This window comes from Adiantum capillus-veneris, chromosome 6 (assembly GCF_014529385.1).
Source record: "Adiantum capillus-veneris isolate H3 chromosome 6, ASM1452938v2, whole genome shotgun sequence".
NCBI classification, from domain to species: domain Eukaryota; kingdom Viridiplantae; phylum Streptophyta; class Polypodiopsida; order Polypodiales; family Pteridaceae; genus Adiantum; species Adiantum capillus-veneris.
In genome coordinates, this window is record NC_140936.1 from 128,539,494 (window position 1) to 128,683,672 (window position 144,179).

At 40.9% G+C, this 144,179-nt stretch overlaps 3 non-coding genes and 2 pseudogenes across 3 annotated transcripts; 3 read left to right on the forward strand and 2 right to left on the reverse strand.

Annotated features, from left to right (window-relative positions):
* Nucleotides 1-33,640: 33,640 nt before the first annotated feature.
* Nucleotides 33,641-34,615, forward strand: LOC147456261 (uncharacterized; annotated as a pseudogene).
* A 25,775-nt stretch (nt 34,616-60,390) lies between these two features.
* On the reverse strand, nt 60,391-60,532 carry LOC147456262 (small nucleolar RNA SNORA64/SNORA10 family). Its single transcript, XR_015188532.1, has one exon. It is a non-coding gene; the product is annotated as a small nucleolar RNA SNORA64/SNORA10 family (small nucleolar RNA).
* A 2-nt stretch (nt 60,533-60,534) lies between these two features.
* Nucleotides 60,535-60,668, reverse strand: LOC147456263 (small nucleolar RNA SNORA64/SNORA10 family). The gene has a single exon (XR_015188533.1). It is a non-coding gene; the product is annotated as a small nucleolar RNA SNORA64/SNORA10 family (small nucleolar RNA).
* LOC147456264 (small nucleolar RNA SNORA64/SNORA10 family) lies at nt 60,538-60,673 on the forward strand. The gene has a single exon (XR_015188531.1). It is a non-coding gene; the product is annotated as a small nucleolar RNA SNORA64/SNORA10 family (small nucleolar RNA).
* A 32,597-nt stretch (nt 60,674-93,270) lies between these two features.
* On the forward strand, nt 93,271-96,908 carry LOC147456265 (uncharacterized; annotated as a pseudogene).
* The last annotated feature ends 47,271 nt before the right edge of the window (nt 96,909-144,179 follow it).

Here is a 144,179-nt window from a genome sequence, read left to right on the forward strand (position 1 = left end):
AATGTCTTCTTGAATGGTGAGTTGAAAGAGGAAGTGTATATGGATCAGCCACCTGGTTATGTCGATCCAGGTTACCCAGATTATGTATGCAGGCTTCTCAAAGCTTTGTATGGTTTGAAGCAGGGCTCTAGAGCATGGTATGACAGGATTGCCAAGTATCTTGTCAGTATTGGTTTTAGGAGAGCTCTTGCTGATCATTCACTCTATGTACGTGAGAGTGATGTGGGGATTGTGGTCATTACCATATATGTAGATGACCTTATTATTGTGGGTGACAATGCTATGGAGATTGACCATGTGAAGGGTCTTCTCAAACAGGAGTTTGAAATGAAAGATTTGGGCGAGTTGCGCTACTTTCTTGGCATTGAGGTGATGAGGACTCCAGAGGGTGTATGGCTGTCACAGAGACAATATGCTTTGGACATGTTGTCAAAGTATGGTATGGCTGATTGTAAGCCAATTTATATTCCCTTGGATGTGAATGCAGAGTTGAGTGCAAAGAAGGGTGATGTTGTTGAGGATGTCAAGATGTACAGGAAGATTGTGGGTAGTCTAATCTACTTGACTATCAAGAGGCCAGACTTGAGCTACACAGTAGGCTTGGAGAGTCAGTTCATGCATCTTCCGAGGAAGCCACATTTGGATGGAGTACGACGCACACTCTGGTATGTGAAAGGGACTATTCACTACGCATTGTTCTATGCAGCAGATGTGCCATTAGCATTGTATGGGTATACAGATGCAGATTGGGCAGGTAGCATTGTTGAAAGGAGATCTACGAGTGGCTTCATGTTCTCTTTTGGGAGTGCTGCTGTTACTTGGAGCAGTAAAAAGCAGCCTATGGTTGCTTTATCGAGCACAGAGGCCGAGTACAGAGGTGCAGCAGTTGCTACGTGTGAGGTAGCTTGGCTACGCACATTACTTGAGGACTTGGGAGTGCATGTGGACCAACAGATTGTCATCCATTGTGACAACCTCAGCAGCATGCAGTTGGCTAGGAACCCAGTGTTCCATGCTAGGACCAAGCACATAGAGGTCCATTACCACTACAATCGAGAGCGAGTGTTGGCGGGCGACATCGACTTGGTCTACGTCAGCACAGAGGAGCAGATAGCGGATATTTTTACCAAGGCCCTCGGAGCTGAGAAGCTTCAATGTTTTCGGACTATGCTTGGACTCAGCAACATGCAGAGCTAGAGGGGGAGTGTTGAGATGTCGAGCTCTACATCTTGAGCTGGCATCCACTACGGGTATTGACCGCTTACAACATTTACTCCACTGGCGCGTTAGGTGACCGACACAGAGGATCTCTGCCAGTGATTCTACAGCTGGACTACACTTATAGTGCCAGCCTAGTACGCTTCTAGCAAGTTCACACTTAGTGACCGCATGTACATATGTGCTACTTTTCAGTTTTAGCACTTAGTCTTTTTGTACTCTCTTTTCTGTGAGAAGAAGAAGAAGCTTTCCATCTCTGTGTGCTTTGCGCTTATCTTGTGTAGCTCTCTGGCATCCTCTTTCTTTGCAGAAATCATAAAAGAGAAATGGGTCAATTTATGGTCAAATAGAAGTATATATGGGGATGATAATTGCATGGTATGTTCCATTCTATAGTATTCAATGCTATATCCATGGTAATTCGTGTTTCCAATCCTCTCTCTTGATGTGGCTTAGGTGGACATTGAGGTTGATGCCTTTCTTGGTAGAGGAGGAGGGAAACACAAGAGGCTAGGACTTAGCAAGGATGAGACACTCAAGCCCTACCTCAAAAAAATTTCCCAAAGTGGGGTTTTGATTTTTTGCAATAAATTTTCTAACAATGTATATATCCCCAAAACCATATTTAAAACTCTCTATATTCCTAGGTGGGTATGTCGTACCTTCTAGCATGAATATGATCATTTTGATTGAGCAGAGGATTGCACTAGATGTGTTTGGGAGTGCTTGTGGATTTACAAGGGCTTGTGTAGGTTACTTTTTGTCATACATAGGTTTCACCCTTGAACTTAGTATAACCAATCCAAAAGAGTTGATAGTTTACACTAAAATTACATGCTTAGATATAGAGAAAAAAGAAGTCAAAATGCTTCCTAAACTAGAATCACAACATGATTCTTAGACACTGAGAGATCAAAGTCACTCTTTTTTGTTAACTATGAAAATTAATCGTGGTCATTTTTTGCAAAATTCAAAACTGATAAGTTTTACAATGTGTATTGCAATCCCAGAACCCAAATGCCGCTATTTCAAATTCTTGTAGCTTAGAATTTGGAAAGATTCTCCTATGCTTGTGAGCTCATCCATGCATGTTTGTGCTTGTTGTTTGATTCTGATGCAACATCTTTTTTCTTGTTTAACTCAAGTGATAATTTTTGTTTTCTTGTAATGCTTAACATATGTTTGTGAAACTAATTATGAAGTTCTTTAAGATTGTTGCCTCCAAATCCTCCTCTATGTTGCGTGTCAAAAGTTTACACCATGAGCTTGATAATGAGATTTCTCCATATCCTATATTTATTAAATTTTTGGGTTGCCATATTTTTTGGCAAAAACCAAGGCATATGATTATCTAATATATGTTGCAGTATAAGTATTGCATACCATATAATGTATGATGCTTTGGTTGGCCCATGCATCTCGTATATTTGTACCAAAATTTTTTGACTACTTGCTTTAAAATAGTGCAATCTTTTTTGTTCTGCATCTTCTTATCGCATTGATAGAATGCTTCATCAAGGGCCTTCCATATTTTAGCTTTATGAGTCCTTGTATGCCTCTAATCACTATGATACACTTCTCAAGATGCCAAAGCTAATGGACAATCATCTTACATTTTCATTTATTTTTCCATGCTACCCATCAAAAGAAAGAAAGCACATAGATTTCACTCCCTCAAAAGATGGTTTGACAAGGACTTCATGAGAGGAAGTGGAGTGCTTTTTATCTATTTGATCTTCACCTTATATCCATGAGTCCATGTAATGGAAATGGCCTATGAACTTAGAGAATAGCGGAATTAAGAGAATTAGAGTGAGCAAGTTTGAGAGCATAGATGGTGAACTTAATTGGTAGTAGCAAATTAATCATAACACTTAATTAACTAGGCATGAGAAATACTTTTGAGAGAGAGAGAGAGAGAGAGAGAGAGAGAGAGAGAGAGAGAGAGAGAGAGAGAGAAAGTTTAGAGAATATGACAACACTTGAAGACCGGATCTATGTGGAGTCGGTCCCCCCTCCAAAAGGCATTTGTATTATAGATTCTCTCTCATTAAGAGAGACTTGATACAATACAATCTTTGTGTTCCTTGAGACCTCTTTGGCAATATGGAGATGGAAGCTTCATACACCAAGCTTTTGCATAATATCAACAATCAATATTAGCTTGAAAAAAATCAAGAACTCATGAACATCATTAGTCTTTGTGTTCCCTAAATCATTTGAGGGCATGAGGATGTATACTTTTATGCATCAACTTGTGCCTAAAGCAACAATTAATCTACCTTGCAATACAATTAATCTACTCGCATTAAGTAACTAATCTACTTGCAATAAACCATTAGCCTTCTTGCAATAAGCATAACATGCACTTTGTGGAAAGCATTAACTATCCCAAGCCTCAGTCCCAAGACCTCAAACACCTTCGAAGGTGGAGAGAGCTAGCAGGGAATGAGGGTAGGGAAGAGGAAGAAGAAGTATTCCATAGGAGAAAGAAATAATTCCTCACTTATCATCACTCTTATTGCTTAGCATACATAATAGCATAGTAATGAAGATGGAGAAGATGAAAAGCTTAAGCATTGAAGCATAGCTCTTGGTTGGATTTGCATTCCATAGCCAAGAGTGTTGGTGTAGGCTCTCAACTTCTCAAGGAGCTTGGAGAAGGAGATGGAGCGTTGCCTAACACACAATCAGAGTTTTTGTGAGTGTGTGTGGGTGAGTATACCCCCTAAGAAACCCCCTAGCTTGCTTGGGTCGACCCCCCCTTGTAGCTCATGCTTGAAGCTCATTGGACCCCTCCAAGCCTAGCCAATCATAAGCAGGAGGCATTACAAGCAGCAAGGGTAGCCTTGAGACAAGTGTCCCCCTTTCCCGTTTGAGAGAGAGAGAGAGGACTTGATAAATGCAAAATCAATTAATTAAATCCCCCAAATTATCATTGGACCCCTTGGGTGGCCAACCAATAGGCTTTAGGCACACCATGAGGGCAACATGAGGAGGAACTGGACAAGTGTCCCTTTTTCTTTCTTTGTACCATGCATGCCTTGTTTGAGTGTGTGGGTGTTCTCTCTCATCCCCTCTCATGTAGGGCTTGCCCCCTCCTTGTAGGGATTGAATCTTTGACTTTTTGACACCTCAAACCCTCATGCATAGGCCCAGTTCCCACCACAAGCTTGGCCCTTAAGCACTTTAAGCTTGGGCTGGGTTCTCACCTCAAGTGCAACCCTAACATCTCAAGCATGTCAAGCACCTCAAGCATCTCAATCATTAAGAACCTCAAGCACCTCAAGCACCTTAAGCTTGGGCTGGGTTCTCACCTCAAGTGCATCCCTAACATCTCAAGCATGTCAAGCACCTCAAGCATCTCAATCATTAAGAACCTCAAGAACCTCAATAATCAAGCACCTTAGTCATCAAGCATGACAAGCAGAACAAGCACCTCGAGCTGGGTCGGGTTCCCGCGCCTCAAGCTCAGCCCTAGCTTACCTAAGGTCAAAGGACTTTTACACACATTATTGGAGGTTTTCAATGAAGCTAACCCTAAGGTCTTATGCTCCATTGGTTAGCCTTGCTCTTTGATAGACCATCTCTCATTTGGGCTCCTTTACCATTGGCCCCGTGTTGAGATAGATCTATAAGCACATGTCTATATCTTAACCCTTGTTCCGGTTTATTCTCCCACATTAGGTGATCAGTTTAATATGAGAAAATCATTTGGGTTGGTTACATATTAGTTTTTATGATAGTCCATGAAGAGCAATACCAAATAAAACCATTAGGAAAATTTTGGACTCACAAGGGGCCTCATATTAAGGGATTAAAAAAAGAATAGTCTAGCCAATGAGATTGTCGGGATGCTAGATTCATGTAACATGAGTCATTTGTGCATAAAACTGATAGTAACTTTTCAAAATAATAAAATAATAGAGGATGTGAGGTAATGAGCCAAATGGTCTCCATCATCTAAGTCAATAAAATTCAATTTTTAAATTTGATCCCAAAATCCCCCTCCCCCCAACAAATTGAGTTTCCCTCTCAATCATTCTCCCAAATTCAGTCAAAATTTGGGTTCAGTAGGATCCGTCAAGGATATGAGGACAAGTTTTGAGCTATGGAAGAAGTTATGCGATATGTACGAGAAAAAGAGTGCACCTTCTCAAGTGTATTGGCTAAAACAGCTAGTTGATCTTAAGATGAAAGAAGGGACGTCCATGTCTTAATGAATTCAACACCATTTTCAGACAATTGAGTGTGCAGGAAATCAAGTTTGATGATTTTGTGAAAGCAATATTTTTGTTGGTTACACTGCCAGAGAGCTGGGATACCTTTTGTACAGATGTGAGCAATTCTGCACCAGCTAGTGGTCTTACCTTTGCCAATGTGGAAGGCAGTTTGCTTACCAAAGAGGTTAATAGAAAGAACCTTGATAATACACCCAGTGGTGGTAATGCTCTCACTGTGAGAGGTAGATCTAGTGACAAGGGGAAATCAACATAAAGGGGAAAGTCACGCAGTAAGTCACGTGGTCACAATAACAAGGATATTGAGTGCTCTTATTTCCATAAGAAGGGGCATATGAACAAGAACTATCACCAATGGAAGAAGGATAAAGGCAAAGAAAAGAAGCAGGAAGGATGCAAGGAAAAAGAAAGTTCAAGTGTAAAGATTGAACAGATCAATGTAGTCAGTGAGGATGGTGAAGATGGCGATATTCTTCTCACCTCAAGCCTGGATGGTACACATCTTGTTGCTACAGATGATCTTGTTATGCATGACTCGATTTTGGATTCAAGGGCATCATTTCATGTTACTCCTCATAAGGAGTGGTTTAGTACTTATGATGCATCTCGTAAGGTCGAGTTTGTATTGGCAATGACTATGCATGTGAGATCATTGGAGTTGGTGATGTGCAGTTAAAGTTTCAGCATGAATCTACCTTTACACTAAAGAATGTGAGACATGTGCCGAAGCTCAGAATAGTTGGATGATGCTGGATTCAGCTGTGTATTTTGTGATGACACTTGGAAAATCACCAAAGGATCTCTTGTTGTAGCACATGGTTCAAAGTATGGTACTTTGTACATGCTGCATGTTTCCAACATCAAGAATAATGTAATTTGTGTAACTGAGTAGCCAAGTGTTTCTTTGTGGCATCACTGGTTAGGTCATATGTCTCAAAGTGGAATGAAAATCCTGTCTCGTTTTGGTTATGTTCCTAGCGTCAATTTCTTTGTTTTTTTTTGTTTGTAAACATTGTTTGTATGGTAAACAAACACACTCACCACACAAAAGGGGTAGCACTCATAAAAGCGAGCCTTTAATACTAGTGCATAGTGATGTGTGTGGTCCTATGCCAACAATTTCAATGGGTGGAGCATGTTATTTTTTCACATTCATAGATGAATTTTCACGTAAAGTATGGGCCTATCCTCTTAGAAGAAAGGATGAAGTTCTTTTAGTTTTTAATGTTTTGTAACACTAGTGGAGACACGGACAGGCAAGAAGGTCAAGTGATTGCATTCTGACAATGGTGGAATAAAGAGAGACGTGACTGCTCCATATAACCATCCATAGAGATGAATCGTGGTATGATTCAAGAAAAGGTCCATAGTATGTTGTCCAATGTTGATTTGCCTAATGGGTTTTGGGCTGAAGCATTAGCTACTGCTATCCATCTCATTAATAAGTCTCCAAACAAGGTTTTGTACATGAAGGTTCGTGAAGAGATTTGGTCAAGAAAGCCACCTTCTTACAAGCATCTTAGAGTATTTGGCTGCAAATCTTATTGTCATATTTTGAAGAATTTCGTGATAAGTTGGCTCCCAAGTCAAATAAGTGTATATTTATTGGCTATGGTGCATGTGGTGAGATGGGATATGGTTTGTGGGATCTAGAGGCCAGAAATATTGTTCACATCAATGATGTTTACTTCAATGAAGAAAAGATGTATAAAAGACCTATTCCTATAGTGAAAATACGGAGAATAGTATTTCAAGAGGATGGAGTGATGCATAATAGAGATATTTCACCTAATATTGGACAACAAGGACATAATTCTTCCATTTTTCAAGAAGATAGAGTGGAACCACCGGCTCATGAGTCTCAGCTTGTTTTAAGGATGTCCAGGAGAGCACAAAGAGCTCCTGACAGATATGTTCCATGTCTAGATTATGTCATGCTAACAGATTGCAAGGAGCCCTCTTGCTATGAAGAAGCTATGTTGAAAGATGACAAGCTGAAGTGGGATAGAGATATGCAATAAAAAATGGACTCATTGCATAAGAATTCCACTTGGGAATTAGTGCATTTTCCTGATGGTAAAAGAGCTTTGCCATGCAAATGGGTTCATAAGATGAATGTCATAGCCAATGATGGAAAACCAAAGTACAAGGCAAGACTTGTTGCAAAGGGGTTCAAGCAACAACAAGGTGTAGATTTTGAAGACATATTCTCCCCTATTGTTAAGATGACCACTTTGCATTGTGTTCTTGCATTGGTTTCCAGGGAGGACATGGAGTTTGTCTCGATGGATGTTAAGACTACGTTCTTACATGATGATCTTCATGAGGACATATATATGAAGCAACTAGAAGGGTTTGTTGAGAAGGGAAGAGAGCACTTGGTTTGTAAGCTCAAGAAGAGTCTTTATGGCCTTAAATAGGCACCAAGGGAATGGTATCATAAATTCCATTCGTTTATGGTCTCTCAAGGTCATAGAAGAAGTGAAATTGGTCATTTCCTCTATACTAAGCGAGCTAAGAATGGTAGCTTGCTGATTTTAATCCTTTATGTGGATGACATGTTACTTGCTGGAAAGAACATCGATGAGTTAGCTGCCTTGAAATCTAAGTTGAACAATAGCTTTGATATGAAAGATTTGGGTGATGCTAGTCATATTTTGGGCATGCGCATTGTGCAAGATAGAGAAAACAAGTTGCTTTACTTATCTCAAACTGAGTACATTGAAAAAGTGCTCAAACATATTGAGAGGGGGAAGGCATTGAGTAGTTCATTGCCTCCATATGTGAAATTGTGCCTAAATGATTGTCCCAAATCTAATGTAGAAAAGGATGAAATGGCAAAGGTGCCATACTCCTCTGCAGTTGGTAGCCTGATTTATGCAATGATATGTACACGAACAAATATTGCTTTTGCAGTGGGAGTGGTCAGTAGATACATGTCAAATCTTGGCAAGAAACATTGGGAGGCAGTGAAAGGGGTCATGAGATATTTGAATGGTACAAAGGACTTGTGCATTTTCTTTGGAAGCAAAGAGGCATGTGTACTTGGGTCCACAGATGCTGATTATGCAGGGGATATAGATAAAATGAGGTCTACGTCACACTATGTCTTCATTTTACTGGAGGTGTTGTTTCTTGACAATCTTGTTTCGCTGAGTTTCACATCCATCTCAAGCACTGAAGTTGAGTATATTGCAGTATCTGAGGCTTGCAAGGAATCAATATGGATTGCTCCACTAGTGGGAGACTTGGGAATTTCTGTTGAGGTGCCTTCATTACACTGTGATAGTCAGAGTGCTATCATGTTGGCAAAGAATCCTTTGTTCCATGCGAAGACAAAGCATATAGATGTGAAGTACCACTTCATTCGGGATGTGCTTGAAGACAAGCTTATGGATCTTGTGAAGGTGCACACAAATGATAACCCTGCAGATCTTCTCACCAAAGGTCTAGCTTCTGAGCGGTTTGCACACTGTCGACAGGCACGTATAGGTGTGTGTTAGATAGGTTTTTCTAACATGATTGTACATACTTGTATATTTTACACCACATACTTAAAGGAACATTGACCTTTAAGTGGGAGGTTGAACCCTAGCTCACTATTGTGAGTGAGTCCACTACATTTGTGTCTCATCTTCTTCTCTACCTCACCTCCATCACACTCTACGCTTGCACGCACCCGTATTGCACCTTCACTATAGACCCACTTACATGGAAAATCATTCTTACCCTTTGGCAAAAAAATCCATCTCCGAATCCATAGCTCACTCCCACTTAAGCTTGTCATCTCTACTCATGGCCTCTTTATAACAAGATGGCTCCCCAGAGTTAGTTAGCATGACATAATCTAAGCCAGGTATAAATCTCTCAGCGGGATGAGAGACACAAGTAAACCTTGTCAGTACCACTGGTTGTTCTTGAGTTGGAATTTCAACCTCCTCTCTATCACTTGCACCATTTGGCTCTGTATTGGTGAACCGATAGTCCTACCCTCTTGTGGACTAGAATCATCAATGCTAGAGCCTTCTCTTTGCACACTTGGTGAATTGACATTTTCCCTTTGTGGAAAAACAATAAGTGGTGTGATATTCTAAAATGACACCTTCCTGGTCTCCATCTCTTTGAGGGGCTTTTTATGCATCTTCTTTTCATTCAAAATAGCATCGCTACTCCAAAAAATTTCCTGGCTTATGGATCCCATGGACGATATCCCCATTTCAGCACTTTCTCCATAGTCCATAAAAATGCATTTTCTAGACTTTGGCTCTAGCTTATTGCATTTCTCTTTTGGCACATGCACATAAGATTTACAACCAAATACACGTAGGTGATCATAAGATGGCTGCTTGCGAGTCCAAGCCTGCTTAGAAATACAACCATACAAAGTAGAATTCGGTGACCTATTAATAAAGTGTACATTCTTCACCATGGCTTCAGCCCAAAAACCTTGAGTAAGACCCGCATTCAAAAGCATACTTAGCACCCTCTCATTTATCATTCTATTCATTCTCTCTGGAAACACCGTTTTTTGTAGGATTACCGGGTGCTGTGAGTTCTCTCTTGATGCCACATATTTCACAAAGTTTTTAAATTCATGAGAGACATACTCTCCACCATTGTCAATTCTGAGACATTTAAGCTTCTTACCTAACAAGTTCTCGGCAAGAGCTATTTTAAAACAAAAAATATTGAAAAGAATCATCTTTCCTAGCCATAGGATATACCCACACTTTCCTAGTCACATAATCAATGAATGTAATGAAATAGGATACCCCCCCATCAATCGTACAAGCATAGGTCCACACACATCACTATGCACCAGATTTAAGACCGCAAATAACCCAAACGAGATAACATTTCCATTCCTTTCAAATAAACATGAGCTAATTGGATGTGACACAAGAAAACATTTGATAGCTTGGTTACAACAATTACATGGTTAAGAATAGAAGAGACATGAAGGGGATAAAGTGTGCCACACTTGGCTCCTCGTGTTATGATGAGAGAGCCCTTGTGAATTCTCCAAGGCTGGCTACCAAAGGTAGTGGAATAACCAAGATCATCTAGCTGACCACAATAGAAATTAAGCTCTTAGTAAGCTTCAACACATGGTGAACATTCTTCGAGGAGAAAGTAGAACCGTTTGGAAAAGTGAACTACACATCTCCTGCACCAACTATGGCGCAAACATAATTGTTCCTAAGGTGAACATATCCATGCCTGCTGATGTCATAGGTAGAAAACCAACTCCCATGAGGAGTGACATGAAAAGAGGCGCCCGAATCAAGAATCCATTCTTGGCCAAATTCCTTATCTGCTGTGACCAATAAACTTGCAGAAGACTTGAAGTAAATAGCACTTCACCATCTGAATCCTTGTACGTGACTACATTCACCTCCTCAACTTTCTCTTTCCCTTTATCATTCTTCTTATTTTCCCCTTTTCCTTCTTTCTGCATACGCTTCCACATGAAGCAGTCTTTCTTTATGTGTTCCAGTTTTCCACAGCAATAACACTCTATGTCCTTCTTTGACCTGGACTTGCTGCGTGACTTGCCACTGTCCTAGTTGTTGTTGTGAGACTGCTTCCTACCTCTATCTTCATGAGTTGCCAATGCCTGACCATTCTTGCCCTAATCCGTAGATTTCCTACAAATCTCCTTGCCAAGCAGACTTCCAATAACATCATTAAATGTCAGTGTCCCATCTAGCACATAGTTTCTTATGGATGTTTGAAAGGTATCTGTGAGCATTTTCAGTGATGAGGCTATGTTAATTTTGTCTTGTTCCTCTAACTTGAAAGTTCTCATGGTGGAAGCATTTGGTTTGGTGAAGTTGGGATTTCAAGCCATAGTTAGGTTTAGAATGAGATGGGACATCTTTCCATGTGGCCAGGTCTGTGAATATCTTCTCATCGATGGGACATGCGTGTCCCATCATTTTGGTGAAAATGATTGTTTTGCTTCACTCTAATGTCATAGCCTGCTTCCCCTTGGTTAAGGACAACTCCTTCCTGCCCTTGGTGCTTTCTTGATGCAATGCTTCTACCTTCTGTGGTGGTTACACTTGCCCAGTTTTGAGTTGACTTTGAAATAAAGGCCCATTCCTAACAACCCTTTGAGAGACCCAACCCCTGATTATTGATATATACATGCTAGAAGATGATCCTATGCACTTGATTACTTCAATGGAGGCCCAACATGCTTAAATCATGGGTCACACTTGTCCTATGAAAAGTGATTTTTCTCACTTTCTAGCTTCATGGTTGTGTTGCACATGTTAGTAGGGTGCCAAATATGTGTTTGGGTCATGTATGGTGATTTTGAGTGATGGGGCTATGTCAGTTTTAAGTTTCAGAGTCTTGATTCTACATCCTGACTTCCTACACCCAATTCTAATCTTTTCTTCACGGGATTGATGCATGGCCATGTTGTACACATGTTTCCAAAAAATTCTTGACTTTGCACCTGCCGATGGCCTAGATTTGCCAGTTTTGCTTGTTTTATGTCTTTTTTCATTTCTATCTATTTGAGGGCTCATCCCTTGGTGGTTTCATGATGTGAACACATGTATAGCATTAGTAGATGATGAAGAAGCTTGCCATGAGGTTGGATTCTCCATTGCTTGCATTTTCATGGGACACGCGTGCACCATGAATATTGATGTTTTTCAACAAGCAACATGACATTCTTGTAGCCCTTGGTTCCGTGATGCTAATCATGTGCTTAGATCTCAATTTGGATGTGTGGTTTAGTGTTGTGCCACTCCCAAGCGTATTTGATGGTTTTTGCCTTAATTCCTTTGTGCACTGATGTGTGATTTTCTCGCGTATGGGGCATGTATGGATGCGGCTATGAGGTCACACATGTTGTACGTGATGCCCAGGAATTCCATGTGTGTGTGTGTGTGTATAGGCAAGAAACTTCCAGGATCTCATTTTTCCATGACACAAAGACCCTAAGACCTAAATGGAAACACACACACACACACACACACACACACACACACACACACAAGGAGAGGCCAACTGCCCCTCTCTCTTTCTCCCTCCCACTTACACACACACACACAACACATGCACACACACATACAATGAGAGAGAGAGAGAGAGAGAGAGAGAGAGAGAGAGAGATAGATAGATAGATAGAGAGAGAGAGAGAGAGAGAGAGAGAGAGAGAGAGAGAGAGAGAGAGAGAGAGAGAGAGAGAGAGAGAGAGAGAGAGAATAGGAGGGAATGAGAAGGAGATAATGAGAGGGAGAATGGGAGAGAAAATGAGACATAATGAGAAAACAAGAGGGAGATAATGAGAGAGATGGTATGTGGGTGTGAGACAATAGCAGTGTGTGTGTGTATACTACATGTGCAATTGAAAGAGAGTGAGCGATAGCTTATGAGAGAGAGAGAGAGAGAGAGAGAGAGAGAGAGAGAGAGAGAGAGAGAGAGAGAGAGAGAGAGCTTTCTTTGGGCTATGCATAGGCATGTATGCAAGCATGTTTCTCTTGTAGGCGGTAGTAGTAAGCGAGAGGGAGACTATGTGGGTGAATGATTATGGCTCAAAGCATGCAATGGTGGTACAAAAAGGAATGCTCTTGACACAACATGGGCTTGGTGGTTCATTTGTGTGTAAATTTGACCTTTTAATTGGAAATGGAGAGGGGCCATACATTTCTTTGTTTTTAGACTTTTCGCTATTTGGAGGGTCCACTCCAAGAGAGGAGGTGGGGGGAGAGGGCTGGACCCACATTATGGTTATTGGCTTTCACGACACCACCTCTCTCTCTCTCTCTCTCTCTCTCTCTCTCTCTCTCTCTCTCTCTCTCTCTCCACACGGTTGTGTTGCTCCTGTGCACCTTCCGTGCTCCATAGCTAGCGAACTTGGGCTACTCTCTCTCTCTCTCTCTCTCTCTCTCTCTCTCTCTCTCTCTCTCTCTCTCTCTCCACCAATAAGCTGAGCCTTGGTTTTGCAAAGGATAAATGGGTGAAAGCATGTTAACGTGTCGCGCTTTTTGTGCTAGTTAGTAGTTTCAAGTTAGCACGTTTTAAAAAAGTTCGGCGTCCGGTAAAATTTTTACAATTCGTATCAAAATTTGTCGGAGGTTGCACATTTGGATTCCTTGTTTCAAGAGCTTTCTACTGATATATCATATGTCATAGATCTTGGAGATGTAGCTCATGTTATTGTACTAGTTAGCATATGCCAAAATTGTGCTAGTTAGCATTGTCCGGGACACCAAAAAGCATGACAAGTTAACATGCTTATAGCCAAATGGATAAGATAATTGAATTGACGAGCCGCTGCATCGCTTTCTCTCTCTCTCTCTCTCTGCACCAGAAAGATGCACACGAAACCCTGGTTTTAATTGATGTTTATTGACCACTGCTGCATCTGGGTGTGTGTGTGTGTGTGTGTGTGTGTGTGTGCACGTGTGTGTGTCTCTCTTGCTCCTTGCCAATGGACAATACTACAAGAGTTTACCGCTCGGGTGACTCACAGCTACTCTCTTTCGACGAGCTGGATGAGGAGGAATCACACATGGATGAACAGATACAAAACCATCCCATTGTCAGTTCCATTGAGACATGTGTCACTAATCAAGCTTTTATTCGTGATTATTGGGCTGCAAAGAAATGCGAACAAAGAAGGAAAGAACGACATTCTTCTTTTGCACTTGGATTACGAAAAGCCAGGTCAAGGAAGAACATATGTGCAGCGGTGGCACGATGTTGGTGCAAGCAAACACTCGGGCTGTTAAGGAATGAGCAAAAGGAAATATTTCAACAACTATTGGACCAATAGACATTTTTCGAGTTGCAAAAATTGAATTTCAACAATGTCAAAGACACAATTGTCTTGGGTGTGTGCAACACTTTGGCTCAAATTAAGGTCCCACACTTAGCAAGTGAGCTTTTATTAAGAGAACCTCTCTGACGATGATCTTGAACAATAGTATAGGTGTAGCCTCAGTAAACCAATCCAAAATTTCTAGTGTCCTGGGTGTCCACATCGAAGGAATATAGCTACTGCAACTTCAAGGCTGGAGAATAAAGATGAGGATGAAGTGTTGCCATTGAGTGCTTGTGAGAGACAATTTCCACAAGGAACCATTATCACTAATGAACAAGTGATTTGGCGTATGCCTTTTGGACATCAAAAACCAGAGTTCCACCTAACAAGAAGGACATGCGTAAAAAGAAAATTGGAAGAAAAAGTGTTGTCAAACATCTTGTGCATCTACTTGATGACTCTCAGGCCCACCAACAAATTTTATTAATTGTAATTTATTTGGTGATTCTTAAGGTTGATTTGGTCAAGACAATACCAAATTTGGTGGTTTGCTATATGGCAGTGGTGTTATACAGTACCTTACAAATGTTGTATACAGAACCAATGCATTCCTGGGTGGTTCAAGAGTCTTTGTATAGTACCTTTTCCGTCCCTAACGGCACCAAAGCCTCAATCTTTAGTACCAAAGCCTCACTCTATTTTACCAAAGCCTACTTGTGTAGTACCAAAGTCTTTTTGCAGTACCAAAACTATTCCCTGTATAGTACCAAAACATTCTTGTTTATCACCAAGGCATCTGCAAAGTTTCCATATGGGTACTCTTCTGCAAACAATTCTAAAATGAGTCAAAAAGAGATAGATAGTACAATTTCTGGTACTTCTTACAACCAATTTGGGTTCTACAGTACTATCTTTGGTACTGTTTATAACCAATTTTGGTTCTACAATACAATATTTGGTATTGTTTACATCCAATTTTGGTTCTACATTACTAAAATTGGTACTATTTACATCCAATTTTGGTTCTACAATACTATCTTTGGTACTGTTTATATTCAATTTTGGTTCTATATTACAGTCTTTGGTACTTTTTACATCCAATTTTGGTTCTACAATACAATCTTTGATAGTGTGTACATCCAATTTTGGTACATTACTATCTTTGGTATTGTTTACACCAATTTTGGTTCTGCAATACAATCTTTGGTAGTGTGTACATCGAGTTTTGGTACATTACTATCTTTGGTACTGTTTACAACCAATTTTGGTTCTACAGTACAATCTTTGGTAGTGTGTACATCCAATTTTGGTACATTACAATCTTTGGTACTGTTTACAACCAATTTTGGTTCTACAATACAATATTTGGTACTCTTTACATCCAATTTTGGTTCTTCAGTACTATCTTTGGTACTGTTTACAACCTATTTTGGAACTACAGTACAAGCTTTGGTAGTGTGTAGATCCAATTTTTGTACATTACTATCTTTGGTAATGTCTATAACCAATTTTGGTTCTACATTACAATCTTTGGTACTGATTACATCCAATTTTTGTTCTTCTTTGGTACTATATACAACCAATTTTGGTACTACTGCACATTAGTGGCATTTTACCATTTTCATGAAGTTAAAATTTTCTAACTCTTATTGTATTGGTTCCACAGGTAGAGCTATACCAAAGATTCAAGAGGACTCACCCTACAATGGTCGTGTCTCTTAGATGATTTGAGGCATTAAAGCCGTACTTTTTTCGGAAGTTGAAAGAGCGTTATACCTGCTGTTGTGCATCCCATGTGCAGATACTCTATTTCGAAGAGGCTTTTAATAAGATGGGGAAAAACAAGTTTTGGCATCATGGGAAAGCTCACCTTTTCACTTGCTCCGTGAGTTGTAGAAGTGATGATATAGGAGAGTGTTTTGCAAACCAGGTAGTATGTCAGCACATCACTAGTATGTGGGAATCCATCATGTGCCCAAAGCCAAGAGATAGTGAATACCATGCCAAGAAATGCTTGATGGGGGACTGCTCCCAATTTCGTGTACGGAAGTTGACATTTTGTCCCGATGAGATAGCAGAGGATAGTAGGGAGGTGTCTATGAAGGTCCTCCTGGATGTTGGAACAAGACAACTTAATGTAGGTGGGAGTGAGAAGAAGATAAAGGACTTGATTGTGCGACGGATGAAAAGTGCTGCTATTCTTAGCCTGTTTTCAGCCCACCTCACAGGCTTCATCAAGCACAACTTTGTCTTTCGTTGGCAAGCCCAACAATCCAAGGATTGTTTGCTCAATTTTCATAGCAATGTCATTGTATCAGTTATTGACTTTGCAGAGAATTATTCTTTTAAAATTCAAAATGAAATTCATTCAATGCATTGGTGGTCTACCCAAGTCACAATACTTGTGCACATCACTTATGTAAGAAATGCTACAATTGGTGTTCAAAAGATGCTGCACTTTTACATATCCAATGACAAGCACCATGATACATTGTTTGTACAACATTGTCTCTTGCTTCATGACAAATGGATGAAACAGCAAGGACATTGCTTGCAGCACCATTGGGTGTGGTTAGATGGTGCGGCTTCACAATTCAAAGCACGTAGACCTTACTATTTTGTCACCAAGTACTATCAGATGACAGGCTTGCACATGATGCATAACTTCTCAGCATCCAGGCATGGAAAGGAGAGCATGATGGGGAAGGGGCAGTCATTAAGAAAACCTTGGCACATGAGGTATTGAAACCAGATGACTGGATTATGAAGTGTGCGGCTGATGTGGTGAACTTTTTGAATGCAACATTTCAGCCAAGAGATCAGTCTCATAGGTGTACTTACACAAAGAGTCTTTTGGCTTATTGGCATGGATGATGTGCAGCACGATCCCCAATGGGACTGTGAGCGCATTGTGGGATCTCGCTCATTTCATTGTGCTTATGGGTTTTGGAAGGACAACCCGTGCGCTGTGCACTTTCGAACCCTTTCATGCTTCTTTGATCCATGTATAAGTGGGCTATGGAGAAGATGCAAAAATAGACTACACATAGAAGAATGGAAATATGTTTCCATCAAACCACTACCAGAGTCTCAAAATACAGGAAGGTACAATGAAGAGGATGATGAGAAGGATGACAGATATTCAGATTTTGTGCTGATGAGCCAAGTTTCTAACCTGCCATTGTATGAAGGAAGCCCTGAAATGCTATGTGAAATGATGTCCATTGGGGATAACTTTGTAGTCAAAGCAGTCAAGACTAACGAGGACTTCTACCTTATCAAATGCACGAAGAATTTGTACTAGACGGTGAGATCACAAAAGGATATGTGGCATAACAAGATTGTTAGAGGTGGGAAGGTTGTTGAAGGTTTCTACTATGGCCAAGTCAAAGGAAAAGTTGATACATATAGCTTACTAGGTCACGAATGCGGTTGTGCTTCTTTCTTTGTAGAATAAAAAGCTCCAACAGGGTCACCAAATCAGTGGAATCACCTGACATCTTTTGCACAGCATCTCGAGATTCATGATCCGCACTCTCGTCAATATTGTCCGCTATTTCATCCTCCACTACCACTTCCTTCTTGGCATCCTCGGGCCCTCGTCCCCCTTTATCGCATTGCCTTCCTTTTTCTTTTCTGCATCTTCCCCCTTCCTGGCCTCCCCGTCATCCCCTTTCTTGGCATCCTCTGCACATTTGTCATCCCTGGCTTCCACCCCCCCTCTTGGCCTCCCCCTCAACCCCCTTCTTGTCCTCCTCCCCCATACTAGCCTCATCCTCTGCACCTTCCGTTTACCTGTTCGCGTCCTCACTAGTGACTCAATCCTCAAGACCCTTGGAAGCAACATCTGATCCATCCAGCTCCACTATGTGAGGCACTTTACCTCCAACATTGTCTTTATTCCTTTTAGCATCTTTGTCCTCACAATCATTGTTTTCTTCGTTGTCCCGCATGGTATCACAGTGATGTCCCTTCTCAGTCCCTTTCCCTTCCACACCACCATGCTTTAAATCTCGGAGAACATCCCTTATATGTGCAGTATCCCGATCCTCCTCCCATGCATGACTTGAAGAATATTTTGTGGCATCTAGTCCATCCTTGACTGCCTATCCATTTTTCCCACTTGGCCCAGCCACTGCAGCATCCTCTTCCTCTGAAAAAACAGAGAAAGATAGCACATACTTACAAACAACCGCACATTCAGTGTAGGTAAGCATATGATTTTCAGAACACACATACTTACTCTTCACACCATGATGTCCACCTACCCAAGACTTTGCCACCTCGGGGATCACCATGTTACAACCAGGTTTGGCACAATGACCCCTGCTTAGTAGCAAAGGGCGTGATACTGATGTCGTCACTCAAGTATAGAGGTTCCTACAACTCCTACGGACTCCAAGAGCTCACCACATGCAACCCACATTCCAAACACATGGATCATCTCCCCCTAATCAAGAACTTGGGTGGGTCCTAGGATATAACATAAATCTCTTCCCGCAATGAACATCAGCAATCATCTGCTTCACAAATAGGACATGGCCTTGTGCTTCCTTCCTTGTTTCCTCCAGCACATCATACTTAGCCTGTTGTCAACCAGCATCAATACAAACAATCCCAAATTAGAACCCAAAGCTAGTAGACAATACCAAAGGCATCATGCTACCAATTAGTACCAAAATGTACCAGACAGTACCAAGGCCATCATACTACCAATTAGTACTAAATAGTAGCACATAATACCAAGGCCATTATACTACCAATTACTACCAAAAACTAGCAGACAGTACTAGGGTAGACAATACCAAAGCCATCATACTACCAATTAGTACCAAGAACTAGCACACAGTACCAGAGACATCATACTATTAATCAGTACTAGAACCTAGCAGATAGTACCAAATCCATCATACTACCAATTCATACCAAAAACTAGCAGGTCATCAATGCAAGAAGACAATCGTAAACTACCAAAATTAGTACCAAATCTTAACCAGGAGCTACCAATTAGTACCAAATCATAATCAGGAGCTACCAATTAGTACCAAATCATAACCATGAGCTACCAATTAGTACCAAAAATCCCAACAGCCACCAAAAAATCATTGTAAGAAGCTACCCTAAAACCCTAAAAGTACCAATACATTCAAAGTAGTGTCGTTACAAAAGAACCATAAACTACCAAAGGGAGTGCCAAAATAGTACCAAATGCTTCCACTCAGTACCAAAATCATTACGAATACACCCAAGTCCACCAATAAACTACCCAAAAGCAACCAAAACTACCGAAAGAACATTGTTAGATCCCACTCGAGAAACTACCAAAGCATTGCCAAAAGCTACCCATAAGGGTTTAGTGGTACTAGCAACACAACCAGAACTACCAAAACTACCAAAACAACAGATTTATTAGACTACCAAAATACTAAAAACAACATGATAGAAGATACCAAAACAAGAAAGTATATCCAAAAAAACTCAAAAGATACCAATATGGACAAAAAGTACCAAAATAACATAGAGAAAATTCAAAAAATTCACCTCGACCTAGCAATCTACCTAGAATATGCAACTGCCATAAAGAAGCAAAACCACCAAACTCTGTCAAACTAGCAAAGAAGCATTTATAGATACTAAAAAGTTGCATGTACTACCAAAACCACTTTCTTAAGACATGATAGGATTTACTTTTTGTAGATGAACCTCCTTCTCTAGCTTTAGCATGTCCTCACTATTTCCAAGTCGTCAAAGCATGCATCGACTGGCTCCCAAATCAGTCTCAACCTCTTTGATGTCCTCATCATTGAAAGGGTTTTCCTGCTTTAGTTTTGCAAGCTACACTTCATAGTGCTCTATGTCATCCTTTATCCTCTTCACAACAGCATTGGAACCCTCAACTCTCAACAATGTTTCCTTGTTTTGCTATAGAGATACTTTCAGCTCTTTCAACCTGTCCGATGCAGCTACACTTTTCTGAGGCACTCTCTCAACAATACTTTCCAATTCTGTAACATAATCAGGCGACTTTACGTGAAGCTATGGGGGTTCTACCTCTGTACAAAGGTTACTACCACTTTGCGTAAGGCGGGGCTTCTTAATAGATGACCCTAAACCACCATGGGAGGCACTGTTTGCCCTTCGGCAAGTTTCGACCTTTCGCTCCAACCCTCCCGAGCGACTGACACACATGTTTAGTACTGCCTCTCCAAACCTCGCCCATGCGAATTTATGGTGTGCAGGTTCGTTTGTTGCTGCATGGCATCTCTCAAAATCATAGCAGCACGCAAACTTCACAGTGATTTCCCCACAAGATGGAAGGGCTCGATATACCTTGTGGAAGAGGAACCTGCAATCTTCAAGGAGTCTTGGGTTCACGTGGTTCAAGTAGATCTTTGCATTCCTGGTAGCTTTGCTTGAACATCGTCATCCACTTGTCGTGAGGGAGGTCGTCATCCCTAAGATCCTTTGCAAGCACCCCCTCCATGTTGAGACCATACTCTTCGTGAAGCTCCTCGGCTGTATAACAGAACTTGGTCAAAATAGGGTATTCTTCCGTTTTGTTTTTTCCTGCAATGTGGAAACAGAAAGCTCAAATGTTAGACATGCCCTCCGTCTACCAATCCAAAATACCTAAGCATGCTTCCTAAATGGCCTTCTATTGGCCAAATTTCAGCAATGTGAAACTAAACCCTACACTCTAAACAGACCTTTGGTCACACAGATGACCTTGCTAATGCACAATTTGGTACTGACCAAATTTGAGGCTATACAGAGTTATCATTGTACAATACCAAATTTGGTACTATAAAGTACCAAATTTGGTAGTGTACAATACCATATTTTGAACTCTAAACTTCCTCATTTTCTTAGTGAACCCTCTTGTCCTACAGGGTATGATTATAGGGATACAAGAAGACCCTTTTGCATAGATGCATAGATGAAACAATACATTCACAATTGTTGAAAAATCTCCTGAGATTGTGTTCGGTTAAAGGCACATATGCTTGAATCATGAATGCATGCAATGCAAAAAGGATAGAATGCAAAGATCCCAAGAAAGAAACAAAACATTGACTTACATGCAATGCATAGATGAAACAATACACTCGTGCAATTGTTGAAATTTCTCCTGAAATTGTGTTCAGTTCAAGGCACATATCCTTTCATGAATGCATAATGCAAGGCTCTTGAGCAAGAAACAATACATAAACTTGCATGCAATGACCTTACAACCTTTGACATAGCTACCTCTCACGAAACAAAATTAAATCTTGTAACAGAACATGACAGCATAGAAACACCAACATCTTGTTTTAGTTGAAGACTGATTCTCGTCCTCGGCAAAAGGTGTTGCACACTTTGCTGATTTCTCCACATAAATGCTCCCCTTGCTAGCCCTTGTGTTCAGTGTGTTGATGCTTCGGGGAGACTTTGTGCCTTTGAGGGGGGTGGTTGCATCCATTGTCCTGGGTTTTTTTCCTTTGTTGGGTGAACCCTTGGCAACAACAAACTTCCTCGCGGGTGTCCTAATTGTGGCACGGGTACACAGTAGGAGACCATGCTAGCTGCACTGGGGAATCTTGAAGGTGATGTCTAAGAGCTTTGTGATAGCGTTGTGTAGTTGAGAACCACTACGAAAAGCCATTGGTACTACGCAGGACACACATGCCACATCACACGAGTGTAACTCCAATCCATCATTGGCCCCACCCATGATGTCTCTTCAAACGGAGTGGTCATAGATTTTTGATTTTTACTAGCTTCCTCCTACACCATTTAATTTTAGAGGCCGAAAAGTGTTCCCTCCAAAACAACCTCTTGCTTTTGTAGAAGTACCAACTAGGTAAAACAAAAAAGGTCCTTTTTTGTACCACCACTGCATGCTTTCAGCCTTATAGTAGGTTTTAGAGAGGGGTCAGGGAACTGTAAAGGCATTGCTACTAAGTGCTATACCAAGAGTGAGAGGGATGAAGCTATGTGTGGATAAGCATAATAATGCAACAAAGGGGAGTGATTGGGTCTACACATACAAAGAGGAAAGGGTTGGCCCTTGCAGATGCCAGGTCAAGGGTTGGGTCACATTAGGAGTTACCGCCACAAGGGGATTGGATTGCTTGCCTGCACTCTTCCCTTAGATGAGTAGAGATAAGAGAGAGAGGGGTGGGGAGGCCCCAAGGTGGGGCTCTCACCACCCAATCTACTATAATGGTAACCTAACAGGACATAAAAGTGTCCTTTCAGGGTTTTGGGAAAAAATTCCAAAACCATAGTAGATCCACTCATTTTGAAAAATCCTTTCATGAGCTTATAGTTCAATAACTACTGCATATGGAAAAAATGAGAAACTTGTAATTTTTCTCATCCCTTGGTCACTACAAGCCTCCAAAGTTGATGGACCAGTGCATTTTGCCCAAAACAGCAATTTCTTACGGTTGATTGCATATAAATAAGAGTGGGGATTTTTGTAGGACATGAGATAAAATGCCCCGTTAACTTCAGTGGGTTGGTGACCAAAACATATGGTTTCTTTTACCTCACTAAATTTTTTTTGGGCAAAAAAAAAGGTACAAAAAAGATGCATTTTTGTCATTCTGCGGACCTATCATCAAAGTTTCTATAGTCACACTCAATATAGATACTATATACATGTTTTCTTAGTTCCCTTTGGGCCTTTGTATTCAAAAGGAGCCATGGAGCATGTCAAAAGGATAATGGATCTCTTACAATTGGAACTTTTGGGGCAATGATAAAGTGCTAAATATAGCAAACATGAAAAAACTGGGTTTAGCATTATGACCTCTAGCAACCCATAGAAACTACTCAATATCTAGCCAAGTTTGTATTCTATGATTAGATATGGTTACTACCTAGAACATACACACAATTGGCCTAAGAAACTAGCAATATTGAGAAAGTTATACTTGCTACTCTAAAATGTATCGTATTCTTCAGCAATCAAAAAACTCAACCATCATCATATACTATGCTATATAGCATATTAGGTCCCCCAAAACTCAAGGAAGATTAGCTTTATGTTATACATTACACTTACACAATCAAAATTGAATTTGGATATCAAGAAAGCCACCAAAAAAATCATAAAAGTGCTAATTTTGGCCAAAAAACAGGATTATGCAATTCTTGTAAATTGGTCATAACTTTCAATTTTAACACTTAGCTCTCCCTACAAGCATCAAAACATGTTGAGAACTATGAATGCCTAACCTCTAGCCATCTAAACCTCACAAACATGAAGTTTAGAGTGGTATAGTTGCAAAAAATTGAAAATAAGCCAAAAATAGGACCCGTAATGTTGTGCAAGAGTAAGGTTAATGGTGAGATTGATACTCCAAAAAAAAAAGCTAAGTTTTTTTCAGCTCATACGGCAACTTTGTGGATATATAGAACCTAGAAATTCATTTTCATACTCTTCAAATAATTCAAGCAAAATGGTCACTTAACAGGACACAAAAGTGTCCAAGGACATAAAAGTGTTATGTTACCATTCTAGTGTTAAGAAGAGCATTATGCTGATGATCCCTCAAGCTCTCATAGTCTAGCACTACATCACACTAAAATCACCAACAAAAACTATATCACACTAAAGTCACTAACAAAAATCTCACTTAACATTGACTTTCACTAGAGCCAGCAAGATTTTATATCCCCTAGTCCCTCAATATTAATCCTCTTTAATGCCTACTAATGTGGCAATGTGCTTTCAATGTCCTCCCATTTTCACCCAAAAGTTTCACTTTATATGTTATGTGATAATAATGTGTTTATGTTTAAAACACATTAAGGTGTTTAATTACTTTCACACACATCCACATGTCACCACTACAATATTTTAATCATTTCGTAAGACATATTTTATAACACACATTTATCATAATAGAGCTTTAATCTTTCACTTAATTTAAAATAGCACTAGAAACACACTATCCTCTCACAAAGAACTAAAAACCCTTTTAACTCACAACATTCAACTTACATTACCCGACAGTCACTCTCACTACTCACCAGCATTTAGATTCTAAAACCATGTTTAATATCTAAATCATCACTTATTCAAAATATATAATTTCATATTTATTTGCAACATCACACACTTATATGAAAACTCTATTATCACTTTCCAACCATGATTAATTAGTTCGAGGGAAGGGGCTCGAAAACAAAAAGCTCAAGGGTGAGGAAAAAAAAGGGGCACATGTCCCCCTTCCTCCCTTTTTTTTTTTTTGGTACTTGTGTGTGTGTGTGTGTGTGTGTGTAACCCCTACCTTGCAATCTCTAATGGATTTGTTTCCCCTTATGCCTCTCTCCGTGTGTGTGTGTGTGTGTGTGTGTGCGTGTAGAGTTGCTTAACTTAAATAAATAACATACCAATGAACAAGATGTTCAAAAAGACGACTGACTAAAGACGTCAAGGCAAAGATAAGCACAGAAACAATTCAGTCTTTGAATCATAACTGTACAACATAATAAAAATGAAGTATCATTCCAAAGGAATTCGTACAAAGGTATCAAAAACTATCCCAATTGCATTATTAGTTGTTTCCACAGTCGGATTGTAGCAAGCTAAAACTCTTTAAGCCAAGATAGAATTATCACCTGAATCCATATAATCAAGACAACAGATATGCTAGACTTGGCTACATATGGAAGGCTTCAAGGACTCTATCAGCTCTTATCCATGTCAAACTTAAAAAAATTAGTCTAGCTACTGTCTTGCATATTTAAAGTCTCCATCATGTTTTTGCTAGAGTTACACATACATTTAGCTTCTCATTATATAATATCTATTAATGTAAAAAATGTCGACTAATCCATATTATTGAATGTAAAAAGCTTGCAAGCAAAGCTTAGTTAAATAATTTCATCCTTAAAAAGTATTCCGATGTCAAGCCCTTCAAAGCTAGAAACACCTAGGATTATCTTTTGACCAAGCAAGCCCTATCCTGAGACTCGGTAAAAACCTGAAGAGTGTAATGTAAATCACTAATCCCGCGAAATCATGATAGGCATGTTTATCCAACAGCATAAACTTAAGTATCAAAAACGAAATAATCATCAGTATAGCAGTTGGGTTAAATCTCCAAGTTATCCCAGCATAGTTTTATCAAACCTGAACTAGAGCAAAGCCGTGCATTCAGAAGGTTCCATTAAGTCAGAGCAAGCAGTAAAAAACCAGAATTTATTTTATGTTCAACATCATCACTAGATGTAAGTGGGGAACCAGATTTATGCCAAATAATCAAGCATCAGGTAAAGTTTAGAAGTTTTACAAGTCACAACATACTTCTCCCAATCAAAATACCATAACAAACCAAGGTAGCAAAGCACAAACAAAAAATCCGATCACTATCCATTTGTAAAGATCAGTTTTATCATACGAGATCTGTATAATGGAAAACTAGATTCGGCTAATATCCAATCACACCCAAAATTAAGCTGAAGATATGAAGTTTGTGTATAACAAGTTAGACCACGCGAGATCTCCATTTTTTTGCAATTTTGAATGTAGCATAAAAAACTATAACTATCAAAATATGGCAGCATAACTAGTATACCACATTCAAGTAACCAGAAAATCCATGTATAACTAGCATCACCACCAGGCATTCAACCTTATACTCACCATCTGATTTTTTAAAAATCAAAATAGTAACCATATATATGATTAATTTGATGTCATATTCTAGCACAGTAGCAGAGGATTAAGTGAGTGTGCAGTCAGTACTAGGAAAGAAGCCAAACAAAACCCTATGCTAATGTGTAAAAATTGTATCAGAATATGGCAACAGAACCAATATACCATATTCTAGTAACCACCCTATTTGATGTGTAAAAGCAGTACCCAGTTCCTCGAAAAATTCCAAAAGACCAGTTCTTCCAAAAGGTTTTTTTAAAAAAAAACCTATTTATGATTAGATAACAGAGCATGGTTTTTAAGAAATGTGATAAAGAAACCTATGAGCAGACGCAATCCCAAGTATTTATCCAAGTAGCCAAGGAAAACCAAGCCTAAGTGAAGGGAAGAACTAAGCTTTCCATATCATTCTTACCATAAGGATCAAGTGAATGCACAAAGCCCCATTTTTTCATAAGTTTCCATGGTAAGTCATTACTTTAGAGAGTAAAAATGAGCAAGACAGAAGCCCTCACAAACAAACTAGTGTTCAGCATCTAATCCCTCCCAGTAGAAGTAATAGGCCAGCAGATAATTATAGAATCATCTGTGCCATGTAAGTTTTTATAACCAGAACATATAGTGTTACCATGTGAGTGAGTTACCCTTTATCTTCCAATATCAAATTGTTTAGCATTAAAAAACAACCATATTTTATACATTAACAGAAAAAGCTCCTGTCATGGAATAGTGGTAAAAAGCCAATGTGGAAAAATGCAAAGTATACCCTAAATATAGTGAATAGAAAACCTTGAAGTAGAAGCCCTCTAACAAACAGCAGAGTAGCACTGCAAAAAAGTTGTGAAAACAGAGCCAATCATCAACTTGTCTTGGAGACTATCCTCTACACCAAGACCTCGTCTAAGTGAGGGGAAGAGCCCCTCACCTTATATGGTAGAGTAGGTAGGGAGGATTGCCAAAGGTACTCATTTGCAGGGGTGCTGCATTAGCCAAGAACCAATTCTCCATAATAAGCATGTAGGAGGTATAACAATTACACATCCCTCCACGTGAGGTGGGACCCAACCAAGTAACCCTAACCTCCAACGCAGTTAAGAGAGCAGGTGTTATGCGCGCCGCAACATAATGATAAATAGATGCATCGATCAAAACTAAGATCACCACACTCGCCCAGGTAAGGGCCCTAAAAAAGGGTTTTAAGTGAAATTGGTAGGAGCTGGGGTAGGAGGTGATACCCATATGGTACCATTTTACTCAACCATGCAAATAGTAGGTTAGTAGTACCATTTCCGAGTTTTTTTCCCCGTTGGAAATCTTTAGGCTATGAGTAGGTTTACCATGGTCAGCTGTTGTGACAAAGTGTGTGTGTGTGTGTGTGTGTGTGTACCCGCCCTAACTGAGGTGCCATACACAATGGGTTTTGGCAGTAGGCCCATTGTGTATGGGCCTACTGCCTCATTAGAAAGATGAGTTCTTAATTATCATTAGCATAGAAGAGCTAAGTAGGAGTGAGCCTGAAAATGGAAGAAATTTCTGTACAATAACAGATATAGTGCTCAAGGAAGACATTACTCCTGTAGGAGTTTAAGGATTTGTCAGCGAGTTTGAAATAAGTATGGTTGTCATTGAGTATCTGTTGGAAAGAACGTCAAGCAAGTCCTCTCGTTCCAAAAAGCCAACATATGAGTAATAGGTAACATGTGCCTGTAAATGTCAAAAATTCAATTTTCAAAAGCATAGGTAAGTAGAGTTGGATTAACCTGCTTCTTAAAACCGACTGAGCCAAAAGACTACAATAGTTGTGATTAGAAATCTAGTCTATAGTCAATGAGAGACCACCTAACACCTGTCAACAAGTTAAGGATTTAAAGCCAGTGGGTCACTCAAAGCCTACAGACACAAACATATATAAAGCCAGCATCCTGGTCATCCCAGTTGCCTGGAAGGGCCTCGTGTTTAGGGGTGTGTGTAGCTACTTACTTAAACAAGATGTTCAAAAAGACGACTGGCTAAAGATGTCAAGGCAAAGATAAGTACAAAAACAATTCAGTCTTTGAATCATAATTGTACAACATAATAAGAATGAAGTATCATCCCAAAGGAATTTGTACAAATGTATCAAAAACTATCCCAATTGCATCATTAGATGTTTCCAAAGTCGGACTGCAGCAAGCTAAACCTCTTTATGCCAAGATAGAATTCTCACCTGCATCCATATAGTCAAGACAACAGATATGTTAGACTTGGCTACGTATGGCAAACTTCAAGGAATCTATCAGTTTTTTATCCATGTCAAACTTAAAAAATTTAGACTAGCTACTATCCTGCATATTTAAAGTCTCTATCATGTTTTTGCTAGAGTTACACATACATTTAGCTTCTCATTATATAATATCTATTAATGTACAAAATGTCGACTAATCCATATTATTGAATGTAAAAAGCTTGCAAGCATAGCTTAGTTAAGTAATTTCATCCTTAAAAAGTATTCTGATGTCAAGACCTTCAAAGCTAGAAACACCTAGGATTATCTTTTGACCAAGCATGCCCTATCTTGAGACTTTGTAAAAACCAGAAGAGTGTAATGTAAATCACTAATCCTACCAAATCATAATAGGCATGTTTATCCAACAACATAAAATTAAGTATCAAAAACAAGATAATCATCAGTACGTTTCAGTTGGGTTAAATCTCCAAGTTATCCCAACACAGTTTTATCAAACCTAGACCAGAGAAAAGCCTAGCATCCAGAAGGTTCCATTAAGTCAGAGCAAGCAGTAAAAAACAAAAAATTATTTTATGTTTAGCATCATCACTAGATGTAAGTGAGGAACCAGATTTATGCCAGATAACCAAGCATCAGGTAGAGTTTAGAAGTTTTGCAAGTCACAACATACCTCTCCCAATCAAAATACCATAACAAACCAAAGTAGCAAAGCACAAACAAAAAAAGCGATCACTATCAATTTCTAAAGATCAGTTTTATCATACCAGATCTGCAAAATGGAAAACCAGATCCGGCTAATACCAATTATACCCAAGATTAAGCCAAACATAAAAAGTCTGTGTATAACCACTTAGACCAAGCCAGATCTCCATTTTTTTGCAATTTTGAATGTAGCATAAACAACTACAACTATCAAAGTATGGCAGCATAACCAATATACCACATTCCAGTAACCAGAAAATCCATGCATAACTAGCATCACCACCAAGCATTCAGCCTTATACTCACCATTTGATCTTTAAAAAAATCAGAATAGTAACCATATATATGATTAATTTGATGTCATATTCGAGCATAGTAGCAGAGGATTAAGTGAGTATGCAGTCAGTACCAGGCAAGAAACCAAACAAAAACCTATGCTGATGTGTTAAAACTGTATCACAATATGGCAGCATAACCAGTATACCATATTCGAGTAACCACCCTATGCTGACGTGTAAAAATAGTACCCAGTTCCTCAAAAAATCCCAAAAGACCAGTTCTTCCAAAAGGGTTTTTTAAAAAAAAACCTTTTTATAATTAGATAAAAGAGCATGTTATTTAAGCAATGAGATAAAGAAACTTGTGAGCAGATGCAATCTCAAGTATTTCTCCAAGTAGCCAAGGAAAACCAAGCCTAATAGTGAAGGGAAGAACTAAGATTTCCATATCATTCTTACCATAAGTATCAAGTGAATGCACAAAGCCCCAATTTTTCATAAGTTTCCATGGTAAGTCATTACTTTAGAGAGTAAAAATGAGCAGGACAAAAGCCCTCACAAAAAAACCAGTGTTCAGTAGCTAATCCCTCCCAGTATAAGTAATAGGCCAGCAAATAATTATATAATCATCTGTGCCATGTAAGTTTTTATAACAAGAACATGTAGTGTTACCACTTGCGTGAGTTACCCTCAATCTTCCAATATCAAATTGTTTAGCATTAAAAAACAACCATCTTTTATACATTAATAGAAAAATCTCTTATCTTGGAATAGTGGTAAAAAGCCAATGGGGAAAAAATGCAAAGTATACCCTAAAGATAATGAAAAAAAAACCTTGAAGTAGAAGCCCTCAAATAGCCAGCACAGTAGCAGCGAAAAAAAGTTGTTACACAAAGCCAATAATCAACTTGTCTTGCAGACTATCCTCTACACCAAGAAAGTAAACACCAAGACCTCGTCTACGTGAGGGGAAGAGCACCTCACCTTATGTGGTAGAGGACACATGGAGGATTGACAAAGGTACTCATTTGTGGGGGTGCTGCATCAGCCAAGAATCAATTATCCATAATAAGAGTGTAGGAGGTATAACAGCTACACATCCCTCCAGGTGAGGTGGGCCCGAGGCAAGTAACCCTAACCTCTAGCGCAATAAACAGAGCAGGTGTTATGCGCGCCGTGACATAATTAAAAATAAATGCATCGATCAAAACTAAGATCACCACACTCGCCCATGTAAGGGCCCTAAAAAAGGGTTTTAAGTGAAATTGGTAGGATCTGGGGTAGGAGGTGATACTCATATGGTACCATTTTACTCAACCATGCAAATAGTAGGTTAGCAGTTCCATTTCCGAGTTTTTTTTCCCCGTTGGAAATCTTTAGGCTATGAGTAGGTTTACCATGGTTAGCTATTGTGACAAAGTGTGTGTGTGTGTGTGTGCATGTGTACCCGCCCTAACCTAGGCGCCATACACACTGGGTTTTGGCAGTAGGCCCGTTGTGTATCAGCCTACTGCCTCATCAGAAAGATGAGTTTTTTAATTTTCATTAGCATAGAAGAGCTAAGTAGGAGTAACTTGGAAAAGGGAAGAAATGTCTGTACAATAACCGATATAATCCTCAAGGAGGACATTACTCCTGTAGGAGTTATGGGGCTTGGTCAGCGAGTTTGAAATAAGTATGGTTGTCATTGAGTATATATTGGAAAGAACGTCAAGCAGGTCCTCTTGTTCCAAAAGGCCAACATATGACTTATAGGTAACATGTGCCGGTAAATGTCAAAAATTCAATTTGCAAAAGCATAGGTAAGTAGATTTGGATTAAACTGCTTCTTAAAGCCGACTGAGCCAAAAGACTACAATAGTCGTGAGTAGGAGTCCAATCTATAGTCAATGAGAGACCACCTAACACCTTTTGACCAATTAAGGATTTAAAGATAGTGGGTCACTCATTACTTCACAGAGTAAAAATGAGCTGGACAGAAGCCCTGACAAAAAAAATAGTGTTCAACAGCTAATTCCTCCCAGTAGAAGTAATAGGCCAGCAGATAATTATAGAATCATCTGTGCCATGTAAGTTTTTATAACCAGAACATGTAGTGTTACCATTTGAGTGAGTTACCCTTAATCTTCCAATATCAAATTGTTTAACATTAAAAACCAACCATCTTTTATACATTAATAGAAAACGCTCATGTCATGGAATAGTAGCGGCATTTTGTTTGATAATCAAACCCACAAGATCTTATACATTAAAATGCATATGACAGAGAATTGGAGAAAAATCTACAAAGTGCAGAATCTACAAACTGTGTCCTATCCTGTTTCGACCTGTATAAGCACATGTGCCTGCAACCTGTAGTCAAACAACCCAAATATGCAGAAATCATAGAGCCTACAGCCATACAGGAGAAGACAAAAAAACCCGCCTTTGTAGCACTTGTAGAGACCAAACGAAGCTCAAAATGATCCGAAATTGCAAAAATAACCCCAGGCAAGGCCCAATGAGCTCATTTACAAAGCTTGCGCTCCTGTTTGCACTCACGAAATCTGAGGGCAATCAGCGGAAGTGACATGTACAACCCTGTGGGGCACTGTGTAGAGCCTCCCACCTGCTCTGATACTAGTTAAAGGTGCAATACGGGTGTGTGTGCAAGCGTGGAGTGCGATGGAGGTGAAGTAGAGAAGAAGACGAGACACAAATGTAGTGGACTTACTCACAATAGTGAGCTAAGGTTTGAGTCCTTATTGTATAGTGTAAATGGTCAGTTGATAGTGTTCGGCCGCCCACTTACTTAGGGCTAGCACATTGGGCTTTACCACCCCAACAATGTGCATACCTAGATATATTCCTGAACCTACTCCAATTCAACTTCCAAAGGACTTGTGTATCATATTCTCACAGAGATCATCACAAGAAAACTATATCATTGGAAATTCCATAGGGTGTCAAACTAGCTAGTCATTTATGATATCTCCATTGACTTCACTAGGCTTACTGATGGGTACCACTTCTCATCCTCTGCATACACCCTCTCACTAACTTCTTGGGCAGAATAAACACTCACCACACCCTACAGCTATCACCTCACTTATACCAAACCTACTAAACGCTATAGCTTCCCTCACAAACCTCAAACCTTACATTAATATGATTAAAACTCAAAACGATATCCACACATAAAACCATATAAATATCACCATGAGGCAATCATGATCTATGAAATTTCAATGCTAATTATCATGTGTATTCTCCTAGCATGACCCCAAATGCACCTAAAGGGACAACTTACTACTCCAAATAGCACTAAAATTTGCTCAAATAAGTGCAAAATAGGGATCATCATGTGCACTACGATGTTATTTTGCAACAACCCTCAGCGTATAATCTTCTTCCCAATTGTTTACAAGTCAAATACTTGCATAAGCCGTTTACATGCACATATAGTTTTCTACATTTGGAGGGATGGATCATGTATTTAAAGTAGTTCATTGCTTGCTCACCTTGACCTTCTTATGTATATCCTCTGATTAGTGCACCCTAAGAGACAACATTCCAAGTAGGAATATTAGTAGAAAAAATTTGAAGAAAGGGATTATAAGGTAAACATTGTCTCTTCTCACCATTCATGTTTGAATTTCTACAAAATTGTAAATTAACATTTCATTTGGATTGAATTGATTGGATTTTATTTGATGCAAATGCAACATAGATGTTGGCCATTTTCAACCCTGCCAATGGCCTAGGGTTCTTCTCTTTGTTATTGAACTTCAATCTGGTAAGAGAAAAGGATAAGGTGGGCCTTACAAGAGACAAGGTCCACTCTTTGGAAGCTTCTAAAATAATACCCGAATAGGTAATAATCCGTGGCCCAAAAATGCACATGAAATCATCAAATGAATCAATGCATTTATGGTTTGTTTATTGTTTTCTTTATAGGAAAAAGGAAATATTGCACTCTTTGATGCATTGCCATGTAGATGGTGTTACTTCTGAGTGTTATATTAGTGCCATGAAATTTAGAATGTACGTGTGTAAAGAATGGTATTGGGGAAGTATCTTGAAGCGGATCAAAGGGAAAATGATTGATGGACTGCCAGAGGGCTTTGAAGCATGGGTTCATCATCGGTTGAGGGAGCACATTGATAAAGATTTTATGGAGCTTTGGAGTAAGCTCAACACAAAAGAGTCGCATGAAAAATTTCCAGAGCTCATGGAATCTTTGAGGAGAGTATTATTCTGGTAAAACAATTGATATCTTTAAGGTTGATATTCTATTTTGCACTTAGAGTTTGTATAATAAATAAGTCACTAGGTAAAGGAGCTCAAATATGGTTAAATGTATTTTATGTAGATGGATAACTCAGCTTTACAATCAAACTTTGCTGGAGAAGTTGTCAGTTGTTGTTGAAAGTTGGAGGGGCCTCTCTTTTGAGGAGTGTATGTTTTTTCTATGGATGAGAGATCATGGTTTGCTTGCTTGGGAAATTGAGTATTTACCTTGGTGGCTAGATTACACTTGAGGCACCTACCCACGCGATGAAGGGAACTTATCTAAAGGTCATTTTTTGGCATTTATAATAAGTACAAAATTGTTAACGTGCTCACGTTATTTAAACTATGTTTGTGAGAGAAACATATTCTTGTTTAGTTTAGAGCACGTTCTTGAAATAAATGAAGAGGGTATTGAGGAGATTGGATCGGCTTCCAAGAAAGCCACCTCTTCAAAAAGAGTAAACACTAGTACAATCGCCTCTATAAAGAAATGATTGGAATTCGTTAAATCCAAAAAGCCCAAGAAGTCCCCCCAAAAAAATAAAATAGGTTCTCAAGGTTCCACAAATAAACTTGCTTGTAAAGATATCTAGCTCACTTTCTGTCTACTCAACAAGTCTTGATAAAATATTTTGTTTTTAGATTATGCATTGCCTTCCTTAGATTATGATGTGACCGTTATTGGCAACATGATATATGTTTACAAAATTTCTCTTGATGATGAGAAATGGTAAATACATGCGAGAAGAAAGATTGACTATGTGTGGCATGTGTTGTGAATGTTTGAAATACATGTGTTTGATTGTATGCAAGATCTTGAATTTTCTACATTCAACCAATGTTGATGGGGAAAAGAGCAATGAAGTGGCCTCTCTTTTGTTTGCGGATTTTCCAATAAATTTTAAAATTGAGAAATTTTTGGAGAACGAGGTATGCATTCTTCAAAACCTCAATGGGCACCTCTAGTATATGACAATTTTGGAACTTTAAATAAAGTAATAATGCGTAATATGCAGGTTTCTCCATGGAATCAATTCTCTCAAAAATTGAGTAAGAAAGTGGCCATGATAGCTTCTAAGTATAAGGTAGACAATGGGTGGTACATCACCTTAAGCTACATTGATCACTTTGGCATTGTGATTGGCCATGCCATTGAGATGGGATTCAAAATGATGCACACCATCTTTATTTTGATTCTCGATGGTTATATGCAAAAGACCATTGAGATTGAGAGAGTAAGCAAAGTTGTTTATTGATTGGAAAAAGATGCTCGTAGTTTTCTTCAATTAGATCACATTCTAATTGTAATTTGTAGGTGGAAACACTATTTCTAGGATTGTTTTATCATAAGGTAAACGTTCTATCTACGATCAATGAGATGGAGAGAGTGTGGACAACAACTCTTTTGATGCCAAGTCCGGAATATTGGTGGAGCGTGCTGACGGAGAGTACATTGGAGGACATGATCTTAGAGGTGCCGCCAAGCGTAGCCTTGACTTATTTTCGTAAGAAGATATGCTTCCTACTATGTCTTGTTAAACTATGTTACGCAAAGTGAAAATGCGCATGGATGCTCGTTGCAAATGATCATCCCTTTCATATGATTGGGGTAAGGTGAGGAGAATGATTTCTTCATCATATTTGATCTTGGATCTACTCACAACTTCATATCAACGGAGTTGGTCACAAAGTTGGGCATACAAGCTGTTAAAAGGTCAACCTTTCAACAACGCTTCCACAAAGATTCCTCAAAGATTCTCTAAAGATTCCAACTAAAGATGATGATGAAGTGATGAAGACGAAGATGGATGCTGTAATGTGAAGATACAAGCTCATGGACATCATCGAATATCCCGTTATTATTATTTTGAGCCATTACGGCCACTTTTGTAATGTTTACGGGAACTTCATATTTTAAGTCGGCAATTGTATTTTGGCCACAGATGCTTGTTGGATGAGCAAAGCCAGCTCACGGTGTTGTAATTAAGCTCTATAGAAGCCTAGGGACAACTCAGGTCATTTTGGTCGGACATTAGGTTTTCTAAGGCTTAGTATATAAGCCAAAACCTAAAGCATTGTAAAAAGACTTATAATAAATCGGATCTTCTGTGTCATTGGGAGATTGCGAGAGATTGAGAGAGTGTGTGTGTGTGCTACAGGAGCTACGGTGGTCGGAATCGCAAACGGAGAGCAGCAGTGTGTTTCCCACGAGGAGAGCTACGCGTTGATGCTTACATCACGCGCGTTCGTTTGTGTTTATGCAGATTCACCCGCGAGCTACTTTTGGAGTTTCGGTGAGTAACTGTTGTCCGTTTTTGCATTTCAACATATCCACGCGATCAGAGCGAGTAGAGCTACACATTAGGCACTTTAGTTTTCAGAAACGTCGACCTGCAAAAACCGGCCAGACATCCTACGCGTTTCTGCATGGAGGGTATTGAGTAGGTTTTTTAGGTCACGGACCTTAGGGAGAGTGGCCTATTGGTGTTGATAGGATATCCCTCAAGTTTCGTAACATTTCGAGAACGTCTAATGGGCTTTTGGCTTGCGGTAGCATCATAGGAGACTCTCACATTCACAGAACCAATGGCATGTAGATTTGATATCTCTATAGGAAGTAGTCATTAGTAGGTTGAGTAGAGGTTGACACCCTTTGCTTGCTGCCACGCGCCTGCGGGTCGAGCTTCGTCCTCAGTTGACATTATATGTTAGGTGAGTTCTCGCTATGCTGACGTCCGTCGTGGCGTACCTGTCCAACATTGGCGCCGCTGCCGGGGATGAGAGCCCTAAGTAGGTGTCCGAGACTAGTCCTTGAGGATAGAGGTCCCTCTGGCTTGCCAGAGTATATTCATTCTTTTAGATAGGATCGGAGAGTGGTGGACTCTTTTGGTCTTAGAGGGAGTCTAGGGAGCGTGTGTCTGGCCTAGATCCTTCGTCTTAGGTAGTATTAGGTAGTAGTAGGTTGTGGTGTAGAGAGTAGGAGTTGGAGTGGTAGATGTGGTGGTAGGTTGACTTGAGAGTCTATGTGACGCCAGGAAGCAACCGAGACATCAAAATCACCATCTTACATGATGAGTAGGAGTAGGGTAAGTAGGATATCTTGATTGTTGATCTAGAGCACTTTATGCATGTCTTATTTTCTCTTCGGCTCATCAGAGAAGTGGAAAACGCTAAGTAGGAAAGACTGTAAGTTGTGTTTGGAAGCTCATTTGAAGTCTAAAAGTTTCTGTGATTATTGTTGAGAGCTCTACAGAGCATAGGGAGTACTACTGCCAGAAAAACATTGCATTTTATGACAGTAGACATCCTACGCGTAGGATGTCTCCAGGGCACTTTTGGCAGGGAATTTGGGAAAACTGAGGTTGCCAATGGTTCAGAGGGTAGGTTTTACCCAAGTAACATATTGACTTGGGTGTTTTTTCCTATTTTTGTTGACCAAAAGCCAAAAGGCAGAGTCAGAAAATGCAAAATTTCAGAAAAAGGTTAAATTGAGTGATCTTTGCATGATTTTTGCAATTGTGAAGCATACTTGCACTTTCTGAGAGCATAAGAAGGCATCAGAAACACCTCAGAGTAAAAAAATCAGCAGTAGACATCCTACGTGTAGGATGTCTATAGGGTGATCTGGGCATTTTTTTGAGAATCTGAGTTGACCAGTGTGTTTAGAAGGTAGGTTTTACCCTATTTTCACCTAGAAAGTGGAAATTTGACCATATCTTGATAGGATAAGGCCAAATAGACTGAAATTGCCAGACATCCTACCCAAATTGTGCCAAGTCATTATTCCAAGACCAAAACCATAGGATGGCTGCAGGAGCATGATCAGCATGATATATTGAGTCACTGAGAGAGTTTTCATCTCATTTGGGGGAGAAACGGGGGTCCTAAGCAGACTTTAGCACTTTTGACTGAAAAAGACTAGAACAGCTAAAATTAGGGTCTTTTGAAATCCAAATCAAAATCTAAGCATACCACTGTGTTGCTGACATTAAAGGGACGCTTTGAGTCAAGTCTGGGATCAAATAGGTCAAAAAGACATCCTACGCGTAGGATGTCATCTGTGTGATTTTGCACTCCAAACTTAATTTTGAGCATACCAAAGTGATCAATACCTCAAGGGGAGCCTGTTCTTTGAATTTCAAGCAATTCTGGGCAAAAACACATCCTACGCGTAGGATGTCTAATGCATTAAATTGAAGCCAGATACTCACTATAGGCCTAGCAGGGAGTTTTAGAGCCTGAGGCAAGCCTCCTAGTCAATTTTGGTCCAATTTGGAGTTGATTTGACTTGGGAATTCATCAGAGGAGACATCAGGCATCTGGAACAGATTCTTGATCATTTGACGAGCCTACAAGTGTCAGAATAAAAAAATAAAAAGAGATGGGAGTTTAGCACATCAAGGGGAAGCTATAGTGCAAGTTTGAGCTAAAATAGAGCAAAAAGACATCCTACGCGTAGGATGTCTCAAGGCCATTTTTAGGTCCAGATGAAATTCTGAGTATACCATTGTGTTGCTGGACTTAAGGGGACTCTCTGGACCAAATTTTGTTAAATTCTAAGCATATAGACATCCTACGCGTAGGATGTCTCTAGGATAGTTTTGGGTTCCAGCTGAAATTTTGACCATACAGAAGTGTTCACAATGTCACAAAGATCCCAAATCTTCTTCCATTCTAAACTGCATTTCACTGTTTTGGCCATAACTTTCACAAACGGTATCGGATCGGAAAAGTTTTTATATCAAAACGTAGCTTGAGAGCGACTCTACAGATCTTAGAGCAGAACTTGAACTAAATGGTTGCCATAGGTGGATGCCTATGGCAACCATTTAGTTCAACTTTAAAAAAAAACATCGTTTACGGCCTCAAAATGCATCCGGAAGTCAGGGGTGTCTAAAACCAACAGTTCGAAAGAATTGTGAGGAAACGGTCACGGTTTTGAAGACTGCTAAGTTAACAGATTGAAATTATCTTTTGGGAAAACCATTGGTCACCCGCTGGAAGGTGCTCAAGGAACAAGTGTGGCCGTCAAAGGTACTTCAAGGATTTCTGCATTCATTGTGAAAAAGTTTGCCAGCTAAATAGAATTTTGTAGATTGTGTGCTAAAGTGAACACAGGTTAGCTCGACTCAAGAATCGCTACAAAGGGAGCAGTCGTTGCAGTATAGTGGTAAGTTGCATAACTTATCACAGTGCTTCCACTAGATCGAGGCCTACTGAAAAGCTCTAGGAAAAGCAAGCAACCAGACAAGACAATATGAGTCTTGGCAAGCAAGGGAGCTAAGAAGTTCAAGCAGTGCAAGCAAAGCCCAATTCAGAAAACTCAGAGATTAAGACATCCACAACAGCTGAAGAACCTCAAGCGAAAGAAACCGACACAAGGGTGCTAATAATTTTTATTAGCATTGAGGCAAGCAATTAGAGCTATCACTGAACAGGTACAACAAGGGAGTCAAGACGAAAGCAATGGCGTCTCAAAAAAATCAGACCAGTCAGGAAGAAGCTTCAAGTACATCTACAGATATTACAAGAGAGCAAATTCAGATCTATCTGATTGGATACTACAAAGGACTGCCATGCTATGAGGATGTCAATCGGAATTTGTACATCAAGACAAAGAAAGATACAGAGGAAACTCGGACATCTCAATATGTGGAAGTTGAAACAGCGAAGAATGTACTACACCCACATCCAAATTTCATGGAAGAATGTCTGGGATCAATTTACATGAGGCACGGAAAATACATCGACAATGAGATAGAAATGTTGTACAAGGATCAACTTACAGAACTCTACGCATATCCTCCAAGTATTTTTCTGTACAAAGCACAAGATGGAAAACAGAAATTTGGTACCCTCTATGGTGATGAAGATGGTCGATACTACAGGGCTGTCACAAGTCATGAAGTTCCTATGGAAAAAAATCATTACTTTATAGCAGAAGCGTTTGGCTCAAGAGGAGAAGACTACATGTCTAAAGGTGGTAATGTATACCATCTCGTCATGGGTTTACCTCTAACTACGCACTTGGAAGAGTTAACAACTACAACTGTCACTGCACAAATGGGTGGCACAACACAAGGCACAACATGGAAAGACACAACACAAGTCTCGTGCACTGCACCACCACAAGAGGTACCAGCTATGAAGATAGCCCAACTTCAAAAAGAACTAGCTTGGTCTCAAGAGCTACTTAACAAACCACAAGAAGTCATATCATCAGGCATTGAGCAGATGCTAACATCAGATATGAAACCCTCTCGGATGGTGGGAGTTCAAACTCAACAAAGAGACCCCATATCTTCAAGAGCGGGATTAAGAAGTCCAGTTTTGCAAGAAGCAGTGTCCTTTTCAGGAGTCCAAGTGGAATTTCAAGAAGCATTGGAAGATGCCGAGCCGGAGGAGAGACCACTGGAAATTCACAATGCCCAATGTAGAAGGTCAGGTCAAGATGTCATTGTGGTCGACAAATACGATAGGCACTATGAAATAGCCGATGTGAAAAATATGGATGAGTTTAGCAATTGTGGGCAACCTGTAAGTCACATACTTGGACCCCGTCCAAAAGCACCATCAAGGGAAACTGAAAACAAAAATTCGGTTCGACCTTCACTCTCGGTGCAGAACTCGCCAAAATCAACTCGGAAACATAGCCCTAAGGCTATGCAAAAGCCCCACGTCAAAGACCATATACTGATGGAAGAATTAGCATCACAACTGCTAGAAAGCATGGATAGTGATTTGATCTTGTATGCAAGCAATAATGGAAGCTATTTTCAGCTTCTCAAGGACAAAACAATGAAGGATAAAGAGACAAAGCCAGTGGATACACCTAAGTCAGTCGTAATCTATGGGTTCATGCATGCAAAGAAGAGGTCATATCTGTATCTAGATACCACAGGAAACCATTATCAGCAGTATTATGGAGAGCTACCTCGTCCAAAGTGTGCACATGTTGAGATAACGACATATTGCGACCAATGTGCCATTGGTCATTTAGTGAAGGACTGCCTAGTAAAGCTCTACATGGAAAAGAAGAAGCAACAAGCCAAAAGCAAAGTTCAGACAGTGACAATAAGGGAATGGAAGAAAGAATCCCCAACAAGATCTCTGGAAAAGAAGCATATTTTGTCGCAGAGCACAAAAGATAGGCTCAAGACACAGTTGCTTGAAGTCAAGGGTGTCAACGACATTATCATGGATAATCACGCTTTCAAAAAAGATCAATTGAATCAACTGATTCAAGATTGTTTAAGGAACCTCAGTGAGGAAAAGTCAGAGCATCCACAAGGTGATGAAGATGAAGCTCGTAGTTCAAAATTTGAGAGCAAAAGAAGCCAAGATTCTGACGATAGTGAACCAACGCAAGAAGAGGTGGCAAAGGTAACAAAAATTCTTAGTGCCATGTCACAAGTGGAAGACATGCAAATAGAATCAATGGATGAAGCTGAAAGTCTACCAAATAAATAATCTAATGTGGACTCTTTATTGGTGATTGAACAAATCAAGGAGTATGAGAAGCTAAAAGAAGATGTAATTGAAGACATAAAATGCGCAGAAGAAAGGGAAATGACTGAGTCCAAGATTGATTACCAAGGACAAGCAATACAGGATATGAATGAATATTTTCAAGAAGAGACTCTACAAAAACCCATGGAACAATGGAAACCAAAGGCCACGGCGACCATTGCATCAGAAGAAGAGAGTAAACCTCAACATCCTGCTACACAAGCTTCAAAACATTTCCAAGAAGAAAAGTCACCATTGAATGACCTTCAAGTGCTAGAAGAAGTAAATAGTGACAGAGAGCTTCTAAAATCAAGAATCAAGATGTCACAGTCAGAAACTAGCAATGAACACCAACAAGCAGCTACAGCAGAAGATAGTAAGCACTTGGGACATGCTACAACCAGTCAAATGACAAAGAAGTTCAACATACAAGAGGATGACAAAGCTTCCAAGGCACAAAAGTCCAAGACAAGTACCAAAAGCAAAGAGGACATCAGTTAATTGACAACCAACAAGAAAATTAAATTTTCGTTGGATGTGCATGAGAAACTGAAATTCAATTTTACAGCAGAGATAGATTGCACTGCCACGACTAATGTCATGTGTTATGGGCTGTGGTTACTTCTAGGTAAGCCAGAACTGTATGAAATTCAGGTACATGTTCCTATATCACATGGAATAGCCATCACAAGTTTAGGGATTGCAGAATCTTCCCTTAAACTACGTTCAAAGGTAATCAAAGACAAATTCCTAGTGGTGGATTCATAAAAAATGAGTACACATTTGATTTTGTCCAAGCACTGGGAAAAAAAATTGGCAGAAGAACCCGGATTTTCAATAATGGTCATCACGACTAGCTCTCAAGAAATCCAGCCTACTACTGCTCCAAGATTATCGGCTTCCAACAAAGGTAAAGCCAAAATGAGCCCACAAATGTTCTACCAACAGAAGCAGCCCCTTAAATCAGAGTCTTCAATCCAGCCCCAAAAATTTCAAGACAGAGCTGACCACATGCTTCCACATGAAAGACAGAATCCAAAGAAAATCTTTCAACCGAAATACCCTACACTGCGAGATCATCGTCGACAAAAATCTTCAAAGGTCTACATCAAAGCTGAAGAAATCAAGGTCAAGGACCCAATATGGGTAAATGAGCCTAGCCGATTGACGAAAGGTAAACACATGGGATGGATAGCCTCTCACTATAGCTTAGCAGAGCAAGGCTATTATGAGGGTCAAAAGAACTTTGGTTACCAAAACCACAGACCTCGGCTTATGTGGTGGATAAAGGTTTCAAAAAGCGTCCCCAAAAACAACAAAGCTCATATTTATATCGCCAAAGGAGACCAACCAACAAGGCTCACCAAAGGGAGGCAGGAAATTTCAAATCCAACTGGCCTTCATACCATCAGAGGACTTCATCGATAAATAATCCCAAAAATGGCACTATTGTACATCTCAATACGACATCAAAAACATCATGGGAAGTGCCATCTACAATTCTTCAAGCACAAGGTTACTATCAAGGAAATTAGAGAATATGGCTACCAAAGATGCCAGGTAAACATTCTTCAAGCAAACGACTTCAGCTTGAAAATAATCAGAATTTCACAGAAGGCAAAATCAAGGACAATGTCACAGTCAATGCAAAGGATATCTGCAAAGACACGCTAATCACACGATGCAGATACAAATGGGTGTCAAAAGAAAAACAAATAACGAAGAAGATTGAAGTCATCTCGAGCTCTCAAGAAATGTCAAGACATGATAGAAAAAGTGTTACGGGGACTGGAGCGAGCCAATCTTCTCAACCAAGGGACCAACAACAACAAAAAGAAATTTTGGCAACCAAGGTCACCCAGATATGGAAAAAGAAACCAATATTGCCAGTATGGTCCTTTACAAATCCTCTCTTCGAGGATGGGAGTTTTGAATTTCAAAACCTATTCTTGGTCGAAAGCTCCCGAGACTAAGTCAAGACGCCATAAAAATAATGGCATAAGAGTCCAGAGTCGGGCAGCTGAGCCACTAAATGAGCAAGCATTAGACCCAAGCTTCATGTATTAATATTCTTTGTGGTCTATGAGTCTAGATATTTAGATTAAATCTCAAGCTGGAGAGTTGAGCATACATAAAGTCATGTCACTCATGCTGGAAGAGGTGAGCATAAGAGTCAAAGTCTACTATTTTAAATGGTGGAGTGGTGGAGTAGTCCAGAAAAACACTCACGCACATGAACACAGTGAGAGAGTGGAAAAAATCTCATCGACAAAAACCCTTCTTGTGAGTAACGACAGCTCTTGAAGTCAAATATCTTTTTGCTTCTCTAGCTATGTTCACTCCAGGAAGCACCCATTCAAACTCCTCTCGCACCGCATATTGTTTCCCATGCATCTATCTGTGCAAGCATACATAATGTCCCATCATTGGACATTTGCATTTGACACGATTTGTGTTCCACCCATGCACTTACACAACAAAATGACGACGACGAAGTGGTAACAGGTTTCATAAGCATTTGCTCAACAACAATGACTCTGACTTCAAGCTACTAACTCTTATCCACTGTATATCCAGTAATAGTAGCCATACGGCCATAATTACTTTAATTCAAGAGTTACATCAAACATAAGTACATATAGCCTCACATTTAATGGTGACTAAAGGCATTTTTTTCCCACTGGGTTTTTCCCTCTAGTCCTATCCAGGTATCCAAGACCTTCATTTTGTAATATACGCCACATTTTATTTTTACTATTTTATTTTTCTTATAAAAACACAGAAAAGCAGACCAACAACATCCCTAAACAACTACATGCTCATCATCTATAGGATCCAAGGGGAGCGGCCCAAAAACAATTCAAAAAGGCTTCAAGATTACAGGTACACATGCAGGATGACACCCAAAGAACAAAGAATACAGAGCTGCCAAGATAAATACTTGCTGCAACAACAAACCTCACTCAACCTATTCATGCTACAACAACCAATCGGAGGGGGAGAGCTATGGCTTCAACTACACTACATGTACAAGAAAAAGGTACCTCTATAACATACAAAGCATCTGGTAGAAGCAACTACAACAACAAAAGCTTCAACCAACACGAAAACATGAAGCACTTGTCAAGGCCACTGCAGACATAGGGTCTTGTCGGGACGACAAGACTTCGGAGGGGGAGAGTGTTAAAAGGTCAACTTTTCAACAACGCTTCCACAAAGATTCCATAAAGATTCCTCAAAGATTCTCTAAAGATACTCTAAATATTCCAACTAAAGATGTTGATGAAGTGATGAAGACGAAGATGGATGCTGTAATGTGAAGATACAAGCTCATAGACATCATCGAATATCCCGTTATTATTATTTTGAGCCATTACGGCCACTTTTGTAATGTTTACGGGAACTTCATATTTTAAGTCGGCAATTGCATTTTGGCCACAGATGCTTGTTGGATGAGCAAAGCCAGCTCACGGTGTTGTAATTAAGCTCTGTAGAAGCCTAGGGACAAATCAGGTCATTTTGATCGGACATTAGGTTTTCTAAGGCTTAGTATATAAGCCAAAACCTAAAGCATTGTAAAAAGACTTCTAATAAATCGGATCTTCTGTGTCATTGGGAGACTGCGAGAGATTGAGAGAGAGTGTGTGTGTGTGCTACAGGAGCTATGGTGGTCCGAATCGCAAACGGAGAGCAGCAGTGTGTTGCCCACGAGGAGAGCTACGCGTTGATGCTTACATCACGCGCGCTCGTCTGTGTTTTGGCAGATTCACCCACGAGCTACTTTTGGAGTTTCGGTGAGTAACTGTTGTCCGTTTTTGCATTTCAACATATCCACACGATCAGAGCGAGTAGAGCTACACATTAGGCAGTTTAGTTTTCAGAAACGTCGACCTGCAAAAACTGGCCAGACATCCTACGCATTTCTGCACGGAGGGTATTGAGTAGGTTTTTTTGGTCACGGACCTTAGGGAGAGTGGCCTATTGGTGTTGATAGGATATCCCTCAAGTTTCATAACATTTCGAGAACGTCTAATTGGCTTTTGGCTTGCGGTAGCATCATAGGAGACTCTCACATTCACAAAACCAATGGCATGTAGATTTGATATCTCTGTAGGAAGTAGTCATTAGTCGGTGGAGTAGAGGTTGACACCCTTTGCTTGCTTCCACGTGCCTGCGGGTCGAGCTTCGTCCTCAGTTGACATTATATGTTAGGTGAGTTCTCGCTATGCTGACGTCCGTCGCGGCGTACCCGTCCAACACAAGCTTTCAAGATGGGAGAGATTGTAACTATCGATGGAGATTTCAAGGGATAGCAAGCCTCTATTACTCCCTTGATTGGGAAGTTGAGGCTTCATGTCCAAAGCTACGTCAGAAAAGAAGACTTTTTTATCTCTCGTCTCTATCATGAGGATGTCATCCTAGGGGCACCATGGTGCAATGAGCTCACCTCCTAATAAGCCTCCTTATTGAGTCTCTCAATCTGAATAAGAGGAGATTATGAGGTAGGTTCAAAAGCTATAGTAGACAAAGGGATGGTGAGGCCTAGTTCCTTCACCAGTTCTACTAGTGCAAAAGAGAGATGACACATATCGTATGCATTTCGAGTCGCGACTTTAGAGCACTAAACCATATCACTATCAAAAATAGATTTCATATACCATAGGTAGAGGATTTGTTTGATAAGCTATCAGGCTCTACCTGCTTCAGTAGGATTGACCTTGAAAGTGTCAATCATCAAATAAGGATAGTGAATCAAGATATTGTAAAGACTGCTTTCTGCAAAACATTTGGTCTTTATGAATATCTTGTCATGCCTTTTGGCTTGACAAATGCTCCAACCACATTCAACCGCCTAATGGAGAAAATTTTTAGGCCCTATCATAAGTTTACTGGAGTATTCTTTGATAATATCATCATCTACTCCAATTATCTTGAGGAGCATAAGCAACGCCTCCAGGTAATCTTTCAATCTTTGAGGGAGAATGAAATTTTTATTAACCAAGAAAAGATTGAGTCTTTCCTTCAAGAGATTCAGTACTTAGGTCATCTCTCAGGATGGTATCTGTATGGATCAATCAAAGTTAGAGGTAATAAAAGTATGGCCTAACCCAAGGAATCTACATGAGCTACGAAGCTTTATTGGTATGTACGCATACTATAGATGCTTCATAGAAAATTTCTCTCAAGTAGCAAGACCGTTATGACTTAACAAAGAACATTAAGTATTCATGGACTACTAAAGAGAAAGATTGTTTTGACAAGCTTAGAGAAAAGCCTAAAGAGAAAAATGATTTTGACAAGCTTAAAGAAAAGCTCACCATTAGGGAAAATTTGGACTCACAAAGGGGCCTTATAAGGAGTTTGACTTCAACTCCCATGTCCAAAATGGGCGTGCAGTAAATTTTTTGCAAATCAACTCTAAACTTGGTGGAGATTTGACAGCTAGAATCTACTCTTCAAGCTCTTTCTATTGATATATAGCACGCCATGAGATTCCTCATATTTTGAAAGATTCTATTTTTGATTCTCTTGTGATGTGACAACTCCGTCTAGAATCTAGAGAAGAGATGTGACAACTCCGTCTAGAATCTAGAGAATCAAAAATAGAATCTTTCAAAATATGAGGAATCTCATGGCGTGCTATATATCAATAGAAAGAGCTTGAAGTGTAGATTCTAACTGCTGTCAAATATCTACCAAGTTTAGAGTTGATTTGCAAAAAATTTATCGCATGCCCGTTTTGGACATGAGAGAGGAAGTCAAACTCCTTCTAAGGTCCCTTTGTGAGTCCAATTTTTCCCTAATTCTCCCGGCTAGTGCTCACACTATCGGATCTCTCAAAGCCATTTGAGGTCCAATGTTATGCTTGTGGAGATTGCCTTGGAGCAGTCTTTCTTCAAGAAGGGCAAGCCATAGCATATGAAAGTCAAAGACTCAATACCAATGAACGAGTCTTGGGAATATATTAAAAAGAGCTACTAGCTGTTTTACATGCCCTCGCCACATTGAAGCACTATCTTTTCGGGACTCCATTCATCCTATGAATGGACCACTAAAGTCTCAGGTATTTCATGACACAAACCAAGCTTTTCAACAAACAAATGAGGTGGGAAAATTTTCTTTTGCAATTCAATTTTCATATTGCTCATATTGTTGGTAAGCATAATCAAGTGGCCAATGCACTATCACGACGACCAAGGGCAAATGCGGTGTCTATAGCACCTCACAATAATCTATCCTCCATTATAGATGAGTATGCTACTGATCCTGATTTGAAGGACATAATATCAGCCCTTGCCTTAGGGAAGAAAGAGGAACCATTCATCTTGCACGATGGTTATCTTCTCCATTGCAACAAGCTATGTGCTACTCACTCCCTTCGTGAGAAAGCGATGTATGAATCCCATGCTCCTCCCTATGTGGGGCATAGAGAGGTTCAACCTACTCTTTGAGGAGTAGAGACATATTTTTATTGGCCCACCATGAAAGTAGACATACAAGAGTATGTTTCAAAATGTATGGTATGCCAAAAGAAAAAGTATGATAGAGGAAAGCACCTTGGATTACTCCAACCATTGTCAATTCCTAATTCTTCATGGGAGAGTATATTCATGGATTACCTAAGTCTATCCTTGGGAATACAGGGATATGGAAAATAGTCAACAGGTTTAGCAAGCAAGCACACTTTATTCCTGCCAAAAAGACTATTAAGACACACCAAATGGAAACCCTCTTCATATCTCAGATTTTCAAACACCATGGATTTCCATCATCCATCATGTCAAATAGAGATCCTAGAATGACCAATAATTTTTGGAAAGGTCTCTCTGAAAATGTAGGTACAAGGCTGAATTTCTCTTCATCTTATCACCCACACGGCGGATGGCCAAAGTGAGATAGCTAACCTTACAATTCTCAATCTACTAAAAACCTCTGTCATAGAAGTAGATCAATGCTCACAATGGGGAAAGTACTTATCGCTTGTAGAGTATGCGTACAATAATATTGTCCATACTAATACAAGAAAGGCTCCTTTTGAGATTTAGGGAAGACCAAAAAGTCCCTTGTTGCTTAAAGTACATGGGAAGATCTTCGTTACCGATGAGTATAGCCGTAACCTACAAGAATCTTTCCAAAATATTAAGGAGCCTATATCCATCTATCAACAAAGGAAAAAAGATATTGCTATAATAAGCACTCATTCGTCTTCAAAGCATCATCTATAGACCAGGTACACATATATATCATCAGATACATATATTGCAATCTGCATTGCTACTTCTTGTGCTTTCCAGGTTCCAGGGGAGGTGTGGCCATACGGCGGCTTGACACCACTCGCATGTATTGCAGATTGATGTTCTCTGATTGTGGGTCTCCTAGTTGTGAGTCACGCTAGCAGATAGACCACCGCAGCGGTCATAGGGCAGTGATTGGTCTATTGTAGGATGTATGCTAGTTTTGGGCAGTTTGCTGAGCCATCTGTGAGGGTCGTGTGTGAGGTTTTTTTGAAGCCAAGCACTGGGGGCTGGGTTACCTAGTGTGAGGTGGATTAGGTTGTTGGAGTTCCTTTCTACACGCGTCCTCTTCGGTGACTTTTATCCCATAGGATGTATGACTTTGTGTAGACACTAGATTGCATCTTATGCGTCAGGCGATTGAGGCATTGTTCAGGGTTCTGTCATCGCCCAGACAGGAGACAATGCATGCTTACAGGATAGCATATTACACAGATTTTCAGATTTGTCACTGGTCAGCTATTTATGATTGTTTTTTTAGCTATCTTTTGGTTTTTAGAGCTCAGTTTATAGGGGAGACTCTGTCAAAAATTTTCAAAATACTGACACTTCCTGAGGAGAGGTGTTCAACTTTTTGTTTACAGCTTGTTTACTATGTATAGAGGCCAGTTTACAGGGGAAACTGTGCTAGATTTTTCCCCAGAAGTAAACAGTTTGGCAGATATGGCATTTTCTCAAAGTGAGACTCTTTACAACATAAAGAAGCTAGATAGCACAAACTTTCCATTCTGGACGAAGCAGATTTGGCAGGTTTTGGTGCAGAAAAAACATGTGAAGCCACTGAAGCTCAAAGGGGAGAGACCAGAAGGTATGGCTAAAGATGAGTGGGAAGAGCTTGAAGAGTTAGCTTGTTCCACAATCATGCTGACACTGGTAGAAAATGTTTACTTCAACATAGCAGAAGAGACTACAGCGTATGGCGTATGGAAAAAGCTATGTGGTATGTACGAGAAACAAAGTGCTTCTTCTCAGATTTACTAGCTCAAGAAATTGGTGGATTTGAAGATGAAGGAAGGGACAGCCATGTCAAATCATCTCAATGAATTTCACACAATTTTCAGCCAGTTAACAACACAGGAGATAGTCTTTCTAGATTCAGTGAAGGCTATGTTTCTCTTAATCACTTTGCCAGCAGACAGTTGGGATACTTTTCGTACAACGTTAAGTAATTCTGTCGCACCAAAAGGTCTTACAAGTGCCAATGTAGAAGGCAGCTTTCTCACAGAGGAAGTGAACAGGAAGAACATTGACAAAGGCAAAGGCAACAGTGCTTTGGTTGTTTGAGGGAGACAACAGTGTTAAGAGAAGAAGGGTAAGAAGGCACAAAACCGAAGTAAGTCTCGTGATTCGAAGTCAAAGGATGACATAGAATGCTACCATTGTGGCAAGAAGGGTCACATAAAGAGAGACTGTACGAAGTAGAAACAAGAAAAAGGAAAAACAAGGAGTTTTGAACAAGATGAAAAGAAGAGTTTAGTGAAGATTGAAGAGGTGAATGTCACAGGATCTGATTCAGACAGTGATTTTGGTATAGCAGCTGGTGACATCTTCCTCACAAGAAATCTTGATTTTTTTTTCTTGGCTGCAGAGGATGGACATGCTATGAGTGATTGGATTATCGACTCAGGGGAATCTTTACATGTTTCTCCGCACAAAGAGTGGTTTACATCATATGTGGCTACTAAAGATTATGTCAGACTTGGAAATGAGTAGGTTTGTGACATACTTGGAGTCGGAAATATGCAGTTGAAGTTTTAGAATGGCTCTTCTTTATGGCTCAAGAATGTCAGACATGTTCCAGCAATCCAAACGAGCTTGATCAGTACAGGAAAGTTGGATGATGCGGGTTATGTGATAGTTTTTTTGGAACAACGCTTGGAAGATCTCCAAAGGTTCGATGACTGTAGCACATGGCAGCAAGTCAGGAGCTCTGTACACTTTACATGTTTCAGAGGTTAAAAACCATGTAAAGTGTGTCACTCTGGCATCGTAGACTGGGACATATGTCAAAAAAAGGAATGGAAATACTTTCTCATTATGGTTATTTGCCTGGATTTTTATTTCAAGATTTCGAGTTTTGTGAGCATTGTGTTTATGGTAAGCAAACACAGGAACCGCACAGATCAAAGAGGAATCGTAGGGACAAACGGTTAGCTCTTGTGCACAGTGATCTATGCAGATCAATGCCTAGTTTGTCACTGGGGGAAGCAGCATACTTTTGTACATTCATAGATGACTATTCTTGCAAAATATGGGTTTACTTCTTGAAGCACAAGGATGAGGTGCTCAAGGTCTTTAAGAAATTCTTGCAGCTTGTGGAGAATCAGAGTGGTCAGAAGCTGAAGTGCTTGAGAACTGACAATGGTGGAGAGTACGTTTCCAAATCTTTTCAAGACTTTTGTGAAGCAAAAGGGATTAAGCGGGAACATAATGCACCATATAATCCTTCATAGAATGGAGTTGCAGAACGTATGAATAGGACCATACAAGAGAAGGTCAGAAGCACGTTGTCAAATGCTGAGTTGCCTGATGGATTTTGGGTGGAAGCAGTGGCTATAGCAGTCCATTTGATCAACAGGTCTTCTAGTAGGGTTCTGGATAAGAGTGAAGTGGCCGAGATGCTATGGACAGGCAAGGCACCTTTGTATAAGCATCTCAGAGTCTTTGGTTGTGAAGCTTATAGCCATATTCCTAAGGAGTTCAGGAATAAGTTAGAACCAAAGAGCAAGAAGTGTATATTTCTTGGCTATGAATCGAGCGAGATGGGTTACCGGCTTTGGGATCCTGAGTCCAAAAAAGTTATTTGTAGCAATGATGTGCATTTCAATGAAGCCAAGTTTCACGCTAAGATAGAGAAGACAAAGGAGATCAGAAGAGTTGTCTTCAGGGAAGATGGACCTAGTGCTAGCACATCAAGACAGCATGGTCAGGCTCAAGAACAGCCTATAGTGGCTAGAGAGGCAGAATCAGTTATGGTGAGACGTTCTGAGCATGTCTCCAAACCACCTGATCATTATGTGCCATCTCTAAATTAGGTCATGCTCACAGATTGTGGAGAATCATCTTGTTACAAGGAAGCATTACAAGTGGTTAACTCAAAAAAATGGCAGTTGTCCATGCAGTTAGAGATGACATCTCTGCATAAAAACCATACATGGAAGCTAGTTAAATTACCACAGGGAAAAACGGATCTACCTTGTAAATGGGTTTACAGGTATAAGATCACCGCTCATGATAGTCAGCCAAAGTACAAAGCTAGGCTTGTTGCCAAGGGATTTAAGCAAGAACAAGGCATTGACTTTGATGAAGTCTTCTCTCGAGTGGTCAAGATAACTACATTGAGATGATTTCTTGCATTGGTTTCCATATTGGATTTGGTGTTGCACCAAATGGATGTCAAGACAACGTTCTTGCATGGTGATTTAGATGTGGAAATTTACATGCAGCATCCATAAGGGTTTGTTGAGAAAGGCAAGGAAGATTTGGTATGCCAGTTGTTAAAGAGTCTTTATGGCTTAAAACAATCACCGAGGGCATGGTACCATAAGTTCCACCAGTTTATGCTTTCTCAAGGCTACAAACGTAGTGAGTTTGATCATTGTCTATATACAAAGAAGGCTAAGGATGGCAGTTGACTGATCCTTATTTTGTATGTGGATGACATGGTGATTGCTGGCAAACACTTGGAAGAAATTTCAGCTTTGAAGTCAAAGATGGAAAAATCGTTTGACATGAAAGACATGGGTGAGGCAAGTCATATACTTCAGTGGTATGCGCATTGAGAGAGACAGATCAAAGAAGTTGATTTGGTTATCTCAAACAGAGTATATTGACAAGGTTTTGCAACGTTTCAATATGGAGAAGGGAAAGGCATTGAGTGTTCCATTGCCACCATATGTGAAACTTACCAAACAATATTGTCCTGTGTCTGAGGAAGAAAAGGCTGAAATGTTTAAGATTTCATATGCATCTACAGTGGGTAGTTTGATGTATGCAATGATTGCTACACGTCCGGATATTGCATTTGCAGTGGGAGTGGTTAGCAGATATATGTCAAATCCCGGCAAGAAACATTGGGAGGCAATGAAAGGTATCATGGGATACTTAAAACATACAAAGAGTATGCGCATATGCTATGGTAGTCAGGATTTGAGTTTCAGAGGATACATTGACTCAGATTATGCAGGAGGCTTGGATAAGAGGAGATCTACATCAGGCTATGTCTTTAGATTGGCTGGAGGTGCCATATCATGGTGATCTCTATTACAAGATTGTGTTATGCAGTCTACTACAGAAGCTGAGTATGTTGCAGCAAATGAGGCATGCAAAGAAGCTATTTGTCTTGGTAGATTGGTAGCAGACTTGGGAATCAAAGTAGATATTCCAGAGTTATATTGTGATAGTCAAAGTGCTATACAATTGGCAAAGAATCCAGTGTTCCATTCGAAGACTAAGCATATTGATGTGAAATATCACTTCATTAGGGAAGTACTTGAAGACAAGCAGATACAACTGCTGAAGATCCACACCAAGGACAATCCTGCTGATCTACTCACAAAGGTACTTCCAGGAGAGGGCTTTGTGCATTGTCGTGAGTTATTGGGCATTGGATAGATGGCAGCCATGTAAATCTTTGTACATTTATGTTCATAGATTTACAGTTACTTAAAGTGCCACATTGGACTTTAAGTGGGAGGTTGTTGGGATTAAAGCCCAAGTGGCCTCTTATCGGATATGGCCGCCTGCCTGCCTAACTCACTTATCACTAACTCTTTGTATATACTCACTTATACTTTTGTGGATAATAAAGTTTGGGAGATAACCCTTCAAACGATTCTCTGCGTACTGTGTAAGCTCTCTATGTGTATGTGTGTGAGTCGATCTACGCTCCGCGACTTCAATCTTTAGGCTATGAGTAGGTTTACCATGGTCAGCTGTTGTGACAAAGTGAGTGTGTGTGTGTGTGTGTGTGTGTGTGTGTGTAACCCCTACCTTGCAATCTCTGATGGATTTGTTTCCCCTTCTGCCTCTCTCTCTCTCTCTCTCTCTCTCTCTCTCTCTCTCTCTCTCTCTCTCTCTCTCTCTCTCTCTCTCTCTCTCTGTGTGTGTGTGTGTGTGTGCACAACCCCTGCCTTGCAATCTCTGATGGAATTGTTTCCCCTTACCCAACTGGCAACCCCTGCCTTGCAATGTCGTCCTGCATTTGTTCCCCCTTGTCAGTAGTCTGATCATGCCACATGCTTTCAAGATGCATGTGTCTGTCTCATTGCTAGAAGGATGCCCTCACGCTACATCTCGTGACGCTTATGTATGTGTGTGTGTGTGTGTGTGTGTGTGTGTGTGTGTGTGTATATATATATATATATATATATATATATATATATATATATATAGAGAGAGAGAGAGAGAGAGAGAGAGAGAGAGCGAGAAGCTAGAGAGAGAGAGGAAATCTAGAAAGAGATAGAGAACCTTCTAACTTAAATTTTTTTGGGGGGGAGGGATGGGGTTTTTTTATTGTTTTTTTTTTTTGTCCGATGAGGGTTAAGGGGCGAGAGCGGTCCGGTGAAAATTCCAAGACCACCATCACAAAGAGGGTTTGAAATTAAAAATATTGGTGGATTTTTTTAAATATATATTATATATTAGATAGTGAATAAAATTTTTACATAAAGATATTATGTATTATGAAACTCTAATATCCCTTTATTTCTTTTTTTGAAAGATATTCAATTTCAGACAAACTGTAACACCAAATTGCGATTACATCATGAAAACCATGAAATGGCCACCAAGTGCCAACTACATATTAAATAGTTATTCTTCTTACAAAATATCTTTTTGAATAGCCCTTTCATTCCCAAAATATGCTTGAATTTTTAGTAATATGCTATATTATGCACTAGAGAAATCAACACATATTCACTTAATACACCACTTCTATGCATTCACTTGAATCTATCTTCATGTATTTCTTTTATGATTTATTTATTGTCTTTATAAAACAGCACCAAATTTCAAGAATCTTGTTTCAAGTTTGTTTTTAATTTTAAGGAGTAGAGTATGCGAACCAACCTTAAATCCAAAAAAAAAAACAAGGTAGCATTGGATAGGAAGTCCTTTTGCTTCAATTGGTTTTGAACTTTTCAACTTCAAGTGCTTGAAACTACTCGTCTTAATTTGTGGGAACACACTCCTCTTATAAAAATTTAACTAGACTAAAAAGATAGCTTTTTATTTTTCCCTCTTTCTCACATGCTACATACACTCAGCAAGCAAGCAAGAAAGCACGTATTGATGCACTACACACCCACACACTCAATTTCTCTTTGACTTCCAGCCCACACACATGGATTAAACACACTCTTCAATTAATCTTACACAATACACAAGCGCACACGTGTGCACGTACATACACACAGAGAGAGAGAGAGAGAGAGTAATGCGTGCATACTACACATCAAAAGCATAAATAATTCACACACACACACACACACACACACACACAATGTAATTTGTGCATACCACACATCAAAAGTAGCCATACAAATGCATAAATAGCTCACACACACGTCCAATTAAACCTGTAATTAATCTAATTTAGAGAAGCTCCTACACTAAATTAACCCACATTAATCAGCAAACACTCTTAATTAACCTACATAACACCAAAAATTGAACACACATGTATTCATACTCAAGCATACATTCAATCACACCACTCACATAATTGTGCACACACACCAATTACATACACATTCAATAATTTCCAGCCATGCACAAATGAATTGCACACAAGCAAACATACTAGGCTCTGTTGCCCTCTCCCTTTGGACTCTCTCTCTCTCTCTCTCTCTCTCTCTCTCTCTCTCTCTCTCTCTCTCTCTCTCTCTATGTTTCATCTCGGCACTTTTATTACATTTTGTACAAAATTACATCTTCAACATAATCCTTTTGTATGAAGGATTATGGTAGTGGCTAGCAACTATGAGGTCTTCTCTTATCCTACTTCTAACGAGCTCCCATGGGAATGAGCATTTGTAGGCAACCTGATTGATCAAACACAACAACATTCCTTGTTTTCCAAATAAAGGAAACCGTCCATACTCCCAGAGAGGTTAAAGTTCATAGCATCATTTGTTGTTTGGGCAAGCCCAAAAAGCACTGTAAACTTAGTGAGCTTCGTCTGCCAATGATACATCCACCAGCTACATAACGATTTCCACCACTGATCCACATATTTGCAATTCCAAAACATGTGTTTAAATATTTCAGGCTTATTACAACTGGGACAGAGCCCCATGGAAATTTTCTTCTTAAGCAACAACTATCCAATAGGAAGTGCTTCTGTAAGTGCTCTCCACAAAAGGACCTGATGTTTAAAGGAACAAGGGAGGTTCCATATAGCAGCAAGCCTTCCTCACCACCAAGTGTAAGATTTGGTAAGGTCCCATGCTTTGTTACATCTCACAACAATATTAGATTCTGGAAGAATAAGATCATAAAATTTATTTGTCGTACTGGTCCACCAAATAGCTGATGAGTCAGGCAAGTTCCAGTCTCTAAATCCATCAACGCTATTTGTGTTAATAGGAAGAGGCATCCTATGTACATGTGCACAAAGTAAATTCCTTGGGATTATAAGTCCATTCCCCAATCTGAAGTGCCTCATAAAAGAAACATAGTTGTTGTTAGTGTCCACGGCATGATCTATTGAACTGACCCCCCGTTTGTACATAACGAGGGCTTTTCCCCCCCTCAAAAGAGCAGGCACCTTTTCAAACACGTAACTCCAGAATATGTTCTCTTTCCCAAGTGAGTGTCCTGTATATCTTGCCCGACCCTTCCAAATGAGATGAGAGAATACAAGTTTCCATGAGACAATCAGAAATTGAACAGTACTCAAAGGAAGTTTAATCGGTGCTGCAGAAAATATTTTATCCCATGCAGGCAATTGCCATTGCCCATGAAAATACACCATTGCATAATCTTTCCGAGTCCAAACGATCCTGGCCCATGTCATATCTTTGGCGAGCATGTGCTTGATCAAGCTTTCCCTTCTAGCATACATATGGGTAGTCAAGTTGAGGACATCAAGCCCCACATGGGCGTAGGGCTTAGTGATAATGGACCAAGGGATCCATGCAGGCTTATATCCCCAAAAGAAAAATCAGTAGAACAAAGTCAAATTTTTGAAAAGTGTCTTTTTAGACCAATCAAGCAGTCACTGTGGCAAAAAGTAAAGAATGTAGGGAATCAAAATGGCCTGAATAATTTTCAGCCTCACATGTAGTGGCCATTCCTGGCAATGCCACGATGCACATTTCCTTTGCACTTTTTCCAGTGTCCATTCAGTCTTATCCTTTTGGGACACATCGACCCCTATTGGGTACCCTAGATGTCTAACAATATGACCTCTAGGGATTCTTTTCTCGGCCCAAATCAATTTTTCAAAGCCCTCTGCAGAGATGTCAATCAGATGGGATTTCTATAAGTTCAAGTCCAGACCAGCAGCTAAAGAGTATCGAGCATGACTGTGAGAATGTTATCATTTATGGATCATCCACAGATGAATCCAGATTGAGCACTGTGTACATGCTTTCGCAAGAAGGGGGGGATCCTGATTGCAATTTCTTTAGTCAGTATCTTATACAAGATCCCCATCATAGTTATTGGTCTCCAGTGAGATAAGAGGGTACAAAAGGTCTACTTGGGAACTAGTTTGATGGTACCTTGCTTGACACTAGGGTGCATGTATTGAGAGTGCCAGATGGAATTAATAAGACTCTAAATGATTTCTTTGAGGTTATCCCAGTACTCCAATGCAAATTATTTGGAAAGACCACACAAGTCTGGTGTCTTATCATTAGGCAATTTCTATAATGCCCATTTCAATTCTTCGACTTGAAAGGGTTGTTCAAGCTGTTGGACATTGGAGCTCTCAATACATGGGTCCACAGCCTCAAGCATCCTCAAGCATAAGGGCCATGGCTGGTTTCCTAGCAGAAGAGGTATCATGAGTTTTATTCAAAAGAGCCTCATAATAACTAACCGTAGTGTCCAAAATATTTTTGGGATCTGTTATAAATGTTCCATCCTTGTTCACAAGCTTAGTCATTCATTCACTTGTGTCCTTTTGTTTCAACCTAGCAAAGAAGGCCTTAGAGGTACAGTGAGTGTCTTTGAGCTCTCGAGCTCTGCATAGAAATTTTTGCCCCTCTTGCCAGATCCGCCTCATAATCTTGTGGTACATGTCTTGCTTCAATTAGTTCCTACATTTGGGTCTTTGTAAGGGGTGTAACATCCCCGTTCACCACAACTTGAATACATCGGATTACATCCGTTGCCCTACATTTCTTCTCCCTTGCTATATACTTCCCCACATTCCTGATACAATCCTGCATCCCCGCACAAAAGGAGCTCCATACATCCAAGGGGGAGTCTTGCTCCCTTTTAACTCTGTCAGTCAGACTATGCACTGATGATTTAAACATAGGGTGCTTTAGTAAGCTGTTATTCACCATTAAAGGTCTTTTCAGCCCTATATCAGCCATGTTTGACATGGAAGCATTGCTGCGGAGATGTAAAATCAAGGGAAAGTGGTCTGAGAGTGCAGTTTGCACATCAACATGCATAGCAGCTTCTTCACGCAACCAGTCTTGATTAATAGTGTACAATCTGTCCAGTCTAGACCAGAATGAGGCATGGATTAGAGAGTTAAAAGTGAAACCTGTGTTCTGTTGAGTACCTAAGGTTAAAAGATCTTGGAGATAATGAACTCCCAACAATTGATCCCAAGATCTCTTTTCAAGCTTAGGAATCATTGAGTTGGGCATGGTGGTATCATCTAATCTGCACACCATATTAAATTCACCCCCCAAGAGTCCTTAGGTCAAGGGTAAGGGTTGTAGACATTCCCATAAATGTGATCAGAGCCTCGGGTTATTGTCAACATAATAATTAACCAAGGTTAGTTTCCCCCAATGGCTGGTAACTAGAAAAATAGAGCATTGACCAGAGGGGTGTTCAAGTATCCAAGAGGGGTGAAGCTGAGTCTTGATGAGGGTGAGGGTACTAGAATAGTGTCCCTTTTGTCCACCATAATAGAATTGATACCCTTTCATATAAAATGTTTGTCCTGCCCGATGATGCGTCTTGTGTTCTTTCACAAAGCAAATATCTATGTCCTGTTTCAACAACTAGCAATTGAATGTGTGCAGTCTGGAGGGATTGTTAATCCCATTTACATTGAATGTAGCTACCTTCATTGGGGAGTATTTTGAATGATTTGTGTGTCCCCATCGCTATCTCGGGGGGTTCACTATGTGTAAAACTACCATATCACATGCGTTCAAGACATGTTTGTAAAACCCCTTATCTGTGAATTTTGTTAAGAATATAATGTACCCTTTTCTTTTAAAATCTGTAAGTTTGTTTTAAATTTGAAAAAATAATTCCCATCTGTATATATATTTCTGTAAGTTTCAAGAACTTTAAATACCCTTCTGCTGAACTCACATGATAGGTTACATTTTTATTAGGTGACCTACCCGGGATCGCTATCCACATCATTCATGTTGACCTCCAATTGAATAGCATGACCCTCTAGAGTTGATGCTATTTTTTTGCCCGAATCTTGAGCATCGATAAGAGTATCAAAGACTGCCAATGACTCGGGAGATAGAATGTCTGCAGTGAGTGTCTCAAAGTAGTTGTGTGAGGATTATCCTGATGATATATTCTTCCCTTTGAATGTCTTCCTGGCAGGGACAAACCGTGGTTATCAATTGGTCTTTTTCCTTTGTCGACCTGGGGTTTAGGGTTTGGATTAGCCGATGACCATGCCTCGTTAGAAGTCATAAACAGAAGTCGGGGGTTTGTTTTCCCTTTGGGTCTAGTCCCACCTGGTGCCAATGCATGGCTGGGAGTTTGGGGGGGTGAAGCAGATGGTGAGGGGGCTCTTTCCGGAGAGGCTTTCCCAAATATTTGTTCACGAGGCACCAATGTTTTGCTCCCGTGGTAAGATGGGATGAGGTCTGCTGTTGCTGCTGAGATGGTCGGGCAATTTTTTGAGAAGTGCCCGAGATGTCCACAATGGAAGCATGAGCCGAAGAGGTTGCCCCACTTAAAATAAATCACAAGCTTCCCAAATGACACAAGGTTGATTTCTAAGGTTTGGGGAAACCTCTTATCAGTCCACCAGGGAATGCATGCTTTGTTCCTATTGCTACAATGTATCGTTGGGGCAAAGAGGACTTTGCCAAGGGATGCAGCAAGGTCCGCAATGCTTGGCCACAAGAAAGAGGGAATGTCAACAAAATCAACCCAAACAGGGCACTTGGAAAGCAGCTCCTCCTTTACGAGTTTAATGGGCTGGCATGGTAGAAAATGCACAATCTGCCCTCCTAGAATAACTGGTGTAGCAGATTGGAAGGTAATTTGATAATCCTTCTTCAGGAAAAGGACTTCAACCAACCCAGAACCAGAGTAAAATACTTTATCTATTGCAGGTTGTTTAAGGCCCGCATCAATGAACCTAGCAATGTTTGTCATAGGGAGGAGTTTCCCAGTGAATAGAAGCACCACAACTTTTTCCTGGAAGATGGATAATTGCGACCACACAGTAGAGGGGTTCAGATTCACTTTATGGTCACCAATGACTGTCTCATCCCCAGTCAAGGCATCCTTGAGCATACCTGCCATAGCCGCAGGGTCATGCATTGTCTCAGAACATCCCAACACAGATGAGCTCACAACATCTCGGGGGTCGAGTTGGAAGGCGGGCGAGGATGACCCATGTGTATTGAGGGATGATTCAAGCCTCTGGAATGAGCTCAGTACAGACAAATCCCACAACAGCTGGAGTCGGGAGTGGCAACTCAAACTGCTTGGCACTCAAATCTGTGCTCAATCTATTGCGCTGTGTGACGCTCTCTTTTTTTTCTTGTCTCTCTCTCTCTCTCTCTCTCTCTCTCTCTCTCTCTCTCTCTCTCTCAGGTGTGCAGGGTTGGAAAATGGTGTCCTCTCTTCCTTTTCTTCAAACGTTGCCACGCCTCCCCACTCCTTGTTGCTATTGTTAATATGAGTGGAGTAATAAGATTTTCCCCTCTCTCTCTCATCATTGCATTGATTTTCCCCTCTCTCTCTCTCATCATTGCATTGATTTTTCCCTCTCTCTCTCTTCTTCAATACATCAAATTTCTCTCTCTCTCTCTCTCTCTCTCTCTCACACACACACACACACACACACACACACACACAAATTTGTTGTGTGTGTGTGAGAGAGAGAGAATCTCTCTCTCTCTCTCTCTCACACACACACAACAAATTTGTGTGTGTGTGAGAGAGAGAGAATCTCTCTCTCTCTCTCTCTCTCACACACACACAACAAATTTGTGTGTGTGTGTGTGTGAGAGAGAGAGAGAGAGAGATTCTCTCTCTCTCACACACACACACACAACAAATTTGTGTGTGTGAGAGAGAGAGAGAGAGAGAGAGAGAGAAAGAGAGAGAGAGAGAGAGAGAGAGAGAGAGAGAGAGAGAGAGAGAGAGAGAGAGAGAGTGTGTGTGGGGGGGGGGGGGGGGTTGAGGGGACACGATATGCATCCACACGGCCCCCAAAATTCTCCCCATAATATATATAGATATTCTTTATTTTTCAAAAAAAAAACTCTTCTTGAACCATAGTCTCTTTTGTAGATTTTGTTCCCACATTCTCCTCCTCTTTCCTCATTGTAGCTACCGATACACTAATACAAGTTACAACTACCAACTCCATTATGCATAGTATGAACTAGTCACTAAATATTAGTACATCCCCAATAACTTCATCTATGTCCAAAAACAAAACTCTACCATAATGCAGCCGGACAACAAGAGAATAAACAAATAGGAAGAATTAGCACAAGATCAACTAGCGGTCCCAACTCCAATAGAACTACACCATGTGAAATTCACATATGTACTAATACAAGTAATGTGTGAAGGTGCAATATGGGTGTGTGCAAGCATGGAGTGTGATGGAGGTGAAGTAGAGAAGAAGATGAGACACAAACATAGTGGATTTACTCACAATAGTGAGCTAGGGTTTGAGTCCTTAATGTTTTGTATGGTATGAATGGTCAAAGTTAGTGTCTGGCCGCCCACTTACTTAGGGCAAGAACATTGGGCTATTTCACCCCAACAACCTCCCACTTAAAGGCCAATGTGCCTTTAAATATGGGGTGTAAAATATACAAGTATGTACAATTATGTTAGAAAAAAACTATCTAACACACGCCCATAAGTGCCCGACAGTGTACAAACCACTGAGAAGATAGACCTTTGGTAAGAAGATCTGTAGGGTTATCATCTGTGTGCACCTTCACAAGCTCCATAAGCTTGTCTTCAAGCACATCCCGAATGATGTGGTACTTCACATCTATTTGCTTTGTCTTCGCATGAAACACTTGATTCTTTGCCAACATGATAGCACTCTAACTATCAGAGTGGAATGTAGGCACCTCAACAGAAATTCCCAAGTCTCCCACTAGTCAAGCAAGCCATATTGCTTCCTTGCAATATTTAGATGCTACAATATACTCAGCTTCAGTGGTTGACATGGATGTGAAATTGTGCAAATGAGATCGCCAAGAAATAGCACCTCCAGTAAAAATGAAGACATAGCCGTAAGTAGACCTCCTTTTATCTATATCCCCTGCATAATCAGCATCCATGTACCCAAGAACACATTCCTCTTTTCTTCCAAAAAAAATGCACAAATTCTTTGTCCCATTCAAATATTTAATGACCCCTTTCATTGCCTCCCAATGTTTCTTGCCAAATTTGACATGTATCTACTGACCACTCCCACTACAAAAGCAATATCCAATCATGTATGTATCATTGCATACATCAAGCTACCAATTGTACAAGAGTATGTAACATTTTCCATTTCAGCCTTTTCTGCATCAGATTTGGGACAATTGTTTAGAAATAGTTTCACATATGGAGGCAATGGAGTACTCAATGCCTTCCCCATCTCCATATTGAAATGTTTGAGCACTTTTTCAATGTACTCATTTTGAGATAAGTAAAGTAACTTCTTATATCTATCTCACACAATGCGCATGCCCAAAATATGACTAGCATCACCCAAATCTTTCATATGAAAGCTATCATTCAACTTTAATTTCAAGGAAGCTAACTCATTTTGATGCTCTTTCTAGTAGCGAGGAACATATCATCCACTTAAAGGATTAAAATACACAAGCTACCATCCTTAGCTTGCTTAGTAAAGAGGTAGTGATCAACTTCTATGACCTTGAGAGAGCATAAACAAATGGAACTTATGATACCATTCTCTTGGATCTTGTTTAAGGCCATGAAGACTCTTCTTGAGCTTACAAACGAAGTGCTCTCTACCCTTCTCAACACACCCTTCTGGTTACTTCATATATGTGTCCTCATGAAGATCACCATGTAACATCCATTTGGATAAGTTCCATGTCCTCCTTGGTAGCCAATGGAAGAACACAATGAAAAATGTTCATCTTAACAACAGGGGAGAATATCTCTTCAAAATCTACACCTTGTTGTTGCTTGAACCCCTTTGCAACAAGTCTTCCCTTGTACTTTGGTTTGACATCATTGGTTGTGACCTTTAGCTTATAAACCTATTTGCACGGTAAAGCCTTTTTACGATCAGGCAAATGAACCAATTCTCAAGTGGAATTCTTATGCAGCAGCAAGTCAATTTCTAATTGCATAGCTCTCTCCCACTTCAGCTTGTCATCTTTCAACATAGCTTCTTCATAGAAAGAGGTCTCCTCGTAATTCGTCAGCATGAAATAATCTAGAGATGGAACATATCTATCAGGAGCTCTATGTGCTCTCGTGGACCTTCTCAAAATAGGTTGAGCCTCAAGAGTCTGCAGCTCCACTCTATCTTCTTGAACAATGGGAGCATTATGTCCTTGTTGTCCAACATGATGTGAAATGTCTCTATTATGCACCACTCTATCCTCTTGAAAGACTACTCTCTATAGTTCCACTCTAGGAATAGGTCTTTCATACATATTTTCTTCATTGAAGTAAATGTCATTGCTGTGAACAATCTTTATGGCCTCTGGATCCCACAAATGGTATCCCATCTCACCAGATGCACCATAGCCAAGAAATATGCACTTATTTGACTTGGGAGCCAACTTATCACGAAATTCTTTCGAAATATGACAATAAGCTTTGCAGCCCAAGACTCTAAGATGCTTGTAAGAAGGTGGCTTTCCTGATCAAATCTCTTTAGAAACCTTAATGTCCAAAACCTTGTTTGGAGACCTATTAATGAGATGGACAGCAATAGCTAATTCTTGAGCCCAAAACCCATTAGGCAAATTAGCATTGGACAACATACTACAGACCTTTTCTTGAATGATATGATGATTCATCCTCTCTGCAATACCATTCTGTGGAGGGTTATAATTGCACATCCCTAACTCCAATGATCTCAGGTGCTGATAGCCGTTTTTTCGACTCTCATAAAATCTTTTAAGAAACCACTTCACCCCACAAAAACACCCTAGCACAATGACTAGGCTCACTTTTTCATTGTAAATAGCGTGTGTGCGATTAGGGTTTTTATCACATTTTTTAATTAAAATCATTGAGCGAGTCATTGGGCTACGGGAAAAAAAAAGAGTTCATAATATTACGGTCCTCTTTACATGTAAATATTATCCATCAAATAAAGGACCTAAGTATAAAGGTTTTTTTTTTATAAATGTATTTATGTAAATATATATTCATAGGTGCGCGTTATCAGGCCTGAGTATTCTAGTTTCCATTGCGTGTCATTCCTTATACTTTTTTTATTAACATTCTATCCCTTAAGCTCTACTCACACAAGAATTGAAAAAACTTTGTGTGACTCAGTTGTAAAAATTCACCAATCATCTTATCGGGTCGGTCATATTTTTCCATTCCTCCCAGATAAATATTCACAAGTACATAGGTTTCATCTTCAAATAAATTCCATAAATCACTCAAACCAGAGAATAATTGAGGGTCCCTTCCCTCATGATTTTCCTCCTTTTATTTTTCACATATATATGTTTAGTTGCCACGATGCATCCCATGTGTCCATTTCTTTATAAGATCCATGACTAGCTAACCTAACTTCTTGACCCACAAATATATATCATATTTGATACTTATCCTATACCATACGTGTGTGCCAGCTTCTTGGTAATCTTAGGTCATGGCTGATGTATGGGGGCTCACTTGGAATCTACAAAGGAAAAAGATTCAAATAGTGGCCCACTTCAAGACTTATGAGGTGCTGCAGGGACAGCTTTTTGCTCAAATTTTGGTGCCCTCTTGTGCTCCAAATATGAGGATATTTTCAAAAGAGAAAATGTAGCTCCTAAGCTGAATTATTTTCCATAAAGTTTTCAGAATTTTTGAAGTCAAAGGACGATTTTACAGAAATTTTATGGCCGACTTCAAAACTGCCACCTCATACACCCAAAAGTCTTCCTATTTTCTCTCACTCTTCCACACACCTACTCACTCATACACACTCCTCCCTCTCCTTCCCACACCCCAACCTACACATTCCATGAATATTATCACCTTTTTCACCATCCTCATTCCCTCTCTTCACCATAGCTTCCGTGATACACACACATACTCTCATATATCTCTACACCTACTCCCATATTCACATTTCCACTTCACCATCATAAAAATTACAAAAAAACAGCAAATTGGATATGATTTATCTCTATAAATGAAGGATTTTCAAAAAGAGGACGTCGAAATCTTCAAATCGATGCTACGCCACCATCAACCGCGACTCTCTCAAATTGACGCTTCATCCACCGATGTCACTAGGTGAACTTCCTCACCCATTCCATCCATCCCCCTAATTTTCAATACCTTCTTAAGGAATTTTACCATTGTCATGCACCTCATTGTAATCATAATCACTAACCTACTAACACTAACCCTAATGACAAAAGCACCTCACCTCAAGGAAGTAAGGATAAGTATTGGTAGAACTCTCTTTCTCCCTCTTTTTGCCCTCTCCTTTTTCATTCACCATCATTAATAATGGTCTCTCTCTTGAACCCACATGCATGTGACTCAAGGAGATAAGAAAGGCCCACTCCATTTTAAAATGCAAAAAATGCTAAGCTCAATTTGTTAGCGTGTAATTCAAATTAGTTATAATCCAAATAAGTGATCTCCAACCTATAAATAGGCCCCTTCCCTTCATTGTAAAGACATAGATAGCAATCTAGCACTAGAGGCATGAGGAGAGACTTGGTTATAGACACTATAGTGTGAGCTTCACACTTTAGTGCATTATAGCATTGATGCTAAATTTTCTAAGTGAGAGAGTGTGAGAGTTTCACATCTCAAGCCACCATTGTACCTATCCTTATAGTCGCCAATAAATTTGAGGTCTTGGTGCTCCAAAGGCGTGACTTTGTTCATATTCCCATCCGGTTGTGCAATGCCAGTCGAAGATTTGAGGTGATGTGTATGCCGCAATTTCTCAGTTGATCTTGTGAGATTTAGTGTTTTGGGTGAGTTTCATTGCCAATACTAGTTCATTGTAAGAGGTTTGAGTGGTGAGGGGTCTCCTGCAACCTAAGATGATGTGTGTGGTGGCAAAGTGTTGAGCACGTGTTGGTGTAGTCTCCATGCAGGCTCTTTTACAGTGTAGCAAGGTGTTCTTTCACCTCTCGAATTGCAAGACAATTGTTTGAGCAACCTCACTCTCCATCTCCCTCCATTCTCTCAATGGCTTCTTCTCTTCTCCTTCTATAGAAAATTGGTGCTTGTTTGTGTGTGTTTTGCATCCCAGTTCACATCCATAACTAGGTGGTGACCTTGTTTAGTTGGGTTTGGCTAGGTATTTTGCTTGGTTGTCTTGTGTTGTGCCCTAGCTTCATTGAGCAACATGGGAGCCATGAAGGGTGTCTAGATTTCGCTATTCTTGTTGCCCGCCCCAGACCGCCTCAACATTAGGAGATTTCGGAGGTCTTTTGGAGGGCCTTTTGGTAGAGAGAGGAAAATAAGCTCCTCCAATGAGAGAAGAGCCTACGTTACGTAGAAAAATAGATTGATATTAACAAAAATATAAAAGGTGTCCCTCTCCTAATTTAATAATCGAGTGGTCCTTGAAGACGAGCACTCTCTTTTATTTAATGCGAGCACCTTTTTCAGAAGGTAGATGCGGTGCATTTGATACGGGATACGTCATCACTAGAACTCAAAAAGTCACAAAACTATCAAGTGGTGGAAGATTTTGAAACTTTCGATACTGCCAATGCGTCCGGAACACACATATCTCCTAGAAATGAATGTCCAATTGCCTCGCTTAGACATCCAAAGAGGCCAAAAATGTCAAACACCCTTAAAAGAACATTTTACTAACGGCGCGCGAGGGGGCATTTCAAAATTTTGGAATGCCTCCTCGCGCGCCGTTAGTAAAAAGGCCTTTTTTCCCTCTTTTTAGGGAGCTTGTTGAGAGGAAAATGTCCAAAAACCTCTAAAAAGGGGCTTTTTGGAAAGATAAGTGTCCAAAAATCACTAAAAAGAGCTTTGTACTAATGGCGCGCGAGGGGGCATTCCAAAATTTTGGAATGCCTCCTCGCGCGCCGTTAGTAAAAAGGCCCTTTTTTCCTCTTTTTAGGGAGCTTTTTGAGAGGAAAATGTCCAAAAACCTCTAAAAAGGGGCTTTTTGGAAAGATAAGTGTCCAAAAATCACTAAAAAAAGCTTTGTACTAACGGCGCGCGAGGGGGCATTCCAAAATTTTGGAATGCCTCCTCGCGCGCCGCTAGTAAAAAGGCCCTTTTTTTTTTTTTATAGGGAGCTTTTGAGAGGAAAATGTCCAAAAACCTCTAAAAAGGGGCTTTTTGGAAAGATAAGTGTCCAAAAACCCCCAAAAATGGGCTTTGTACTAACGGCGCGCAGAGGGGCATTCTAAAATTTTAGAATGCCTCCTCGCGCGCCTTTAGTAAAAAGCCCATTTTTGGGGGTTTTTTGACATTTTTTGCCTCTCCGGATGTCGGAATGAGACAAGTAGACATTCGTTTTTAAGGTATTTTGGCATTCCGGATGCATTGGTGGTGTCAAAATCCTCAAAATCTATCACTATTTTACAGTTTGTGACTTTTCAACTTTCAGTGATGACGTAAGCTGCATTGAATGCGCCGCACCTGCCTCCTGAAAAAGACGCTCGCATTAAATAAAAAAGTGACCGTTTTCAAGGACGATTGGGAATATAAATCTACTTTTCAGAGTGTCTGGTTGTCCTATTGGACGTACTCACAAGGTGCAAGTGCATTTTAAAAAAAGTTTCTAGAGAGAGAAATACAATTTCTTACAAGGCCCTCCAAATGACCTCTGAAATTTTCTAATGTATGGTGCCCCCACGGAGGACGGGGCGATTGTGTTATCATATACAAGGTAAGTCTCCAAAACCTAGTTGTTTTTACATGAACAATCCACCACCTCCTAATCCTTCTCATGCAATTCAATTTCATCAGTATCATTGGGTGCAAGGGATTGGGATAAATGTTCACATGATAGGAAAATCTTTTTTCAAAAATGTATTGTATTCTTCTTTGGTGTTGACGCAACATGAGATTTCTACAATCCCCAAATCCTATTATACTCCCAATTGTAGACTATGATGTCTCTTTTGATGTGCATGTTTTTATCTTGTTTTAGCTAGGTTAATGAATCAAGAGTACTTGTATCATACATTCATTCCTTTGGCTAGACAAGACGTGCATGTAATAGTTGGCACAAAGCTACAATTTCAACGTGTTTTCTGTCGTATGTTGAACCTAGGCAAGTAGCAGCTATCAATGCCTCAGTTAATCCGTTCATTTTGCCATTGATTTGCTATGATCTAAGCTTTGATGTCTACATTTTTATTCTACTTTGAAATTTGATTTTGCAAAAGGAAAAAAAAAAAGGAAAAGAAATTTTTGAGTAAAACCAGCAACATGGATACAACTAGGCAAATGAGTGGCTACCCCTTGTTCTTTGGAGAGCCTGGGGAGGATGCAGAATTTGCCGTAGCAAATTTCAAAATGTCTTGATGTATCAAGGGGATAGCAACTAATCAAGAACGTGTAGAAATGTTTGAGGTAGTACTTAGGAACGATGCTAGCACTTCGTTTGACTCTTTGACTGAGAAAGTTAAGGGAAATTATACGGAAGTTGTGACTCGCTTCAAGGGATACTTCTTTGATCCATAAAACACTCAAAAACTATGGTAAGACATTGTCTCTCATAAACAAAAAGACTTAGATGACTACTACTTGTATAAGCAAGAGTTTCTATGTCTTTGGGCTTTATGGGTATGAAATGTTGCTAGCCTAGGTGATGGTGCATAGTTTTTAAAGATGGAAAGGTTCATAGCTGGTCTCTTCCCTGATCTTCAGGTAAAGGTGGAGGCGGGTGCACCCACTACCTATGATGCAGCTAAAACCAGAGCTTCCAAGAAGTATAGGAAACTCAAGTGCCTACTGGGAGAGATTCCAATAGAAGGCCTTCGACCCAAAGGTAAGTTACAAACATCAATGTCTAGGGAGCTTCTCAAGGTAATGACTAAAGTTATCGAGAAGTTAAATGAATCTTTGTGCAACCTTTCAATTCACCTTGCACAAGCTGTAGGTCCAAAGGGACAAGCAAAGAAGTCAAAAGAGCGAGAGCCACAACCTAGGAGATTCTTGCAATGTTGGAATTTTGGAGAGTCTAGACATGGGATGTGTAATTGTCCTTGGCCCCAGGGGGAGCCAGGGAGACCTAACTTGAATTACCAGTGACGAATGAAGGTGAAGGCACTAGTCAGCAACCTATGCTTTTGCAGAGACCAAATGTTTCTCGACCTCCACAACGGCAAGTAGAGGGAATACCACCTTTGCCTGACCCAAATGTCAATGCTATAGAAGTCACAAAATCCAAAGAGGGTGACATTGAAGCAAATGGCATCACACGTGGTCGGGGAAAAGGTAAGGAGAAGGAAGGAGTAACATCACAAATTGACCATGGATAAGGAAAGAAAGCAAAGGAAACCAAGGAATCCAAGAGGACCCGGTGCCGCATCAACCTTCAAGTCTTCCCTATTGGACATGATATGGCTCCGTACAACCTTATGGAGGACATGAGAGGTAAGGGTTCAAGCATATCATGGCCTCAATTTCTTGCATTATGCTCACAAGTTAGGAGGGAGTTAACAAAGGCAGTTAGCACTAGGAGAAGGATGAAAGAAAATGTTCCTGTTGTTAAAACTGCACATGCCCAAATGAATGAGGACATTACACCTTTGCTAGATTGCTATATCAAGGGAAAACTAGTTAGGAAAGGTCTAGTGGATGGGAGCTCAAAAATTTGCATCATGACAGAGGACCTTATGTAGAGACTAGGTATGAACATTCATGAGACGCATGAAATCAAAGTGAAAATGGAAAATAATAGCAAGGCTAGGTGTTTGGGAGTCTGTAAGAATGTTTCCGTGGAAGCTTTTAGCATTAAGAAGGTTGTTGATTTTTAAAGGTTGTTAATTTCTATGTTATGTCTACAAAGGGAACTGACTATCCATTTATCCTAGGTAGACCGTGGCTAATGACAATGCAAGCTTTGCAGGATTGGGAAAGTGGAAAGTTGAATTGTAGAAATGACAACCACAAGAATTTTTTCTTTGACATGAAGGAGCAACGTCAAGAGGAGCTCCATGAGGAATCTTCTCAAAGTGAAAGCGGGGATGATTGGACCGATGACTCCTCGGAAGAAGAAAGCAATGGTAGCACTACGGAGGATGAGTCATCCATTGAATTCATGGGTGTGAAGTCTAGGCCTAATAACAAAGAGACATCTTGCCAAGGTTTAGAAGAGGTAGACACCCAAGAGAACCAAAGTTTTCATGATGAAGAAATGCTAGATGGTATGTTGTCAAAGACTCTTACTTTGGAGGAAAGAGAGAGGTTCAAAAGTATGCTAAGGAAGTTTCCTAAGATTTTTGCTAAAGATTACATAGATGTACGTGGAGTGGATTCCATTCAACACAAGATCGAGCTAAAGCCAGAGGCCAAAACTAAAGCACAAAAGCTACGAAGGTTAGGAGTCATCAAAGAGCAAGCACTATTCAAAGAGGTGAGGAAGCTTCTAGCAGTAGGGTTCATCTACCCCGTAGAGAATTCTGAGTGGGTCTCTATAGTTGTGGTCACTCGGAAAAAGAATGGCAAGTGGAGGATATGTGTCAATTATCGTCCACTCAACGAGGCAACAAAAAGGGATCACTTTCCCCTCCCATCTCAAGATGAGATTCTTAATGAGGTAGCAGGTAAAGAAAATTACATAGTATGTGATGGCTACTCTGGTTGCTTTCAAATAGGCATTGCATTGGAGGATCAATTAAAAACAACCTTCATCACCCCTTGGGGTCATTATGCTTTTAGAGTCATGCCGTTTGGTTTGACAAATGCTCGAGCAACGTTTCAACGATTCATGAACATGGTGTTTCAAGCACTCTTTGGGAAGTCTATTAGAGTATTCATAGATGATTTTTGCATCTATAGCTCTAAATCATTGCATCCACAGAAGGTAGAAGAAGCCTTGAAGAAGCTATATGATATGGGAGGTCAACTTAATCCCGATAAGTGCCACATAGGTGAGGATGAAGTGATCTTGCTTGGTCACAAGGTTTCTTCCAAAGGCATTGAGGTGGATCCAGCAAAAGCAAAAGCTATCATTGAGCTACCGTCACCAAAGAGTCTTAAGGAGGTAATTTCATTTATTCAAAAGGTGAAGTACATGTCAAGCTTCATTCACTTGGCATCGGAGTTACTTCACCCCCTCCAAAAGTTGACACAACATGTAGAGTTTGCATGGTCTGATGAGCTTGAAGAGTACTTTTCTTGTATTAAAATGGTTTTGGCGGAACTACTGATGCTCATGCCTCCATGTTGGGAGTTTACATTCTTTGTTAGCTCAAGTGTGGGTGAGGAGACATTGGGTGCAGTATTGTTGCAGCAAGATCCTCATAGCACTAGGATGCGGCCTGTCTACTTTGCTAGCCGGGTCATGAATGCACGTGAAAAGGATTACAGAGAAGCAAAATATATGATGCTTTCTCTTGTCTTTATAGTGAGGAAGTTTAGATACTACCTCTTGCCAAAACCCTTTATCATAATCATCACTGCTGAAAACTTGTTTCCTTGGGTGTTATCTCAAATGACACTAAGTCCCAGGATTGCAAAATGGATTATGGAATTGCAAGAGTTCCAATAGTCTTTCAGAGTAGAAGATAGTTTGCATGCACAATTAGCAGGGATTTTCACCTATAGAGTGCATGAAAGGGACATCAAGGTGCCTAAGGTGAAAACCCTACCCTTATTACCATCAAGGCATTTACCTAATGCATTCACCTTGTTCTTTGATGGAGCATTTAAGAAGGCTACAGAAAAAGCAGGGGGAGGGCTTGTGTTGCTTGATTCAAATGGTGAGGTTGTTATGAAAGAGCATGTGAATTTTCCCGGTTCCACGAGCAACAATGAAGCAGAATATGACATACTAATCCATGGTTTGTAGATGTGTGTTACTCAAAAGATACGTCGTCTCATGGTAAAAGGAGATTCACTTATCATTGTGAAGCAAATTCTAGGTATTTGGGCATGTAAGAATGAAAGGCTAAGGCAAAAGGTTCATGCCATCTGTAGACTCTTCAATCAATTTGAAGAAATACAATTGTATCATATTCCTAGGAAACAAAATGAAGATGCTGATTCGCTTGCCCAAAAAGGAGTTGCATGTGTTAAGAGTGAAGTGCAGGTCATCATGGAAGCAGCAGTGATAAAGCAACCAAGGTACCAGGGGATGGAGTCATTGGCTCCCATTGTGAGCTACATTTTAGAGGGCTTCACAAAGGCTCAAAAGTGGAGGCTCATTAAGAAGGCGAGTTCGTATTTGTTTTTGGAAGGTGCCCTATACCAAAGAGGAAAAGATCAAGTTTGCAGGAGAATACTGACAACCAAGGAGATTCCAGCCATTCTTGAAGGTTTGCATGAGGAAAGGTGTGGTGGTCATTTTGCACAGGAACTCACTGCGAAAAGATTTTTCTTTTTGGGTATGTTTGGCCAGGCTTGCAAATTGATGTTCAAAATTGGTGTAAAAGCTGCCACAATTGTCAGATTAATGGAAACAAGCGCCTATTGCATGGTCCATGTCAGTTAGTCCTTGCAAATGGTCTATTTGAAAAATGGGGCATTGATGCTATGGGTCCATTACCTAGGACTAAAAATGGAAAATTGTATATCTTGGTGGCCATAGACTGCATGACTAGGTGGGTGGAAGCTCAAAGTGTGGCAAGAGTCAATGCTAGGAAAATTAGCAAGTTTGTGTCACCTTTGGAGATTGTCTCTAATAATGGTCCAAGATTTAGGAAGGGCTTGCTCACAGAAGTTTGTGATGAGCTTCACATTCTACATCGGCATAGCACACCCTACTATACTCATTCAAATGGTTTGGTAGAGAAGGCTAATGGTATCATTGCAGGAATCATTCGGAAGATGGTAAAGAATAATACAAAGCTATGGGATGACTTCTTGGATGGACATTGTGGGCCTATCGGACTACCTACAAGGAAGCAACAGAGTTCACACCCTTCCACCTAGTCTATGGTCAAGAGGCTTTGCAATCCATCGAGCTCAACATTCCAACGACGAGACTTCATGGAAAGGTGGCACAAGGAGAAGAAGCAGTGTGAGGAGATCGTCTTCTCACCCTAGTAGAACTAGAATGGAAACGAGAGGGGCTTATGAGTGCTATAAAAAAAAGGCTACGCAAATAAATGACAAGCTCAACAAAAAGGTGAAAGACAAAGGGATCAAGGAAGGAGATTTGGTGCTAAGGTACGATAATCGCCTTGACAATCTCTTTGCTGTGAAATTCAATACTAGATGGCAGGGTCCCTACATTGTAAAGAAGGCCTACTACTCACGCTACTATCAACTCATGGATTTGGATGGCAAGGATCACCCGAAGAAGGTGAATGGGTATTGACTAAATCCCTTTTTGAGTCGCGTTCTACCGGAGGATCTACAAGAGCATCGAAAAGCTACAATACCATGTAAGTATTTGAGCTTGACACTAAAAGATGAAGATTCGATTAAGGCACCAAATATCAGAACGAATGGAAAAACAATCTCATTGGAAGATATGTCTTTTGATGGTACATGAATGTACCATCATCTTAGGGGGGGGGGGGCTAAATGATATCCGTTTTTTTGGCTCTCATAAAATCTTTTAAGAAGCCACTTCACCCCACAAAAACACCCTAGCACAATGACTAGGCTCGCTTTTTCATTGTAAATAGCGTGTGTGTGATTAGGGTTTTTATCAAATTGTTTTATTAAAATCATTGAGCGAGTCATTGGGCTAAGAGACAAAAAACTAAATTCATAATATTACGATCCTCTTTACATGTAAATATTATCCATCAAATAAAGGACCTAAGTATAAAGGGTTTTTCTCAAAAAATTTGTATTTATGTAAATATATATTTCTAGGTTTGCATTATCAGGCCTAAGTATGCTAGCTTCCATTGCATGTCATTCCTTATAACATGTTTTACTATAATTCTATCCCTTAAGCTCTACTCACACAAGCCTTGAAAAAACTTCGTGTGACTTCACCATAAAAATTCACCAATCACCTTATTGGCTCCGTCATATTTTTCCATTCCTCCAAGATAAATATTCACAAATACATAGGTTCCATCTTCAAATAAATTCCATAAATCACTCAAACTAGAGAATAATTGAGGGTCCCTTCCCTCATGATTTTACTCATTTTATTTTTCACATATAAATTTTTAGTTGCCACCATGCATCCCATGTGTCCATTTCTTTATAAGATCCATGACTAGCTAACCTATCTTCTTGACCCACAAATATATATCATATTTGATACTTATCCTATACCATACATGTGTGCAAGCTCCTTGGCAAACTTAGGTCATGGTTGATGTATGGGGGGATCACTTGGAAGCTACAAAGGAAAAAGAATCAAATAGTGGCTCACTTCAAGACTTATGAGGTGTTGCAGGGACAACTTTTTTCTCGAGTTTTGGCGCCCTCTTCTGCTCCAAATTTGAGGATATGTCCAAAAGACAAATTGTAGATTGTAATCTGAAGTATTTTCCATAAAGTTTTCAGAGTTTTTGGAGTCAAGAGCGATTTTACATACATTTTATGTCCGAGTTCAAAACTGCCACCTCATACACCCAAAAGTCTTCCTATTTTCTATCACTCCTCCACACACCTACTCACTCATACACACTCCTCCCTCTCCTTCCCACACCCCAACCTGCACCTTCCATAACTCCTAACACCTTCTTCACCATCCTCAGTCCCTCTCTTCACCATAGCTTCCATGATACACGCACATACTCTCATATATCTCTACACCTACTCCCATATTCACATTCCCTCTTCACCATCATGAAAATTACAAAAGAAAAGAAAATTGGATATGATTTATGTCTGCAAATGAAGGATTTTCAGCAAGAAGACCTTGAAGTCTTCAAATCGACGCTACGTCACCATCAACCCACGACTCTCTCAAATGGATGCTTCATCCACCAGTGTCACTAGATGAACTTCCTCTTTGATTCCATCTATCCCGCTAATTTTCAATACCTTCTTAAGGCATTTTACCATTGTCATGCACCTTGTGTGCACCTCATTGTAATCATAATCACTAACCTAGTAGCATTAACCCTAATGACAAAAGCACATCACCTCAAGGAAGTAGAACTCTCTTTCTCCCTCTTTTTTCCCTCTCCTTTTTCATTCACCATCATTAATAATGGTCTCTCTCTTGAGCCCACATGCATGTGACTTAAGGAGATAAGAAAGGCCCACTCCATTTTGAAAATGTAAAAAATGCTAAGCTCAATTTGTTAGCGTGGAATTCAAATTAACCATAATCCAAATAAGTGATCTCCAACCTATAAATAGACCCCTTCCCTTCATTGTAAAGGCATACAGAAAATTCTAGCGCTAGAGGCGTGAGGAGAGATTTGGTTGTAGATACTATAGTGTGAGATTCACACTTTAGTGGATTATAGCATTGATGCTACATTTTCTAAGTGAGAGAGTGTGAGAGTTTCACATCTCAAGCCACCATTGTACCTATCCTTATAGTCGTGAATAAATTTGAAGTCTTAGTGCTCCAAAGACGTGATTTTGTCTCCAATTCATATTCCATCCAGTTATGCGATGCTAGTCAAAGATTTGAGGTGATGTGTATGCCGCAATTTCTCAGTTGAGCTTGTGAGATTAAGTGTTTTGGGTGATTTTTATTACCAATACTAGTTCATTGTAAGAGTTTTGAGTGGTGAGAGGTCTCCCAGATCCTAAGATGATGTGTGTGTTGGCAAAGTGTTGAGCATGTTGAAGAGGGGGAATAGGGAACACACCCAACACACAAAATATATGCCTCTCTACAGCCCAGGGATTCCACATCACCCCTAACCTCTCAAATAGCACCTTCAAATTGGATAATTTTCACTAACAACTCCACTTTAGCACACAGAACAACTATCTCACCCCTTGCAAAAAACACCTTGCAGCACAAATGCACCCACACTGCTCAACTCACCGTTTCCGACTCTAGGAAAGCACCCCAATTTTTCCCTCTTGGTAGCACCCTTCACGATGCAGGAAAACTCTCTACAAGCACTGTTCAATACACAAAGAGCGAGAGAAAAGGAGGGGAATGGGGAGAAGCAACACGAGAGATAGGGGCAAATATGTGGTATTATTGCATAGGGAAATAGCACAATCAAGTATGCAACTTCAATGTCAAGCATAACAGTACACATGCTTGCAACTTTCAATCACACATTCAGGCAAAAAAGCCCTCAAATTTTTGCATTTACATTCTTTTATAGGGGTGCCTCTAGGAGGTCTAAAAAAGAAATGATGGGTGTGTTTCTCCTCCCATGGCCTTCACTTAGAGCTATTTTTGGAATTTGTTTGCATTGCTTGCACCTGGCATAGTTCAATTTTGGAAACAATTGTATGGTATATACACCATCCTAATGTTCGCCCAACTCGGTCGCCCAGCTTGCTCCTCTTGGGGCTTTGCGTTCCCCCTCTATATCCTGTGGTCCTCCACTGACTGGATAGGCCTCGAACTGTCTCTTTCTCCCTTTTTTTCCCTGCGGGACCCTCCCCTAGTTGAGGCAATAGCGACCTCGCTATTGGGGAGGGGGTGTGACTCATCTCCTCAAAAATTTGGTGGGCAGGCCACTAAGGCACTGAGAATATCCCCCTAGCGGGCACGCCATGTTAGAACGGCCTACACCAACCAGGAATGCTAGCGCGCCTCTGGCGGACCACCATCTCAGCTCAAAATAGCGCCCAGTGCCACCGTCAACACCATCAGCAGCGCCCCACAGGCCTTCTACCATCGCCAGCGGAGCTCACAACTCCTTTTGCCTTCACACTATGCCAAGGGCTCATGGGCCAGGATTTATACCCCAGACGCCTTCCCTTGGTCCCCTCATGTGGGACTTCTTGCATGCCATGTGGCAGTGCCCAGGATCCCCTACCCTCTAAGTCCCTTGGAATTCCAAAAAAAAACTTTTTGATTGTACAATTCCCCCCCCCCCCCCCCCCCCCCCCCCTTTGAGGGCTTGATAATTGTCACCAAGTATGTTGTTGAGCCGGAAAACCCGGTCGGAAGCTCACCGTGCCGACTTGAAAATGCCCGGCTCCAACCGCATTTTGGGATTTCCCAAGACCTCATACTGAGGGCGCAAAAATCGATCAAAGCATCTGCAACCAACTTTGGACAAAGGCACCCAATCTTCCGACTGTTGTAACTTTTTGCTCTGGACTACGTTTGACATGCAATCAATTCTTGCTAGCTCTGTATGATGCATACCCTACTCTAGAACCTTGTCAAGTCTCAAAAGATGACAGATTGCATGATTCTCCATGTGGTCAGGTGGGCATCAACCTAGCCTCCTCTAAACCTAGCCCCCTCTAAAACTTCAACTGGCCATAAAATGCAAACCATGGCTATGATCCGCAATCTAAAAGGACGGGCAGGCTCTATAACTTGAGCTCTACGCATGTGTACCTCGACTCCCACTTGGACCACCTGTCTCTAGCTGTCGTGTCAGGCAAGAATCTACAATCCACTGAAACCAACCTTCAATAACTTGGGCTCTGTAGCTCTGTTTGATAAGCCATTTGGGCTTGCTCCTTCAGCACTTCAAGGTCTTCATTCCTAGACCCAAAAGTTTCACTTTGCATCTCCTTCATCTGTTCACCAAACAAGCCCCTCATGGAGTCTTCCTTGGCCTATAAGCCACATCAGGCATACAATTCCGATGCTATCTGTCATCCCATGATTTTCCTAGCTACTCCAACCCTTTGCCATACTTCTGCTAGCGTGCATATATATATGGCAATGCCACTTTCTAGAGTTGACACACTTTGGATGCACCATCATTGCCCACCTCCCAGCTGAGCATTAATGCTCAACCACATAAGATCTTTTATTCCACTACTAACTGCAAAACCTGGCACACACTATGAGAAAACTAAAACCATATCTACATAGTTCTATTGCATCCTACTTTCAAACATTCAAGTGGGTTGCCCCACCCCCTGCATCACATAGCTTCCACCTGGATCGAACACTTGTCGTTGATATCTTCCACCCATCTGTAACTGCTCACCAGAGTGCCGTACCTCAGCACCTAGACCACCATGTCTGTAGGCTGCCCATAGCCTACCTTCTGCACTCCATGCATTCCTTTGCAACTTGTCTACTCCATACCAAGTAGCACTAAGCATATCGTCATTAGAAAAACATGTACCTGACACCAAGCTCCAACACATGTCTTACCCTCCCTCCCAACCAAATAAAGTGGAGGCCTTGAGCATATACCCCTCCACCTACTGAACCAGTCTCCATAGAGTTGTATCTACCACCATATGCATCAACCATAGCTTACATACCTTTGATGGAAGCAAAGCCACTGTTTGGGATTCTTCTTTCTCCACCCTTGGACATGTCTTCTACATTCGAATCTCCATCGTCTTTGTGATCACAACCTCCTCTTTGGGACCACAATAAATTCCAGCATCATCGAGCCCTTCCTTGTCTACCGGCCCTTCAAGGTCAATCAACACCATCTGATCTTTGGTTTCAATTACCTGTTCTTCAAGCACCTCGTCTACCACTGCATCATGCTCTTCTTGGGAAGAAAGCAACTCGTTCTCTATTGCACCATCCTTGTCTTTCTCCATAGACACAGCTGCTCTATCACTCTTGGAAAAATGGTGCACATGTTGCACCACCATGGCACATTCTACCACTACTTTCATCAGCATGGCCTCACACACCACCTTCACCTTCATATCATCATCAGTAGGTCTAAACCGCACCACTTGGCTTTTATCAAGCATCCCAACTTGCTCTGCTCCCTACTCTTCTTGCACATGGGCTACTACCATATCATCAAACATATAAGAGCGCAGCTTTACCTTTACAAGTTCAGGTTCATCAGATTCCGTCTCTTCATCATAGGATGTGGACTCATCTGCTCTATTCACCTTGCTTGTCTCTCAACTAATCGAGCTTGTATCATCATTGGTATTGGCATCATATACCGATTCCGTAGCTGCATGTGGTTTCGCTTACTGCTCCACAAAAGCTTGACCATCTTCACTGCTTTGCAAACTGTCTTCATCAGCCTCTGAACCCTTGGTATCTGCATCTCGATTGTATTCTGCTACCTTTTCATGCAAAGTCTCCACAAGAACATGCTTTACCTCTTTAATCAATACTGGAACCTCCACATCCGCTACCGCTTTTGCATCTTGGTTCACCTTAACATGGAGCTTCTCCTTGTTGAAAAGCTCTTCCACTCTGGGCACATGCACATCACAAACTAGAAACCTCCAAGGAACATAACCAACAGTAGGTCTTACCTCAACAGGCTCTGCATTTGAGCAATTGGAATCCCCTTGGGTTGGACCCAAGAGCACTTCGCTACCTCCGCAACAGACATATAATCTACTCGCTTTAACACGCCTAGCTCCAACTTCTGCTTCACCTTTATGCTCTTTATCTTTGCCAGATAGACCATGTCTTTGTATGTATCTGCACCATATTCGACCTTTTCTCTAATCCTCGGATGCAAGGACTCTAATAGCTTTGACAGCTTCAAAGATTGATTGCTCCTGACCCCAGTAGCAATCCCTAACCTTTTTGCATCCGTCGACATACGCATTGGAAGTAGCCATAATTCAAAATCTGCTAACCAATCCTTGGGATCTTCGACGCTCGTAAATATGGGGCCAAAACCTGGTTCCACCATCTTTGCTAGCTTCAAGCTAGACCATCAAACTCTCGAACTTCAGCCAACCGCTTTGTCGGGGGCTAAAAAACACCACTTTCAACCGCAAATTGGAGCATCAGACAGCTCCTCAGTGGGGGCGCCATAAGATGGATATGGGGAATAGGGAACACACCTAGCACACAAAATATCTACCTCTCTATAGCCCATAGATTCCACAGCACCCCTAACCTCTCAAATAACACCTTCAAATTGGATAATTTGCACTAACAACTCCACTTTAGCACACAGAACAACTATCTCACCCCTTGCAAAAAACAGCTTGCAGCACAAATGCACCCACACTGCTCAACTCACCCTTTCCGACTCACAAAGCACCCCAATTATTCCCTCTTGGTAGCACCCTTCACGCTTCATGAAAACCTTCTGCAAGCACCGGTCAATACACAAAGAGTGAGAGAGAAATACAGGAAAGGGGAGAAGAAACACGAGAGATAGGGGCAAATATGTGGTATTATTGCATAGGAAAATAGTACAATCAAGTATGCAGCTTCAATGGCAAGCTTAACACTACACAGGCTTGCAACTTTCAATCACACACTTAGGCAAAAAAGCCCTCAAATTTTCACATTTACATTCTTTTATAGGGGTGCCTCTAGGAGGTCTAAAAAGAAATGATGGGTGTGTTTCTCCTCCTGTGGCCTTCACTTAGAGCTCTTTTTGGAAATTTTCTGCATTTCTTGCACCTGACATAGTTCAATTTTGGAAACAATTGTATGGTATACCCACCATCCTAATGTTCACCCAGCTCGGTCGCCCGACTTGCTCCTCTTGGGGCTTTGAGTTCCCCCTCTATCTCCTGCTATCCTCACTCGCCGGATAGGCCTCGAACTGTCTCTTTCTCCCTTTTTTTCCCTGTGGGACCCTCCCCTAGTGGAGGCAATAGCAACCTTGCTATTGGGGAGGGGGTGTGACCCATCTCCTCAAAACTTTGGTGGTCGGGCCGCTAAGGCAATGAGAACATCCCCCTAGCAGGCATGCCACGTTAGAATGGCCTACACCAACCAACAACGCTAGCGCGTCCCTCGCGCACCACCATCTCAGCTCAAAACAGCACCCAGCGCCGCCGTCAACACCATCAGCAGCGCCCCACGCGCCTTTCACCATCGCCAGCGGAGCTCACAACTCCCTTCACCTTCACACTATGCCAAGGGCTCACTGGCCAGGATTTATTCCCCAGATGCCCTCCCTTGGTCCCCTCATGTGGGACTTCTTGCATGCCATGTGGCAGTTCCCAGGATCCCCTACCCTCTAAGTCCCTTGGAATTCCAAAAAAAACCTTTTGATTGTAGAAATTTTCCCTCCCTTTGAGGGCTTGCTAATTGCCACCAAGTGATCCGATTGCTGAGCCGGAAAACCCGGCCGCAAGCTCATCATGCCGACTTGAAAATGCCCGGCTCCAACCGCATTTTGGGATTTCCCAAGACCCCATATTGAGGTCGCAAAAATCGATCAAAGCATCTGCCAACTTTGGACAAAGACACCCAATCTTCGGACTGCTGGAACCTTTTGCTCTGAACTTTGTTTGACGTGCAGTCCATTCCTCCTAGCTCTGTACGATGCATACCCTGCTCTAGAACCTTGTCGAGTCTCAAAAGACGCCAGATTGCATGATTACCCATGTGGTCAGGTGGGTATCAACCTAGCCCAGGTAAAACTTCAGCTGGCCATAAAATGCAAACCGTGGCTCTAATCTGCAATCTGAAAAGATGAGTAGGTTCCATAACTTGAGTTCTAGACACCTGTACCTCCACTCCCAATTGGACCACCTGTCTCCAGCTGTCCTGTTCGGCAAGAATCTACAATCCACTGAAACTTCAACCTTCAATAACCTGGGCTCCGTAGCTCTGTTTGATAAGCCGTCTCAGCCTGCTCCTTCAGCACTTCAAGCTCTTCATTCTTGGACCCAAAAGCTGCACTTTGTATCTCCTTCATCTGTTCACCAAACTAGCCGCTCATGGAGCCTTCCTTGGCCTATAAGGTGCATCAGGCATACAATTTTGCTGTTATCTATCATCCCATGATTTTTCTAGCTGATCAAGACCTTTGCCATACTTCTGCTACCTTGCATATATCTACCCATGCCACTTTCTAGAGTGGACACACTTTGGTTGCACCAACGTGTTGGTGTAGTCTCCATGCAGGCTCTTTGACAGTGTAGCAAGGTCTTCTTTCACCTCTCAAATTGCAAGACAATTGTTTGGGAAACCTCACTCTCCATCTCCCTCCATTCTCTCAATGGATCCTTCTATAGAAAATTGTTGCTTGTTTGTGTGTGTTTTGCATCAAAGTTCGCATCCATAACTAGGTGGTGCCCTTTTTAAGTTGGGTTTGGCTAGGGATTTTTCTTGGTTGTGTTGTGTTGTGCCCTAGCTTCATTGAGCAACACGAGAGCCATGAAGGGTGTCTAGAGGCCGCTCTTCTTGTTGTCCACCCCGGACCACCTCAATGTATAGTCATTGCCAAGATGAACTCGGCCCTTACAAGATGCATCATAAGTAGTAAACCACTCCTTATGAGGAGTAACATGAAATGACACCCCTAAATCCAAAATCTAATCATGCATAACAAGATCATTTATGGCAACAAGATGTGCACCATGCAAGCTTGAGGTGAGAAGAATATTGCCATCTTCACCATCTTCATTGATTGCATTGATTTCTTTAATCTTTACACCTCAACCCTCTTTGTCCTTTCTTCCTTCCTGCTTATTTCTTTGCCTTTATCCTTCTTCCATTGGTGACAGCTTTTCTTCATATGCCCCTTCTTATGGAAATAATAGCACTCAACATCCTTGTTATTGTAACCAGGTGACTTACAGCTTGGCTTTCCCCTTTTAATTGATTTCCCCCTATCAATAGATGTACCTCTCACAGTGAGAGAATTACTACTGTTGCGTGTATTATCAAGGTTCTTTTTGTTAACCTCTTTGGTAAGAAAATTGCCTTCCACATTGGCAGAGGTAAGACCACTAGCTGGTGAAGAATTGCTCGCAGTTGTACGGAAGGTATCATAGCTCTCTTGTAGTGTAACCAACAAGAATATTGCTTTCATAGAATCATCAAACTTGATTTCTTGTGCACTCAGCTGACTAAAAATGGTGATGAATTCATTAAGATGACTAGACATGGACGTCCCTTCTTTCATCTTATGATCATCTAGCTATTTTAGCCAACACACTCAGGAAGCTACACTCTTTTTCTTGTACAAATCGCATAACTTCTGCCATAGCTCAAAACTGCTCCTCATATCCTTGAGGTTAAAATACACGCTCTTTGACAAGGTCAACATTATGGTAGACCTAGCAATTTTATCCAACTCCAACCAGTCAATATCTGACATCCCTTTTGGTTTAACACCCTTAGCTTTATGGGCCTTGCCTGCTTCTTCTGCATCAACACATTGTAAATCTGATCCTTCCAAAATGGAAAATTGGTTCCATCCAACTTCTCGATGTTAACAATGAGCTCTCAGATGAAGACACCATCGTAGCAAGAACTCAACAAAGAAGCTCCATAAACACATAACTAGAACTTGGGGAAAAACGAGCTCAGTTCTGACAAAAAAATGAACTCTGATCAACTATCCAAAAAACACAGAAACTGACAAAAATTTGTCATTGTATATTGTCAAGGTCACTGGTCAATGTCCACTACGCATCAAACTGTCTCTCTTTTGATACACTACAAACTCGACATATGCATAAAGTGTATCAATGCCTCAATGGCAAACTAGCAAGAGCATACCACCCTTGATCTACCCTCATAAAATATACACCCTATGCTTGATGTAGAGAATGGGGTTGTCCGGGAATTACTCCAGTACCTAATTGACGGAAAGGATCTCGGACATGAGTATCCCTCAGTTTCACAAAACCTCACCATGACCCTCACAAAAGGCTATGCAGAGATTTCTATCAATACATATACCTCATAAGATCATACATCAACCACAATGATCATAGAGATGTAATAACAACCGTAGCGGCAGTTTGTTTGATAATCAAACCCACAAGATCTTATACATTAAAATGCATATGATAGAGAATCGGAGAAAAATCTACAAAGTGCAAAATCTACAAACTGTGTCCTGTCCTGTTTCCACCTGTATAAGCACATGTACCTGCAACCTGTAGTCAAACAACCCAAATATGCAAAAATCATAGAACCTACAGCCATACACGACAAGACAAAAAAAACCGCCTTTGTAGCACTTGTAGAGACCAAACGAAGCTCAAAATGATCCGAAACTGCAAAAATAATTGCAGGCAAGGCCCAACGAGCTCATTTACAAACCTTGCGCTCCTCTTTGCACTCACGAAATCTGAGGGCAATCAGCGGAAGTGACATGTGCAACCCTGCGGGGCACTGTGTAGAGCCTCCCACCTGCTCTGATACTAGTTAAAGGTGCAATACAGGTGTGTGCAAGCTGGAGTGTGATGGAGGTGAAGTAGAGAAGAAGACGAGACACAAATATAGTGGACTTACTCACAATAGTGAGCTAAGGTTTGAGTCCTTATTGTATAGTGTAAATGGTCAGTTGATAGTGTCCGGCCGCCCACTTACTTAGGGCTAGCACATTGGGCTTTACCACCCCAACAATGTGCATACCTAGATATATTCCTGAACCTACTCCAATTCAACTTCCAAAGGACTTGTGTATCATATTCTCACATAGATCATCACAAGAAAACTATATCATTGGAAACTCCATAGGGTGTCAAACTAGCTAGTCATTTATGATATCTCCATTGACTTCACTAGGCTTACTGATGGGTACCACTTCTCATCCTCTGCATACACCCTCTCACTAACTTCTTGGGCAGAATAAGCACTCACCACACCCTATAGTTATCACCTCACTTATACCAAACCTACTAAGCGCTATAGCTTCCCTCACAAACCTCAAACCTTACATTAATATGATAAAAACTCAAAAATATATCCACACATAAAACCATATAAATATCACCATGAGGCAATCATGATCTATGAAATTTCAATGCTAATTATCATGTGTATTCTCCTAGCATGACCCCAAATGCACCTAAAGGGACAACTTACTACTCCAAATAGCACTAAAATTTGCTCAAATAAGTGCAGAATAGGGATCATCATGTGCACTACGATGTTATTTTGCAACAACCCTCAGCTTATAATCTTCTTCCCCATTGTTTACAAGTCAAATACTTGCATAAGCCGTTTACATGCACATATAGTTTTCTACATTTGGAGGGATGGATCATGTATTTAAAGTAGTTCATTGCTTGCTCACCTTGACCTTCTTATGTATATCCTCTGATTAGTGCACCCTAAGAGACAACATTCCAAGTAGGAATATTAGTATAAGGAATAGGCCTAATGGCTATGTGCAACCTACCTTGCCTTCTCACCATGCCTTTCAAGGCATGGAGGAGCTCCATTGGAGGCTCCTATGGTAGAAATGCACACACACACACACCGACACACACACACACACACATACACACTTGCATTCACACACACAACCACACAATAACACATGACGCAAATACACTAATGCATACTCACATGCAAACACACTTAAAATCATGCATTTGCATACTACAAACACAAACAGAAATAAAATTTTTGTAATACACACACACAAATACAATTGCATACACACACATAAACACTTTCATAGTCACATGCAAACATACTTACAATCATGCATTTGCATACTACAAACACAAACACAAATAAAATTGTTGTAATACACACACACACAAATACAATTTCATACACACACATAAACACTTTCATACACACACAACTACACAATAATGCATGACACACAAAATGATAGCGGGAAAAAGAGCAGTGCAATTGGGTGGCCTCTGTACTCGTGCACACTCCACAAACCACGCCTCATGCAAACAAGCAAAAAACAAAACAAGGGGGGCACCACCCTAAATTAAGAGGTTTAGGGACCTCACACATAGTGCACATAGACAAGTGAGACTTCTGGCATTATGATGGCATCAAAACATATGGCAAAACACATAGAAACGAAGCTTAGGGACCTTATGTAGCATATATATACACAAGACATCAGCTTAACAATACAACGGCATCTGATCATACATAACAAGGATATAGAGAAGCAAGCCAAGGATGGCATAATCCCTTGTCAAAAACAATCAACCCAGCAAGTAGGTATGATCCTACTAGCAACACATCAATACCTTAGAGAATGATGGCGAGGATGGTGGCCATGGAGCATGAGAGAAGACTCCTTATTTAGGTTTTAGGGCTAGTAATGTAGCATACTAGAGGGAGAGAGAGAGAGGGAGAGAGAGTAGAGCTCCATCCATAGCTCCTCGTTGTGAGCAATGTCGCATAGCTTCATTGCTTGGTGAAGGGGGTGAAGTGTTGTTCTTGAGTGAGAGAAGGCCTCCTTATATAGGTTTCTGAGAGGGTTTAGGATTAGGGATAAACATGCTTAAATCCGTTGATTGGGGTTACTTTTTGCTCAGGGTGGTCAACAGATTGAGGTCACCTGATATGTCACCATCAAGATATTCTGTAGAGTGATGTGAGAGGGGAGGGTAAATGCTGATTTTTCTGATTGTGACACATGGGGATAAGGCCTTGACCAGCATTTAAGAGCAGGTAGGTGGCTGTTGAAACTGGAGGTTCTGCACATGTCGGGGGGGGACCTGCTGGGTCCTCCTGAATATCAAATTCTCAAAAAGTCCTCAACCATGGCTTCTTTTGACATGTGTTCTTTGAAAAAATCAGCATGTCTCTTTTCAACTCAAAAGTCTTCATCCCTGTAACTCAAAACCATAAGATTTTCCCCTTTTCTCCTCCTGTAACTGCATTGTTGATGCCCAATCACTGCTTCTAGTAACAGTGAACTGTTACCTACCAAATACTTATGGTGCAGTAAAAAATATTTACCATGGGTAAAAAAAGTTACTGTAGGTAAAAAGTGATTTGTATTTACCATGTAGGTGAAAAATATTTACTGTAGGTAAAACATATTTACTGTGGTAAAAAATATTTACTGTCGGTAAAAAAGTGAAAACGGAGTATGCTGTGCTGTGAGTCCACACGAACATCCTCGTGTAAATTTCACTAGAAATTCACACCTAGAATGGGCTATTTTGTAAGATATAGGTTGTAGGAATGCATAAGAGCTCGTTCCCACGTATCTTCTGTCCATGGCACTTTTTACTCTTTGGTGCTTGTGAAGTAGATTTTTCTTCTCTTTTGAGATCCCTTGGACTAGAGTATCCTCATCTCCCCAACAACTGACTGTGCCTTTATTGCATCTTCAGAAGGGGTCCTAAAAACCATGCATCATATAGCCCTCCCCCTTAAGCTAGAGGTATTTGATGCCTCTAGCTGTAGGTTGTGCTACAATAGGGTTCTCTTGAATACTTACCCACCTGGTACCAATTGAATTTGCCATGTTACTGCTTTCTTGGCTGATGCACCCTGTTTAGTCCTTTCTGATGAATAATTGTATCCATCCATGACTAACAACTGGTCTCCTAGACCCTTGAAAGCCATACCCCATCCATTGTCAATATCCGCTTTCACTGGTAGCATTCTCTTTTTTTCTTTTTTTTCTTCTCTTTTTTTCCTTTTTTTTTTTTTTTTTTGCCCAACCCCTCGTTGAGCATTCATGCTCAACCATAGTATTATTTAGGTAAAAGATGACTGTATAGAGAGAATTATATAACATAGAGCTATAGACTGCATAAGAAAAATGATAGTATAGTGGCTATATAGATAGGATAGAGATAGAGAAAAAAGGATCTGCTACTGCATCACCCTCTAGGGTCAAATGGAAAGCTCAAAGCTCCCCCACGCATGGTGTAGAATCCACCTGGATCAAAAGTAAAGCATTGCTCATTGCCATCAACCTGTAAAACATGTATATCCAAGCCTTCCTTTGCACTTGTAGGCCAATAGACAGGCCACCCTTCCAGCTCTTTATAGCACGGAGCTTCGTCACCCTGCATCCATAATCCTTCGTGTCCACTATAAGCATACTTGCCATCACTTAAGAAACGTGAATCATAAGCAGCTATCCTACCATCTGCTACAAAACCCTCCATGGTATAGTCCACTTCAAAAAAACCTCGCCATTGACACAAAAATATATGTAAAGCAACCTCCAATAACACATGTATCCATAGCATCACATAACATAGCAAGACCCTGCCATTTGCCTCCACTTGCTGCATAGCCAAGCAAACTTGATCACTTTTCAAACCTGTATCCAAACCCTCTGTAAACGTCTCCACAACCATCTCTTTATACTCAGAAACATGACCTACTAGAGCTTTAACCTGTGCAAATACCTCATCACCAACAAGGTTGACGGCACCTTCCTTTAATTGGATATGGTGTTGGGTTACCGTCACTCCTTTAATGTGCTCGTAATCAGTTATATAGAGGCCAGCATGCTTCTTTAGTACCTGCAAATAGGGTTCTCTCTCTTCTTCTAGTAGGTCCTTAGCTAGCATCTCCTCTAAGCCTGTGGCTTCTTCCTTGTTTAGAGAGTCTTGACCACCTTCTCCTTCTGGGTTTCGCAGTATTATACCCATGACTTCCAAAGAGCTAGCATCCTCCTCAGATGACTCATCCTCAGATGAAGAGCAGCTGCTTGTGCTCCATTCATCCATAGAAGTCTCCATCTCTAGGTCTTGTTGTCTACCCTGCTTCATGTCATACACAATTTTTTGTTGCTTTCCACCTACCTTATGATTTGGTCGCAACTCAAGGGAACCTGTCTCCCAATCTTGCCTAGCTTTCATAGCCATAAGCCAAGGTCTTCCAAGGATTAGCGGATAGCCCTCCCTCTTAGTTGGGATCACATAAGCATCAATTGAGATTGCAACACCAAAAGCTGAAACCTTCACTCCATTAACCTTTCCCACACAAGCCACCCTTACATTATTTGCCATCTTAGCTTGTAAGGAAGTTTGCTCGTTTACTTCCAAACCCAACCTGTGCATTAATTTCTCTGTCATAACACAAATCTCGGCTCCACCATCTATGTACACATTGGAGACTCGCTGACTCTTAATCTCTGCATCAATGACTGGCACGATATCCTTCATGCCTCTTGCACTAATAGACCCAACTGACTTTGCCTTAGCCGTCCTGGTGCTGACCATCTTAGACCAGGTTCTACGCATCTTTGGGGAAAGGTGGAGGAGTTGCTGCCATGAAATCTTTGGTCCTTGCCTACTCACATCTGCTACCAGGTCGTAAGGTATGTATCCTACCCCAAGTGGAAAGTCTTCTACTCCTATGTGCCTCCTTGACCTACTCTTCCTTTTCTTGTCTCCTATCACTTGGGAGGAACCCTCACTCCCTTTATGCGGCTCTGAAGCTTCCATTTCATCAGTTCTTTGTCTCCTAAATCTCTTTATTGGCATGGCAACAACTTCCTCCATTTTTTCTTTCCCTTTATCCTTACCATTGTCAAGACTTATGATAGAGACAGCCCTGTCCTCCCCTCCCGATGGTAGTGGAGGGATCTCTGCTGGTGCTTGTGGTGGTGGAGGAGGGGGTCTCAATATTTGGATTGGTGGAGCCACGTGTGCATTTTGTCCATTTAGTGGCCTAGCTCGAGGAGGAGTGACTTGCTGGCGAGGAGGCCGTCTTTGATTACCATTTTCTTGATAGCGTCGTGGATGGGGGCAATAATACATGCCGTGACCTACCTCTCCACAGTTGTAGCAAATGTACTCACGTGCTTACCTTTGTCCTTCTTGTCTATTTCGTTCATTTCCTGGCTGGGGAGCCCTTACACCTTGAACCAGATTGATGGACAGGCTCTCTAGTTGATTGGTGATTTGTTGAAGTAATTCTTGTTGAGAGGACTCTTGGTCTGTTGCTCCTGTCCCTGCTACTACCCTTGCCGTAGGTTGAGCTAGCGGTGGAGGCTCCATTCCCCCTTGTAGTTGAGCTTGGAATTTTAACTTCCTATCCTTCTCCCTTGCATAAGTCATAGCTTTATCAAAGGTATCTGGGAATTTACCTTTTACCTTTTCTCGAAGGATGGGGTAAAGCCCTGCGAGGAAACAGTCCTTCTTTAGGCATTCTGGCGCCCTTTCTCCTTCACCTAGTGATGCACACCATTTCTCCCACAGGTTGGAAAACTTTCCTTCATAGCTTCTATAGTCATTGGGTGATGTTTAGCGTAGCTCTAAGAGCTGTCTCCATATCTCCTCTGGAGGCTCATGGCGGAGAAATTCTTCGATGAAGGCCATCTTTAAGGACTCCCAGTCTCTTCTTTCTTCAGGTGCCAAAGTTTGATACCATAATTTTGCACCTTCCCTCAAGACCAAAGGAAAGGCCCTTAACTTAGTAGCTTCGTCATCCCTTCCAGATACCAGAAAGGCCATTTCCAAATTATCCAAAAAGTCTGGAGCAACCTCCCCAGGCTTACCATAAAAATTAGGGAAGGCCATAAGTGAGAGAGTAAACAATTACACAAACAGCTCCAATTTATTTTAAAATAGAGTATGGTAATTACAATTTGGAGCTTTAGCACAACTTAACTCAAAATAGGATGAAGATCAATACATCAAAGGAATGGTAATAGTCTAGTAAGGGTAGAATGACAGGATGAGGAGAGCGCAAGATTTCCCCAAGTCTCTCGGCTCCAAACAACAGGGCTATTCTTTGCTGATAAAAGATTTTTCTATCAATACAAATATTCACACGGATATGACGCACAAAATGGAAAGGAAACATGCGGGGATCATCATTCTCATTATTGGCATCCATACTTACACACCAGAGCCTAGCTTAGTTGCACCACCTTGGGACCAATGAGCCTGATCAGCCATAGAAGGTCAGCACCTCGGATCACTTCGACTCTTCCTGATGCATCTGTGAAGATGTAAGGCATGATGGCAACACTTTGTACAATGCTGAGCCTTTTAGCAAGCAACAATTGGATGCTATTACCATAATCAACATGACGAATGAAAGTGACACCATTAATGTGCAGCACATCATCAACTAAGATAGTTTCCTTAGATTGAGATAACTTCTTGAAAATTAGCAGCAAAGGTAGGGCAGGGAGGCTTTTCACCCGGTCTCCAAAGCACTTTGGACAATATCCAAAGTGATCTTCACGCGGACAGGAGGTTGGCTTGGGATTGGTGGTGTCTGGATTCACAAAGTGCACTGGGAGCACTCGCAGACGGGCGGCAATCTTGTAGGCAAGCCTTCGCCTCTTTGCTTCAGGAGGATTTAGGGGTGAGAGTCGTGGTTGCAAGTTGGAGGTTGAATTTGGTTGCTCACTAGCCTTTTTCTTGCCTGTAGTGGTCATGTAATCCCTTATTAATGAGATTAAGCCAAATGTTACCTTACGCTTGAGCACGCGCTGCGGCCTTGGGCCACTTAGGTGTAGAGGTGATCTTCCTCCTCTTAGTCGGCTCCTCAGGAAAGAGAGGTCTGGTGATGCTTTCTCTTCCCTTAATGTGTGTCACAGTACCTTCGTGTATGTTGATGTAGAATATTTCAAGCTCGTGTGCGTTGGAGGTTTCTGGAGCACTCATAGGTTGAGAGGAGAGGTATATCAAGCTCTTCTTCTCACTCTCCTTCGTTGGCGACGATCACGAACAAGGCATGTAGAAGAACTTACTTCTTGAATTTCAATGACACTGCAACCTGGTAACAAGACCTCGATGAAAGCTTTTAAGGCCTCTAAAGCCTCCTCCTCTTCTGTTCTCCAATTTGCAAACTCCTCACGCCATTCGTCCATGTTGTAGATTTCACATCTTCATTGCTTGTGGACTGAAGGTCTGTGTAGCCCTCCTCCGTGGGGGCACCAAAATGATAGCGGGAAAAAGAGCAGTTCAATCGGGTGGCATCTGTACTCGTGTACACTCCACAAACCACACCTCATGCAAACAAGCAAAAAACAAAACAAAGGGGACACCACCCTAAATTAAGAGGTTTAGGGACCTCACACATAGTGCACATAGGCAAGTGAGACTTCTGGCATTATGATGGCATCAAAACATATGGCAAAACACATAGAAACGAAGCTTAGGGACCTTATGTAGCATATATATACACAAGACATCATCTTAACAATACAACGGCATCTGATCATACATAACAAGGATATAGAGAAGCAAGCCAAGGATGGCATAATCCCTTGTGAAAAACAATCAACCCAGCAAGTAGGTATGATCCTACTAGCAACACATCAATACCTTAGAGAATGATGGCGAGGATGGTGGCCATGGAGCATGAGAGAAGACTCCTTATTTAGGTTTTAGGGCTAGTAATGTAGCATACTAGAGGGAGAGAGAGAGAGGGAGAGAGAGTAGAGCTCCATCCATAGCTCCTCGTTGTGAGCAATGTCGTCATAGCTTTATTGCTTGGTGAAGGGGGTGAAGTGTTGTTCTTGAGTGAGAGTAGGCCTCCTTATATAGGTTTCTGAGAGGGTTTAGGATTAGGGATAAACATGCTTAAATCCGTTGATTGGGGTTACTTTTTGCTCAGGGTGGTCACAGATTGAGGTCACCTGATATGTCACCATCAAGATATTCTCTAGAGTGATGTGAGAGGGGAGGGTAAATGCTGATTTTTCTGATTGTGACACATGGGGATAAGGCCTTGACCAGCATTTAAGAGTAGGTAGGTGGCTGTTGAAACTGGAGGTTCTGCACATGTCAGGGGGGGACCTGCTGGGTCCTCCTGAATATCAAATTCTCAAAAAGTCCTCAACCATGGCTTCTTTTGACATGTGTTCTTTGAAAAAATCAGCATGTCTCTTTTCAACTCAAAAGTCTTCATCCCTGTAACTCAAAACCATAAGATTTTCCCCTTTTCTCCTCCTGTAACTGCATTGTTGATGCCCAATCACTGCTTCTAGTAACAGTGAACTGTTACCTACCAAATACTTATGGTGCAGTAAAAAATATTTACCATGGGTAAAAAAAGTTACTGTAGGTAAAAAGTTATTTGTATTTACCATGTAGGTGAAAAATATTTACTGTAGGTAAAAAAATATTTACTGTGGTAAAAAATATTTACTGTCGGTAAAAAAGTGAAAACGGAGTATGCTGTGCTGTGAGTCCACACGAGCATCCTCGTGTAAATTTCACTAGAAATTCACAGCTAGAATGGGCTATTTTGTAAGATATAGGTTGTAGGCATGCATAAGAGCTCGTTCCCACGTATCTTCTGTCCATGGCACTTTTTACTCTTTGGTGCTTGTGAAGTAGATTTTTCTTCTCTTTCGAGATCCCTTGGACTAGAGTATCCTCATCTCCCCAACAACTGACTGTGCCTTTATTGCATCTTCAGAAGGGGTCCTAAAAACCATGCATCACATATGATCATGCATACTCACACACAAAGACACTTACAATCATGCATTTGCATACACATAAAAACACAAATACACTTGTTGTAGTACACACACACATTGACACATATTGAAGTGTAGAGCTATACATATGTCGAAGTGGTCTTGTATTTGTTTCTTCCAGGGAGCATTGTGGTGCTACATGGAAGCAAGTATGGAATGAGATTTTATTTTTATTTGCATTTTACGCCGTTATACTGCCAAAATTTTGAAGTTTCTATTTGAATTGTTGTTGCTAAGAATACTTTTGTTGTTTAGTGATTATAGTTGATAGACTATGGTTCGTACACCATCTAAACGTGGCAGGACATGTATCTATCAAAGTAAGTTCAGCTATACTAAGATATTTGTGGTTTTTTTTTTTATCACTATATAGTAAGCTAGTTGTGGTCTTGTTGTTTTTTGTTGTTAGGAGTAGGATACACATTAAGGTCTAGCACTATAGGACATAGGGTTAATGCACGATCTTCCATTTGTTCTTCCAATGTTCGTCCAAAAGGAGGATATATTGGGTGATGTACATGAAGAAGAGAATATATTGGGTGATGTGCATGAAGAAGAGTAGCTGATAGATATTCATGCTACACAAGGTGGAGTGGTGGCCCAAAGCGTGTCTGAAGCAACGACAATTGTTGCTAAACCTGCCGATCATCCTTTAGTGTTTGTAAAGGATGTTCATGGTCGCATATTGGAAGATATGTAGAGGGTTTTATTGCAAAGAGAGGTGGGGAACCTCCTCACATTCCTCTCTGCAGATTGATGGAAAACGAATCCATTAGAGAGCTGGGTCCATTAGAGAGATGGATCCAGGCACTACGGGCTTAGTGAAAAGGTTTGAGATATTTGGATACAGTGTGATTGGAGCTCCATTTCTTGTGTCATTTAAGAAGCCTGGCCATGATCAACATTATTACAAAAAGAAGAATGGGGGCCTATTTGGCAAGAAATTAACGATGATTTTGATAATTCCCTTCCTCTAGGAGAAAATAATTTATTGTTTGGGATGGCAATCACCGCTTCAAAACTTGGATACACTTGATAAAAATGCGTAAGTGAATTGTTTTTTGTTTAATATAAGGTTGTCTTGTATTACTCTATGCTATCTAATTTTCCCTTTTGTTGTTTGTAGAATTTTCAATGATAAGATGGAGACATTGTTTTTTCAAGTGTCAATTTGTCCATGTTGATAGAAGTGCAGAGGGAGAGCTTATGCTAGCTCTACACTCTGAGATTGAGTAGGCTCATTTGTTCTTTTTTAAGATATTGTAATTACTATGTCAATGTCATTATCTTGCTATCTAATTTAAGATATTGTGGTTTAGGATTGGTAGAGCCACTATGAGCACAAATTTTGGTCAAGATATCTTCTTGTTCCGGAAACTAGCCGTGGCAAGCAAAGATTCTCTAATGAAAGACTGTCCCCAAGATTGGATTCGATGGATAGAGGTAGAGCTTGCTTGCGAGAAGAAGGCATCTAAAGGGAGTTGGTACAACGCTCCTGCTCTATTATTGGCACTGCTCATATGAAAGCTATACTTTTTTACCTTAAAGTATACTTTTTATGTAATTTCTAAAGCTATACATAATTTTGTAAAATCTTACTTCTTTTCCTACTTGCTCTACAAAAGGAAAATTTTGACATGTCTCTTATCAAAGAGGTGCAAGAGATCAATGATCCATCAATTTCAGTGCCAAAAAACAAAATGGTTGCTTGAGGAAGAGTAGAAAAAATATTCGGAGAAAGGGATTATAAGGTAAACATTGTCTCTTCTCACCATTCATGTTTGAATTTCTACAAAATTGTAAGTTTACATTTCATTTGGATTGAATTGATTGGATTTTATTTAGTGCAAATGCAACATAGATGTTGGCCATTTTCAACCCTGCCAATGGCCCAGGGTTCTTCTCTTTGTTATTGAACTTCAATCAGGTAAGAGAAAAGGATAAGGTGGGCCTTACAAGAGACAAGGTCCACTCTTTGGAAGCTTTTAAAATAATACCCGAATAGGTAATAATCCGTGGCCCAAAAATGCACATGAAATCATCAAATGAATCAATGCATTTATGGTTTGTTTATTATTTTCTTTATAGGAAAAAGGAAATATTGCACTCTTTGATGCATTGCCATGTAGATGGTGTTACTTCTGAGTGTTATATTAGTTCCATGAAATTAAGAATGTACTTGTGTAAAGAATGGTATTGGGGAAGTATCTTGAAGCGGATCAAAGGGAAAATGATTGATGGACTGCCAGAGGGCTTTGAAGCATGGTTTCATCATCGGTTGAGGGACCACATTGATAAAGATTTTATGGAGCTTTGGAGTAAGCTCAACACAAAAGAGTCGCATGAAAATTTTCCAGAGCTCATGGAATCTTTGAGGAGAGTATTATTCAGGTAAAACAATTCATATCTTTAAGGTTGATATTCTATTTTGCACTTAGAGTTTGTATAATAAATAAGTCACTAGGTAAAGGAGCTCAAATATGGTTAAATGCATTTTTTGTAGATGGATAACTCAGCTTTACAATCAAACTTTGTTGGAGAAGTTGCCAGTTGTTGTTGAAAGTTGGAGGGGCCTCTCTTTTGAGGAGTGTATGTTTTTGCTATGGATGAGAGATCATGGTTTGCTTGATTGGGAAATTGAGTATTCACCTTGGTGGCTAGATTATACTTGAGGCACCTACCCACGCTATGAAGGGAACTTATCTAAAGGTCATTTTTTGGCATTTATAATAAGTACAAAATTGTTAAAGTGCTCAGGTTATTTAAGCTATGTTTGTGAGAGAAACATATTCTTGTTTAGTTTAGAGCACGTTCTTGAAATAAATGAAGAGGGTATTGAGGAGATTGGCTCGGCTTCTAAGAAAGCCACCTCTTTAAAAAGAGTAAACACTAGTATAATCGCCTCTATAAAGAAATGATTGGAATTCGTTAAATCCAAAAAGCCCAAGAAGTCCCCCCAAAAAAATAAAATAGGTTCTCAAGGTTCCACAAATAAACTTGCTTGTAAAGATATCTAGCTCACTTTTTTTCTACTCAACAAGTCTTGATAAAATATTTTATTTTTAGATTATGATGTGACCGTTATTGGCAACATGATATATGTTTACAAAATTTCTCTTGATGATGAGAAATGGTAAATACATGTGAGAAGAAAGATTGACTATGTGTGGCATGTGTTGTGAATGTTTGAAATACATGTGTTTGATTGTATGCAGGATCTTGAATTTTCTACATTCAACCAATGTTGATGGGGAAAAGAGCAATGAAGTGGACTCTCTTTTGTTTGCGGATTTTCCAATAAATTTTAAAATTGAGAAATTTTTGGAGAACGAGGTATGCATTCTTCAAAACCTCAATGGGCACCTCTAGTAGATGACAATTTTGGAACTTTAAATAAAGTAAAAATGCGTAATATGCAGGTTCCTCCATGGAATCAATTCTCTCAAAAATTGAGTAAGAAAGTGGCCATGGTAGCTTCTAAGTATAAGGCAGACAATGGGTGGTACATCACCTTAAGCTACATTGATCACTTTGGCATTGTGATTGGCTATGCCATTGAGATGGGATTCAAAATGATGCACACCATCCTTATTTTGATTCTCGATGGTTATATGCAAAAGACCATTGAGATTGAGAGAGTAAGCAAAGTTGTTTATTGATTGGAAAAAGATGCTCGTAGTTTTCTTCAATTAGATCACATTCTAATTGTAATTTGTAGGTGGAAACACTATTTCTAGGATTGTTTTATCATAAGGTAAACGTCCTATCTACGATCAACGAGATGGAGAGAGCGTGGACAACAAATTTTTTGATGCCAAGTCCGGAATATTGGTGGAGCGTACTGACGGAGAGTACATTGGAGGACATGATCTTAGAGGTGCCGCCAAGTGTAGCCTTGACTTATTTTGGTAAGAAGATATGCTTCCTACTATGTCTTGTTAGACTATGTTACGTAAAGTAAAAATGCGCATGGATGCTCGTTGCAAATGATCATCCCTTTCATATGATTGGGGTAAGGTGAGGGAGCATGATTTCTTCATCATATTTCATCTTGGATCTACTCACAACTTCATATCAACGGAGTTGGCCACAAAGTTGGGCATACAAGCTGTTAAAAGGTCAATCTTTCAACAACGCTTCCATCAAGATTCCATAAAGATTCCTCAAAGATTCTCTAAAGATACTCTAAAGATTTCAACTAAAGATGCTGAAGAAGTGATGAAGACGAAGATGGATGCTGTAATGTGAAGATACAAGCTCATAGACATCATCGAATATCCCGTTATTATTATTTTGAGCCATTACGGCCACTTTTGTAATGTTTACGGGAACTTCATATTTTAAGTAGGCAATTGTATTTTTGCCACAGATGCTTGTTGGATGAGCAAAGCCAGCTCACGGTGTTGTAATTAAGCTCTATAGAAGCCTAGGGACAAATCAGGTCATTGTGGTCGGACATTAGGTTTTCTAAGGCTTAGTATATAAGCCAAAACCTAAAGCATTGTAAAAAGACTTCTAATAAATCGGATCTTTTGTGTCGTTGGGAGACTGCAAGAGAGTGAGAGTGTGTGTGTGTGTGTGCTACAGGAGCTACGGTGTTGGGAATCGCAAACGGAGAGCAACAGTGTATTGCCCACGAGGAGAGCTACGCGTTGATTCTTACATCACGCGCGTTCGTCTGTGTTTTGGCAGATTCACTTTTGGAGTTTTGGTGAGTAGTTGTTGTTTGTTTTTGCATTTCAACATATCCACGTGATCAGAGCGAGTAGAGCTACACATTAGGCACTTTAGTTTTCAGAAACGTCGACCTGCAAAAACCGGCCAAACATCCTACGCGTTTCTGCACGGAGGGTATTGAGTAGGTTTTTTTGGTCACGGACCTTAGGGAGAGTGGCCTATTGGTGTTGATAGGATATCCCTCAAGTTTTGTAACATTTCGAGAACGTCTAATGGGTTTTTGGCTTGCGGTAGCATCATAGGAGACTCTCACATTCACAGAACGGATGGCATGTAGATTTGATATCTCTGTAGGAAGTAGTCATTAGTCGATCGAGTAGAGGTTGACACCCTTTTCTTGCTTCCACGCGCCTGCGGGTCGAGCTTCGTCCTCAGTTGACATTATATGTTAGGTGAGTTCTCGCTATGCTGACGTCCATCGCGGCGTACCCGTCCAACATTGGCGCCGCTGCCGGGGACGAGAGCCTTAAGTAGGTGACCGAGACTAGTCCTTGAGGATAGAGGTCCCTCTGGCTGGCCAGAGTATATTCATTATTTTAGATAGGATCGGAGAGTGGTGGAATCTCTTGGTCTTAGAGGGAGTCTAGGGAGCGTGTGTCTGGCCTAGATCCTTCGTCTTAGGTAGTATTAGGTAGTAGTAGGACGTTGTGGTGTAGAGAGTAGGAGTTGGAGTGGTACATGTGGTGGTAGGTTGACTTGAGAGTCTATGTGAGTCCAGGAAGCAACCGAGACATCAAAATCACCATCTCGCATGATGAGTAGGAGTAGGGTAAGTAGGATATCTTGATTGTTGATCTAGAGCACTTTATGCATGTCTTATTTTCTCTTAGGCTCCCAGAGAAGTGGAAAACGCTATGTAGGAAAGACTGTAAGTTTTGTTTGGAAGCTCATTTGAAGTCCAAAAGTTTCAGTGATTATTGTTGAGAGCTCTACAGAGCATAGGGAGTACTACTGCCAGAAAAACATTGCATTTTATGACAGTAGACATCCTACGCGTAGGATGTCTCCAGGGCACTTTTGGCAGGGAATTTGGGAAAACTAAGGTTGCCAATGGGTTCAGAGGGTAGGTTTTACCCTAGTAACATATTGACTTGGGTGTTTTTTCCTATTTTTGTTGACCAAAAGCCAAAAGGTAGAGTCAAAAAACACAAAATTTCAGAAAAAGGTTAAATTGAGTGATCTTTGCATGATTTTTGCAATTGTGAAGCATACTTGCACTTTCTGAGAGCATAAGAAGGGTTCAGAAACACTTCAGAGTAAAAAAATCAGCAGTAGACATCCTACGAGTAGGATGTCTATAGGGTGATCTGGGCATTTTTTTGAGAATCTGAGTTGACCAGTGTGTTTAGAAGGTAGGTTTTACCCTATTTTCACCTAGAAAGTGGAAATTTGACCATATCTTGATAGGATAAGGCCAAATAGACTGAAATTGCCAGACATCCTACCCAAATTGTGCCAAGGCATTATTCCAAGACCAAAACCATAGGATGGCTGCAGGAGCATGATCAGCATGATATATTGAGTGACTGAGAGAGTTTTCATCTCATTTGGGGGAGAAACGGGGGTCCTAAGCAGACTTTAGCACTTTTGACTGAAAAAGACTAGAACAGCTAAAATTAGGGTCTTTTGAAATCCAAATCAAAATCTAAGCATACCACTGTGTTGCTGACATTAAGGGGAAGCTTTGAGTCAAGTCTGGGATCAAACAGGTCAAAAAGACATCCTACGCGTAGGATGTCATCTGTGTGATTTTGCACTCCAAACTTAATTTTGAGCATACCAAAGTGATCAGTACCTCAAGGGGAGCCTATGCTTTGAATTTCAAGCAATTCTGGGCAAAAACACATCCTACGCGTAGGATGTCTAATGCATTAAATTGAAGCCAGATACTGACTGTAGGCCTAGCAGGGAGTTTTAGAGCCTGAGGCAAGCCTCCTAGTCAATTTTGGTCCAATTTGGAGTTGATTTGACTTGGGAATTCATCAGAAGAGACATCAGGCTTCTAGAGCAGATTCTTGATCATTTGACCAGCCTACAAGTGTCAGAATCAAAAAATAAAAAGAGATGGGAGTTTAGCACATCAAGGGGAAGCTACAGTGCAAGTTTGAGCTAAAACAGAGTAAAAAGACATCCTACGCGTAGGATGTCTCAAGGTCATTTTTAGGTCCAAATGAAATTCTGAGCATACCATTGTGTTGCTGGACTTAAGGGGACTCTCTAGACCAAATTTTGTTAAATTCTGAGCATATAGACATCCTACGCGTAGGATGTCTCTAGGCTAGTTTTAGGTTCCAGCTGAAATTTTGACCATACAGAAGTGTTCACAGTGTCACAAAGATCCCAAATCTTCTTCCATTCTAAACTGCATTTCACTTTTGGCCATAACTTTCACAAACGGTATCGGATTGGAAAAGTTTTTATATCAAAACGTAGCTTGAGAGCGACTCTACAGATCTTAGATCAAAACATGAACTAAATGGATGTCTATGGCAACCATTTAGTTCAACTTTTAAAAAAAACGTCGTTTAAGGCCTCAAAATGCATCCGGAAGTCAGGGGTGTCTAAAACCGACAGTTCGAAAGAATTGTGAGGAAACGGTCACGGTTTTGAAGACTGTTGAGTTAACAGATTGAAATTATCTTTTGGGAAAACCATTGGTCACCCGCTGGAAGGTGCTCAAGGAACAAGTGTGGCCGTCAAAGGTACTTCAAGGATTTCTGCATTCATTGTGAAAAAGTTTGCCAGCTAAATAGAATTTTGTAGATTGTGTGCTAAAGTGAACACAGGTTAGCTCGACTCAAGAATCGCTACAAAGGGAGCAGTCGTTGCAGTATAGTGGTAAGTTGCATAACTTATCACAATGCTTCCACTAGATCGAGGCCTACTAAAAAGCTGTAGGAAAAGCAAGCAGCCAGACAAGACAGTATGAGTCTTGGCAAGCAAGGGAGCTAAGAAGTTCAAGCAGTGCAAGCAAAACCCAATTTAGAAAACTCAGAGATTAAGACATCCACAACAGTTGAAGAACCTCAAGCGAAAAAAGACCGACACAAGGGTGCTAATAATTTTTATTAGCATTGAGGCAAGCAATTAGAGCTATCACTGAATAGGTACAACAAGGGAGTCAACACGAAAGCAATGGCGTCTCAAAGGAATCAGACCATTCAGGAAGAAGCTTCAAGTACATCCACAGATATTACAAGAGAGCAAATTCGGATCTATCTGATTGGATACTACAAAGGACTGCCATGCTATGAGGATGTCAATCGGAATTTGTACATCAAGACAAAGAAAGATACAGAGGAAACTCGGACGTCTCAATATGTGGAAGTTGAAACAGTGAAGAATGTACTACACCCACATCCAAATTTCATGGAAGACTGTCTGGGATCAATTTACATGAGGCACGGAAAATACATCGACAATGAGATAGAAATGTTGTACAAGGATCAACTTACATAACTCTACGCATATCCTCCAAGTATTTTTCTGTACAAAGCACAAGATGGAAAACAGAAATTTGGTACCCTCTATGGAGATGAAGATGGTCGATACTACAGGGCTGTCACAAGTCATGAAGTACCTGTAGAAAACAATCATTACTTTATAGCAGAAGCGTTTGGCTCAAGAGGAGAAGACTACATGTCTAAAGGTGGTAATGTATACCATCTCGTAATGGGTTTACCTCTAACTACGCACTTGGAAGAGTTAACAACTACAGCTGTCACTGCACAAATGGGTGGCACAACACAAGGCACAACATGGAAAGACACAACACAAGTCTCGTGCATTGCACCACCACAAGAGGTACCAGCTATGAAGATAGCCCAACTTCAAAAAGAACTAGCTTGGTCTCAAGAGCTACTTAACAAAGCATAAGAAGTCATATCATCAGGCATTGAACACATGCTAACATCAGATATGAAACCCTCTCGGATGGTGGGAGTTCAAACTCAACAAAGAGACCCCATATCTTCAAGAACGAGATTAAGAAGTCCAGTTTTGCAAGAAGCAGTGTCCTTTTCAAGAGTTCAAGTGGAATTTCAAGAAGCATTGGAAGATTCCGAGCCGGAGGAGAGACCACTGGAAATTCACAATGCCCAATGTAGAAGGTCAGGTCAAGATGTCATTGTGGTTGACAAATACGATAGGCACTATGAAATAGCCGATGTGAAAAATATGGATGAGTTTAGCAATTGTGGGCAACCTGTAACTAACATACTTGGACCCCGTCCAAAAGCACCATCAAGGGAAACTGAAAACAAAAATTGGGTTCGACCTTCACTCTCGGTGCAGAACTCGCCAAAATCAACTCGGAAACATACCCCTAAGGCTATGCAGAAGCCCCACGTCAAAGACCATATACTGATGGAAGAATTAGTATCACAACTGCTAGAAAGCATGGATAGTGATTTGATCTTGTATGCAAGCAATAATGGAAGCTATTTTCAGCTTCTCAAGGACAAGACGATGAAGGATAAAGAGACAAAGCCAGTGGATACACCTAAGTCAGTCGTAATCTATGGGTTCATGCATGCAAATAAGAGGTCATATATGTATCTAGATACCACAGGAAACCATTATTAGCAGCATTATGGAGAGTTACCTCGTCCAAAGGGTGCACATGTTGAGATAACAACATATTGCGACCAATGTGCCATTGGTCATTTAGTGAAGGACTGCCTAGTAAAGCTCTACATGGAAAAGAAGAAGCAACAAGCCAAAAGAAAAGTTCAGACAGTGACAACAAGGGAACGGAAGAAAGAATCCCCAACAAGATCTCCGAAAAAGAATTAGATTTTGTCGCAGAGCACAAAAGATAGGCTCAAGACACAGTTTCTTGAAGTCAAGGGTGTCAACGACATTATCATAGAGAATCAAGCTTTCAAAAAAGATCAATTGAATCAACTGATTCAAGATTGTTTAAGGAACCTCAGTGAGGACAAGTCAGAGCATCCACAAGGTGATGAAGATGAAGCTCGTAGTTCAAGGTTCGAGAGCAAAAGAAGCCAAGATTCTGACGATAGTGAGCCAACGCAAGAAGAGGTGGCAGAGGTAACAAAAATTCTTAGTGCCATGTCACAAGTGGAAGACATGCAAATAGAATCAATGGATGAGGCTGAAAGTCTACCAAATAAATTCTCTAATGTGGACTCTTTATTGGTGATTGAAAAAAATCAAAGAGTATGAGAAGCTAAAAGAAGATGTAATTGAAGACATAAAATGCGCAGAAGAAAGGGAAATGACTGAGTCCAAGATTGATTACCAAGGACAAGCAATACAGGATATGAATGAATATTTTCGAGAAGAGATTCTACAAAAACCCATGGAACAATGGAAACCAAAGGCCACGGCGACCATTGCATCAGAAGAAGAGAGTAAACCTCAACATCCTACTACACAAGCTTCAAAACATTTCCAAGAATAAAAGTCACCATTGAATGACCTTCAAGTGCTAGAAGAAGTAAATAGTGACAGAGAGCTTCTAAAATAAAGATTCAAGACGTCAGAGTCAGAAACTAGCAATGAACACCAACAAGCAGCTACAACAGAAGATAGTAAGCACTTGGGACATGCTACAACCAGTCAAATGACAAAGAAGTTCAACATACAAGAGGATGACAAAGCTTCCAAGGCACAAAAGTCCAAGACAAGTACCAAAAGCAAAGAGAACATCAGTTACTTGACAACCAACAAGAAGATTAAATTTTCGTTGGATGTGCATGAGAAACTGAAATTCAATTTTACAGCAGAGATAGATTGCACTGCCACGACTAATGTCATGTCTTATGGGTTGTGGTTACTTCTAGGTAAGCCAGAACTGTATGAAATTCAGGTACATGTTCCTATATCACATGGAATAACCATCACAAGTTTAGGGATTGCAGAATCTTCCCTTAAACTACGGTCAAAGGTAATCAAAGACAAATTCCTAGTGGTGGATTCATCGAAAATGAGTACACATTTGATTTTGTCCAAGCACTGGGCAAAAACATTGGCAAAAGAACCTAGATTTTCAACAATGGTCATCACGACTAGCTCTCAAGAAATCCAGCCTACTACTGCTCCAAGATTATCGGCTTCCAACAAAGGTAAAGCCAAAATGAGCCCTCAACTGTTCTAACAACAGAAGCAGCCCCTTAAATCAGAGTCTTCAATCCAGCCCCGAAAAGTTCAAGACAGAGCTGACCACATGCTTCCACATGAAAGACAGAATCCAAATAAAATCTTTCAACCGAAATACCCTACACTGCGAGATCATCGTCGACAAAAATCTTCAAAGGTCTACATCAAAGCTGAAGAAATCAAGGTCAAGGACCCAATATGGGTAAATGAGCCTAGCCGATTGACGAAAGGTAAACACATGGGATGGATAGCCTCCCACTACAGCTTAGCAGAGCAAGGCTATTATGAGGGTCAAAAGAAACTTTGGTTACCAAAACCACAGACCTCGGCTTATGTGGTGGATAAAGGTTTCAAAAAGCGTCCCCAAAACCAACAAAGCTCATATTTATATTGCCAAAGGAGACCAACCAACAAGGCTCGCCAAAGGAAGGCAAGAAATTTCAAATCCAACTGGCCTTCATACCAACAGAGGACTTCATCGATAAATAATCCCAAAAATGGCACTCTTGTACATCTCAATACGACATCAAAAACATCATGGGAAGTGCCATCTACAATTCGTCAAGCACAACGTTACTATCAAGGAAATTGGAGAATCTTCTACCAAAGATGCGCGGTAAACTTTCTTCAAGCAAACGACTTCAGCTTGAAAATAATCACAATTTCACGGAAGTCAAAATCAAGGACAATGTCACAGTCAAGGCAAAGGATATCTACAAAGACACGCTAATCACACGATGCAGATACAAATGGGTGCCAAAAGAAAAACAAATAACGAAGAAGATTGAAGTCATCTCGAGCTCTCAAGAAATGTCAAGACATGATAGAAAAAGTGTAACGGGGAATGGAGCGAGCCAATCTTCTCAACCAAGGGACCAACAACAACAAAAAGAAATTTTGACAACCAAGGTCACCCAGATATGGCAAAAGAAACCAATATTGCCAGTATGGTCCTTTACAAATCCTCTCTTCGAGGATGGGAGTTTTGAATTTCAAAACCTATTCTTGGTCGAAAGCTCCCGAGACTAAGTCAAGATGCCATAAAAATAATGGCATAAGAGTCCAGAGTCGGGCAGCTGAGCCACTAAATGACCAAGCATTAGACCCAAGCTTCATGTCTTAATATTCTTTGTGGTCTATGAGTCTAGATATTTAGATTAAAGCTCAAGCTCGAGAGTTGAGCATACATAAAGTCATGTCACTCATGCTGGAAGAGGTGAGCATAAGAGTCAAAGTCTACTATTTTAAATGGTGGAGTGGCGGAGTAGTCCAGAAAAACACTCATGCACATGAACACAGTGAGAGAGTGGAAAAAACCTCATCGACAGAAACCCTTCTTGTGAGTAACGAAAGCTCTTGAAGTCAAATATCTTTTTGCTTCTCTAGCTACGTTCACTCCAGGAAGCACCCATTCAAACTCCTCTCGCACCGCATATTGTTTCCCATGCATCTATCTGTGCAAGCATATATAATGTCCCATCATTGGACATTTGCATTTGACATGATTTGTGTTCCACCCATGCACTTACACAACAAAATGACGACGACGAAGTGGTAACAGGTTTCATAAGCATTTGCTCAACAACAATGACTCTGACTTCAAGCTACTAACTCTTATCCACTGTATATCCAGTAATAGTAGCCATATGGCCATAAGTACTTTAATTCAACAGTTACATCAAACATAAGTACATATAACCTCACATTTAATGGTGACTAAAGGCATTTTTTTCCCACTGGGTTTTTCCCTCTAGTCCTATCCAGGTATCCAAGACTTTCATTTTGTAATATACGCCAGTTTTTATTTTTACTATTTTATTTTTCTTATAAAAACACAGAAAAGCAGACCAACGACATCCCTAAACAACTACATGCTCATCATCTATAGGATCCAAGGGGAGCGGCCCAGAAACAATTCAAAAAGGCTTCAAGATTACAGGTACACATGCAGGATGACACCCAAAGAACAAAGAATACAGAGCTGCCAAGATAAATACTTGCTGCAACAACAAACCTCACTCAACCTATTCACGCTACAACAACCAATCGGAGGGGGAGAGCTATGGCTTCAACTACACTACATGTACAAGTAAAAGGTACCTCTACAACATACAAAGCATCTGGTAGAAGCAACTGCAACAACAAAAGCTTCAACCAACACCAAAACATGAAGCACTCGTCAAGGCCTCTACAGACATAGGGTCTTGTCGGGGACGACAAGACTTCGGAGGGGGAGAGTGTTAAAAGGTCAACCTTTCAGCAACGTTTCCACAAAGATTCCATAAAGATTCCTCAAAGATTCTCTAAAGATACTCTAAAGATTCCAACTAAAGATGCTGATGAAGTGATGAAGACGAAGATGGATGCTGTAATGTGAAGATACAAGCTCTTGGGCATCATCGAATATCCCGTTATTATTATTTTGAGCCATTACGGCCACTTTTGTAATGTTTACGGGAACTTCATATTTTAAGTCGGCAATTGTATTTTGGCCACAGATGCTTGTTGGATGAGCAAATCCAGCTCACGGTGTTGTAATTAAGCTCTATAGAAGCCTAGGGACAAATCATGTCATTGTGGTCGGACATTAGGTTTTCTAAGGCTTAGTATATAAGCCAAAACCTAAAGCATTGTAAAAAGACTTCCAATAAATTGGATCTTCTGTGTCGTTGGGAGACTGCGAGACAGTGAGAGAGTGTGTGTGTGTGTGTGTGCTACAGGAGCTACGGTGTTCGAAATCGCAAACGGAGAGCAGTAGTGTGTTGCCCACGAGGAGAGCTATGCGTTGATTCTTACATCACGCGCGTTCGTCTGTGTTTTGGCAGATTCCCCCACGAGCTACTTTTGGAGTTTCGGTGAGTAGTTGTTGTCCGTTTTTGCATTTCAACATATCCACGCGATCAGAGCGAGTAGAGCTACACATTAGGCACTTTAGTTTTCGGAAACTTCGACCTGCAAAAACCGGCCAGACATCCTATGCGTTTCTGCACGGAAGGTATTGAGTAGGTTTTTTTTGTCACGGACCTTAGGGAGAGTGGCCTATTGGTGTTGATAGGATATCCCTCAAGTTTCGTAACATTTCGAGAACGTCTAATGGGATTTTGGCTTGCGGTAGCATCATAGGAGACTCTCACATGCACAGAACGGATGGCATGTAGATTTGATATCTCTGTAGGAAGTAGTCATTGGTCGGTTGAGTAGAGGTTGACACCCTTTGCTTGCTTCCACGCACCTGCGGGTCGAGCTTCGTCCTCAGTTGACATTATATGTTAGGTGAGTTCTCGCTATGCTGACGTCCATCGCGGCGTACCCGTCCAACACAAGCTTTCAAGATGGGAGATATTGTAACTGTCGATGGAGATTTCAAGGGATAGCAAGCCTCTATTACTCCCTTGATTGGGAAGTTGAGGCTTTCTGTCCAAAGCTACATCAAAAAAGAAGACTTTTTTATCTCTCGTCTCTAACATGAGGATGTCATCCTAGGGGCACCATGGTGCAATGAGCTCACCTCCTAATAAGCCTCCTTATTGAGGCTCTCAATCTGAATAAGAGGAGATTATGAGGTAGGTTCAAAAGCTATAGTAGACAAAGGGATGGTGAGGCCTAGTTCCTTCACCAGTTCTACTAGTGCAAAAGAGAGATGACACATATCGTATGTATGTCGAGTCGCGACATTAGAGCACTAAACCATATCACTATCAAAAATAGATTTCCTATACCATAGGTAGAAGATTTGTTTGATAAGATACAAGGCTCTACCTGCTTTAGTAGGATTGACCTTGAAAGTGTTAATCATCAAATAAGGATAGTGAATCAAGATATTGTAAAGACTGCTTTCTGCAAAACATTTGGTCTTCATGAATATCTTGTCATGCCTTTTGGCTTGACAAATGCTCCAACCACATTCAACCGCCTAATGGAGAAAATTTTTAGGCCCTATCATAAGTTTACTGGAGTGTTCTTTGATAATATCATCATCTACTCCAATTATCTTGAGGAGCATAAGCAACGCCTCCACGTAATCTTTCAATCTTTGAGGGAGAATAAAATTTTCATTAACCAAGAAAAGATTGAGTCTTTCCTTGAAGAGATTCAGTACTTAGGTCATCTCTCAGGATGGTAACTGTATGGATCAATCAAAGTTAAATGTAATAAAAGTATGGCCTAACCCAAGGAATCTACATGAGCCACGAAGCTTTATTGGTATGTACGCATACTATAGACGCTTCATAGAAAATTTCTCTCAAGTAGCAAGACCGTTATGACTTAACAAAGAACATTAAGTATTCATGGACTGCTAAAGAGAAAGATTGTTTTGACAAGCTTAGAGAAAAGCTTAAAGAGAAAAATGATTTTGACAAGCTTAAAGAAAAGCTCACCATTAGGGAAAATTTGGACTCACAAAGGGGCCTTATAAGGATTTTGACTTCAACTCCCATGTCCAAAACGGGCGTGCAGTAAATTTTTTGCAAATCAACTCTAAACTTGGTGGAGATTTGACAGCTAGAATCTACTCTTCAAGCTCTTTCTATTGATATATAGCACGCCATGAGATTCCTCATATTTTGAAAGATTCTATTTTTGATTCTCTAGAAAGAGCTTGAAGTGTAGATTCTAACTGCTGTCAAATATCTACCAAGTTCAGAGTTGATTTGCAAACATTTTACCGCATGCACGTTTTGGACATGAGAGAGGAAGTCAAACTCCTTATAAGGTCCCTTTGTGAGTCCAATTTTTCCCTAATTCTCCCGGCCAGTGCTCACACTATCGGATCTCTCAAAGCCATTTGAGGTCCAATGTTATGCTTGTGGAGATTGCCTTGGAGCAGTCTTTCTTCAAGAAGGGTAAGCCATAGCATATGAAAGTCAAAGACTCAATACCAATGAACGAGTCTTGGGAATATATTAAAAAGAGATACTAGCTGTTTTACATGCCCTCGCCACATGGAAGCACTATCGTTTCGGGACTCCATTCATCCTATGAATGGACCACTAAAGTCTCAGGTATTTCATGACGCAAACCAAGCTTTTCAAAAAACAAATGAGGTGGGAAAATTTTCTTTTGCAATTCAATTTTCATATTACTGGTAAGCATAATCAAGTGGCCAATGCACTATCATGACGACCAAGGGCAAATGTGGTGTCTATAGCACCTCACAATAATCTATCCTCCATGATAGATGAGTATGCTACTGATCCTAATTTGAAGGACATAATATCAGCCCTTTACTTAGGGAATAAAGAGGAACCATTCACCTTGCACGATGGTTATCTTCTCCATTGCAACAAGCTACGTGCTACTCACTCCCTTCATGAAAAAGTGATGTATGAATCCCATGCTCCTCCCTATGCGGGGCATAGCGAGATTCAACCTACTCTTTGAGGAGTAGAGACATATTTTTATTGGCCCACCATGAAAGTAGACATACAAGAGTATGTTTCAAAATGTATGGTATGCCAAAAGAAAAAGTATGATAGAGGAAAGCAACCTGGATTACTCCAACCATTGTCAATTCCTAATTCTTCATGGGAAAGTATATTCATGGATTACCTAAGTCTATCCATGGGAATACAGGGATATGGAAAATAGTCAACAGGTTTAGCAAGCAAGCACACTTTATTCCTGCCAAAAAGACTATTAAGACACACCAAATGGAAACCCTCTTTATATCTCAGATTTCCAAACACCATGGATTTCCATCATCCATCATGTCAAATAGAGATCCTAGAATGACCAATAATTTTTGGAAAGGTCTCTCTGAAAATGTAGGTACAAGGCTGAATTTCTCTTCATCTAATCACCCACATGGCGGATGGCCAAAGTGAGATAGCTAACCTTACAATTCTCAATCTACTAAAAACCTATGTCATAGAAGTAGATCAATGCTCACAATGGGGAAAGTACTTATCGCTTGTAGAGTATGCGTACAATAATATTGTCCATACTAATACAGGAAAGGCTCCTTTTGAGATTTAGGGAAGACCAAAAAGTCCCCTGTTGCTTAAAGTACATGGGAAGATCTTCGTTACCGATGAGTATAGCCGAAACCTACAAGAATCTTTCCAAAATATTAAGGTGCCTATATCCATCTATCAACAAAGGCAAAAAGATATTGCTATAATAAGCACAAAAGGGCCTTAACATTCAACGAAAGTGATTGGGTCTTACTTAAGTTTCCCAAGGCTCGATTGAGGCAAACTATGGGCAAAAATCCTACGGGTCACCAAAAGTATTATAAAATCATATCAGAGAGTTTGAGACTTTACAGAAAAGCTGGGAATCACCAATGTCTCAAAGATTTGACCATATGGACAAATCTCAATTTTCTTTTTAAGATCAAAGTCTTCTACCACGTAGTACTTGAAATGCTCTTCTGAGCCATAGTCTTAAGACTTTGGCTAATATTTGGCCATGTGGTCAAATCTTAGGCTTGTTTTGAAAGTGAAAATTGAAAAACTCCCAAATTCACTAGTATGGTGTTATTATGCTAAATTAGAAAAAAGATACTATGGTCCTCTTCAAATTTTAATATGAATCAATAAGGTGGCCTATCAACTCAAGTTACCCAGCCATTCTCATACTCAAGCTTTTCATGTGAGCCTACTCAATCATAACATTGGGTGATGTCAGACAGAAAAGAGATAGAAGATCTGATCTCGGAGGTTGAGAGTAACCTCGGTTAACAACCCAAAAGGGGCTATAGTGTATCTTAAGAAACTCGAAAGTCTTTGTTTGTCAACACAAATAGATTCAAATTCAGAAAGTATAAGGTCGAGGCATAAAGTGACGTTGGAGAGGGGGAAATGGGAACACACCCAACACACAACACAATGCCTCACTATAGCCCAAGGTATACAAAGTGCCCCAATCCACTAGAGTTCACATTCAAAACTCAACACTACCCGCAAGCAAACCACCGCTCGGACACAACCATACACACACATGCCTTGCAATGCACCAGACAGACTCAATCACTCCACTCCACTCAATTCACAACCTTCCACAACCACACAGCCTCTCTCTATCTCTCTTTGCACGACCAACTTCGGGGGGGGGGGGGGGGGGCACATGCCTACACACACCCGGAAACACATGCACACAAGCCCTCAAAACACTTGGACTTATGGGCGCGGACACTTACGGGTGACACGTCATCACTCTACAAACCACTCAGAGCCACCGGCCCGCTGGCCACCTACTCCCCTGCACCGTCAGGGCCGCCCAAAATTGCTATTGTGCGAGCTTGCACAGCGCTGAACCAAATCCGCCATAGTCGCAGCTCATGGAGCTCGCGCTAGCCTCATCACACCCCATATGGGTGCCATGTTGTGGGTTAAATACCTCGAACCCCGGTCATCCCCCAATGCATATGTGCTTATTCATCACTGCCACATGGCACTCTGTGGTGAGTTCCCCCCAAAAGAAGAAAAAAATTCCCCCTTTTCTTTGTTTAAAATCCATTGGATGCAAAAAAAATCCTCCTTCAATTGCAACACCATGCCATTTGTGGCTTGGAACTCATGTTCCCAATCCACAAAGCCAGGATGCAACTTCATAATGTCGAATTCAAACCCATCCAACCTCACTGCATTTCACAGTTCTCCAAGACCTTGAACCGAGGCCACAAAAAACCGACCAAAACATCGGCAATCAACTCCGGATAAGTGCACCCAATCTTTGAGCTTCTATATCTTTCTGCTCCATGCTCCATTTGATGTGAAATCAATTCCTCCTAGCTTTGTATGATGCATACCCTGCTCTAGAACTTTGTCGAGGCACAAAAGATGCCAGATGGCACACCTACCCATGTGTTCATGTTGGCACCAACCTAGCCCCCGACAAAACTTCAATTGTCCATAAAATGCAAACCGTGGCTCTGATCCGCAATGTGAAAAGACATGTAGGCTCCATACATCTAGCACTACAAGTATACACCTTGAATCCCACTAGGAACAACTGTCTCTAGCTGCCCTGTCCGACAAGAATCTGCAACACATTGAACATTCAACCTTTAATAACTTGAGCTCTGTAGCTCGGTTTGATGAGCTGTTTGGATTTGCTTTCAGCACTTCAAGATCTTCATTCCTTGACCCAAAGATTGCATCTTGCATCTCCTTCACCTGCTACTCAAATTAGTTTCTTATGGAGCCCTTCCTGGCCTATAAACCACCTCAGTCATACACCTCCGCCGCTGGCTGTTAGCCCATGATCTTCCTAGCTACACCAACCTTTTGCCATGCTTCTACTAGCTTGTACATATCTGTTCATGCCACCTTCTAGCATTGACACACTTTGGTTGTACCATCATTGCCCACCCCCTAGTTGATCATTTTCTGACCCTCCCTCCCAACCAACTAAAGTGGAGGACTTCACCATAGAACCCTGCACCTGGTGAGCCAACCACTGCATAGATGCATCTACCACCATTTTCATCAACCATAACTTACATACCTTTAATAGAAGCAAACCCACTACTTGGGATTCTTCTTTCTCCCCCACTGGACATTGCAACTGCATCAGAATATCCTCCATCTCTGGCATCACAACCTCCTCTTTGGACAAACACTCAATTCCAGCACCATAGAGCCCTTCCTCCTCTACCGGCCCTTCAAGATCAATCAGCACCTCTTACTCTTCAGCTTCAATCACCTGTTCTTCAAGCACCTCTTCTACCGCTGCATCATGCTCCGCCAAGGAAGAGAGAAACTTGTTCTCTTTTGCATTCACCTCGACTTCCTCCATAGGTACGACTTCTCTATCTCTTTTGGAAAAATGTTGCACCACCATGGAACATTCCACCGCTACTTTCATCAGCACAACCATTATCATGGCACCATGCACCACCTTCACCTGCATATTATCATCGATAGGCGTGGACCGCACCACTTGATCTTCATCCAACATCTCGGCTTGCTTTGTTCCCTGCTCTTCTTGCACATGGGATACTACCATATCATCAAACATGTAATAAGGCAGCTTTACCTTTACCAACTCAGGTTCATCAGACTCCGTCTCCTTGTCATAGGATGTGGACTCATCCACTCTATTCTTCTCACTTGTCTCCCAGCAAATCAAGATTGTATCTTCATCATCATCGGCATCATATACCAACTCCGTATCACCATCTTCATTTTCTTGCAGCTCCACAAAAGCTTGACCATCTTCACCGCTTTGCTCACTTTCTCCATCAGCTTCTGAACCCTCGGTATTTGAAACCCCATTGCATTCTGCTACTTTTTCATGCAAAATCTCCACAAGAACAGGCTGTACCTCTTCAATCCACATTGAAACCTCCACATCTTCTACCGCTTTTGCATCTTTGTTCACCTCAACATGGAGCTTCTCCTCGATGACAAGGTTGTCCACCCTCGGCACATGCACATCACAAACCAGGAATATTCCAGGAACATAACCAATAGTAGGCCTTACCTCAACTGGATTTGCACTTCGAACACTTGGAACCACCTTTGGTTGGACCAAAGAACACTTTGTTACCTCCGTAATAGGCATATAATCTGCTAGTTTCAACATGCCCAATTCTAGCTTCCACTTTACCTTTCTTCTTTTTATCTTTGTTAGATAGACCATGTCTTCGTATGTATCCGCACACTCTTCTACCTTCTCTCTAATACTCGGATTCAAGCACTCTAACAGCTTTGACAGCTTCAAATACTAATTGCTTTTGACCCCAGTAGCAACCTCTAACTGTTTCCAACAATCTTGAAACTGCTCAATGAAAATAGAGAAATATTTACTTACATCCTGGCGTACCGCCTTCAACCTTGCACCGGCTTCTTCTGACGTAATCACCTCTCGAAACCTCTCCAAAAACTGCATTTGCAATCTTTCCCATGATTCTCGATCATTTCTCTTTAAACTATCGAGCCACACCTTGGCTTGCCCTCGCATCAACAACGGCAACGTCTCCAACTTTTTTGCATCCGTCGACATACGCATCAATAACAGTCATAACTCTAAATCTACTAACCAATCCTTGAAATCTTCAACACCCATAATTATGGGGCCAAAACCTGGCTCCACCATCTCTGTCAGCTTCAAACTCGACCATCAAACACCTCGACCATTAGACAACCACTTTGTCGGCTAAAAAACACCACTTAAAACCTCAAATTGGAGCATCAGATATCTCCTCAGTGGGTGCACCAGAAGATGGAGAGGGGGAAAGGGGAACACACCCAGCACACAACACAATGCCTCACTATAGCTCAAATTGGAGCATCAGATATCTCCTCAGTGGGGGCACCAGAAGATGGAGAGGGGGAAAGGGGAACACACCCACCACACAACACAATGCCTCACTATAGCTCAGGGTATACACAACTCCCCAATCCACTAGAGTTCACCTTCAAAACTCAACACTGCCCATGAGCAAACCATCACTCACACACAACCATACTCACACATGCCTTTCAATGCACCTGACAGACTCAGTCACTCCGCTCCACTCAATTCATAGCCTTTCACAACCACATAGCCTCTCTCTATCTCTCTTTGCACGACCAACTTCGGGGGGGCACACATGCTTGCACACGCCCAGAAACACACGCGCACATGCCGAGAAGAGAAGGGGGAAGGGGGAATGATGCCCAGAGAGAGTTGAGAATATCCTTCTAGCATATGCAACACCATATACAACCAACACACTGTCGGCATGAACCTCGACAAAAAAACAATGCCCCAAAAGCCTACACACGCAAAAAACCTCCCATGGCCAAAAGACCCACAATGGCAAAAAGGTCCCAAAAAATGAACGTATACATCCTTTTATAGGGGTGTCTAGGAGACCCAAAAAAATAAATAATGGGTGTGTTTCTCATCTCGTGCCCTTCACTTTGAGCTCCTATTAGAACTACCTTGCATTCCTAGCACTTGTCATAGTCCACTTTTGGTAACTCTCCATGGTGCACCCATCTTAACTCCTTGTCCACTCAATTTGGCCGCCCAACTTTTGCACTTATGGATGCCTCTTGGATATTCTCTCTCTCTCTTATTTGACCTCAAATCTTTGTGGCGGTCTAAGCCCCTTGAACTTCTTGAATTACTTCTCTCCTACTGGCTCTCCCACTGGCCGTGAGATCCTCTTGTCAGATCCTCTCTTTGATTCGTCCCTTGAACCTTCTCGGGCTTGCATTCTCTCTCTCCTGCCTTCACTGCAAGACCCCTCCCCTAAGCAGGCAATAGCAATGTCGCAATTGGGGGGGGGGGGGGGGGGCTATCCCTCAAAAAACGTGGCCTCATGGGCGCGGGCACTTACGGGTGCCATGTCATCACTGTACAAACCGCTCAGAGACACAAGCCCCGCTGGCGAGATACTCCCCTACGCCACCAAGGCCGCCCAAAATCTCCATCGTGCGTGCTCACACAGCGTTGAACTGAATCCGCCATAGCCACAGCTCATGGAGCTCATGCTAGCCTCATCACACCCCATATGGGCGCCATGCTGTGGGTTAAATACCTCGAACCCCGGTCATCCCCCAATTCATATGGGCTTATTCGCTGCCACATGGCACTCTGTGGTGAGTTTCCCCCAAAAGAAGAAAATATTTCCCCCCTTTTTTTTTGTTTAAAATCCATTGGATGCCAAAAAAATCCTCCTTCAAGTGCGACACCATGCCATTTGTGGCTCGGAACTCCTCTTCCCAATTTGTAAATCCAACACGCAACTTCATAATTTCGACTTCAAACCCATCCAAACTCACCACAATTCACAGTTCTTCACGCTTTCGAACCGAGGATGCAAAAAACTGACCAAAACATCTGCAATAACTCCGAATAAATGCACCCAATCTTCCAGATTTTATATCTTTCCACTCTGGCGTCCATTTGAGGTGCAATCAATTCTTGGTAGCTCCATATGATGCATACCCTGCTCTAGAACTTTGTCGAGGCCCAAAAGACGCCAGATGGCACACCTCCCCATGTGGTCATGCGGCCATAAACCGTGCCCCCGACAAAATTTCAATTGGCCATAAAATGCAAACCGTTGGAGAGGGGGAATGGGGGAACACTCCTGACACAAACACAAGGGACTCTCTATACCTTAGGGTATCCACAACACCCCTGTCCTCTCGGAAAACACCTTTAAAGAAACACCTCACACTAGTAGACCACCACCTGCTCAATTTCCACTGCTCACACACTCCACAAACCACCACAAAAGGTACACCTACCACCACTACCTGTCTACACCCTTACGCACACACACAGCCACTCAATCTCACTCTCTCACTCAAAGCGCCGTCTGTCAGGGAGGGCATACACTTCCACACAGCCGGCACCAAGGGGAAACATGAAAGCAGGAGAAAGAGAAGGGGGGAAGGGGAAACAACAGCAAGGGAGGCAACTGTGGCTTGATTGCACTTCAAAAAACATGTACACGGGTTTGCGCTGCCATCACCATGGCCATTTTCAAGCAAAAATCACAAAGGGGCTAGCTTGCTAGAGAACTCCACTTTGCATGCTGCAAACGGCACCAAAAGGCCAAGTAAAAAGCCCTTTTTTGATCCAATTTTGACTTTTATAGGGGGGGCCTTTAACTTGGGAATTTACATTTCATTTGGTCCATATGGCACCCATTTTTGGTATCTTTTGGGAAGGGGGCATTGCTTTGCTCTATTTGCTATCCTCTTCTCTCTTTTGCACTTGGGGGGGAATTAGTGATGTCGCTATTGTCCCCTAACTTTTTCATTTTTTTTATTTTTATTCTTCATTTTTTACCCCTTGGGGGAATTTGGCTTGCATTGCTCCTCTTTTGACTTTTTGACCACCTCTGTTCGGCTCATCCCTTCCTTTTCTCTCCCCTCGTTTGTTTTGGTCCCGCCTCCACTACTCCCTATCTCCTCCGGGGGGGGGGGCATTAGCGATGTCGTTAATGCCTCCCCTTATTGCTTTAAAAAATGGGGCCTTAGGCCATGGGATAAGACCCCATTGGGTGCGGGCCACGTCACTTGACTGCCACCTTTGCCTGGCATAGACCACCTCCTTTGGTTGCACCATCATTGCCCAGCCCCCTCGTTGAACATTTATGTTCGACCAAAAGGATATGTACAAAACTTTGAAACTGACACACCAAACTGATGATTAAAAGCACTCGCAAAACCATAACTGTATCTATAAACTATGTACAAAAGATTTATCTCCTTTCTCTCATACACTACATGATTTAGGTGGGTTGCCCACCGCCCTTGACTATAATTTGATGCACTTCACGCACTATATCCCTCTCAAAATACAATTTGAGCCACACACCATTTACCCTGTTCCTAAGAAGCTTTTCATTTGCTCTTACCAGCTGATAGGTCCCATTCAGAAAGGCCTTCCTCACTTTATACGGACCTGTCCACTTCTTCTTGAACTTCTTCTGGAATGTGAAATCCAAGTAGCTCTCGTACTTCATGACCAGGTCTCCTTCTTCTATCTTCTCGTCCGGCAGGTTCTGAAATTAACTTGGCAACATGCTTCTCCCTCTGCTTCACATAGTAGTAAGTTGTTGCTGCCTCTAAACTGGCTATCCAATCCCTTAGAACCCCTTGTTGAGTGGCATTGACACACCACATACCCTTCAAAGCACCTAATTCTACATGCACTGGCAACACAGCCTCCTTACCATAGACTAACACTGTGAGCGGGATGAAAACACACACAGCGCCTCTATAATGACCCGACACACACTCTTGGGAAGATACACACACACACTAGGGGGCACCACTCGGCTTACACAACACACCTGGCCGAGACAGGGAACACACCTCTGGAGTGAGAGGAGAGAGACTATCCACTTGCCCACTCCACACAGAGACACACACACACACACACACACACACAAAAACTCAGCTCAAAAGAGGAGAACTTCTGATGTTTAGATACAAATGAGCTTGGGCCAACACCAATGGGGCAAACAACTCACATAATATGGGTAAAAGATACCAGATACAATCACAAATTGGAGAAGAAGCTTCACTCACCGGAGAAGATTACACAGAAAAATAGCAGAAAAAGAGTGAGGAATTTGGCAAAATGGACAGCGCCATCGCGTCCGGAGCGGCCCAAAACCCCAGTCTACAATGTCAAAGTGCTCAAATCCGACCTCGGATGAGTAGTTTACGGCCAAAACAGGCTCCAAAATGAGCAAAAACACACCTGCGGCTGTTCTTCCTCTCTTCTCTACGTTTTTTCTGGTCTTCTCTCAGTTTTTTCAGTTCCCACACTTAGCTTTTTTAGTTGGGCACCCTTGGCCTTTTAGATGACCTCAAACGGACCCCGAACAGGCCAAAAACTGACCTCGCAGTGCATAGTTGTCACCTTTTTGCATCATTCGCACACCTGGCACTCAGCTTTTTTCCAATAATGCATCTTGCCACCACGTGAAGTGGCCCCAAAAAGTGGTCCTAATGATGACCTTTCTGCATAACTCTCACAAGAAAACACCCACGTTGTGTCTGTCCTCATCCGCGTGCAAATATTGACCTCGCTCGCCCTCCTGACGCCACTAGAAGCCATCTGACGCACCTGCTGACCTCATGTCATTGGCCCGCGGATAGCTTCCTCGAGAATTTTTACGCGCTATAAACTCCTCATTATTGTAGAAAAACACAGTGGTACTGATAATAGTGAAAATCGATGCACTATGTACATGCTGTCCTACCTGTACACATGTGGGCCCCACATAACCACTTGGCTCTAGAAAATGGGCAATCCTTTATTTGATGCACCATGCATGTATATGTACATATGCGCAATCCCTTGCTCCAAAAAACTCCTGACATAATTTGCCCATCCCCTAGCCTGCTAGATCATTCATGATCAGCAGCAGCAAAGAGAGATATGAGACTCGCCGCATCACAGGTCTCCTCATCCCTCACAAACACTGCTTGATCCACAGATAGCTCATCTTGCTCCACCATCATCAATCTAGCATGATACAATTTAAGACACAACCCATTTACCCTTGACTTATGTAGAACACCATCCAGGTTAGCCAGCTGATATGTGCCATTTGGAAAACACTCCACTACCTTGAAAGGGCCTTGCCACTTAATTTGAAACTTCTTTTGGAAGGTGTTGTCCAGCTTACTATTGTAGCGCAAAACCAAGTCATGTTTCTTGATACCCTTACTTTTAACCTTTTCATTTATCTTTGCCAAAGCCTTATCCTACATCTGCCCATAATGCTCCAATGCGCTCATCCTATCCAACTGGACCTCTTGTAACTGCAAGAGCCTCTCTTTGAATGCATCACTAGGCGGCCCAAGCAACTTCTCTAACATCTTGACCGCAGGCAACTCTACCTCCACAGGCAATAGTGCTTCCTTTCCATACACCAAATGAAATGGAGTAAACCCAGTACCTGTCTTCACCGAAGTACGGTAAGCCCATAATGCACTAGGCAATTCCAAATCCCAATTCTCTCCTTGGTGCTCTGTCACTTTAGAAAGAATTTGTACCAACTCACCATTGAATCTTTCATTTAAGCCATTACATTGCGGGTAATAAGGAGTGGTATGCTGGTGCCTAATCTTCATCTTTGTGCATAAGAAGTCTAGCAGTTTAGCTCTAAATCCTGGCCCCTTATCTGAAAGTAGCTCTAATGGCACCCCAAACTTGCAACATATTTCATCATACACAAATTTTGCCACATCCTTTGCAGTGATCTGTTTTACTGCTATAGCCTCTGCCCATCTAGAAAGATAGTCCACTGCCGTCAAAATATAGCTTTTGCCCCTGCTTGTGATAGGTAACGGGCCTATTGCATCAATCCCCCACTTTTCAAACACATCAAACGCCATAATGGTTTTTCGTAGCTCTGGCTTCAACACTCTCTTCCCAAATGCTTGACACATATTGCAAGACCTACACCAATGGTGAACATCCTTGTGCAAACTAGGCCATACATACCCCTCTTGCAAAATCTTATGCAAGGTGATCTTTAGAGCAAAATGGCCACCACATGCACCTTCATGATTCTCTTCCAACACTCTATAAAGCTCCTCCCGCCAAGGTACACGTCTCAACACGAGATCAGCCCCTTTCATGTATAAGACATCACCAATCAATTTGTACCTGTATGCTCTACGCACAAAGCCATACTTCTTAGACTTCTGAATCTCCTTTGGAATGATTCCTGTTAGCAAAAACTCCTCTTCTTGAGCCAAACTTTCCCGGCCATGATAAAGAGGTAAATTGGTCCTCAACACGAATAGCTCCCCAATCATGCCTTGAGCTGCTTCATGTGCCTCTCCATTTAGAGCACGTTCAATGTGTTTGATGCTCCATGCTTCAAACTTTTTTAACTGGCCTTTAATTCTGAAGCACATTTCCTTCAATGAGGTGTTCTTGCTCTTCCACACACCCAGCACTCGCTTCACCACTAACAGGGCATCACCTTTTATGCTCAACCTCCGAACCCCATGCTTCAAACAAATGTGTAATCCGGCTTCCAGAGTAGCATATTCAGCCTCATTGTTACTATGAGCATCCAACTTGAACCCTCTCTTGCATACTAGCTTCCCCTCTGGATCATAAAGTGCTATACCCCCTGAAGCTGCATCATGGCTCTTTCTGTATGAACCATCAAAGAACAACACATGTGCATTGCTGATGTGTGGAACTTCTTCAACTACCTTTCTCACCACCTCTTCCTTAACAATAAGGGGATTCTCCTTGTAGGTCAACAAATCAGCTAGGGTAGCTTTTGTACTATCTTCCACTAGAAAAGAGAACTCAAACTCTTGCAGCTCAATTACCCATTTCTTCACCACATTTGACATGTTAATACCATTAATTAACTGTGGCAAAAAGGCATAACTCGTTAAGAAAACAAAAGGCCGTGGTAGCAAGTAATGACGAAATCGTCGACAAGCAAATATTACACTGGCCATCACTAGCTCTACTTCCGATAACTTTCTCTCCGCTACCAACTTCACTCGGCTTGCACAATATACTGGCCTCATATAATGGCTGCCCTTCCCCTTTTGCAATAGCATGGCTCCAATGGCATCATCCCCTACTGATGGATTTACATAAAAAACTTTCTCCCAATCAGGAGCCTGCATGGCTGACAACCCCCCTAACACCTCTTTCACCTCTTGAAACACTTCTTCACACTTGTCATCCCATTGCAATGGATCATGCTTTGCCACTTGCTGTAATGGATAAAGAAGCTGCTGAGACAATGGAATAAACCGTGCCATGTACTTTACTTTGTGTATAAAGGTTGCCAATTGCTTCGTACTCATAGGTGATGGAAGAAGAATAATAGACTTCACCTTATCTGGATCAGCCTCAATGCCATTTTCTGACACCATATGGCCCAATAACTTCACCCTTGGCTGGGCTAGATGACATTTCTTTGGATTTAGTTGTCCTCCACATTCATCATATCGAGCCAATACCATCTGCAGCTTCTCATGGTGATCAGCCCTACTGCTATAGACACAGAAGTCATCCATAAAAGCTTTAACACAACTACCAATGAATGGTTCCAACACCCAATTTGCTCTCTCTTGATAGAAGGAAGGTCCATTTGACAACCCAAATGGCAATACTGTGTAGCAATAGCAGCCCCATGGCGTAATGAAAGTTGTCTTTGTGCGGTCTTTAAGAGCAATCTTCAATTGAAAATAGCCTGAAAAACCATCACACACACTGTACCTCTCATAACCTGCCACTGAATCCAAGATCTGATCAATGAATGGAAGAGGATATGGGTTCTTTTTAGTGGCTGCGTTTAAGGGTTTAAAATCCACACAAATTCTCCACTTCCCATCCTTCTTTGGACTGACTACAACTGGACTCACCCATTCTGTGGTCTCCACTGGAACTATGAACCCTGCCTTCAATAACTTGTCCACCTCTACCCGCAAGGCTTCCATTTGCTCTTGACCCATTCTTCTTAGCCTTTGCCGCACTGGCTTAGCACCTTCTTTCAGCTCTATATGCATCTCTTCACCCTTGAACCCTCTGATCTCTTCATATGAAGTAATGAACAAATCAGGAAAACTAGCCAGCATATGCAAATATATATCCTTCTCCATAGCTGAGAGGTCTCCACTAATCATTTGTGTCATCAATTCCTGCTTCTTTGACAACTCAACCTTGGTTTGCATCAGCCCTTCAATCACTTCATAAGGCCCTTCACTTTCATCTTCAACCTCATTCGCAAATGCAACTAAATGAAACTCCTGGATTTCTTTGTCCATCAAAAGAAATGCAACATCAGCATCCTCATCACTGCTGGTAGTGCTATCACTGTCCTCATCTGTCACCGTGGAAGAGTCTTCATCACTAGACTCATCCTCATCTTCATAAAGCTCCTCTAATCGTTTCCTTGTGTCCATCTTATAAAGCTTCTTGGTACCTGTCTTTCCATAGAGGCTAATCGTACCATGTCGCCAATCTTGAACAGCTCCCACTGCACGTAACCATGGTCTGTCCAGTATAATAGGATATGCTTTCAACCCTGCTGGCATCACATGAAAATCAACCACTGCCTTTGCATCATATGCCTCCACTTCTAAGCTCTTTACAACACCTAAGCATTTTACTTTTTGATGGTTTGCCAATCTGATCCGAGAACCTGACACCCCAGCCACTGTGAGACCCATCTTCTCAATGCATGAGTGTGTTATGACGCATATTTGGGCTCCGCCATCCACATAACCTTGTCCCAAATTTTTCCTTTTATGCCACACATCTACTATTGGACAAATGTCTGGTAGCTCGTCCATTGCCAACACCTTCACTGAACCTCTCTCTGGCTCTTTCTCCATTGGGTTAACCATCCTCTTCCACTGTCGCTTTAGCTTAGGCACCATCTCTATAAGCTGCCCAAAAGTAACATCTGCCTTCCTGCTCGTCAGATCCTCCTTCAAGTCATAGCTTAATTGCCCCTCCCCTAGTGGAAAATCTGAAACATGAAATTTTCGACGAGCTCTCCTTTTCCTCTTGGCCTTGACATCCTCGCCTTCATGGCTCTTCCTTTCTTCTTACTAGGACCTGGGGCACTTTCTTCTTCCTTATCCTCTGTGGTCCTCTTCCCAATAGGCATCACTAATGTATCCTCTAGCTTTGATGCCTTCTCCAAGGTGACTACACTTAGCACTTTTGTCTTCCCTTTTTCCTCCTGGGTCAGTCCACTGGTTCCTTCGTCTCCCTTAATTTCGATGCCATAATCATTTGACCTAGTTAACACCTGTCTTGGCAATGGATACATGTCTCCCCCCATCCTTGGTGGCTTATCACATTGCGGGCTGATGTGACCCAACTCTCCACAATTATAACATGTGGGCATCTGCCTCCAAAACCTACCATTGCTTTGTCCAACACCATTCCTAGGCCTTTCTTCACCTCCTGGCTGATTTGCAAACCGCCCTCGACCTCGATTATTTCCCACTTGACCTAGCAAGTTTAGGCTGAGATTCTTCATCAAATCTACCATTTGCCTCATGTCTTTCCTTAGCCCATCATCTTGCACTGCTGTAGTGACCACTGCTGGCATAACCTGAGTAGTAACAGGAACCACTGGTTCATGATGAACCCCTGACATACGACCTTGTAAAGAGTCCATAGGACCTTTTTGCATCATTCGCACACCTGGCACTCAGCTTTTTTCCAATAATGCATCTTGCCACCACGTGAAGTGGCCCCAAAAAGTGGTCCTAATGATGACCTTTCTGCATAACTCTCACAAGAAAACACCCACGTTGTGTCTGTCCTCATCCGCGTGCAAATATTGACCTCGCTCGCCCTCCAGACGCCACTAGAAGCCATCTGACGCACCTGCTGACCTCATGTCGTCGGCCCGCGGATAGCTTCCTCGAGAAGTTTTACGTGCTATAAACTCCTCATTGTTGTAGAAAAACACAGTGGTACTGGTAATAGTGAAAATCGATGAACTATGTACATGTTGTCCTACCTGTACACATGTGGGCCCCACATAACCACTTGGCTCTAGAAAATGGGCAATCCTTTATTTGATGCACCATGCATGTATATGTACATATGCGCAATTCCTTGCTCCAAAAAACTCCTGACAACGCGAATGGAGTGAAGTTTGTAGCCACTTTATAGGACGTTCTATACGGCCACAGACACTTCTCTAGATTTTCTTCCCACTCAGCTTCCTGCTTGTACACATAATTTGTTAACATTTTGACTATTTTCTCGTTAGTAGTCTCGACTAGACCATTGCATTGGGGGTGACAGAGCGAGGAAAACCGATGCTAAATCTTTAACGTTTCCACTAATGCACTCATGAGCTTGCTTCTAAACCCCTAACCCCTATGAGAAACTAGCACCCATGGAACACCAAAACGGAAAAAAATGTTATCAAACACAAATTGAGCCACCACATTAGCATTTACTTCTTTCACTTCTTTGGCCTCAACTCATCTTGTAAGGTAGTCAATTGCTACCACCATGTACTTCTTACCACTAGTAGACTTTGGGAGAGGGCCTACGGCATCCAGACCCCACTTCTCAAAAGCACTTTGTGCAATGATGACACCATGTGACTCCGTTACCAGTCGTCTTTCACCTATAGTTTGACACTCTTGGCATGTCTTTCACCAGTAATGCACGTCTTTCACAATGGAAGGCCACCAAAAGCCTGCTCTAAGCACTCAAAATAGAACTTGGTCTTTGCCCTGGTGTCCGCTCTCTTCGTGGCATTGCTCTAGTACCATTCCTATTTCTTCTTTGTACAACACCCTTCTAAGCACTCCATCCCGCCCATAGTTCATGAGATCCTCACCTACCAGTGTGAATTTGCGAGCCTTTTGCACCACTCTTCTCTTTTGCAGTTTGGATAAACCCTCTGAACACTGCCCTGTACCCAAAAAACCTTCAATCTGCTTTAGAGTCTCCTTACCTGCATAAGTGGCTGGGGCCACATATAAGCCCGCAACATGCACATGTACTCTACTGCTAGCTAGCTAATCTGCCTCTTGGTTTTGCTCTATTTTCACATGCTTGAATTGGACTTCTTCAAAAGACCTTAACATCTTCTTGCTGGAAAAAAACCAATGCTTCAAAGTATCGCGCTTTACCTGCCATTTGCCTAACAGTTGCTTGATGACTAGCAGTGAATCTCCCTTCACCACCAACCTTGAAATGCCGAACTCTATGCACTGCTTTAAACCCAAATGCAGAGTGAGATACTCCGCCTTGTTATTGGTGTGGAAATTCTCCAGATCATACGCCTTCAAAAATATAGCTTTTCCGTGTGGGTCGTGTATCACCACACCTCCTCCGGCTTTCTGTACTACCCTTCGATACGCTCCATCGAACCACATAGTAAAAGCATCCTCCAAGTCGGGTTCCTCCTTAGCTTCATCTTGCACCACTCTTGGATAGGCCAGCAAATTGACGACCTTGATGATAAGAATGTTTGCCAGGTGAGACCGACTCGTGTGATCTACCTTGAGCTCGAACTTGAACTCTTGCAGCTCCAACACCAACTTCATAATCCTCTCCCTGGCTTCAGATGTAGCACTACCTCTAGCAATAGATTATTAGCTATCAACACAAAAAACGTATGCACAATCAAATGCACCTTGAACTTCCTGCAAGCGAAGACCAAAGCCATCACCCATTGCTCTGCTTCGGTGTAGGTAGCCTCTCCTGGGTAATCACCCTGCTCTTGAAGTATATCGGCTTGTATCTTCTCCCTACCTTTTGCAATAGAACCGCTCCAATAGCAACTATGCCCACCGTCATAGACACATAAAAGTTGTCCTCTCGATCGGAGGACATACTGCTAGCAACTGACACAAAACCTCCTTAACTCTATGAAAAGCCTCCTGAGCTTCCCCATCCCACTCATAACCATGCACTTGTTGAGCCCTCTTTTGAAGAGGATGCACATATTGCGACAATATCCAAAAGAAACGTGATAAATATTTCAGCTTATGAACAAACAAAGCCAAACCCTGAGCATCTGATGGCGGCTCCATCAACACCAATGCCTTCACCTTCTCGGGATCAGCCTCTATACCGTTTTGCGACACCACATGACCTAACAGCTGTGCTCGAGGCTGTGCTAGCTTGCACTTATTGGGGTTCAATTGACCTCCTTCTTCATCAAGCCTCTGAAAGCATAACTGGAGCTTCGATAGGTGCTTAATCTTGAACTGTAGTAGCCGATATCATCCATGAAGACCCTAATAGAACAGCCCAGGTATGGACCAAATACCTTGTTCATCCAATCTTGGAAGGTGGCATGTGCATTCACCAATACGAATGGCATCCTACGGTAAGCAAAACAACCCCATGGAGATATGAATGTAATCCCTATCTAAAAGTACCCTGAAAAGCCATCCATAATAGAGTACATCTTTCATGCCCAACCACCTGGTTTAGGATTTCGTCTTGAAACGGTAAATGGATAGTGATTCCTCCATGTCGCGGCATTCAGTGGCTTGTAGTCAACACACACTCTCCATTTCCCATTCTTCTTAGGGGTTAGAACCACTGGCGAGACCCACTCTGACTCTTTCACAGGAAATATGATGGCTGCATCTAGTAGCTTATTGATCTCTTGCCAAAGGGCCTCATTTTGAATTTCCCCTAGTCTTCTCAACTTCTGTGCTTTACGCTTATGACCCTCGTTAAGTACAATCTTGTTCTCCACCCTTTTTTCACCTCGCAAATGCCTGTACTCCGTCACAAATAGATTTGGATAGGACTCACACAGTTAAACATAGCCTTCCTTTTCACCCTTGGTTAAATCTTCACTTATCATGCTTGAAACCTCCTCTATGCTTAAACCATGAGCTTGAGGCTGCATACCTTCTTCTTTAGGCGGGGAGCCATCTATGGTGACCCCGAATAAGTTTGTGTCTATCTTCAGCATGTCATCTTCGCTCTCTTCTTCCTCTATGCTAGTATAGCCTTCATCATATCCCATCTCTGTCTCGTACTCATAGCTCGTCGTGTCGCCCTCATCTTTAACTGCCATAGGACGAGAACTGCTCTCTTTGGTCTTCAAATCAAGCACAACCTGTATTCCTTTTTCTTTGACAGGCAAAGTGAACACTTTGATCTCCCAATCTTGCTTTGCTCCTATCGCCAAAAGACATGGCCTACCCAAAATGATCGGATAAGCATTATCTCCTACCTTCATCACGAAAAAATCTATCAGGCACTCTATGCCCATCACCTTGACCTTCACATCTTGTGCCACACCCAGACACCTGGCTTTGGTATGGTTGGGCATCCTCATGTGCACATTCGACTTGACTCCCGTCTCTTTCATGGCTGCTTCTCTCGTGACACAAACCTGCGCTCCACCATCTATGTAGGCTTGTACTTGCATCCTCTTTTCTATAATTGCATCCACAAACGGAAGAACGTCAGTGGGGCTACCTACCCTGAGAGCCATGTTTTGCACTGCTTGGACATTTCCCTTAGCTCTTGGTAGCCTGGTGCTAACGCTCGTAGGCCACTGCCTCCTTAAATTTGGATTTAAGGCTAACAGCAAGCTGACCAAAAGTAATATTTGCCTTTTGATTTTGAACATCACTCATGAGATTGTACTTGGGGTAGCCACGTCCTAGCTAAAAATCAGCTTGCATGATTTTGTGATGCCTCCTTATTTTGCTAGACTCGGGCTACTCTCTGCCTTTGCGAGCTCTAGTTTCCCGCCCTGTCTCTGTCTCTCTCTCAGCTCTTGCTCTCTTATTGGCCAAAACTTCGACATCCTGCCTATCCACCCCAATAATATTCACTCTTTGGACCTCACCTCCATTTTAGGGAGTTAGATGCACAGGATTCTCCACCGCCTGCTCTCTTGGACCATTGAATTTCCCTTGACCTCGACCTCTACCAAAAAATGGGTACATACCTCCTCTTTCTCTTTGTGGTTGAGGACAATCAGGTGCATAGTGCCCTTCTTCTCCACAAATATAACACCTACCTGGCAGTGGCCTTGCCATGCCCCTTGCTCCTCTTGGCTTCCCTGTATCCATGACACTGAGCCACAACTCCTGCATTTTGTCGAACAAATCGTGCACCGTGCACACCCAATTTTGCGGCACAACAGCTACACCTCGGTTTCCATGATTATCTTCGTGTGTAGCCTCTCTCGGACTCTGCGGTTGAACATGGGCCATCGTCTCGTAGCCTGACACGCCCTGCTCTATCTTATTTTTTATCTTTCTGCTCTTCGACCGTGCAATGGCTACCGCACCACTGTAATTCTCTAGGCTCTCAAAATCAACTTTTTCTCTCACTTTGCGATGTAGACATGCCATGAACTTACCCAAATTGAAGTAGTCTCCATTAGCCAATTGCATGGCTGCTGCCAATTCTGGCCAACACTCTTCAAAATGACCCAAAAATAGATTGAACTCTTCACTTACATCTTGATTAAGTGACTTTATATTTGCATCCATCTTGACTGGGGAAGTCTCCTTGCGAAAGTCGTGAAGAAACCTCGCCCGTAGAGCTGGCCATGCTTGCTTCCGCTCGCCTTCCAATGCTTCGTACCGTGCTTTAGCTCTACCACGCATCACCAAAGGAAAAGTCTGCATATTGCGATCCTCGTTCGGCATACGCAACGATAGCATATACAGCTTGAAATCTGACATCGACTCGTCAGGACTCTCTTCGCCTGTGAAAATCGGTCCATAGCTTCTAGCTGCCATGACTTCCAACACAAAAAAACCGCTTCTTTTCAATTAACTAGGAGGAATCAGCTTGCTCCTCAGTGGGGTCACTAGAAGATGGAGAGGGGGAATGGTGGAACACGCCCGGCACAAACACAAGGGCCTCTCTATAGCTTAGGGTATCCACAGCATCCCTGTCCTTTCGGAAAACACCTTCAAAGAAGCACTTCACACTAGCAGACCACCACCTGCTCAATTTCCACTCCTCACACACTCCACAAACCACCACACAAGGTACACCTGCTACCACTGCCTGTCTCCAACCTTACGCACACACACAGCCACTCAATCTCACTCTCTCACTCAAAACATCGTCGATCCAGGGGGGCATACACTTCCACACAGCCGGCACCAAGGGGAAACATGAAAGCAGGAGAAAGAAAAGGGAGGAAGGGGAAACAATAGCAAGGGAGGCAACTGTGGCTTGATTGCACTTCAAAAAACATGTACATGGGTTTGCACTGCCATCACCATGGCCATTTTCAAGAAAAAATTACAAAGGGGCTAGCTTGCTAGAGAACTCCACTTTGCAGGCTTCAAATGGCACCCAAAAGGCCAAGAAAAAAGCCCTTAATTTGATCCAATTTTGACTTTTATAGGGGGGGCCTTTAACTTGGGAATTTACATTTCAATTGGTCCATATGGCACCCATTTTTGGTATCTTTTGGGAAGGGGGCACCGCTTTTCTCTATTTGTTATCTTGTTCTCTCTTTTACAATTGGGGTGGCATTAGCGATGTCGCTATTGCCCCCTAACTTTTTCATTTTTTCTATTTTTATTCTTCATTTTCTTGCACTGCTCCTCTTTTGACTTTTTGACCACCTCTTTCTGGCTCATCCATGCCTTTTCTCTCCTCGTCTTGGTCCCGGCCTTGCGTTGAACTTGTATCTACTATCCCCTCCTTTGTTTTGGTCCCACCTCCCTCTTTGTTTGGCCGGCCTTTGGTTGCTTGGCCTTGAAGGGGACCCACCCCTTTACACTTGCCTCGGTTTGGATTCGGCTATTCCGGCCTTTCCTTGACTCTTGTGCGATTACTCCTATCTCCTGGGGGGGGGGGGGTCATTAGCGATGTCGTTGATGCCTCAGCTTATTGATTTACAAAGTGGGGCCTTAGGTCATAGGATAAGACCCCATTGGGTGCCGGCCACGTCACTTGACTGCCACCTTTGCCTGGCATAGACCACCTCCTAGCTTCGACCAACTTTGGTTGCACCATCGTGGCTGTGATCTGTAATATGAAATGAGAGGTAGGCTCCATACGTTCAGCACTACAAGTCTACACCTTGACTCCCACTAGGACCAACTGTCCCCAGCTATCCTGTCGGGCAAGAATCTGCGACACATTGAACATTCAACCTTTAATAACTTGAGCTTTGTAGCTCGGTTTGATGAGCCGTTTGGACCTGCTAATTCAACACTTCAAGCTCATCATTCTTGGACCCAGAGACTACATCTCGTATCTCCTTCACCTGCTACTCAAATTAGTTCCTTATGGAGCCCTTCTTGGCCTATAAACCGCCTCAGTCATACACCTGCGCTACTGCGTGTGTTAGCCCATGATATTCCTAGTTGCACGAGGGTTTTTCCATGCTTCTGCTAGCCTACACATATCTGTCCATACTACCTTCTAGCATCGACACACTTTGGCTGTACCAACGTCCTTAGTGAAGCTGGTAAAAATACCATTCGAAGCATCAAATATCCATCGAAACTTGTGTTCATGATGTTTATAGAATAGAAAGTCTGACTATCTCAAGCGAGTATCCAAGATCGAAAAGATATTTATCAATATAAATGGTGATTTCTTTAGGGGATGAACTGAGTAGAGTAAATTCCCCACTAGAAAGGAGAGAGTTTGTTGCTTTCCAATCTAGGTTTTTTCAAATCAGAGTGGGGAAATTTGTGCTCTTATTCATGGCAAAAACAAACCAATCATGTGCGAGCTTTGAAATTTCAAATTGAGGTCTAGTGTGAGCCAAGTGTTATTTGTGGATGCCCAACTGTGTGGTAAGGGGGAGACTTTTTGAAAGAAACATAGTTGCACCAATTTGGTAAAGTCTAGTAGGACTGTCTTCTCCAGTGAAAGAGAACTGATCAAGTCACTTAAGAAGCTAAGTAAAGCTGATAAAGCAATTTATGGGTTTTTAGGGAAAATTAGGGATGTGATTTAGTCCTTTTGCCAAGATTCTCTAGATTGTGGTGTCATTAATCACACTATGATCACAAGTACAAACATGATTTCCTGAATCTCCAAAATCTTTACAAAAAGTACTATACTTATCACAACAAGCACACCCTGGGACATTATTGTGGCATAAAAAATCATCGTTGATGGTAATTCCAACCACTAAGGACATTATTCAATATTTTGTGGTTGCCAAAAAGTAAGTCAAAACACTCACAAAATATTGATTTGGGTGAAAACCACTCCAAGAGCTCATTTTGGCATAGACAGTTTATATAGATAGAGTCTGATGAAGCCGACTTCTTAGAAAGATGCATCCTTCCACATGGGGCACAAGATACCTGCATAGTATAGATGATTACAAATCAAGGAGGTGTTGGATGGGGGTATTTTTACCTCTACCTCTAGTAAAGTTTCAAGACTTTACTTTGTTAAAGCTAGAGGAAGTACTTGGTGTTAAAAAAGATGTAAAAGAGTTAGGTCTTTTTAGTAACAAAGAATCCTCATCCTCAATACATGGCTTAAGTAACCCAATAATGATTTGGACTCCCTTGTAATTGGCATAAGTACCAAGGTATGTGCGAGGATCATCCGACTCGAGCTCTTTAGGATTATCAAGCATTAGTCCCCCGAAAGATATTAAAATCAATTTGGGAAATAATCAATTGCCTGGCTTGTCCTCCCAACCAAGAGCACATGAGGGAAAGGGGAAAGTCCATAGGTTTCTCCTGGAAGAGCTGATCCAAGTGATTAAGAATATACCAGATAGCATGGTCAAACCACATGATGTTGGACTCACAAGAGGCTTTAGGGTCAAGAAATTTGTAGGCACATTTAAGATGAGGCCAGAACACATTCCAAATAGAATCATTGTAGAAGTCACGATTGCTTTGATTTTTTTTTTTTAATTTGGCACTAATTTTGTTGTACGTTTGGCAGAGTGCCTGCACATCTAGGGTACACAGTTGCAAATTTTTATAGATCTATTTTGACCTGTAAAAACAACTCATTTCAGGTCCATTTCCACTATTCATAGCCCATTTTTCAAGATCTACAACATTGCAGAAGGAAGTTTTTGCAAATTCTCAACGATTTGAGAGCTATGCGCTCACTAGTTGGCAGGGTGTTCGAAAAGTTGAAGATTAATGTTTTTCTCTTAGTGAAGAGAGTGTGGGTTGATATTGTCAACAAATTTATGCGCATACGTTGAGAATACTTTGTGGATGTATGTATCGGGGTTTGAAAGTGGATTGATCACATGTTAAAAATGGAAAAACTTTAGATACTTTGGGTACCATCTCTAACAAGTTAGAGGTATTGAGGGAACACGTGTTATTTTGAAACTCCTTGACAGTTTCCATAGTGGCATCATCCTTACAGAGGATGCCACCAAATTGAGGGATAGTGGGGGCAGTAGGGGTACTAATAAAATTTGGGTTAAGGCCGCATGATTTCTTAAGAAAGTTAGATCCTTCAGCCCCCGAAGAAGAGAACTGTGCTACCTCCTAGTTGTATTGCAACGAGAGTATATGCAATTGAGCAATGTATTGGGAAATCATAGCTATACCATCCTTACTGTCCTTGTCTAACGTTGCCAAGATGTTGACCCAATCATTAAAAGAAAGCATACACACGATAGAAGATGTTTTATCCAAAGTTAAAGACAATAAAGAAATACGTTTTGAAGCCTCCAAGCTGCTAATACATTTTGAGACGTGGGAAGTTGCCACAAAAAGTGGTTCAGAAGTTAATTTTAGGCCCACCAAACAAAATGATGTGTTAGAAAGAAACCATTTAGGGTAGGAAGTTACAATGCTTTTGGCTTTTTGGGCCAGAAAGGGTCTAGTTCTAAGGGCAAGGGCTTTTTTTGGGGGTGTTCCTTTAAGTAAAGTCTAATTTGTTCTAAAATTCTTGCATGCTTTCTTGGATCCTAAATGACTATCATGCGAGCAATCAATTTATAATGTGCGTGATCCTAAAAGGTCATAATAAAATTAGGGTTATTACTATTGGATAAACATGCAACCCTTAAACCAGCAAGGTCAAAAGAATATGATTGACATGAGCAGGTATCCAGAATTACAGCCTAAGAAGGACCACCTAGTACCAACCAACCTAAACAGGAATTATGGACATTGGGTCCAACTTAGCCCAAAAATTCAGACCAAATCTCTAAAGACAACATCTTGGATTTCCCAGAAGACTAGGAAAACCCTGTGTGTAGGACGTGTGTGTAGTTGTTATATTCTAACATATAAACACAAATGAACATAAAAGTTCAAAAGACAAATGGCTTTAGACAAGTGACTAAGGGTAGCACAAAAAAAACTCAGTCTTTTAATTATTTTTTTACATTGGTGTAATAATGAGATCTCATTCTAATATTCAAGTACAGAAGGAGTTATGTGTTATCTGTTCCATTGAGTGATAAGAGTCTCATATCAAAGGCGGACAACAACTAAGCCAAAAAAATCGCAAGAAAGGATAGAGTCCTCACCTGCATCCATCCAAACAATACAAAATATACGTTAGCTTTGAATGTGTATTACTGATGTCAATGGACTATATCAATTGTTATCTATGTCAAACTTATAACTTCTTTAACTTAAAACCACTGCCAAAGTGTTCTTGTCTTCTAGTTCTTTAGTTTTTATTGTTTTGTAAAAAAGTTTATTATCCCAATGATTGGAAGTAATTATATGTATGGTTTCTATATAGCATCAATTTTTATAAGACCTTAAATAGATACCTAACATACATATCATTATGATCAAAAGACCACCACCCCTTTTGATCCAAGTGTCTTAATTCCCATATTAGCCCATAGGTCAGTTTTTCAAATATTATTTTTCCATATTGTTAGGCTCTAACTCCACTTTTTACAAGTACCATCATGCCATAAACTACCGTAATCAATAGATTTAGATATCTCCCTTGAAAATTCCATTGTTAGGTTAAGGCATCAAACTTGGCTATGTTATCAAGAAAAACCAATTCTCACAGGCCCACTTGGGCATACAATATCCAACATACCGCAATCTGTATTAGTAAGTGTCATGCCAAATAAAAAAACACCTACTAAATCCAATCAACCTAGCCTTAATCTAGTTAAAAATTATCACACCCTAGTAAAAAACATTAAAAGCGGCATCATTTAATACATTGGTAGTCTAGTATGAACTTGATACCAAATGGAATCAGAGGCTACCCCAAAGTGTGCAAACAATAATCAACACAACTGGTTTCAAATAGTAACCACCCTTTGGGGCGAACCTTCTTAATACACCATTACCTTTCGTGCGAGGGTTTAGGGTAAATCATACCACCCCTCAAATTTTAGGCTGCGTATTATTAAAACAGAGTCCCACCAGAATCACGGCAGTAACTAGTAACCAGTACTCCCATTTTGGCCATCAAAAAATGGTATTATCTAGAGCCATGAAATTGTTTATGTAGGGGTTTCTAGAAACCCAAACCCTAGCATATTAAGGTTATATCCAAATCCACAAGTGATTTTCCTAAGAGATATCCCACTATTTGTAAAACCAACTACCTAACACAGTAACAAGACAGGGACTTGTTACATGTACTTAGTAATAAGCAGGTTCTACAAACCACAGTGTATTAACATCCATCCTACAAAACCAAACAGTAATAAGGAGGTTCTGCAAACCACAGTGTATTAACATCCATCCTACAAAACCAAACAGTGTAGAAACGTAATGAAAAAACAAAGCCCAGTCTAATGTGGTAGGGTACCAACTAGTGACACTTGCTTATGTTCAACAACCTCCATAGCCACACAGTACATGAATGCTGCGAAAAAGCCCTCAACTCTCTATCAAATACACACATGACACACAAGGCTAAGTGAAGGGCAAAGAGCATTCCTCACCTGGTTTAAATGTCAAACCCCATCCGTTAGTGCTCTGAGTATTCCAAATCCAAGCGAATCGCCCTTGATCTTCTTATCATCATGCTACTATCTTTGAGGTGAATTATGTCAAGTGGTAGACACCCTATCAACTCTAGTGGAGGAGGGAGAGATAGGGGGGCAGGGGCCAGTGGCAGCCACCCTATTAACTCTAGTGGAGGAGGGAGGGATAGGAGGGCAAGGGGTAAGGGGTGGTTGTGTGCTAATCCTACATAGGCTACGTGAAAGCGCGAAAAGGAATTATTGAGTGTACATGTTAAGTGATAAAAAAGAGGGGATAAAAGATGTATCCCCGCTATGATGTGGAACCCTTAAGTTTTTTATCGCCACGGTAAGAGGGACACTTTCCTAATAGGGAGGCTCACATGTAGAACACCCTCATGGGGATGTGCCATGAAGGGGTGCAACCCACGTAGGTTTAGTAAAATAGATGGTGATGACACAAGCCTTAGAAAGGCATGGGAAGGTTTTAGTGACAGTGATCATTGCAGGCTTGAATAGGCCCATTTTTAATTTAAAAAATCCTTTAATGCATCTATATAAGTAGCAAAGTGTGTGTGTGTGTGTTTTGAGGCTAAATTATCTCTCTCATTTACCAAATAACCTTTAGGGTAGCTCTCCAAAATTGATTGTTGAGATTTATGAGGATAAAAGGCCTTAACAATTGTGGGTTTTATTTTTTACTTACCCACTTTGTGTTTTGTGTGTACATGAGTGTGTGGGAGAGAGACTTTTATGCCTGCACTTTAACATCCTATAATTATAAGACCAAATTGTGTCAATGTAGAGGGTCTAGATGGTATAAAACTTTATATGGTCCTAAGACTATAGATTCCTTCCTATCTTAATAATCTATAACTAAAAATCCTCATGGACCTAAGACCATAGAAGGCATATTTTAAGCTCCTACACAGTCTTCAAGATACCTACAAAGTTCACCCTATGACCCTTAGGCCATAGGGTATAATGTATTTTTCTTCAAGAAAACTATTTCCAACACCTTGTAGTCAAAGTCTACCATGTGTCCATAAGGCCTTTTAGGGTTGTCCTTAAATTTCTACATGCTATATTGCAATGGCATCCTTGGTTGTATTAAATATATTCTCAAATATTTATTTAATATTTTCTTAGATATCAAATTTTTCATTTGGATACTCTCTAATTTTTTTTAAAGAGTGTGACAAAGCTAGCAATAGGTGCTCTTTTAAACTTGGAATACTTCAACACAATATTGCGGTTGTTGATGAAGTTTCACATGAGATTGTCCGTACAAAGGATTTTCAAGCTATTGAACCTTTTGAGATTGCGGTTGACAAAATTTCACTTGAGATTGTTGGTACAAAGAATTTTCCAGCTATTGAACCTTTTGAGAAAGAGTCTATGGATCTCCATAGCAACCATAGTATTTTTGAAGAAGTTGACAGAAATTTACAAGTTCCTAAAGGTGAACCATTGCAATCATTGGAGAAGAATTTGAAAAGTGATGCTATGGAAGTAGAAGGTGATGCAAGTTCCAATACATATATATAAGTTCAAAAGAAGAATCCATCCAGAACATCTTAGTAACTCAAGGTCTGGGAACAGGGTGCATGGTAATCTGGACATTTCATCCACAAACAGACCAATGCTAGCTATAATAGTGAGATAGGGTGGATTGCTTAAATTGAGACAATGTTGGCACGAGTTCAACAAAATAAAGAGCTTAAAGTTTCAACATGAGTATATTGTTCTACGGACACGATGCATTGAGTATTTAAAGACTCTACTTAGTAATTTCAATGTTGGGATATGGTTAGCTTCTAATGATACACATGTTATGGACATTGTCAAGATTTTAGAGAAGGATACTGGAGAAAAGATTCCATTCTTTATGATTTCAGGAAAAAGCCAATGTCAATCATGTGAAGAATCAAGAATCACTCGCCTTGATAATCTAGGAGTAGAAGCACTTTTCAAACCATTGGCTATTGCATCAACAAAATTTGGGATTGATGCAAAGCGAATGTTTCTAGTAGATGATGCACCATTGAATGGATGGGTTTATCCTACATTGAATTGTATTTTTCCTCCATCATTCAATGCTGATGAGGAGGATATTATCCTCCTTGGGGATCTACTGCCATATATTCAAGCTCTTCATCATGTCAACAACATTCGCATAATTACAAGATCTTATTTGTATGGACAAGCACCCATACTGCAAGGACATGAACTTTAGAATCATGTTGACATGGTTGTTGCAGAGTGGGAGGAGACAAATTTGATTTGTCTAGGGAAAACGTACTCCACATGAAGACTACCAGAAGCTTCTCATCCTCAAGACGATGGAAAAGGTGCAACATCTAGCAATAGTGGGAGTATCCACTCAAAGTCAGGACAAGAAACTCCTAACATCTGATCAAGAAAACGTGAGGCTTTTAAAGAGTGCAAAACCTCTATTAGCCTTAAAAGGTATTGAAGTAATTATGCTTGCCCAGACATTGGGATACAAGGAGCCTAATATCAAAGTACATGATGCCAATAATTATATAAAACAACTAAATATTTAGCATAATCTCAAATAGATCTCCATTCATAAGATGATCAAGTAGATTTTTGTGATATTATGGAATCTACAAAAGCTCTTTATGTATTTTTCAGAGTGCTTATGCAAATTTTTCTTTCAATGTTATATAGCTTTTGATTTTGATGTGCAATTTTCTTAATTTTAGTCTATCAAAATATTCAAATGTTTTTTTCTTTACAATTTGTGTCCACTACACCATCAATGAAATGGCCAGAACGCCATATGTTAATTTATGAGCTTAGGAGACTCTATAGTATCAACACCATGTGAGCCCAATACATTGGCTTATGTTCTTCCACAAGATACTTACTAATGGTGGCCAAGAATAAGTTTCCTAAGATCATAAGGTTTTCAACAAGGCACTTAAGATCCCTATATAAATAGCTCCAATAAAAATTATGGGCCTTTCATGACAAGTAACATTATTTTTTACGTTCTTAAAGTGCCTCAGTGTTATTTAGAAATGGCCCCTTATGGCCTTTGGGTCATAGGGATCCATTCGATCTCTGGCCACACTTTACCAAAGTGTGGCTATATGAAGCCAGACTATTGGCACTGTATGATCCTACATATGGTCCACATTAGTTTCTCCATTAAAAACTCTATAATCCTAAGGCCATAAGAAACGACGCAATTTGGACCTATGGCATCAACACCCTATGACGACAAGGACATAAGTGACATATGTTATTTCCAAAAAGCACTTACCATGTGTGGCTTGAAATTAGAACCCTTTAGCCTTAATATCATGGGAGGCTAGATCTAGGCTACTTAATGAAAAGCACAAGCCTCTTAATTTCAAACTACAAAGAAAAGCCTAACTCTCTTAGGCCACACTTAGTCTCCATCTATTGAAAGCTATAAAGAAGGACTTTAGCCTTTTCAAAAAAAGAAAAATATTTGAGAATTTTATAGAGCATTTATGCCCTTTGGAATCAAAGAACCTATGATCCTAGGTCCATAGAAAGCCAACGTATCCATACCATATGGTATCATAACCCTACAAGCTTGAGGCTACAAGATGAAAAGGTGCTCTGATTACAACAAAATATAGAAGGTATCTTGTGACCTCAAGGACACTAAGTCTTATATATACTATTGTACTCTATTGTCTATTAAACACATATTTTTATTTGTTGTGAGTTGGACTAAAACTATTGAAATGATTTTTTTTGTCATTCAAGGACGTATTTTGAAAAACATTTTGCTATTATAATGTCATAAATTTGAAGAGTTTCTTCTCAAGTTACATCAAGTATCTCATTCAAAGTGGAACGGTGATTTGATCAGCCTACCAACTTCTTTCAAGTAGAATAAAACATCTCATTTAAAAAATAGCTCACTTTTAGATTTATGAAGTATGTCCTATGTGAGGAGATACCTCTCACTTAAGTAACATTGCTAATATAATTTTCAATGATGCTCCTATAATTTTCTTCTTAGTATTTGTCTTTTTTGAGGTGATGAAAACTACCAAAATGATGTTGACAATTGATAATGCTACACAAATGGTGTTTGGTGAACACCCTCTATCTTGAAGATACTATACTCCTTGCACTTAGTACTTTGTTGTACATGAGAGAACAGCCATAAATTTCATAAAATGAGTTTTTGGCAATCTTTGTGTACAACCCATATAGATTTTGCATAATCAATTCATATGCTGCTAATTAATAGTCATATCAATGGTATTTTTAAACACCACCTCTAGAATCCATATTAAAGTTTTGAAGCATGTATTGAAATTTTGAGAGACCGTGTCTTGGAAGCTTTATTGAAGTTTTAAAGCATGTATAGATGAAAATGTGGCATGTTAATATAGATTCTTTGGCTCAAACATATATTCTTTGACACTATGCCACACATGACACTATGTGTTTGTCTATGTCTCTATTGCTCAAATCTCAACCAAATTTTTTTGTGAGGTACATGGATCGCGATCCATGTTCCATCACATATGAACACCAAATTTGGCTTGATGACTACTAGAAGTGTTAGTAATTTGCTCCACCGCTTCCTTTTGAATTTGGACAAGTTTTTCCCAGTCAAAATAAGTTTTTATGTCTGCCCTATGATTTTTTACTAGTTTTCGTATTTGGCTATTTTGACCATCTTTTTTTCAGTTTTTTGACATTGTGATTTTTCGGAAAGTTGTTTCAAATGGAATCAACTATCCTACTGGTCAATTTCCAACCAAAGATCATGATGAGGTACATGGATCGCGATCCATGTTATGATGACACTCTTTCCCAAATCTTTTTGAATTAGAATCACTTTTTCCCAACCAAAAGCAAAATTTTGTGTCTGCTTTGCGGTTTTTAGCTATCTAGCAGAATTTTGGTGCTTTGATCAACTTTTTCCAAATTTTTGCTATGGTTTCTTTTTAGCAAAGTTGTTCCACTAGTTATTAGGGATGTACTTGTCAAATATCAGTCCCAAATGTCAACAAGTACATGGATCGCGGTCCATGTTTGGAAGCATTTTTTCATGAGTTTTGTTTTGTAGGTTCTCTAATCTTTGTAGAAGCCAAATCTCATCCCTGTTTTGATTTGGATCCCAAAAAGTGGAAAAACCCCAAGTTTTGTGTCGAAAATGCTTGTTTTACTATTTTTGCCATATCATTCAATTTTGATGTTCTTTTTGAGTTTTCCTTTCAAGAAAACTTGATTAGAGAAATATCCCACTGATGCACAATGTCATTTATCACGTTTCTACCAAAATGGTCTCTGGGGTGGATCGCGATTCATGTTCCTCCACAAAATCGGGCCAAACTTTCCGGATTGCATGTCAATGCCCTTGATCCACAAAATTTTGAATTTGGATCACTTTGAGCTCTCTACCATCACATTTTCAGAATTTCAAAGCTATGGTCATTTCGGTCCAAATATGGTTTTCAGCATATTTTTCCTCAATCTTTTAGCCCAAAGTTGATGGTGGTAGTTTCTTCTTACCCTACTCCTAAGTACTGAAATGAAACATGAAACAAAAACAAATAGAACGGTACAAACTAAAGTTGTAACAAGAAAACATAATATCACTCTAAAAGCATAGAGAAAATTGAAGAATGAAATACTTTTGGCTATCTCACTCAGATCCCTCTTTACCTCTCAAGAAAAGATCTAGCAAGTCCTCAACTTCTAGACTCTACCAAGCACTAAATCCCATGTCTAGCTGCTTCACTACTAAAGTGAAAATGGAGTAGAAGACAAATCTTTGAAAAAAAACGCTCTCAATACGCACTTGGTCACTCACCATCTAAGGATCATTATCCTCGACAACGACGCCAATGTTAGCGGGTCCTCGCGACGGACGTTTGTAGCATAGCTATCTCGCACTAACATACTGTCAATACTCACGGAAGTGACTCGGATGGGCCACGCAGACTCTTTAAGGTCGTCAATATCAAGAAGTGAACCTAACAAGATGATGCAACAACTCAACAAGAAAATCAATCACTCAATGATGAGGGAAAACTGCCTATGTCCTTTCTCAGAGCTCTAGGTCATCATGCCATTTTGGCACTCAAATGGATTCAAAATGCAACAAAACTTTAGGAGAAGGTCTAGGACACCTAGGGACACTATCCTACCAAGTCTGGTTGCAATCCGAAAAGGGACCAAAATCATGATCCATCATGAAAAATGTTGTGAAATTTGCAATAGAACATACCAAAAATATCACCCTATGGTCTAAGAACACTCTCTTATGATCAAAACGACTAAAGACAGTGATTTAAGAACTCAAATTTGAAGATAAGTCTCACTAACGCATAGTTGCAAACATCAACACAACCAAGAATACTTACACTTAATTGAAGGAGCATGTAAAGAGGAACACAATGCAAGTTTTAAAACAAAAACCGATTATCCAATCATTAGTTGCGATGATTGCAAGTCAGAGCAGCTTAGTAGCTCGAGTGTACGTACCATAGAGCTCTTTTCTCCTCTAAAGATAAACCTCCTTTCACATTAAGTCTATTGACCTATATAGCTAGGGCTTTCTAAATAGCCAGTTGTGCCGACTCACATGGAATTTTACAATTATCGTGATAGAATTACAACTCAGGGAATTGACTTGCTACTCTCGAATTAGGATTTACATAGAATATCACTAAACCAGCTCAGCAATATAATAGGAGTACAAATGTGGTGTTCGGCTACGTGTTCGGCCAGGTGGGCGCCCATTTGATCAATCTCGTAATGCCATTACAGCTTTAGTGAATGTTTTGGATGCATAAGACTTATATGTGACTAGCACTTGAGAGTGCTTGTGTTTTGTTGAGAGAGTTTTACTTCCTACAATGAGGTGGTTCTGTGCTTTTGCTTGCATACTCATTGGTGTTTGTTTGAATGCATATCTTGCAATTTTGCAATGACAATTTCATGTTTTGGATGTATGTTGTGTTGCGGATATTGCCATTGCACATCATTGTGGAGCCAGCTTTGGCTTGATTTGGTAGTCCCAATCATTTTTGAGACTCAATCCGGAAGAGTCCTTTCTAAGACTATAGCTAATCATGTTTGTATAACCTTTTGTGAGTATTGTTGCATGTGGTTTTTTGAAGTTGTGAGCAGTGGGGTCAAGTTACCTAGTGTGAGGTGGATTAGGTTGCTGGAGATCCCTATTTGTGGCCTCTCCATAGGATATGTATAGACGGGTATAGGTGAGTTGACACCAAGTTGGAAATCGTTTGACAATTTCTTTGAGTAGTATATGCCAATTTATGCCTACTTAGAAATCTTTGTTGGTTTATGCATTGTTTTTGGCTTAATTTCACTTGAGATTTTGATCTCCATACAAAGGAGACTTTGCCATATTTTTTCCTCTGAGTCATCTAGTTTGCCTACAACACCCTTTTGCATTGACATTGCGTGTGTTTTAGTTGAGTTTTTGGTTGAGATTTTCATCTTTGTGCAAAGAAGACTGCCAAAATTTCTACAAACATTTTGCCATAAACTCCTAGTCTCACTCTCTTGCATTTTCTCTTGTCACTCATGGCTAGAACTTCTAAGAAAGAAGAATATTATTCCAAGAGGTTTTATGGCACAAACTTCAGATATGGAAGCAGCACCTCCGCAGTGTATGCTTGATTCGTTGGTCAATAAGGGCCTTGCAATCACATTGAAAGAGCATAAAGAGAGTGTTTATAATGATGATCAATGGGAGGAGCTTGATGCTCACGCTATGACAACCATTTGCCTACACCTTGGTGAGTTCATTTTCTTTAAAACCATGGACAAGGTTATTGCAAAGGAATTATAGGAGTCATTATGCTCAACTTGGGATGGAAAGAGTGCCTCAAACAAACTTTTTCTCATGAAAAAATTCATGCACTTGAATATGAAAGAAGGTGGCAATGTCAGTTCACACTTGAATAAGTTTAACAGTGTGTTTACTCGATTGTCATCAAAGGGAATTCATTTCAATGATGAAATGAAAGCCATTTTCTTGATATGTGCTTTTACCGTATCATGGGATACATTTAATACTATCATTAGTAACTCCATTCATTTCAATGATGAAATGAAAGCCATTTTCTTAATATGTGCTTTTACCGTATCATGGGATACATTTAATACTATCATTAGTAACTCCATTCTTAAGGAAAAGGTTTTACTCAATTATGTTACCAGTGCTTTTCTCACAAAAAAGATTCGGTGCCGGTCTTTTGACACTAGTGGACATGGTGATGTGTATATGGCAAGTGGAAGTAGCCAAAGAAACAACCAACGACAGAAAGGTCCTCGGTTTAGTGATGATCGTTCTCAAGATTTCCAGATGCACATAGCAAGAGTTTGGACACATATTCTTCGTTAGTTTAAAATGAACAGCCAAAGGTGTAGAAACCAATTTTGCGTATTGCATTGAAAACCTTTCTAGTACCTTCTTGATGTAATCCTCCGAAGATAGCTTTATTGTCGTCTTTTTCCTATCCAAGTATCCTCTTTACAACACCCAAATCTTTCATTGAAAAATATTTAGACAACTCCTCTTTTAGGTCTTTGATGTGCTACATGTTAGCACTTGCAATCAATCAAGATACAACATTAGGATGATGAACTTCCCATCTCCCAAATTCTTTCTGTAGATGTAGAGATTTGAGCTGCATCTTGTGAATCCATGATCCAGCATCCATTGATCGAACTTCAAGTACCATTGTCTTGATGCCTACATTAAACTATACAAGATCTTCTTTAATCTACTTACCTTTTACTTCATATCCCTTCGGTTGAAGCATGCAAATTTCCTTCTCTAAGTCATCGTGAGAGAATGTCATATTTACATCTATTTGCTCAAGATTTTAATCGTGAAAAATCACACGGCTTAAAACAATCCTAATTGAGCTCATTTTTATGACATGAGAAAATATTTCATTGAAGTCAATACCTTTCTTTTGAGAAAACCCTTTAATCACAAGCCTGGACTTGTATCTTTTCTTCCCACCTTCTTCTTCCTTCAGCTTGTACACCCATTTGTTCTGCAATGCCCGCTTACCTTTCAATAACTCAACCAAATCCCATGTTTGGTTGCAATATAATGAGTCTAGCTCCAATCGCATGCTCTTCATCTATTATTATTTGGGTTCGTTGATGCATAGATTCTTCGTATGATTCCAGATCTCCACAAATCTAAGACCAAGATATGGTTGAAGAAAGGAACAAACATTTTTGCAGGTCCACATGCTCTCGTAGATCTTTGAGGAATAGGTTAAGGATCCTCATTTGGTTGATGTTGTTGCACGTTGTCACCATTTGCCTTCCTTGAATCTTCACTGGCCTCAAGCTCCATGTACTCTCATCACCTATTTCTTTTGTATGTTTTCTTTCCAATTAATCTTTGTACATATTTTTTTGTTGAAAATTACATCTCTACTCCTAAATATTTTATTATCTTGAGGATTCCATAGGCGATACCCAAAGTCACCTTCTCCATAGACAATAAAGAAACACTTTTT